Raw genomic sequence first — 142,989 nt, forward strand, 5'->3', positions numbered from 1 at the left:
AGTTGCTTCTCTGGTGGGAAAGTTGTGTGGCCTTCACCATGCTGTTATTAGACAACAACAGTACAATTGTTTGTAGGGGAGGGCAATCAATATTGTGTTATCTCCACAACCAGGGCCAGTAGGACATAGCTGACTTCCCACAGTAAGCATGGCGGCGGCGGGGGGACTGAGGGGAAGGGGAGCAGCAGCGACAGTACTCTAATTTTGTGCTATGCCTTGCCCTCATGGCAGCCATTTTGTGCTTTGCCACTCACGCCACAGTGGCCATTTTGTGACTGGTGTCCTTGCAGCAATCTACATTTTTTATTCTTTAAAACTCAAAGTAATAAGCAGCATCTATAGCATATCAAACATTTTTTATTTTTATTATCAATTTTTAAAATGAAAAGTTCATCATGATTTCAACAGAAAAGGGGAAGGGTGCCACAGAAAGCGGGGCGGGGTAGGAGAGGCATTTTATGATTTGAGTACGTACAGCCAATTTGTTATTTACAACAACAACAAAACACTGGCAACAAGTGTTCTTGAGGAAAATCATATGCTCAAATAGGTTATTTGCTGGAAGAAGTAAGTAACCTTTATTATCATTTTTGTATTTTTCCTGTACTGTACCTATATATTTTTTAAAAATAAATATTGGGTTGTATTTCATATAGTGCTAAGCAGACTGCTCTATTAGAGCAAGGATTTCTCTTTGTGCAATGGATTGATCTCCCCTTCTCCTCCCACTGGGCGCCTCCTAAATCTGTTATGAAAGTTCCCCCAACTCTCCAGGAAAGATTTGGAGATGGTGCTGGGTTCATGCAGGAGCAGGAGAGGGAAGATAAATCTCCTTGCACGTGCACTCACACAAAAATGAGGTTGAATACCACCCGTGATTTTTGAAACAGAAGTTCAACTAAACTTGATTCTTTGCACCCTTCAGTTGTTTTTCTCCCTGCCTTTTTGCACAGCTCTTTTGAGCTCCTAGGCTCTCTCTGCTAGTCCCCAATACTGTATGTAAATTGGCTTGAGGAGGAAATCTGTTGCAACAACATCCCCTAGTGGCATTTCAGAAGCACAGCAAATTATAGCCATGATCAGTCTGGTTGAAAAGTGGAATGGCAGAGCATAGCATTTTAAGCTTAAAAGCATCATTTTCTATGAGCAGCATATGTACAGGGAAGATAATACGACAGAAATAAAGTCTAAAATATCGGTGGGGAACCTTTGGCCCTCCAGATGTTGCTGAACTACAACTCCCATCATGCTGGAGAGCCAAAGGTTATGGTCTAAGAGATGCTTTCTGCTTCATCAGTACATATAAAGGGACATATAAGCAAGGTGATTTTTTTTAGTTCAGAGATGAGGATGCTGTGGCACTCCAGTTTCAGCGCAAGCCAGCGTGGCCAATGGTCTGGGATGAGAAGAGTTGTAATCAAATAAAATCTAGAAAAACACAGGTTCTCTGACCCTCGTTTAAATGTCTGTGAGGCATCACATGGTTTCCTCACCAAGAAACAGAGGAAGAAACATGCTTGACTGGAACAGAAAAATGACAGCTGTTGTGACATTTCACAATGAAGACAGCTGTTGTCACATCTAAGACAAACCAGCCATAGTTTGTGCTCAGTAAAAAAGCTGCCCGGAATCCTGAAATATTGGCACACCACTTCCAGGCTCCCTGACTTATACTAATATGATCTTACCTCTGTTTTAGGGACTCAAGTACATATTCTGATATGGTACTAAACTAACCCTGAACTTAAAAAGAAAAATGGGTGGATGGAAACAAGAGAATATTAGCCTGAAAGGGACAGACATTGGAGAAGCAAATCAGCTCAATATATGCCCTCACCTAATAATAGTCCAAGCAATTCTGGCAGCCTTTACACAATGGTTTGTGAAAAAGCACAAAGCAGTAAGAGCTAGGCTAGCCAAGGCATTGAGGTGGTGCACTATGGTGGCTCCAGCTGAACCCCAATCTAGCTGAATTACTGGCCCAAGGAAAACCCACATTGGTTTGTTTATTAGACACTCAGATCCTGGTCCTCCTGGACTATTAGAAATTTGCCAAGGGCCAAATCTACACGATCCTTTCAAGGACAAACAGCAATGTTCAGCAGAAAACCAGGGGCAGGCTCTGATGCAGAAGGATGTTCCAGATTGAGTCCCGTGGCTTTTTCCTCAAAGATAAAGGTAAACAGATAGAGCAAAGATAAATCAACACTTGTTTAAACACACAGCTAACATCACAGGTAGTTTGACCCTGAGTAATACCAGCTCCTACCACTCCATCCGCGACTCATTTCCCACTTCTGCACAACAGTAGCACAATCCACACTAGAAACCCTCTTCCATCTTTAACTTGCAATATTAGGTAGTATGCCCAAAGGGCAACTGTACTTTCTACCTACTTTCACAGACTGCAGGTGTTTGAAGCATCATCAGATCCAAAACAATGGGATGAGCAATAACGGAACAGTATCAAAACCCCTCTTTACCATGGAGGCTGCTTCATGAACCAACTGACATGCTTTTGCAGGGAGAGTCACACTCCCAGGCAATATCACATGTTAAGAAGCAGCTTCCTCCTAATGTGTCTAACTCATTCCAGGTAGACAGTGAAGTAAGAACGCTGAAAACATTTCAATGTGATCCATGCCAAGGGTCGCTTTCCTGTGTAATACCATTTGCCAAGGTAGTAAGATGCCAGTGAAAATGGGCGTGAAACAGCAACAGGGAACACAGCTTAGTTCTGGATTCTGCTGTGCTAAGGCACACCCAACAAAAAAGCAATATAGAAGGAAAAGCTGTGCTCTTCCATGAGTATTAATGCCGCCATGCTACAGAGGGAGTGAGATAGAAGATTTTCTGCTGAATGCAACAGCTGTGCAGTTTCAACATCAGGAAGCCCGTATCAAAAGCCCTGAATCAAATCCTTTTTATTGTAGTCCAAAGAACACAGACTTGCAGCAAAACCAGTTAAAGGCTGCATGGAACTCATGTTCCAATATGGTGTAGAAACATTCCACAGGACACAGGGTAGGATCAGCTCTCCAGCGTCAGGTCAAATGCCTGCTGTTGTCAGTTCCTGGGTGGGAGGGATGCTTGTAGTGCAGAATGCAGTCACTCCATCTCTCTTTCCATCTCAGTCTCTCTTATGGAGGAAAGCCCACATCAGTTGATTGACTTTTTCAGGTTGCTCCTCACTAACCCAGTGGCTGGCTTCAGGGATGAGCTGCACCTTGATGCTCTTCCGCACATTCTGCTCAATACGTGGGATAAGCCCTTGTTCCAGGAATCCATCCTTTCCTCCCCAGATCAGCAGGGTGGGCACCAGAATATCCTTGCACTTTGCAGGAACCCAACTGTAGGGATATAGATACACAGGCCAGATGGCACTTTGTTCAGCCTTCACAATGTTTACTTACCTGTTTATTTTTGTGTGTTTTGTGATCTTCCACATGACATGAAAGGTACTGCTGGACATCTAGTGCACTCTAGCAGAAGTTTAGAGCTCATTTCCATGTTAATGTTTTCCAAAAAAACCCAAAACCTGTTTGCAACCCCGTTAACTGAGAAAATCACTAGGAGTTTTGCATTGATAAGATTTGGGGTGCTATCCTGGCATACAGTTTCCCCCCACCATTTAAAATGTAGCGTGACATGGTGCCATATCACTCAAAAAGCCACAGTTACATAATGCAACCGAGATACTGCAGTGTAAAAGGATCATTAGCAACTAGGAGAGAAGCACTAGCATTATAACCAACAAAACAAACACAATAAACCCCACATCTGAATGCAGCCACAGAGAAGACACCTGCAAATCTGCACTGGACAGCAGGCAACTCACCACTTTGGCCACTTACCCAAGTTGCGGCCAACCCTACCACTTTCCACACTAGCAGGCGTCATGCACAGCAGTGATGAGAAAAATCAATAGAAATCCAGAAAGACAGCATGCCCACACTTCAGTTCCAATTCTAGAACCCAACCTTTCCCATTTCATCATAAATTACAATATCTCAGAATCCCCTTCAGAACAGTCACAGGATTTCCTCATCCCCCTTTCCCACCATTTAGACATATATTTTAGGGAGGAAGAGTGTTTTGTCCGCCTGCATCACATAATCCAGTGAAGAATGTTGTGACCTCTCCAAATATTATGACTAGAAAATTCCTGCTGCCAAACAAGTCCCACCCACCTCCGAGGGAAAAGCCTGAATGTACTGGTGCACCACAACTGAGGAAAAGCATATGGTGCCAATACCACACGTGAGCAAATCTGGGGAGGAATGGGTTCTCACGTGGACAGGTTCCTGTAGTAATTCAGGACTGGTGTTAAACCTCCACACTTTGACAGGCTGTACAGGTAAGCCTCTAGCTCCTCATCTGTCAAACGGCGTGCTGGGTTCTGGGCTCCTGTCTTCTTGCCAGTCATAATGAATTTTATTAGCTGTAGGGGAAAAAAGACACAGCACCATGTGGAAGCTGATTAAATGCAGACCCCATTTTCTGACCGAGAGGCAGCTCATGCCATTTTTATATATTTAGCCTCCCTTAGTCTTCCACAAAGTACCTTTGCGGGGGAAAGGAGGAAGCAGCATTGTCTCTTTCCCCCTATCCCTTTCAGCTGGCCCTGATCCTCAAAGAGGATTAGACATATGCATTGACATTGAGGGTACGGCTTTCGAATGGCTAGGAGCCAGTATGGCTATGCTCTGCCACCACAGATGGAGGAAGCATGCCTCTGGACGCCAGATGCTGGAAAGTGCAGGAGGGGAGAGTGCTATTGTGCTTAGGTTCTGCTTTGGGGCTTTGCATAGGCACATGGCTGGTCGCTATGAGAACAGGATGCAGGACTGTGTTTTGGACTACAGTTTAAGCCTTTCCCAGCACTCATCTCCACACTGACTAAAAAACTTTCGTATGATACATTTTTGTATGGCAAGCGGCAGGGAGGAGAATGGATGGGGAAGTGAAGAAATAAGCAAAGAAGGTCATAGTCCTCCCTCCCTCTGGCAGCACTAGAACATGTCATAGCTTGCCATGGCCTCTTCATCCCAGATTCTAGGTAATAATCTCGCCACATCAATACCCAGTGCTTTTCTTCTGGGGGGACGCAAGGGTATGCATATCCTAAACATTTTGTGAATCTTTGTACTTTTGTCCATTTACTGTATTTATTTCTCCTAATTTGAACTATAAAATTGTGATTTTATTGAGTCAAAATGAGAGTACCCCTAAACACCTTTTTAGGAAAAAAAGCATTGTCAATAGCTTAGAAGTAAACTTTAAAAGCCAGGCCATGTATACATAAAGCTAGGCAGGTGGGAGAAGACACAGGATTATGCATTTTATGAACCAAGACAGAGAGCCCAGTGCATGACCTTGGATGAAGGGCAGTATAGAATTTTTAGAAATAATAGTAATAATAACCCTGCACCCAGAGCTGAAAGGAGACTGACAGAGAAATTTGGGATGAATACATAAAACACAGTTGAGAACTGTATTTTAGGATTGTGGAAGAGAACCATTAGTCCCCAGAGCAGAATAAAATGATTGGACCCTTTGGTTAATCTGCATGACAGAACATGAGCTTTTGAACCCACTCCCCAACCATTCCCTCAACTCACGTAAAAGTCATTTAAGGACCACAGGAACTCTGGTAGCTTTGGGAGCTGGAACAGAAACATGTGGTTGGATCGCAGCAGCTGGGTGGGATGTCGTGGAAAATATTCTGCAAGGTTGAAGGGAAAATAAGTTGTGTGTCAGGGCAGTGCCAATTTCTCCACACATGAAATGCCACCAGATACTGCGCAGTATTCAACTATGTTTCAGTTAGAGCAAACCCACTGAAATTAGTGAATGTGAATAAGTTACCGGTAGTTCCATTCATTTCAACAGGTGCACTCTATGTAAAACTTAGTTGAATGCCACTCTCAGAAACCAATCTTCAAAATAAAATGAAAGATGCCAACTGGAGTTGTTTCCTATTTTCCCCTAACATCTGCATCAACTTCCAGTCCAAGCAATGAGGGCAGGGAGGATCGTTTTGTGTTTTTTTTTAGAAACCCCTGCTGCCAGGCTCCCATTTATTCACAAGCAATGCTTGTGTCTTGGGATTGGGAACTTGAGCAAAGCAGACAACCTCCTTCCCACTTCCTCCCAAAAGATCTGTGGTGTGAAATGATGGCCCACCCTGACTCTGCATCCTAAGGGCAATGCAGTCATGGTGGCCTTTTACACTTCCGCTGGCTTCTCTCTTCCATCCGCAATCCTGTTTAGAGCTAGAAAATGCCAATAGCCATGGTGAGAACCAAAATCATGGGACTTACCTAATAAAACATGTGGTTGAACAGCATCCATGACAATCAGCTTCTCCAGCATATTGGGGTAACTAGCAGCAAATGCAAAAGCTATGATTCCTCCCCAGTTATGCCCCACCAGGATGCACTTAGGAATCTCTATAAAGAACAAATAGAAAGCAATGAAACAGAGACAATGGGCTGTATTCAGTGCTTATCATACTCAAAATAGACCAAGTGAAGTTCATGGGCATGAGTAACTTAGGTTCATAATTTCAGTGGGTCTACTTTGAGTTGGACACAACCTATCATGGACAAGTAAGTATCTGCCTATGGGAAGCTACAAGCCTGCTAGATAATTTCCCAAACTCACATACCAGTTCATCCCCACAATGCTCCATTCAGCACCCATGCAACACTTCTGAAAGCTTAGCAAGACTGAGCAGAGGGCATTTTCCTCCCATTGCTAGAAGGCAAGCCACTGCAATGGCAACCCAGACCCTTCCTCCAAAACAACCATTTCCACTCTTACCATTCTTCTTATTGGGGCTCAGAGCTTCAATGACATCATGTACATCTGCCAGCAGAGCATCCCTCTGATAGTGCTCACAACCAGCTGGTGCGTCGGAAAAGCCATAGCCCCGCAAATCGAGGGCCACCACCTTATAGGCCCACTTAAATTCCTGCAATTGATGGCGCCATGCAAACCTGTTGAAATACAGCCAAACCATAAAGGGATAAGTAGAGAGGAGGGCTTCCCTACCTGAAAATTGCAGGACATTGGTGCCTACTTTTGTTGTGTTGCTTTAGTCCTGCTCTGTAACTTCTACAGTTTTTGCTGCTCGGTTTGTTTATTATTTGTTACAAAGGTTGCTGGTTTGAACTATACTGTGTACAAATGATTTTATCAATGCTTATTGTACACTAACCTAGGATCTTTAGATGAAAGACAATTTAAAGGTATTTTTATTAAATATAACTATTCGCCTCCTTTCGTTTCCTCACCGTCTAAAAATCAAGAAACCCCCACCAAGCTTTTGCTTAATTTATCATGACCTCTTTTACATTTGTTAAAACTGTAAGTCTACTGTAAATCATGTTGCTTCTGATTCTATGCAGCATAAGGTCAACACTAAAAAAAAGTTGTATTAATTACAATTTAATGATGAAGGCCTTATGGTCATTCACCATGAGAGGATAGCAGCAATCAAGTCCCTTCCTTTGGGAAGTTAATATTTCTGTCTACGGCCTTTGCCCCAACTTTGCAGGAATTTGCTGGCCAGAAAGGTATTACATGACATGTTGGCTGACAGATCTGTGGCCTATCACTTCCTGCATGAACCACACCTGGAGTAAACTGATATCAGCTCCAGTCATTGCACTTCTTCCTACTGCCACACAGCACAGCGACACTTACCAGTTCTGGGGAAATCCATGCAAGAAAAGCATCAGCTGAGCTCCTTCCTTGCCAGCAGCAACATAATGGAGACGCAGCCCTGAGTTCTTGAGCCCCCAAAGGACAGAGAAATAGGACAGTTACACACAGACAAGAGCTCAGTGATAGTGACAGGTTCACAATATGCGACATTTCCTGTTAAGAGACAGCTGAGGGGAAACACTCTTTGCCCCTAAGACTTTGAAGAACAGCTGTTGGTCACCATTGAAAATATCAGGGTAGAGGGACAAATAGTTTGACCTGGCAATAAGCAGCTTCCTATGTTCCTCCCAAGCTGTAAAATACATGACCAGGGTCCTGCCTTCAGCAGCTGTCTGTGAGCACCTGGCTATGGCTGGAAGCCTCCCCCTTCCCCTCCACTGTACTCACTTTTAGTGTCACAAAGCCGTGCTCCCCATGCGAGGCATCAGTGAGGCATCTTGGTGGAGTCTCCCGTCTCTTCTTGCGCAGCACCTGGAAAGGACCCCTAGACACCACTAGTGATAGGGCCCACCAACAGTAGAAGGCAGCAGAAAGGAAAGCGGCACTATACACAACCAGCCAGGACACGGCATTAGAGACCTTCAGCATCAGGCGTGTGGGGATCAGTAAGAGGCGATAGAGAGAGGCCATCCCCTCCTGTTGTTTGGGGCTGCAAGAGAGAGGCTGCAGTTCAGAAGAAAGAGAACATGCTTTGCATCCCAAATTCAATGTCTGGCATTTACAAGTAGAGCTGGGCAAGAACCCTCCCCAAGAGCTGCTTCTAATTAATGTAGACCAGGGGTGGGGAACCTCAGGTCCACTGGGCAAAAGCCCTGTGAGACTTTCCTGGGCCACTGCCACTTTTCTTGGTGTGTAGAATTGTCTGTAGAAACATCTCACTTTTGCATCGTTAGAATGCAACCTTTTCCCTCTTCTGTATGCACCAGTGTTATGCAGCCTAAGAAAGGTTACTAGCTGCTGTAGTCAGTCCTGGGGCAGATAAACCAATGCTCTGACTTGCTCTACGGCTGAGGATACACCAGAGTGTTAATGCATGCATGGAATGCACAGATCCTATCTTTTCCTCTGTGCACTTTTGTCCATACAAGAGCACTTTTAAGTGAACTCCATCTCAGCCTTTACCATCACCACTAGTGGGCAGTGCTTGATGGAATATATTTGCACTGTTTGTTGTCGTCCCCTGTCTTAATTAGTACTTCCCTACCCTCCTTCCCTGAGTTGTGGAAACCTGAGGTCCATTGTGGGCATACATGAAAGTATTTGTTTATTTTTAGATACAAGCTTTTGGATATACCAGACTTGCACAAAACACTGTTGGAAAAATGTAAAAAGTGTGTTCCCAAACAGCCCCACCAGCAGCCCACCAAGAAGCACCTCTCACTAACTGAAGTAAAGGGAGGGCGCTATGACAGATGGCACCCAGCAAAAGTTACCACACCCCTTTTAAAAAATGCCCACACAATGTGCTTCAGTACACCTATGGCTGGGATCATACAGGTCTATGTTGGATCACCACCCTTAGTGCATTATCCACAGAATAGACAAATCTTAACTAAAGGGGGGGGAGTGCAGGTTGCCACTTGGATGAGGACAACATTGTGCAAATGTGACAATTATGCACACGTGATACTGAACCCACTTTAAACTGCACTCCAAAACATTTGCCCACGTATGTGCACATAAAATAGAAGACCTAACTGAAAGGCAACACGTTGGGATCTGAACGCATTGTTACAACGCACCCTAATAATGATTCTTGTATATATTTTTTAGTTACTGTAAAATCTTAGAAGGGGCGTGGCTGTTATGAGGACCTTGCACTTCGGGATCTGCCACGACACTACCGGTTGCAAGTCCTTTCTCAGAAGACCAGAAACTCGGACTCAGCCGCGTTACAAACGGGAGTCCTGCCACGGGAGGCACGACGCGTGTCCATAGGAACTCAACCGAGTTCCAACCGAGCAAACTCTCGGTATCCAGCAAACCCAAGCAGGAGTGCTCGCCTGCTGACACGGCTGGGTTCTTGGCTGCCTTTGGATAAAGCGGTGGGGCTCCCAAGCTGAGATAGTCAATGGCGCGGGCAACCGAAACTCTCTCTCTCGGTACCTCAAGGAGCGGGGAGCCACTCGACGCCGCCCGGGCGCGTTCAATCTCCCCCTGCTCCCGCGACCCACTCGCTCCGGCTTCCGTTTTATAAAGGCAGCGCCGCCCCTCCAGCTCCTCCCCGCCCGCCAAGGGAAGACGCGGCGGCACGGCGAGGGAGCAGCAGCGCTTCCTACCCCGCCTCCCGGGGCCTCCTGCTCCTTCCGCGGCTGCTTCGGGCGCAGAGCTCCGCCCGTCGGAGCGACCAGGAAGGCGAATGGGTTTCGGCCGACCAGGCCTCTCTCCGGCGGAGGGACGACAAGCCCGCTCAGGGACGGGGGCGGCTCTCGTCCACAGCTGCTCCCCCCACCTGCCCGCCTGCTTGATCTCGAGGGCCCGCCGAGAGAGCGAGCGCCCAGGGAGCCAGGTCTGGAGGGTCCGGGCGCAGGGCCGGATCTCACCCAAAGGAGACCCCGCCTCCTACAAGTCAGGCACGGCGGCAAGAATCATAGAGATGGAAGGGACCACGAGGGTCATCTAGTCCACACACACCCCGCCATGCAGGAATATTTTGCCCAATGTGGGGCTCGAACCCACAGTTTGGAGTTTTGGGCTTTTGGAAACCTCGGACGGTCAGAGGAAGGCGAGATGGCCCCTGCCCCTGACACATAAATGACCTCTTTTAACTCGGCTGCAAAGCTATGCTTACCACCCCACATATTCACGCACCGGATCATCAGAGTCTCTTTGAACTGTCCATGATCAGGGAAGGGAACAACCCGCTTTTCGGGTAGGTACCTTTGAAACACATTCTTTCCCTCCCACCTGAAAGAATTCTGGGCGCTGTAGTTTGTTAAGGGCTGCTGGGAATTGTAACTCTGGATTGAGTAAACTACAGTACCCAGAATGCTTTGAGGGAAAGGATGTGCTTTGAATGTGCTTTAAAGGTATAGTGGGCGATAGTTAGAGCCACTCACCTCTACAGCTGAAATGATACCGAAGTATTTTATTGGTAATATAATGTAAGGACACAAAACTACAACTTGACAATAAACAAAACATTTCTCTAACTAAACTGTATGCTAGCTGAGATTTCCTACAGGCAAGCTGCAAGACAACTGAGATTACTTTGGAAGCTGAGGCGCTTGGTGGGGATACAACGGGCTAGGTGGTCTGGTGGTGCACTTAAAAATGGTGATAAGTGAAGAGAAGAGGAGAGGAGCCTGTTGGCCTAAGTGGGCAAAGGATGGCAACCTAGGCTTTGGTTTAAGGTTGGTACTTGGGTGGGAGGAACAGGGTTTTGTTTTATTTCAGCAGGCAAAAACTCAGCAGTTAGTCTTTTTTGTGTGCAAATAACAATACTGCGAAAAGCTTCACCATGCCTTTGAGTTCCTTAGAGGAGAGAGGGAATATAATGGTAATAAATAAATGATTCTCTCTCTAGCTTTGTGTTATGCCACGCCTCCATGGCACTCATTTTCTAACTGGTGCCCCACAGCACTCGCTCTCAAAATTCAGAATGCGCCCATGGGCCAAAAGACGTTTGCGACCTTTGCTCTACTTACTGCGTCACACTTGCTCTCTCTTTTCAGTCATATTCCATCTGCTAAGGAAGCAACCTCTGTACAGAGGACTCCTCTAGTCTTTTTATTTCTGTTATCTTTTTGCTTCCTTCACCATCTCCTTTCTTCTTCTCTCTCTTCAATCACTTCTCCCTGTGGGACTTTCAATTATGTTATGCCAAGCAAATACCTAGAGCAGGGGTCGGCAAGGTTTACCTCACCTGGGCTGGTTCACTCCAGCGGAGATCCCTCTGTGGGCCGGATCGTGCACATGCCTGCGATTTCTGGCGTCTGCATCTGTGCAGACACGATTTTTGGCATCTGCGCACGCGTGGTTTCCAGCACAGCGGAAGCGAATCCTTGTGCTGCGCCAGTTTAGCGTAGCACATGGGGACTCACCAAGCGGGCGGCTCAGTTCGGGGGCGGCTCAGGGGCTAGTTAAACAACCCCCTTGGGCCCCTTGTGGCCCATGGGCCTCAGGTTGCCGACCCCTGACCTAGAGGGTTAAGTTGGAAGGGGCATCAACTGACCTGCACTACTCTTGGGCACCTTTTGTGCTTTTCCCTGTCCCACTAGCACCACCACCCCTTTCTGAAGGCAAAATGACATGAGGCCCTGATCAGTCCCCTGTCCCTACCTAGGAAATTTAATTTCCCCCACTCGCCTTAATGTCACTTTCAGAACTAAAGGAGTAGGTGTTGCACACAGAATCCACAAGGTGGCTCCCCCTGCAAACATTGAAGTACAGTACTATACTGATTGTATTCTAGCTTCAGAGTGAAACCAAGCATGCACTGTATAATTTTGCCAGCAGATGCTGTCGTGAGCCTTAATGTATTTTGTTCATACATACTCTGATTGTAGCATTGGTGTGGTTATTGCTAGTTTCCCCAAGTGAGCTATGCTATTGTTGTTGTTTTTTTCAATTTCCCCCAAACTTAAGCTGGATAATCAGGTGCATTGCAAGAAAGTCTGTGGCTCACAACAGTCTCCGCTAAAGATTCCAAAAGATATTGCTCTTTCCCCATTATGGGTTTTTCTGTAAATATATGTGTAAGATACGGATCATGGGCAAGTGTGAACTGGTACACAAGGAGATCCAGTAACAAAGACAGGCAGCGTGATTTGAGTGTCATGGGAGGGGAAGCAAATGTTTTGTTACTTTATTCTCATTGTATTTTTAATGCCAGAGAGGGGTAGAAGCATGGTGGGATTTCCTCTCCTCCTAATGCTACAATAACCTAACCAGCCTTGTGTCCTACCCGCCTTAACTGCCCCTTCCTCAATGCTGCCCTTACAGATTTCCATAAAGGAGATAGATTTTGGTGGTGGAGCTGCAAGACAGCAATATTTTCATCAAGATTCCAAGGCCTGATATATATGGTTCTTGAATTGAATGCTCCCCCATTTAAAAAGTAATTACCTGGCATAGAAAATTAAAAAGCTTGTCTGGGAAAAAGGCTAATCAAGAACTCCTCTCCTTGACATTTAACTTTGCATGCTCCAGGTTTAGACACACACACATGTGCTCGCTTGAAGCAACCACTTGCCTCCTAGCTTCTCTGCAGATGATTCATTAGCACCTCTGATCACATGCCTGGCAGAAAATAGTGATTCTGGAACGGAAAATAGCATGAGTTTCATATTTGCTAATACATTATACGCTAAGCTGAAGCAAAAGATGCTCTGCTCTACATTTTAAAACGTGTGTTAACATTAGCGCCATTGTGCCCCATGTTTTGTTTATGTTATTTAAATATTTATTTTCTTATATATCTAAGTTACACATTTATATTCCACCCTTTCTCCAAAGGAGCCCAGGGTAGCAGACCTGTCAATATAAGAACTATGCAGTTGTTTATTCAGTATACAGTGGGAGCTATACAATGATGATGCTAGACCATATTATCATTACAGTGGTACCTCGGGTTAAGAACTTAATTCCTTCTTAGGACTTCCTGTTTCCAGCGGTGGAAAATGGCTGATCCCACACAATCGGACCTCAGCCGTTCCGATAATTCAGGGCTGATATGGGGGTAATTATCCCTGGCAGCCTCCCCAGGGCAGGGGAGGACTGTCTCAACGACCCGCGGTCTGCCCCAGATTGCCGATGTGGCAGATGGCAGGGGCACTGGGTCATGGAGCTAGGGACGGCTGACACTCCTGTGACGCCGCCCCATAGCCGGACGCATCTGTTTGGGAAAATATAAAGATTTGGAAAACAAACAGACACGCTCTGAACTGAAGAAGCTGGAAAAAACCTGCAGTATCTACAGTCTCTGGTGCAAAAGATCGAACTTCAAAAAGATCCTCATCATGACGTTTGGAATGTGGAGGGGCTTGGTATGTAAAAAAACATTATTTTATCCTTAACATCAACAATCCGTAATGCATGCCAAGCCTCATTAAGAACTTAAATTGCTCTTCAAAAGTGAGTTCAGATGGACTTTCATATATAATTGGGATCTACTCGCAGCCACTTCTTTTTTAAGACCGGAAATGTCTGTTAAAGACGAAAACAAAGGACAAAATGGCTTCTACCCACTACGTCGTTACTGAAGATCTGAAATACTTTCCCTGATTAAAAGAAACAGGAGCCAACGGATGGTTGGTTATAAAGACTGGAAACAATATTACATACACAACTGTTTGCAAAAAGATGCTTTTTTGATTACGAGCGAGTGAGAGGGCTAAATGGATGTCTGGCAGCCCCCCTCTAGGGCCCGGAGGGGGGACTGGGAGGATTCCAAAGGCCAATTGCTAACTGTCTGATATATTGCTACTCTGCAAACAATCTGTTTAAGATAAATCAACAAGGAGGTTACAGAAAGAAATTTCTCTCTGTTTCTTTGATAACACCTGGACGGGAAAGATTAACGATCTGGGAGCTGCCAAAATAACAACTCTCAAAGAGCTGACCAGAACTTTGAAATTGGATGCAATTAAATGAAGCGGCACGATGAAAAAACAGTCGAAGGAGTACTACATACGGACAAATCTGCACTCCATAGAAAAAAAAAGTATCTGCTTTCTGACATGAATAAGGATCGTAGAACCAGAGTCAAAATGTGGAAGGGAAAAATCGGACATGGAATTATGAATAACATTGAGGATGATGAGAGGCAGGACTATGATGTTGAATGCACTTCGAAATTCAGACCGTGGGAAGTCAAAACAAAATTATTACAATTTGGAAGACAATTGGACCTTTTTTAAATTTTTTTTTATTTTTTATTAGATTTGATTTGATATGTTAATTGGATGTTTTCATTGGAAAATTAATAAACGCTTAAAAAAAAAAAGAACTTAATTCCTTCTGGAGGTCCATTCTTAACCTGAAACTGTTCTTAACCTGAGGTACCACTTTAACTAATGGGGCCTCCCACTGCCGCCGCACGATTTCTGTTCTCATCCTGAAGCAAAGTTCTTAACCCGAGGTACTATTTCTGGGTTAGTGGAGTCTGTAACCTGAAGCGTCTGTAACCTGAGGTACCACTGTATTTATTTGATAATATGCAGCATTAACCACAGCAATTGAATGCCAACATAAACCCTAGTTTAAAAAAGCTGAAGGTAAAACAAGACAGCCTGTTAAGACTTCTTGAAGCTTGGTCTGCGGAAAACAGACAGGTGGAAAGGCAGAATCCTTTCCTCATCTGCTAGAACTTGCTGATTGTGCTTTGGCCATAGGTTGCCTTGAGCCTAGCCTGGCCCTCAGATCCTGGTACCTCTGAACTATCAGATGTCTGCCGAGGGTCAAAACTACATGCAACTTTCAAGGGCACAAAGCAGTTTGGCGGGAGTAATGTTCAGCAGAAAACCACTCCTGGTAACTCATCTGGATTGGAAGCATATTACAGATTAGGGCCTTGTGGCTGCTTTTCCTCCAAAATAAAAATAAGCAAGTCAAGCACACTTGTTTAAACTCAAAACATCACAGGTAATTTGGCCCAGAGTAGTATTAGGAACTGCCACTCCATCCCTGACTCAATTCTTGCCTCTGCACAGCAGCAGCATAGCTGGCAGCACAATTCACACTAGAAGCTCTTGAACCTTTAACTTGCAATTCTAGAGAATATGCCCAAAGGGCACATCTGCTTTGTGCCAACTTCAGACTGCCACCATTCGGAGCATCAGGTCCATAACACTTGTAGTATCAAAACTCCTCTTTATTATGGAGGCTGCTTCATGGGCAGACATTCTCTCCCAGAGCAATGACTAGCTTTAGTCCTGGCAGATGTGAAGCTTCCACCCAGTTGTGTTCCTATAAGTCACCTATATATGTTCCTTTTGCACATATGTACACACCCACTGGGGGTCTTCTTGTCGTTTCTCCAGTCCACCACATGCAGGATGAGGCACACACTATGAGATCAATCACTGCACCCTCTCTTTGGCATGAGCCGTGGATTAATTCAAGCCTCTTCTTAAGACATCCAACTAATTGCCCCAAGCGTTACCAAGATGTTCTCAGGCACAGTCATGTTCCCAGGTAATATCACATGTTAAGAAGCAGCTTCCTCCTAATGTGTCATTAACTCATTCCAGGTAGACAGTGAAGTAAGAAGGCTGAAAACATTTATTTCAATGTGATCCATGCCAAGGGTCGCTTTCCTGTGTAGTTTGCCAGGGTAGTAAGATGCCATTGAAAATGGGTGTGAAACAGCAACAGGGAACATAGCTTCGCTCCAGATTCTGCTGTGCTAAGGCACACCCAACAAAAAAACAATACAGAAGGAAAAGCTGTGCTCTTCTGTGAGTATTAATGCCTGTATACTACAGAGGGAGGGAGCTGGAAGACCTGTTGAATGCAACTGCTGTGCAGTTTCACCATCAGGAAGCCCATATCAGAAACCCTGAAGCAAATCCTTTTTATTGTAGTGCAACGGAACACAGACTTGCAGTAAAACCAGTTAAAAGTTGCATGTGACTCATGTTCCAATATAGGATAGAAACATTCCACTGGGCACAGAGAAGGACCAGATCTCCAGTGTCAGGTCAAATGGCTGTTCTTGTAATTTCCTGCATGCTGGGTGGCAGGAATGCTTGTAGTGCACAGAGCAGTCACTGCCTCTTTCCATCTCAGTCTCTCTGAAGGAGGAAAGCCCACATCAGTTGATTGACTTTTTCAGGTTGCTCCTCACTGACCCAGTGGCCGGCTTCAGGGATGAGCTGCACCTTGATGTTCTTGCACACCTTCTGCTCCATGGGTATGACAAGCCCTTTTTCCAAGAATACATCCTTTTCTCCCCAGATCAGCAGGGTGGGCACCACAATATCCTTGCACTTTGAACGAACCCAACTGTAGAAGAAGATACACAGAAAAGAAATCTGCAAATTGGCATTGGACATAAATCAGTTCACCATTTTGCGCCACTTATCAGAGTTGTGTCACTTTCCACCCTAGGGAGGCTCATGCACTGCAGCCATGACATAATCAGGAGGCAGCACACCCACACTTTAATTCCAATTCTATAAATGAACATTCTTTTAGAAATTAAAGTATCTCAGAATGGTCACAATATTTTCTCATCCCCTTTCCTGAAATTTAAATACAGATTGGTGGAGGAGGAAGAGTGTTTTGCCCCTCAGCACCACATGATCCGACAAAGAATTTGGTGCCGTCCAATTATTAGGAGCAGAAGGCTACTGCTGCCAAGCAGTTTCTTCCTCTGCGAAAAAATGCCAATCCCACCCATTATCAAAGCTGGGAATAAATGGTCTCTCACGTGGACATGTTCCTGTAGTAATTCATGGGTGGTTCTAGACCCCTGTCCTTCGAAAGGCCATACAGGTAAGCCTCCAACTCCTCCTCTGTCAGATGATTCTGGTCTCCCGTCTTCTTGCTAGCCATAACAGACTTTATTAGCTGTAGAGAAAAAGACACAGCAGCATGTAGAGGCTAATTAAATGCACACCTCCTTGTCCTGTACAATACAGTCTCCTCAATAAGGCAGAGGCAGCTCATGCTACTAGAAAGCTTTGTAAAAAAATATTTCCTTAAACCACCTTGGGCAGGGCAAAGGAGTAAACAGTGTTGCTTCCTTTTAAAAACAAAAAACTGTCCCTGCCCATATGTCTTTACCTGATAGATCAGCTCAGTAATATTTAAAGCTTTTCCCAGCCTGCCTTCCTCCACTATCCACACAAAGGTAATCTACTGATCTTCACATGAGTGAAGACAAATGCACTAGCTCCATCCTATGGTCCACAAGCTGGAGGGTAACCATCTGCAGCAGGGAGACTTTTCTACTTGACTCAGGTAGGCCTCCCATGCAATGTAGATTTTCCAGGGCTCTACATCACAAGAGGAGCCTACATAAAGAGCAGCCTCCCTGTCACAGATTGGCACCCTCCAAATAATCCAGAGAGGGTATCAAAGCAAATGTACTTGTGCCTGCTCACATATCCCACTAGTTCATAGTATGCAATGTCTGAATAGGTTATGACTGCCCCTTGTTTAGCGTAAATACAGTTGTACCTTGGTTCTAGAATGTAATCCATTCCAGAAGTCCATTTGACTTCTGAATGTTCTAAAACCAAGGCACAGCTTCCGAATGGCTGCAGGAGCTTCCTGCACTCAATTGGAAGCTGCAGAAGCTGCGTTGGAAGTTCGGGTTCCAAATAATGTTTGAAAACTGGAACACTTCGGGGTTTTCTGTGTTTGGGAGCCAAAACGTACAAGTACCAAGGCGTTCGATAACCAAGGTACAACTGTACCACCACTCTTTCAAATTTCTTACAGGTGAGCTTTAAACACAAGGCACTCTCTATATGGAGTGAGGCTGGGGTGGAGGGGGCAGAAGAGACAGGGTTATGCTTCTTACAAACCAAAGCAGAGAGAATCACCCTTCATGCAGAGCTGAAAGCAGCCTGGCAGAAGGGTTTGGGATATGCCCATGAAACACATTTGAGATTTGTAGCTCAGCATTGAGCGAAGAGAATGAACAGTCACCAGCAGAGAATAAAGCGCTTTGGCTTCACAAAGTTACACAGACAGCTTGGAAAAGAGATTTGCTGTATTTATAATTCCTAATGCAAGAAGGCATGAATGGTGAGGCAAACTCCCCACCCTGCACTCACATAGAAGTCATCTAAGGACCACAGGAGCTCTGGCAGCTTTGGCAGCTGGAACAGGAACATGTAGTTGGATCGCAGCAGCTGGGTGGGATATCGTGAAAAATATTCTGCAAGGTGGAAGGGAAAATAAGTTGCCCTGCCACACATTAAGTATCACCAGAACTACTCATCAAGAGAACCAATATATGGCCCTTTGTTTTTTCTTTTTATTTGCTTTTGCATCTATTTTGTGCAAAACTGAAATAAAAATACTTTATAAAAAAAGAAACAAAATCACCACAACCAGAAAACTATCTTCAAAATAGAGGGCTCACCTGGGGTTGCTCTCATCTATTTCCCTTTAACATCTGGATCAACTTGCAGTCTAAGCAGTGGGGGGGGGGGGGAGCTGGGTGGCTGTGTTTTTTAATGTACTCCTAGTACAAGGCTTCCATCTAATCATAAGCCGTGGTGGTGTGTTGGTGTCAGGCACTTGGATAGATCAGACAACCTCCCTTCTTCCTCCAAAAAGAGCTGTAGTGTAACAGTGATGGCTTATGCAGGCTCTGCATCCTAAGGGCAATGCAGTCACAGTAACTATTTAACTGTGCAGCAGGGACTAGTCCCTGGCAGATCCAGGCTCCTCTCTCCCTTTTCCAATTCTGCTTAGAATTAATTAGTGAATGCCAAAAGCTGCACACAATCGTAGTGAGTACCAAATCCCGATAGCACAAGACTCACCTGCTAAGACATGTGGTTGAACTGCATTCATAATAATAAGCTTCTCTACCAAATTGGGGTAACAGGCAGCAAACTCAGAAGCTATGGATCCACCCCAGTCATGCCCCACCAGGATGCACTTAGAAATCTCTAAAAGACAAATAAAAGACATCAGAACAGAGACAATGTGGACAGGTATCAGCCTACTTAACAATTCCCCAACCCAAACACCGATTCATTTCAAGGAAGCCCCATTAAGCATCAATGTAACATTTGAAAGCTTAAGTATGTTGAATGCATGGCCCTCTCCTCCCATTGCCAGTAGCCAAGCCACTGCAGTGGCAAACCGGACCCTTCCTCCAAAACAACCATTTTCACTCTCACCATTCTTCTCACTGGGGCTCAGAGCAACAATGACACCATGTACATCTGCCAGAAGAGCTTCCCTCTGATAGTGCTCAGAACCAGCTGGTGCGTCGGAAAAGCCATAGCCTCGCAAATCGAGGGCCACCACCTTAAATGCCCGCTTAAACTCCTGCAATTGATGGCGCCATGCAAACCTGTTGAAATACAGCCAAATCACAATGGGATTAAGTAGAGAGGAGAGCTTCCCTGCTCTGCAGATTTTATAGTTTTTGCCTCTCCATTTGTTGTATATATATGTTTTGAATAATGGCTCACCCCTTGTTGTTCATCTGTTCCATCAGGCTTTTGGGAATTGACTGCTTTTAATGAAAGGACTGGTGTTGTTTTTGTTGTACTTATTCATATGCTTTAAATAGATTTTATATCTGTATATAGTTTTAATTCTATTAAGATTTAATTGTTTTTAATGATAGTTTTTTTCTATGTTTTTAGCTATTCTTGTTTTTAATCGGAAAGCCACCTTTAGTCTTGTCAGGAAGAAAGGCATGGTAATAGCAATACTACTGGTGAACACCTGATGGTCATTCACTGTGCATCATAGAAACTTGATAGCATGTAGCTGAGTAACATCATCTCCTCTAGGTCATTTCCTTAGGGAAGTTAATCCTTCTGTTCAATACCTTCTCCTTAACTTTGCAGTAAACTCCCTTAACACATTGGCCAACAGATCTGTAGGCTGACTTCCTGCATGAGCCACACCTGCAGTAAATTGATATCAGCTCCAGACACTGCACTTCTTCTAACTACCACACAGCACAGCGACACTTACCAGTTCTGGGGAAATCCATGCAAGAAAAGCATCAGCTGGGCTCCTTCCTCGCCAGCAGCAACATAATGGAGACGCAGCCCTGAGTTCTTGAGCCCCCAAAGGACAGAGAAATAGGACAGTTACACACAGACAAGAGCTCAGTGACAATAGCTCAAGAGTTTTGCATGCATAGAGTGACAGGTTCACAATCTGTGACATCTCCTTTTAAGAGGCAGCTGATGAGAAACACTCTTTGCCCCTAAGACTTTGAAGAACAGCTGTTGGTCACCGTTGAAAACATCAGGCTAGAGGGTCAAATAGTTTGACCTGGCAATAGGCTGTTTCCTATGTTACTCCCAGTCTCTCAAATACACCAGCAGCCCAGAATCCTGCCTTCACATCCTGCTTCAGCTGCTGTCTGTGAGCACCTGACTGTGGCTAGGAGCACCTGACTATGGCCTCCCCCCCCCCCCACTTTCCTGTCACTGTACTCACTTTTAGCGTGACAAAGCCATGCTCCCCATACGAGGCATCAGTGAGGCATCTTGGTGGAGTCCCCCGCCTCTTCTTGCGGAGCACCTGGAAAGGGCCCGTAGACACCACCTGCCATAGGGCCCACCAACAGTAGAAGACAGCAGCAAGGCAACCGGCACTATACATAGACAGCCAGGACATAACATTAAAGACCTTCAGCATCAGGTATGTGGGGACCAGCAAGAAATGTGTGAGAGATGCCATCCCCTCCTGTTGTCCGGCGCTGCAAGAGAGAGGCCACAGCTCAGGGGTAGATAACATGCTTTGTATGTCAATGATCTCAGGTTCAATGCCTGGCATCTCCAGTTGGGACAAGATGCCAATCAATGGCTTGATTTGGTATAAGGTAGTTTCTTATAGGAGGATTCTTTTTTTAGATGCTATTGAGAATGTCTTTAGGCCACACACTCAAACACACGCATGACAGTTTAAGTAACTAACAAAACATTATTCAAGTTTCAAGGATGGTACAGGGTGCCTAGGCAGACATTACTAGGTCGACGTCAGAAATCGAGTTCTTCCCTTTGAAGCAACAAGATGCAAAATCTCTCTCGGGATGCGACCTATAATGAGCAGGGCAGAATCTCGCACAAAAGCTACAGGTGGCATAGCAGGGAGGGCGGGGGGAATCCCCTGGCACAACAAACTAAGTGCACTAAGCCTGCAATCCTAACCCCATATACCTGGGGGCCAACCCAAGTGAAATCAACAGGACTTCCTTCTGAGTAGACATAGTTAACGACAGCGCCTCCTTCCAGCAAGGCTGGATAAGAGAGGTCGCTATCTTATCTTCCTGCCAGGCTTGTTACAAACGGAGTCCTGCCTTGGGGCCAAAGGCTAGGAGGCCGTTTCCACGGAAATTCCACAGAAAGTCTCCCGTCGGCAATCCTCCCGAAACCCACATCGGATGATCGCCCCGCTGACTCAGGTGGCGGAGCCCATGCAATTCCTCCTACCAGTCAGAAGAGTGCTAATCCTAACCCGTCTTGCCACTTTTCCTACCTGCAAGAAGTGAGGAAAGCCACTCAAATTCTGGCGCCAAACAACCCTTTGGTAGACGGTGCCTCGAATTCAGCTCCCCGAAAAGGTGAGCCCCGTAAGTAGCTCTGCCTGCTCCCCCATCGATCTCCTACCTACACTCTCACCTTGCCGCTCCTGCCTCCGTTTAAAAAGCCGCAACTCCAGCTCCTCCCCCCTGCGAAGGCCGCTATCTCTGCGCTAGTGGGAAGAAGCTCTGCAGCTGCGGGCGGGGAAGGCAAAGGAGTTGGAGCGCCTCACGCCTCGGGGCCTCGCGCTCTCGTCAATGCAGCGTCGGGCGCAGAGCTCCGCCCCGTCAGAGCGACCAAGAGGGCAAAGCCCACTCGGGGGGTGAGAGGCGGTTGTTGTTGCTCCCGGCAGCTCCCCGCTCGCCTGGCGGAGCTCGGGGCGCCGCTTCGACTCCGCGCCCGCCGAGAGGGCCCTGACCTCGCCCGAAGGAGACTCCGTTTCTAGCATGGCGGCTGGCAAGAGAGAGCCGGGTATTGGCCGAGTTCTTTTTCCTCAAGAAAACCCCCACCTGTTCAGGCCCGCTTAACTCCCAGGAACCTCGCAGGGATTCAAGGAGGGGAAGTGGAACCCCGCCCGACGCACAAACCGCCTTTTCTTTCATTTAGTTGAAGGGCCCCACTCGGATTCAAACCATGGGCGTAGCCAAGCCCCACATAATCCATACAGATCTGATGTTCTGCCCCCCTAACAAAAAACCTGGCTACGCCCATGGTTCCACCTCAACGCCGACCCCATGGCCTTTCCTATAGAGCGGAGTAACCGACCCCGTTGTTAGACTCGAAGCAGATGCAAATTTAAGGCTTTTTTAGCTCTCCCGGGCAGACTGAACACGTTTGCTTTAGTTTTGTTTATATATCTAACAGATCTACCCCCAAACGGTTTGCCATAAATATTAAAATTACCAATAAAAACAAAGCAATTAAAACATTTAAACATAATTAAAATTAATGGTAAAGGAGATTAAAGCACGTCAGCATAGGTGCGTCCTGGCAGGTGTACTTTGGGATATAAACAGGAAAAGACAGGAATTCAACCTGGGCGAGTTAAAAGTAACCACCCACATACCACCACAGGTGGATTGGGGCCGAAGCGTATTATTAGTAACAGAACATAATACAAGAATGTAGTTTGATATTAAACAAAACATTCATTCCCAACTAGCTGTATGTTTTACAATAGGTGTAAAATGCTTGGTCCTACTCATTTGGGGCTTTATAGCTTATGGGGAAAGCAGCTGGGGAGGGGGAATATAATAAAGTGTATAAAATTATGCATGGTGTAGAGAAAGGGACAATAGGGACGGTTTTTACTTCATATAACGCTATAACCTGTTAAATGGTGGGAGACTCAAAAGTACTTAACACAATGCATAGTAAATGCGGAAGTTGCTACCACAAGAAATGGTGATAGCCACCAATTTAGACAGCTTTAAAATGGGATTAAGGGACACAGGTGGCGCTGTGGGTTAAACCACAGAGCCTAGGGCTTGCCGATCAGAAGGTCAGTGGTTCGAATCCCCACGATGGGGTGAGCTCCTGTTGCTCGGTCCCTGCTCCTGCCAACCTAGCAGTTCGAAAGCACGTCAAAGTGCAAGTAAATAAGTAGGTACCGCTCCGGCGGGAAGGTAAACTATGTTTCTGTGCGCTTCTCTGGTTCACTTAGTCATGCTGGCCACATGACCCGGAAGCTGTACGCCGGCTCCCTCGGCCAATAAAGCAAGATGAGCACCGCAACCCCTAAGTCGGTCACGACTGGACCTAATGGTCAGGGGTCCCTTTACCTTTACCTTAAAATGGGATTAGATAATTCCTGGAGGGTAGGGTTATCAAGGTCATGGTAGCTACCTGCTACCTTCAGTCTACCTCTGAATACTAGTTCCTTGGTAACAGCAGCAGAGTTCTGTCATGGTCATGCTGTGCTTGTGGGCTTTTCAAGAGTTAAGTTCAGCAATGATAGCTGGTGAAAATATCAGGATGCACATCCTCATTCTCAGGATGCATTAAGCGTCACATGCTAAAATGGGTGGAGGAAACGGAATCCTCTGCTTAGCTCATATAAATAGTATTGCTTGTTAGATAAGTTGATTTGGACATCACCAGCTCATGAAGGTTGTGAAATTGCCCATGAACTGGAGTCCTGATGCATGTAATCCAAAAAACCCATTTTACTCGGTAGAAATCTGAAAATATATACAGTATAACAAATTATTGAATTAAAAACAGAAGCAAAAACGTCAAGAGCCAGCACTAACAATATATTAAAGAGAAAAAAGAATACAAAACTTAATGTTTAAAAAGGAATGTTTTCAAGCTACCCCCCCCCCAAACACACATTGCTTCCCCAGATTTCCTGTTGTAAAAAAAGAGCAAAGGACAAAGCTGAGTTATTGCTTCCCCTCCCGAAGGTGCTTTCAGCTATACATCATTGGTGAACAGAAAGCTTTTATGGCAGAAACCAGTGTTTTACATCTGGCTCTGGCCTCAGTACCATCAGAAACCACAGGGCTTCACTCACTGCACCTCCCTGGTATAAGAACTATTTGTTTCAATGATTGGTACCAACCACACCATAATTATCCAACTAAATGGGTGGCATTAAGTGAACCCTTACATTACTGAGCTATTCCCACGCAATCTTGGGGACTGAAATTCGTCAGAAAACGGGCACTCCCTCTTTCAGTGGCATGTTCCTGCAAAGGTGGGTGGGCAGCAAGGTATACTTGCCCTGGAACTCGGAGGACTAAGTTGGTGGGAGGGGGGCTGCCATGGATGGGCTGCTTTTATGTTTGAGTTTATAACTTTATTCTGACAAGACACTTCCCAGGCTTCAGACAAGCTCTGCATGGGCCTGCCACTGGGGTATCACAAAATACTTGCAACATGTTGTAGAAAGTAGACATTTGATAAAACATGGTTAAAATCCTGATTACTGAGACACCCATCTCCTCAGAAGTTAAGTTGCAGGCCTAGGCCATCCTGCTGCTTATATGCCTGACCTTACCTATTTGTTTCACCCTTCAGATGACAGCTTCAGATGTCAGTTTTCCCAGGAGAATACTCAGCTCCCAGTGCAAAACAGGTAAGAAACACAAGACTGCGCAGTTGTGTTAGGGATACTTGCAGCTCTAGGAATAGTCCTAGGTGTCACCATTAAAACCAGCTCTTCAGCACTTTGGACAATTCAATAATAAAACAAAGTTGCTTATTATATCTGCAACAAACTGTTGCAGTATGGAGTGCTGTCTTCCAGGGTACGCTTATCCATCATCCCTCCATGTGTTCTTATTCCCAAACTTAAAACAGCATTCTGTGGCCACTGAGCGTGCTCAATCTCATTGAACTGTGTTTCCTCCCACATGTCTCTTGTACTTCTTCCATGCCAGCTGATACCTTCCTTGGTGTGCACGAATGAACACAAATGTGCCATTTATAGGCTTAAGATGAATATTGCTGCTAGTGTGGCTAAGAACATGCCACTCGCGTTATTAGCAGCTATAATTAATGTATCCTCAATTAAGGATTACAGACTTATTGGCAATACAGTGGTATCTCGGGTTAAGTACTTAATTTGTTCCGGAGGTCCGTTCTTAACCTGAAACTGTTCTTAACCTGAAGCACCACTTTAGCTAATAGGGCCTCCTGCTGCCGCCGCGCCGCTGGAGCCCAGTTTCTGTTCTTATCCTGAAGCATAGTTCTTAACCTGAAGCACTATTTCTGGGTTAGCGGAGTGTGTAACCTGAAGCGTATGTAACCTGAAGTGTATGTAACCCAAGGTACTACTGTAATTACTTGTGGTACATGGGAACATTTCCAGCGCTTGCCATTACTAGGAACGGGTATATAATACCAGGGCTTTTTTTAAAGCTGGAAATCAGCAGAACCTTTTTGGTGCGTTCTGGCAGCCTTTCAGCTCAACAAATTTGGGTGGATGCTCAGCAAGTTTCACCACCTCTTTCTAGAACCTCCCCCCCCCCCATACTACTATATGCAAACTGATACTGAGGTGCATCTGATATGAATAATAATGTGCTTGTTTGTATACTGTTATAAATAACAAGCTATGGCCTCTTAAACTATGTGTGTGGAGTTATTGGTTTTGTTTGTTATTATGGTATGCATTTCTGTGGTTTTATATTGTAAACTGCCCTGTGATTTTCAAATGGATGTTATAGAAATTTAACAATACGCTCTAGTAAGGGAGCCTGTCAATAACCCATTTGATTATATGAGGTATAATCATTCCACCACTGTGAAGAGAACTGTATCATTGTGTGTACCCTGTGGTAATAATAATGAAAATTGGTATTAATCGTGTGTGTGTGAAAATCAGCTCATGTGTTTGTTTCAGTGTCAGCTTTAATTTCCCACCCCTGTCAGAAGAGTTTTGAAGTATGTTCACCTTCCAGGATTGAGGAGAGGTACCCCATCTGCTGTCATACATAAACCCATAAAAAGCAAGCTCATTGGCATACTGGGACTTACTCTGCCTCACAGACAAGGTCTGGTGGAGTGGGGAATCAGCAATTGCAGCAGAAGCTCACCTAGGGTAGGCAACCACATCCTCTCCCTTCTAGGGGGAAGGCAGGGTGGTGCCATGCTCTTCCCCCTCAGCAACGCCAACTGTCTCCACAAATCGTGGAGAAACTGGCAGTAGCGGGCAGCCATGGGAATAGCACTCCACTGCAGCTGCTGCCAGGATTGCCGGCTGCTGCCTGTACTACATACAAAACTATTTGTAGTAAAAAGTATGACTTAATCCAGTAGTCTGTTGTAAAGTGGGACTAAGAACAGAGATTTTTTCCAATTTGTAACGCTTCGCCTGAAAGGGGGGTCATCTGATCAAAATGCCCTTTAAAGCTGCGAATTGGGGAGATCACACAGAACAGAGACTTGAATGTTTTATAGTTCTTCCTTCTACTAGTGGTTTTGTAGGCACCTGCACACTGAGCAACACTGATTCCCCACTTTATATTCTGGCCATGCAACCCTATTACTATTGCTCTGATATTTGATGTAATCAGTCACATAGCAGCTTCAAACGGTTGTCACATCACTACTGTTTTTATCATTCCTGTAGCAATGGTGTGCCCATCATGATAATTCATCTTTGCCAAAATACCAGCTGTTCTAGGGTTTTAAACTTTGAGCAGAATGCAGGAGTGTATCTCCTGGCAGGGGCAGGTTGTAAGGAACATGTTACAGCCCTTTCGTGTATTTCCACTTGTTCCTCAGTGATTTCTGGATACAATTCAATTCAAGATGCTAGTTTGGGTTGCAAAGTCCTTTGATGGTGTACGCCTCTTAAAGATGCTGGTGGTCTTAACACTCAGCTGATACCAGCCCGCTTGAGATTACCATCTGTGTACACTCTCGATGGCAACTTCTGCAATTGCAGGACTTCCTTCCCCTGAAGACTCGGCAGCATCTGAGGATGTTTCAGGATTGTTGCAAACCTTTTTTATTTGGACTGGTTAGGGAGGTAGGATGATGGGTTATATAAAACAATAATAAAAAAAACTTCCTAGTTGGTATTTTTTTACAAAAGTTCACTCAAAGTGAATTAACAACAGCAAATGAATGAATGAATAACATACATTAAAACTAGCATAAAATGAAATAGAGAAAAAATCAAAATCATATTTAAAGGCAGGACTGACACAATACACTCAAGGAGGCAGATAGATTATGGGGGTTATGGCACACTGCTGACCTTATAACATCCTCTGGACCCTTGCCCCTCTTGGCTGATAAAAGCTAGCAGGAAGGTGATTAATGCCTCCTTGTGAGAGGGGGTGGTCCCTGCCTGCTTGAAGTGGTAAAACCACTCCTCAATAAACCCTCCTTCAGTTCAGAAAACCTAACAACTACCAGCCAGTTGCTAACTTCCCTTTAATGAGCAAGGTTCTTGAGTGGGTGGTCGCGGATCATACTCAGGTGCTCTTGGTGGAAACTGATTTTCTAGATCCATTTCAAAGAGGGTTTAGGCCAAAGTTTGGCACATACACTGCTTTGGTTGCCCAGTTTGAGGATCTCTTGTCAGGAGATGGGAAATGTGTCCCTGTTAATTCTCTTCAGCTTCTCAGCAGCTTTCAGTACCATCAACCATGGTATCCTTCTGGAGAGGCTGTCCAAATTAAGGATGGGTAGCATTGTTTTGCAGTGGTTCCAGTCCTACTTGGATGGACATTTCCGGAGGATAATGCTTGAGTGTGGTTTTTTTGCACCATGGAGCCTTCAGTGTGGGGTTCGTCAGGATTTGCTTTTACCCCCTATGCTGCTTAACATTTACATGAAACTGCTGAGTGGGGTTATGCACAAGTTTGGAGTATGTCGTCAGCAATATGCTGATGACACTCAGCTCTACTTTTCCTTTACATCTACAGGTATGGCAGTGGATGTGCTGGAATGTTGTCTTGCCTTGGTAATTAACTGGATGAGAACTAACAAATTGCAGTTCAATCCAGGTAAGACTGAAGCGGTTCTTTAGACTGGGTGGATGGGAGGTTGTCTGCTGTTAATGGGGTTACACTCCCTCTGAACGAGCAGGTATGTAGCTTGGGGGGTGGGTGCTTCTTGATCCTTTGCTGTCACTTGAGGCTGAAGTGGCCTCAGTGGCATGGAGTGCTTTTCATCAGCTTCAGCTGGTGTCCCAGCTGTGCCCCTATCTGGGCAGGGATAGCCTAACTTCTGTGGTCTACTTCTAGGTTAGATTACTGACACGCGTTATAGGTAGGGCTGCCTCTGAAGTCAGTTTGGAAACTTCAATTGGTGCAGAATTCAGGTTGTTCATGGGGCCAAGCTGCCAATTAGCTTCCAGGCCCAATTCAAAGTGCTGGTTTTGATCTATAAAGCCTTTAATGGCTCAGGACTGCAATAGCTCAAGGATCAACTCTTGCCATATGCATTGACCTGGAAACTGCAGTCATCATATGAACCCTTCTTCATGCGCTTCCTCCATGAGAGGGTGGCAACAACAGAAGGAGCATGTTCTGCAGTGGATCTCCATTTGTGGTGTGCTCTCCCCAGGAAGGTCCAGCTAGCGCCTTCATTATCCACCTTTAGCTGCCTAGCGAATACGTTCCTCTTCAACCAGGCCTTGGGCTAATTAATAGACATCCTATACCCTTTAAAATGTGTTGGGCAGGAGGAACAGAGGTTACTGGTGTTTTGGTTTTGTGCTTATTTTTATTATATATTTTGTGCTTTAATCTTGTATTTTTATGCTGTGAACAGCCCTGAGATCTACACAAATTTAATATAAATAAATAAACAAAACATCCTGTTTCTAGTACTGTCTGGCAGCTTTGGATTTTGACTGTGGTCTCCTATTTTAACGGGTTGCAGTCCTGATATTTTAACATTTGGTATGGGGGAGACTTAATTTTTTAAATAAGCATTTATATACCATCAACTTATAAAAAACAGTAAAATAATTAAAACATCATGAAATTATAAAATTATTAAATACAGAACAAATTAGTTTATTCATCAGAGCAAATATAGGTTGCAGTGCTGATATTTCATCATTTGGTATGGGGTAGATTTGAAATATTATTAGAAAACTAATTGCAGTGGCAATTCCTCTACTGGGGAGGGCTTTCAGAGAACTGAGCTTGTACAACATGCAACTGAATTTTGAACTATGAGGGAAACCAGTTGATGAGCTGGGACCCAACATTCAGTGTAGCCTTTGCCAAGTCTTCCTGTACAAGAGCAAAAGATCAAAGAAAAAAAGTGTACTTCATATCTTCAGTACAAATGTTTATTTTTTGCAATGAGAACTGCACAAAAAACCTTTAGTATATAAGTGAAAATTCTATGAATTCCCTTCTACAAATGTCTAAAGTGTTTAATACAAGTTTCAAATTCACTGACATAATTATTTGCCAAGCGTTCCGTGCATTAAGTACAGTGGGATTGTACATTTCTCTTATTCATTTGTACAAGACTGAAGAAGGGGGAAAAATAAACAAGATTACATCATTTAGGCTAGACTCCTACATCTAATGTCTGTAATTGTTAAAATCATACATGGGGTTGGGGGAAGAAAGGGAAATTAAATATGTCTCAGTCTGAATGACAACCAAATTATAAACACAAACATTTTGTAAAAACAGAAAAATAAAACACAAGAATAGCAAAAAATACCTTTGGCAGAAAAAAAAGAATCATGTCCCAACTAACGATATCACCCTATGTTCATCATTCAGAAATGTGTAAAAATAAAATACCAAGTACAGCTTTTAAAAAATTAAAGTAGATAGGTGCAAGCCTGTAAACATTTCAAGAAGTTTGCAAAAGATAGAAAGGAGGGGAGGAGAGTGAGGAAGAAGAACGAGACAGCTGAGTAAGCCACCAATCTAAAAAACTCTATCACTACTTGGAACTCTCAACTACCGACAAGGTTTGGCAAATGTCAAATGCAAAAAGAGGGGTTAACATTAAAAAAGGACTAACCTCACTACTGACTAGATACAAGGGGTGTTGTTCTTTGCATACATATAAATTATATATTTTTAAAATTTTACAGCCGAGGGTGCTCTCTTGGTAGAAGTTCCAGCATCTCCATTTTGTTATGCCTTTATTTTTGTCAGTATGGTGCGGTTTTATTATGTACAATTGTGATGAGCTCATGTGTGACCAACTCTTACAGTGGATGTGAGCTCATCTGTGATCAACTCTTACAGCGGATGTGCACTAAAAGTACCCCAAAAACCCTGAGCTTAAAATTAAAGGAGGGAGATGATCATCCAAAGTGCTTCGTAAAAAGGGCAAGTGGGGGTGGGGGAGACATGGGGGCAAGGAATACTGTGAGAAAGGACTGGCAATGGAAATGAAAAGATCAGAACAACGTTCAGAAGGGAAGCCAAAGTTCCTACTTCCCCATCAAAGATCTGCACAAAAAGAGCCAAGAAGAGAAGATTAAGGCCAGTTAATGAACTTGTGGTAAATAGGATGCGCCAGTGGCACAGGGAAGAGGAGGGGATGCAAGGGGCTCTTTCTACTTAATTCTGAGCCGTGGCCACAGTAATATGAGCCCCCTTTCCCTGACAATTTCTGGGATACAATTTAAAACCAAGGGCTAATCCATCAATTAAACCTTCACAAAGAATCTGCGTGAGTGAGAGATTCAACATCTCGTTCATTCTGAAGTAATAATGCTCACACGCCAGCAGTTAAAGGGTGGAAGCTAGTTTTGTGTACAATCCAGCGTACTGTGACTACCTTTATGCTGGTCCAAAAAATGAACAGCTACACGTTCCCAAGCATACAGTGACCCCCCCAGGCCAGTGCACAGTCCTCAGAAACCCAGCATCCTTTGGACTACACAGTTGCATTTTAAAGCTAAGGGCAATTATTGGCCAGAAATCTAGCCCACTCCTAATACAGATCTGCTGGGCTTGGAGATGGAAGTGCAAACACCCCCTTGGCCTTCTCAAGACTGGCAACTACCAGGAAGAAGGAGAACACAGACAACATTTTGCTTGCTTTAAGCAACTCATGGCGGCAGAAAGCTTGACCAACACCTACTTGCACATCCTTTCAGCAAGGTAATACTCAAACAGCCTTCACAGAGGCTATCTTGGGAGCATCTCTTCTTTAGACACCCCTTCACTCCCTCAAAGTACCCAACTGTCTGGTACTCTACACAGAAAAGCTTCGAGATCTTCTAATGATGTAGAGTTAAAAAGGCACCTTTAGGTAAAAATTCAGTGTGAAGACCAACAGCTCACAAGAATACCAAAGAATCACTGGCCCCTAAATTCAGTCTGTTCCCTTCAGTACATGGCTACTGCTCCATGCACCTCTGACAACTAAGGGCATAGAGATTTAATTGCTCATTGAAAGGCCAAGTCCAAAGTTAGGCTGGGAATGGGTGACACATGGTCTGCCATGCCATCTGACAGTGGCAGCCTATAGCCTGGTATTGGAGCTGTGCAGCAGGCCACAATACACACCTGTTGCAAAAAGACCTGAGATTGATGCTGAAAAGGACCAAAAGATGCAAGGGCAATACTAATCAGAGGCAGTTGAGAGCTACCTTAGGTATTGCCTTTCCCACTCCTCCCAATACACTATGGAAAATCACATGAGGAGTAAGGGTAGTACAGTCTTTTCCAGGTCTGGAGACATGAAGGTAGCCCAGCATAAATTGCTACCTATATTTATGTCATTTTGGACACCACCCTTTCTACAACATACATATTATATAATACAAGGCTGAGTTTATCTCCCATTTGGCCAGTTATAATCTAGTTGGGCAATGCATCTCATATGAGTGTAGAGATGATGGCAAATTATGCAAACTGTCTTTCAAAACTTCTGTCATATGGGAAAATAGGGATGTCTTTGGCTGAACGCGCAGAAGTGAGGTTGGTTTGAGGTGTTCACGCAAAGTGATAGCATCCTCTACAGCAGCTAGCCAGGGAGGGCCCGAGCTGCCAGGAATAAGTACACTGAATAACAGTGTTTGATAGCCCAACCCCACTGACCCAGACTCAGGACAGTTTCTGACAGAACAGTCACATTTTGTCAAGAGAGGTATCAACACAAGCTCTACACTGTCAAATTCTGGGGCCAGGAGGTCCTCCGAGAACACTTGTTTGGAGGAAGAGTACAGAAAGGTGAACTATCTATTCCTTCCTCTCCTTTCACTGGATCCTCAAGGGGTCAGCTGCAGCCAGTCCAAATGCACCAAACCTAAGCACTTTTCAGGCAGCCAAATTTAAAAGAAAGTATTTCACTGACAACATGGGACTTGTCCAAGGCTTGGAGGACCATTGTCCATAAGCAGACAAACCTTGCCTCTTTCTCACTGCAACTGAAGTGGACCAATTTTCACTGCTGGAAGCTACATCATACATTTGCTAAGATTTGTCCACTGCAGGAAGAGGAAGTAACTGAGAGCTATCCCTGCATGATCTTTTCCAACTTTTGGTTTAGTTCTATAGCATGAAACCAGCCATGGGGTAAGATGCCTTCTGGGAAAGTCTTTTCTGAGAAGGCACAAACTGCTTGATACTTTGTCTTCCTACAGTTTCTATGGAATTCTGTTGCTTTAGGATTGCTCCCAGGGAAAGCTTTTCCCAGGTTTGTGACAAGACAGAAACCCTGTTAATTGTGGCCGGAGAATTCCCTTCTCTGCTGGAGCAAGACAGGTGAGGGGGCAAGCTGTCCTTTTGCAGCTTTACCCCCTTAAGTAATTTAATCACAAGCAGGATTTAAAAGAAATGTCAGTACGACACCAACTTTAAAAAAAAAGAGATGAGTTTATTCCATGATCAGTACAGACCAAATGCATATTCACCGTATTAAAGTAAAACCAATTAATTACTCCAGAGATTGGCCAATACTGACACACCAGTATTGTACTGTATAGTGGGTATTTATGGCACATAAACTTGGAACAATTCAAAGAGTAAAATGGAAAAAAAAACACACTAAAGGTGCTGGGAAAACGATCACTGCTAGTGTGTGAGAGAACTCAACTGAAGGCAAGAGGAGCAGGCCTTCCTGCTGATCCAAGTCCACTCCCACTCCCTCCTTGGAGCTGCTCCTTTGCTGTATAAAAACTAATTTAACAGACTCCATGACATTTAAAACCCAAAATGTATCTTTCTGGTATTACAGTTAAAAATATAGATGAAAAGTCTGGAACTGAGCAAAATATAAGCAGTGTCTTTACAGAGTTTGGTGGGCTCACCAATAAAACCCAAACAAATATATGCCAACTATATTCACTATACAATACAGCCACAGTCAAACACTATTGACAGGGTGGGAGATACCCCTGGTGCTAATGTTTTCCCCACTCCAATCCATAATGAAGAGACAAGAATACCCACTCAAGAGCTGAGCAGTGCCAATTTGTCTGGAGGAAAATAAACAGATTGAAAGAAACTGACTTTGGTTGGTAGTCTAGCTCAGATTCCTGGACCTCCACACAATGCTAAAAACAGAAACCTCACTCAAATTGCCAGGTACACTTGACACCTCCGCTAAATTATTCCCTTTTTCACAAGCGAACACTTACAGAGAATGGCTCCCAGCTACAGGCTTGTGGGAAGTTTAGTTAAAGGCAAAGCCAGTGATGACAGGACTCAGAAACAGCTTGTATGTCTTCTTGTACACAGCCTCTCAATGCAGAGTGTCTTGTGCTGCCAGCACACAGCATTGTAGAGTCAAAGACATTCTGTAACTCAGAACTCTTAAGAATAGAAAAGGGGTGAACAGCATTAAGTCCTGGATATACTGCAAGTAAGTTTGGCATAGAGAATATCAAGTGATCAGGGGCACCCTTCCCAGTAACTGCATGTCCACCGACTCAAACCTAGTACAGAGTTGGCTTGTCTTGGTCTTTCTTTCTTCAGTGAGGCGGGGTGGGGAAGAAAATCACATTGTAAGGCAGACTCTGCTGATCCTTCTGAGGCCGCATCTGTCACACATGCAGAAAGGCTGCAGGAATGCTCTCCTCCCAGCCGCCAACAACACTATGGAGAGTCAAAGATTTGCCAGGAAATTAAGGAGTCAGGCAAAGAAAACCAGGCGCTATTAGAAAAGATTCTCTTCAAATATTGCCAACAAATCACTCTGGAAATTCATGTCGATAGTAGCTGCCATCTGGAAAAGAGGAGAGAAGGCAACAGTTACCCAGGTTTGCAGGAAAGGTTATATTCAGATAGCCATCCAGTAGAAAAGGGGCCGTTCTGCTGCAGAACCCACCAGGCAGTGGCAGTCACTGGCCTGCTTGGCCAGGCGCACTGTCTCTTCCATAAAGGGGCAGGCTGAGTTCTTGACTCCAGAAAACCTAGTGAATAGCACAGTATGTTTGGCAGCTCTAAGGAAATCATACCAGACAACATTAAAAGGGCTCCGGCAGATGATGCTTTCTTTTCTGTTATCTATTACACCACTGTCTTATAAAAGAAACAGGATAGAGTGACAGTGTCAGGGAACATGATGTTGAGAAATGTGTGTTTGTATGGGAGAGGGAGAGGGAGAGAGAGAATGAAGAAGGTGAAAGTGGGACAAGAAGGAAGTATAATTAAACTTCAAAGTAGACACCTATGGCTTGGCCCTAAGAAGAGCAAGTTGTGTGTATGAAAGGTTAGGTGGAATAAAGGTCCCCCTTGTGCTGAAGACAAATCTGATTAAACCTCAGTGGCCTGGTTCACACATAACACCAAGCCATAGTTTGGTTAGTCTGAGTAGACTCACTAAAATTAATTAACATGGCTAAATTAGGCCTATTAATTTTAATGGGTCTACTTTGAGAAAAACTTAATGCCACCCACAATGTGAAACTGTAAGTTGTTGTTGGCTTATGAACATGTCTTGTTTTAACTATAGATAGGGGTTATGTCAAAACCCAACAACTCTGCTTAGCTCTGGTTTGTTAGGCCACTGCACTCCAGATGCTCATCAAGCTACAAAGGCACAAGGCAAGAGTGGCATTTAGAAAATAAACCACGCTTTCAAGAAACAAGACATGTCTTGTTTGTTCGTCTGTGAGATAACTCAGCATTTGCTGAAGCCATTACTACAAACCATGACTTAGCATTATGTGCACATGGAGCAATGACCATGTGTGGGCAGTATATGTACACTTGTAAAATGCAGACTCTGGGAACTTCCATGAAAAGGGTATATTAAAAAGAAGGTCAGTAAGAAACAGAGAAAAGAAAAATGTAGAAATTTAGAGAGAGGGAAATCTGAGAGCTTTGTCAATGAATATTGAACAACTATTTCTAGGAGGGACACCCCCCCCCCCCGGGCTATGCATTCTGTTTCACAATGTTTTTTTGCCTAAAGGAAATAATATTCAACTTTCTTCAATCTTTTTTAGGATCCAAACATTTTCTGTTTCATAATTTAATTACTGATTTACAGTCACAACCCTAAACATGTTTACTTTACTCAGAAGTTCCACAACTCAGTGGGACTTAACACATAGGTACATGTACACGGGATTGTAGGCTTAATGTGAGAATCCTGTGAAAAAGACTGAGGATCTCTGGCACGTAGTGAGCAAATAAAAAATTATACCAACAAAGTGAGCCTCTGTTGTTTAGCTTGTTGTCAAAATAGCTCCTCATTCAAACCCCAATAATCCCTTTCTCCCTCACTTACTGCCTCTCTGCGTCTTCGTTCCTGCTCTCGTTTTCTGAGCATCTCTCTCTGTTGGTCCAGCATGGACTGAGAAGCCTGCGGCTGAGAGCTCTGTGCTTGGGGAGCAGAGGCTGCTGCTGACACTTGCTGCTGCTGTTGCTGCTGCTGCTGTGGTGGTGGCGGTGGTTGATGATGCTGTGGTGGCTGCTCCTGGCGCCGTCGGACTTCTTCATGAACTCGACGAGCTTGCTCCAGAGTATCCTCCTCTTCACGACTCCTGCCCAAGACCAAAAGTACCATTAAAACCATAGGCTACTCTTTGCATCTTTTCCTTAGCACCTGGGAAGGTACTAACAGCGTCTAGGAATAACATGCTGATTTGAAGGCACTGCTCGACAGCTCGTTAACCGTGAAAATACAAAACAATGGGGGTATAGGATTTCTGCTATAGCTTGACTTCAACCTCCCTAACAGCAGGGTGGCATAGCAAAAACAAGTCCTAGCACACCTATGCCAAATTACAGCACCTATGATCATAAAATTATATGAACACAATGAAGCATGTGCTTGCTCCTTACTTGCAGGTGAATGGGTTAGCAGTACAGTCTCCTCTCACCTCATTCTCTCTTGCTCCCGTCTCTGCCGCTCCTTCTCCTTTTCTGCTTGTTCTGCCTGAGCCTTCAAAGCCTTCTCACGCTCCTCCTTTTCCCGGGCTGCCCTCTTGAAGTGCTCAAAGCTGTCGCTGCTGGATTTCACTGTAGAGGATGGTGCAGTGGGGTGCTTCTGCACTAAGCTTGCCCAGGAGCCCATATTCTTTAATTTCAAATCCTGAGGAGGAAAAAGAAGAAGTACATTACAGCTTATAACTATAACTCTCTGTTTCACTAAGAAACAATGCCTAGCGGGAGTGTCAGCAATGCAGCCCAGATCGCTAAAATCACATTTTCCAAGGATAGTTATAATACTCTTGATTCACTTTTAGAGACACTTGCTGATAATGGGACTGTTACCTTTTTAGGGGCAACTGGTGTTTTTGGTTCCTGCTTCAGTCTCTCTTTGTCCTGGACTCCAGGTGGTGGATTTTGCTCTGGGGGTCTTATAACAGGCCGCCCACTGTCCACTGGCTTCATCTCTGTCCCTGAAACAACAATAATCACTGTAAAAACCTGTTCCTGTTGGTCGGCACTATAGAAGGATTGATCATGGATCACTATAAGAAATTTAGCCTTTCCTCTTTTATGTGGACAAATCTACAATGAAACATCACACTCGACAAACAGATTTCAATTGTCACTCACGTTGTTGGATATGTGTAGGTGGCTTGATGCTCTCTGGGTGTTTGGGAGGATCCTGCCGCAAGGCTGGGCTGAAAGTCTCATTTCGGATGACTGGGGATTGCATCTTTTCTTCTTTTACCATAGGCTGTGACTGAACCACAGATGCGGCTCTCAGTTCCTGTCACAGCAGGACAAACGCATGTCAATCACAATTTCCTAACGTAGCTTTCCCTGTGTAAGCCCACCCCATCTTGCACTACAAGTGTTTGGCAAATACCTGTTTTCTCACCTTGATAACGTTTTCAAGGTTCATGTGCAAACTGAATTCTGGAAAGTCCTTTACATTCACACTATGTCTTTACCTGTTTTTTTGGCTGGACATTTGGTTGCGGTGGAGACTGATGTTGCAGCCCCTGGAACTGTGGCATCTGTGGGGAATGCATCATGAGAGGAGAAGGTGCTTCTCTCAAATGACCTGTAACAATTCAGCACCAGTCCGTCAGCTTCTTATCACAGTTCAGTCAGAGCCATTAACTGAAAGTTCTGAGATAATGGGCCAATGATCTGCAGTAGAAGTTCTGACCAGAACGTGTTACAACTGGGGTTGGGGAACACCTTTACTAAATTATTAGCTATTTGTTCAGATTATCATATGCTCATCAATGAATGGAGAATGGGTGTACCTTGCTGCATACTTGCAGGAATAAGCTCAATGAAGCAATGTGCAAACTAGAGGTTGATCTTTCATTGTCTGCACTATTATGTGGTCTAGCCATAACTTATGTATGTGGATTCTGAATGTGTTTCACAAAAGCTTCAAAATGCTATTTTTCACTTTTAAAGTTCCCTATCTCCACTCTCATTCCACCCCCCCTCAGTTCCTGTCAGTGACTTCTGCAGGCTACCAATGCCTTGATCAGTATCTGCCAATCAATTAAATTACCTCCCTTGATGCCTTTCAATTGTTCTTCAAGACCAGAGGTCGGCAACCTAAGGCCCATGAGCTTCCTGGAACCAGCCCACAGCCGTTCCGTGGATCAGTGTGGGGATTCCGTGCTCCCCTCCCCCCCGCGGCACCATTTTTTTTGCCTTGGAGACCGACTTCCGGAAAAGTGCCGAAAACTGCATGTGTGCATGCACACAGACGCTCCTCCGTCCCAGAAGTGCGCCAGAAATAGTGTGTCCTCACCCGGAGGAGCGCCCGTACGCGTGCATACACGCTATTTCCGGTGCACCTCTGGGACGGAGGAGCACTGGAAATAGCTTGAGTGCACGCCCGGGTGCGCATGTCCTGGCCCACGGAGAGGTCTGCCGGGGAGTGGACCAGCCCGGCCTCAAAAAACATTACCGACTCCTGTTCAAAACTTTGCAAAGCCACCCAGACTTCACTTACCTAGTCCTCCATCACTATGTGACTCTGTCCTTTCCCATCCAAACTACAAATGAGTTAATACTTGACTTTTACCCTTCTTCCATCTCAGTTTTGTCTGTTTATTGTACACTGCAAGCTCCTTAGGAAGAGTTAATATTATATACAGCACATAAGTGCTCAATGAATGTTAGCTATGAAGAGGAAGAAGTGAAGACCCAGACAAAACACTTCACTATGCCTCATGATCTATTAAAAAATCCAGCACTATGACTGTGAAAACATTTTTTGGCTCTTCTGTCCTACAGTGAGCACGTTGTAGCACCTTAACTTTTGCTCCTACAGTGCTTGCAGGAACAATGCTTAAAGTGCTATATTTTCCCCAAGTTGTCACCATTCAGCAGCAGACTCTTTCAGTTAATTACAGATGGGGCACCATTTACACTGTATTAATCCTTTTGAGATATCATAACCAGTGTTCGATACTCCCATTGTTATAGGCTAGGCATATTTTGTGACAGGGAATTTCATTTGCGTGAGCAGTTTATGAGCTCTGGGCACAGTACTGCACCTAAGATTTCAGATTAAAACAGCAGAATGGAAGGAAAGGAGGACCTTTTTCTGCCTCCCCACTTCCAGCTACTCTCAGAAGACTGGAGAAGAGACCCTCTTAAGAATATTATGGGGGTGGGAAGGGGAAGGAACTAGACCATGTGAAAAATGAACATAATATTTTAGCTGAAGTTCATTCATTTTCATCTCTGTATTCTTGTTATAAAAAAGTGCGCCTAGACATACTGTTGTTGCGCCATAACCTAGGTTTAAGGTGCCATTTAGCTTCTAGCTTTCATATCTTAGTTTCTAACACTGATCATAACATGGTATTGTATGTATGAGATATGAATACAGAATGATGCAGCATGACACATGGGATTTTTGAATCCAGAAACAGAAAACCTTAGTCAAATGTATTTTACCTAATAGCTCAGATAATCTAAGACAATGGATTGCTTCACCTTATAGTATTATTGTCTTTTAAGCAAGGGCAACTGAAGTCTAGGGGAGGTATTAAATGAGCAAGGGACATTCTGAAAAGAAACACTATGCATGGCACTAATTGAACAGAGTACAGATGCAAAGGAAAAACTGTTGGCTACTGAAGAGTCAATGTTTTGTCAAAGTGAAACTGTCTTTACTAAATGGATACAATAGTATAACCTTGTCAAACAAAAATATATTGGAGATTAATTTTATTTAAAAACCCACAACAAATCCAGTTAGAAAACCCCCCTTTCCTTCCTTGTGTTCTCTTCAATTCATGACTTTTAAGTAGTGTGATAGCCTCCATTGATTTTATCATAAATAACATCAGTAAAGCGTGGAAGATTTTGGAAGCAAAGCAATTCACGCCCCCCCACCCTGGTACGTTTCAAGTGTTTCTTATATTCACGTTAGATTACTCACCAGCTGAATAGGGATCTGGCTTGTGATGTCGCGGCGATGGGTGGTGTTGGATGACTTGCTGGGGTTTTGACGGCTGTGGCGGCGGCGGCTGTTGCTGCTGTGGGAGTAGGTGCTGTTGCGGAGGTGGCTGAGGCTGAGGGATATGGGGAGGGAACTGCATTGGTTGCATATGTACTGGCCTCTGCTGTGGCTGATGCTGCATCTGTTGCACTGGAGCATGAGGGGGAGGTTGCAGGGATGGCGGAGGCTGCGACTGGACCTTCACTGAAGGGAGGAGAGAAGTCTGTGGCTGCACTTTCTGCAGCTGCTGAATGTACAGCTGCATCTGGCTACTACTCAGCAGGTTGTGGTGAGGAGCAGGAGGTTCTTCATCCTCTAAAAGCTCCTGGGGAGGCTGGGGAAGTGGGGGCTGCGGAAGCATGGGTTGCTGGTTAAGAGCTGGTGACACTGCGGGAGGCCGAGCAGGTTTAGGGGGGAGTGCTGCAGCTCGATTACTAGGTCTTGAGGGTTGCTGAGGCAGAGCATTGTGCAAAGCTGCGGAAGAGAAAGCAGGAAGACATTACATCAACACTGTGACACGGAAAGCAGTTGTATTATTCTCACAGATTAAGGTCAGGTCTATGCATGCAGCTGAATAGGAATAAGGTTGCTGAGCTCTTGATACAGTAGAATGGATCGTACTACTACAGGTTTCAGGTGGAAGATCATTATTTTTTTCCCCACCACCACACACAAAAAAGACCCACACAACTTTTTCTGTGTAAAAGAGATCAACTGAGAAAGGATCCTGCACATTATGGCATAGAAAACCAGCTCTCTAAACTCAAAATCCTGACCCTTCAACTATGGCCCGGTGTTGATACAATGTTCAAGTCTTTCTAAACCACAGTTTGCAAGCTGGGAACAAGAACTGGAACTGAACGATATTCCCCATCCCATGCCTCCTTCCTTTCACACACTGATCACACACACTCTGGGTGGCTTACAGCATATCTAAAAACATAAAACATCAAGTGCTAAAGCCTCGCGATACAGGGATGCCTTCAGATGTCTTCTAAAATTTATGTAATTATTTATCTCTTCGACATCTGAAGGGAGGGCATTTCACAGGGCGGGCGCCACTACCGAGAAGGCCTTTGGAGTTGGACCCCAGTGTCCGGGCTGAACAAGGCAGGTGGAGACGCTCCTTCAGGTATTCTGGGCCAAGGCCATTTAGGGCTTTAAAGGTCAGCACCAACACTTTGAATTGTGCTTGGAAATGTACTGAATGATTTCACTGGATACAACCCCATGGTTTAGCAAACTAGGAATGTTATGTCTAAAATAGCCCTCTGATTTCAAGAGAAACTTCCCCTTGATTTGTACTCCCTTGGGCTGCAATATTGCTCAAATGTCCACAATGTCCTATGAGGAACTTAATAAACTACAGTGCACATTGTTATACATCCAAGAAACAGCACTCACCTGGAGGAGAAACTACTGTATGCTGATTCAAGTGAGGAGGAGTGCTGTGCTCAGGCTGCGGAGGGAGATGGGGCGGCATTTCTGGCTGAGGAAGGTGTATAATCGGTTGAGTGAAATGTGAAATAGTGTCAAACATATTCCCTGGAAGCGGATGCTCCATAACTGGGATCTGCACTGGAACAAAAGCTGGAGGAGAGGATTTGACTGGAGGGGCTGCTTGTTGAGGGACTGAAGGAGGTGGTGGGGGCAGCTGCTGTGGTTGCAACTGTGGCTGTTGCTGCTGCTGTTGCTGCTGCGTCTGCTGATGGTGGTGATGGTGATGCTGCAAGGAAAGAAACAGAGTATACAATCAAGTTTTCTGCATTGGAAACAACGGGGAGGGAGTACTACCCCTTTCGTTAGACTGCCCTGTCCCTAGTTTCTCCTTCCCAGCATTCCCTCAACTGAATCGCTAGGATGGAGAAAAACAGCGTGGAGAAGGGGAGCTGCAGTGGAAAAACTGTGGGAAATGTGTTAGCTTTCCCATGACAATTCTCAAGATAAAAACATCTTCTCCAGAAGTTGCTTGCTTTTACAAAAACTGGTTGCTGAAACTTTGTACATGTACTTGTGCGAAGTGTGTACCTTAATAAGAGTATAGCAGACTACCGAGCCTTAGGAAGAAAAATATGCAACCAAATAAAGTACTGTTTTAGAAAAAAACAAAACCCACTGTATTTTTTTGAAGTTTAGTGTTGCCCCAGCCCCATACTCAGTGCTAGCTTCAGCAAACAGCAAATTTATAAAAGTATTCTGCCAGGAAAGATAGCACTGCGCAAAGAGCAAAGTAAGTTCAATACTTAGCTTCTTGCTCCCAAACTGTACTTATGTAACGGAACTAACTGAAATACTAAGAATTTCAGTAAAAAATTCTTCAAAAGGCAATTTTAAAATCTTTTGTAACAGCCTCTCTTGTTTGAGCTGCACTTCCTCAATCATCAAACACTTACTTCTTCAACTGGAAAAAAAAACATTAAGCCTCTGAGGAAACCTGAGAGCTGGACCGAATGATAATTCCTTGTCCATTCTGGACCCTATCTTTCACAAACTCCAAACCTTGATTAATGCTAGGGGCCTAGATGAATGAATCTTACTGGCTCCATATTCTGTATTACAGGATTCCATATCCTGCATTGCCTTCCCATGTGAGACAGGTCTAGGGAGCTGAGATGAGCAAAGCTTTGCCCATTCTCTTGGACGTGGAGTGGGCTTCTTTGTGATAAATTAACATAATGTCAAGCAGAGAAACATTAAAGTATCTTCCCCTATACAACAATGTACCTTCTTCTGTTCTCGTCCAGAATGTCCTTTTTTCTTAAGTTTTGGAGGCATTTCTGGGGGGAAAGAACAACAGAGAATTACAGTGCTTTTTCATAACATTGTTTATATGTAATGCTCTTTAATATAAGTTATTTTATACTATGAAATTCAAATCAAAAGGCGCAAAAGTCATTTATGGAATCCACAGAAAACTGCCTGATGTTTCCTCTCCCCCCCCCCCATACGAATGTGCATAGAGAAAAATGTTTTTTATCCATTTACATGCCTAGAACAAGCCCAATGAATTAACCACTTCTATTTTACAAAGATGCCATTACAACCAATGCAAGCTGTTGAGTCAAAGACTCAGGAGAAAGAAAGCAACCCCTGGGCTTAGCAATTCACTTTTGTGAGCATCTTCCTCCAACAACTCAGTTGCCTGCATAAATTTTACTACAGCTTTCCTCTGTACTAAATAATAGCAGCAGCTGAATCAGCTGTGGCCAGGGTTGTGGGTGGGGCTGCATTGCTCTCCTGGCTTCCCAGTGCTGCACATCACTGCCAATTACCAAGAGAGGAGGGGCAAGGGAATGGGGAGCTTGGTATGCTGTAGGCTCACTGCTGTCCTGCCCCTCTCAGCAACTGGCATTGGGAAGCCAAGAGAGCAACGCAGCCTCACCTGTGCCACTTCACTATTGTACAGTGGTACCTCGGGTTAAGTACTTAATTCATTCCGGAGGTCTGTTCTTAACCTGAAACTGTTCTTAACCTGAAGCACCACTTTAGCTAATGAGGCCTCCCGCTGCTGCCGGAGCACGATTTCTGTTCTTATCCTGAAGCGAAGTTCTTAACCCGAGGTACTATTTCTGGGTTAGAGGAGTCTGTAACCTGAAACGTATGTAACCCGAGGTACCACTGTATTGAATTAACTGCCATTACCATCCCATGCAGGCTTGTTTCCTAGGTAGCCTCGGAGCAACAGTTTGCTCAAGGATTTTTACTACAACATTCGGTTAAGCTTTGCATTACATAGTAAATTTGCTACAAAAATGTCCTCACACGAAGACCATGCTCTGCCTTTTTCAGCCTGATGGCTTTTTGGTACTTAAGACTATCTCAGAAAAAATAGAAAGCTAAAGTAACCATCTGGGTAGGATTCATCCCTCACATGCTGGCAATGGGGTGCAGGTGAGCGTGTGAGAGACTTTCTTATGACACACATGTATACAACTGGACAAAGACAACTGTAGAAGGTACTTCAGTGAAGGAAAGTGTTTTCCTAGTCTCTATAAAAAGCCCAAAGAGTCTCTGTTGAAAGGAAGTTGGCTCAGATCTACCAACTTAAAGAACAGGTCAGAGTTAGATACAGCGCACCATCTGGGAAAGAGTAAGTTGTCCTATAGCACAAGGACCTCTGCCTGAGCAACAAGACTTTCTCCCCCTCTCCTCACACCCACAACCTGTTCTCTATAGAGCAGATTTGGGGGGGTGTTGTGGGAACAGCAAGTCTCACTGGGCAGATGGAAATCCTTGTGCTAATGGGACTTTGTTGGCTACTACTCTGGAAAATTAAGGTGCCTTTCAAAACTTGTCACCAGCCACAGCCTAATAAAGACAGCATATGAAGTACCCCTTAACTGCTCTTAAAACAAAACCACATAGCCTTCCCCACAAATAGCAACAAGTATCACATTCTTATCAATATTCTACCACTATTATCAGTTGCACCAATATTATCCTTCTTGAAAAAAAATCTACAAGTTTACCACCAGGCCCTTTATTCTCTTGGGGGAAAAGCAGTTAGTGGAACTTGTTCAGCTTTCCCTACTTGGTTACAAGGATCCAGAAGGTTTCTAAGTATCAGATGTTTTATTAGAGAAAGACCTTTACTGTGCCAGCTACTGATTTCTACTTTCCATGCAATCATAATTTGGGGGAAATTCCATGTTGCAATTTAATGATTTAGAGCATTCCTGTGAAATGGGGATAGCATTGGCAAATTTATTGGCCAAATAACCCGTGAGGCAATTAACTAAGCTGTCAGCGGCTCTTTGATGTAGGTTAGAATGTGTATAGTATGAAAAATAGGTAGAACCACCCCAGAAGACAGCTTGTTGGCACTGGTTACAGATCACGTTAGCTACTGTAATTCTTTTTTAAAAGTGACACCTTGAGAGTAAAGCTGTTTAAGAAACTGGACAGTGCTATGTCAAGTTTTCAGTTTATCAGTAACATCTCAGTGCTTAGCACGTTCTATAAAGCACATGCTACACATTGCTACGGAGCAGATAGAAAATGTGTGATCTGTTGCAAAACACTGGCCTCTTGTGCCATGATTAGACAATATTCTATTTCTAACAAGAACTATAAATATTGGGATTCCATTTTAATAAATGAGGAATTGTTAGCTGACTAAAAGGGGCAAAATAGCTATGGTTTTGATGCTGATGTCTTGTGTTTGTATTTGTGCTTACATCTCTCTATAGTTGTCTGTGGCAATATCAGCTTCCTTATAAGAACGAGCTAATCAATGAATGAGATAAGGGAATCATTTAAAAACCTTTCCTGAGTATGCAAACCACACAGGTAGCTGCTTCCAAGGGCTCCAATGGAGAAAGCCTGGATGCATGTGTGAAGCTTGCAAACACAGCCCATACCAGGAGCAAGGATTTTCCAGCCTTTAATTTAAAAGACCTGGGCCTTCAGAATTGAGCTTGTGTAAATGAAGCTGAATAGACAATATGGTGCTTCTTGTAAGGAAGCAGCCTTTTTTTATCGCCCTAGGAGTTATCATAACTTCACAGGTCTAACACATTGTCAAATCCACCTAGAATCCTTGTTGGGGTATCCATTGAACCTGGCTTGCAAATATTGTTCAGTGCTCAATTTCTCAGAAATCCACCTTGGATTTTTTAAATAGCTTTTTAGCCAGTGACAAGCCTGTCATAATGAAATTTTCACAGCATATTTTTGTACTTTGAGCTGACTGATTATACTCCAACTAACTGCACTATTGTAAGATACTTCTAAAACTAATTTCAAATGTTATTTCGGCAATATGGTTGCTGTTAAGTCAGTTTACTGTGGCCAAAGCTTCATGGGCTTGTGATAACACTTTCCTATATGAGAAGATTACATGATAAATATCTGCCGCTGTACTGACATAGGTATTTATTTATTTACGCTTTAACTTGGCAACTGCATGAAAACTCAAATGACATTATTTTTGGCCGCATACATACTCCTGAGATAATGTATTATGAATTGGGCCTCAGAGTGGTTTTGATACATTTTTGGATGAGGGCATTATTTAAATGAACTCTCAGGTCAGACAATTTAATTCCTGTAAAGTGGGAGATTATTTTTATATGGAAAACATAACTTAGTTTGACAAAGCAGAGTTAACGTCTAAATATTCAAGGTTATGAGCTGCATATTCTTTGTGCTTTATTTTCTTGGTCCCATACTCTGCAACTCCCATATAATTTAGCTGTGTGTCTAAACAATACGAAGTGGGGGGGGGGGGATTGTTAAGGGCAAGCATTCAACTTAAGCAACCTGAAAAAACTGACATGGCTATTTAAATTATTTCTGGCATCATTTGAGCCTGATCACTTGGTGACTTGACAGCTGTCTATTCCTGAAATGCAGCTTTCTTCTGGGGGGGTCTAATGGGTACTTTATGTGTCAGTGTTTCATGCTGTGATTTAAATATTTAGTACACCCTTCAGTAGAATTACACAAATGTGTGACAAGATACTATGATGTTCACTGTCACATAGGTGAAAAGAAGCTGGATCATCAAGTAGCACCATCAGCATTTCACTATTCAAAATAAGGAACAAGCAGAGGCAGAAGTGAAGGTTTTCTTTGTTTGTTTCAACTGGAATAGTTATTAAAATGTTTTGATAACAGCACACTTGTCTAGGTAAGATAATGCTTAATTTTAAATAATACAAAAACATCCAAACACAACACAGACTTTATGAACTGCACTTTCTGGATTTTAATGCAGTTTTCAGCTTATTTAAAACTGTTAGAATGACCATAAAGTAATTCAAAAGCCCCACTTCCCACATGTATACAAAACCTGATTAACTTCCTCTATAGACCTTGGCCAGCATTCCAAGTATCACAAGGTTGCTTCTGCTTGTGCTAAGGGGGCTTATCTTCTCCCCTGTTCCAGTGGCAGCTCCCATACAAGCTGAAGGGCTCCACCCAAAGGCTGGTGGACCCTCTGGAATAGCTTTCAGGGGGCCCCAAAGTTTGTAGGGCAGGGTAGAAAAATGGTCAAACTTCCTGCCTTGTGTGTGCAGAAGTGTCTTTCACACATGTACAGAGTAGTTTGGAGAGGCTTTGGCATTTGCACTTTTCAGTCCCGCAGAATGAAAATCAGAGTTCATTGAGAAGGTCCTATTTTGGTCATCAGATCCTACAAGGGATTTTCAGTAAAATAAGCCTGGTGTGTTAAAAAAAAAGAAAAGAAAAGTTGTTTTATTTTCCAGGTAAGCTAGTGAGTGCTTTCTGAAAAGCATCAAGGTCCAACTAATTTATATGTCATCTTATATGTTTATTTGATTTCCTTAGGAGAAGTAGCAACAGTGACTGGTACTAGTATAGAATGTGAAAAGTAATTTTCCCCACTTTGAAATGACAGGTTAAAAACTACAATTTTAGTTATCTTACAACAGGTACATTTTCTGTAGCAAACCAAATTCTTTATTTATTTTTATTATTTTAAAACAAAAATAGAGATACTATACAACTTATTTTAAAATTATTGTGATTACATCATTGTTAAATCATAAGCATGCAGATAAAATAGAAAAACAGATTATATAAATTACTGATAAATTATTATTTGTAAAGGTAAAATAACTGAACAGCTGAATAAAAATGACAGCAGACAGTCAATTCATTATCAAATGCACTTTGAACAGTTCACACTTGTGCATAAGGGAAAGCAGAATTACAGCTTTGCTAAAAACATGCATTTATACATTCCAATAAAAAAAATCAAGCCTTTATCGTATCTATCCCTTCAGAAAAATTAAAAAACAAATGACAGAAACAAATGCAAAATCGAAAAAACAATTTAACAATACTAATAAAGACAATATATTTCGAAAGCCCTGAATAGTTTTTATAAATGAAGAACCTTTACTGAAATGTTAGAAAGCACTGTGCTGTAGTGTTGTATGCACAAAGGCAATCATTTCAATATGTAGCCTCCCTAATCCTAAAAGCTTAGATTAGATCAACTTTATACAGTGTTTCTTGCCATCGACAGTATGTACACTGAATAATTCTATTACAAGTCATTAGTACAAAAAAGATTAAAATTTTAGATATTGTTTGTTCTGCCTTCAGGTATGCATATATGCAACCATACTGAAAATATACTTTTGAGGCAACTATTTATAATGCTGGTGCTTAGTTTCTAAGAATTAATAGATTCTGGTTTGTAGGGGGAAAGTATAGAGGACAGTAAGTATAAAGTACCCTTGTTGAAATTAAATACACCTAATGGTTATGTTATTATCTTGAAGACAATCCAGCAGCTGCTTATCAAACAGAGCTCCCATGTAGATGGGCTTCCACAGAACATGTGCAGAGCTGTACCTGATATGGATCAGAATAGCGAATCCTTTTTCACATAGAAGCTCTGTAGATGCAACAAAGATCTGTGAAGCTTTGCAGCAGCAAACTAACACTAAACACCTTTTCTTTTTAAAGGAGGATTTCCTACCTGAAATATCACTCCTCCTAAATGAGGGTTACTAGCCTACTCCAACCTGCAGCATGAAAAGAGAGCTTCCACCTTCCTACTACTAGGAGAGGTATGATAAAAGTGGGGCAATTCAGAATGCAACCAGACGACCCGATTTATATTGGCTGTCATCCAGTGAAGCCAATCCTTCAGCAGCTTTCATGCCAAACCACTAAACTGCTTTTTAAAATTGGAAGAGGTTTAAAATCAGTAGTTTGGAGGAGGTTCAGTAGAAGGAGCTGTTGGAAGGGAAACAGACAAGAAAACTCTGGTGCGCACATACCTCTAGCTCATGGTCATAGCATATAAGAATGTTTACCCATAGAAGAGGCTTCTCATGTAACAAACAACTCTGTGGGTATAAACCAAAACAGGGATCTAAATTTTTTTGCAAAGGTCTCCATCAGCCTAGATCACTCTTAAGTAACATGCTGAGAGGTCATAAATGTATGTAAGAAACTGGAGTCACATGAGTTCAGACACAGAAAAAAGTCTGCAACAGACCACAAGCTACATGACAACCAGTAAAAGGGACTAATATTGTACTCAATCCAAATCAAAGGCAGCTTGATGAGAAAGAAGCAAACTGCAAAAAGATACTTGTCTACCATATGCTAAGATTTAGCCAGCCACAATGCATGACATTTGGAAATTTATCTGTTGAAAATTTCACAGTTCAACATATTTAACTGGAAATGTTTCTCATTTCCTGTAGCACAGGTTATAGAATTAAAAAGCAATTTTGAGAAAGCTGTCAGATGGGGTCATACTGAAAGTATTACTGTAAATTCATTTGGTGAAGGTGCTCTAATTTATTCCAAGATATCAAATGCTACTGAAGAACACTGAAGGCTCATTCAAGTAAGAACATACTCTAATTACAAGGACAGGGCAAACTCTGGGTTGAAGCCAACTAAGTTCATACTAACTTAGATCTAATCATTTCAGTAGCTCAACTCTCAGTAGAGTTTACTTGGATACAATCCTCTTTCTTCTTCCTCCTCAGGTTCAGATAAGCACTAGTCTAAACTATGATGGAGTACCTCATGGTTAAGTTTGCTTCTCTTGTGGACTGAGACCACTTACGACACCTGGGGTGAATTCACAACTGAATCTACTCTTCACCTAAAGTCTGAACCTGCTCTTAGATCCTCACCTGCTGGGTCTTGAGAACTAGGCTCATGTAACAAGCGTCTATTGCTTGCAAGTCAAGACAAAAGAAGAAAGAAGAATTCACTAAAAATAAAAAAGCATTAACATATCAAAGTCCAGCTAAAATTGAAAGTGCTTTAATTATTTCAATAGCCCTGTTTTGATAATGAGGGGTCAGTAATGCCAGCTCCAGAATGATTTAGGTAAGGGGCCTAGATGAGGTCCCTTCTCAGAGAAATGAAGCAGCTTTGAATCTAAGCAGACCCATGGCCAACTCTGCTCCCCCCCCCCCCCCATTTCAGGGCCCTATGCTTTCTACCGCCAGTGAGGCCACCACTGTGCTAGCTTTCCACTTGCTAAGTTTTCCATGGGTAGAGACAGCAAGGTCAACAGATGGGCATTTAACTGTCACCAGCAGCACAGATAAAGAGATACCTCTACAAGCCATTTACAACAATCAAACCCAAGGTAATATTGCCTTGTTTTATATCTGATTTAAAACCATACATATTTTATGGGACCTAGAATTCCTGTGAGTGGAGTTCTATTCATGGGACACTCCCTCTGGGCGTGAAGCAAGTTTTGCAAATTTCTCCTCCCTCCCGCAGCCAGCCCCCTGTAAGCTGCTCCACAGCGTTACCAGAACAGCACAGGAGGTGAGGCAGGGGCTGATGGAGGAATCAGCATAAGCTGCCTCCTCCCCACTCAGTTCTTTCTGCGGCTGGGACACTCTGGATCCATCCCTGCAAGTGCCTTCCCAAAACCTGCCCCAGAGGGTTGGGAAATCCTTTGGACAGAAGAGAGGATCAGCAGAGAAAGAAGGAGAATTGATGAACATTGCTCCCCTTCCTATTCTGTTGACAGATACTGTCATCAGAGCAACACTGTTGGATAGAATTAACAAGCCTTATAAGTAAAAGTTTAAAACAATTCAAATATTGGCAAGAAAGATCTATCTTATTATTAGACTCTTTGAACCTTTCTAGTGCAGCAAAAATCCCAAATGAGTTCAGTTGGATTCACCTATATGAATGATGGCTAATTGATGCCACTAGATAAAATTGTTTCCTATGGCTTATATGATTTTTCTGTGCAACAGGGATTCCCCAACCCTTTCAATCCCTTTTCCTCCCCAAGTATAAAGTGCTCTATTGATTTGGATGATTGTGGAAGAAGTCAATGGGTTATATGCAACTAAATCACTGCACACGCAGAATGACTTCCATGAAAATAATGGAACTTCCCTTCCCTCTCCTCCCCTCCTCCCAATCTGCTCTGGAGGCCCAGGGGAACTCCTGGAGCTGACTGGGAGTGCTGGGGGGCGGGCGGGTTCACTTGTAGTCACAGAAGTCATACTGTATGTGCAATGATTTAATTGGACACAATCCACACTTCCTTTTTATACTCAGTAGATGAGACATTGCGTATAACCAAACATGCACAAAGAACATGTATGGGCTATCAATGCATTACAAAACTAAACTTAAATCCCCTAAAGTGGACTTCAACCTCAAAATCAGAAGTGACTTCTGAAATAACCTTGCACTACAATATTTTAATGTGAAATTGGTATACAGTCTCAATTGTTAGTTTTACAAACTTTTAAACGTACGGCAGTTTCCCCATACGTAGAACTCTATTACCTCAGGCATGGTTAATGTTTTTAACTAAAACAGGTATAAAAACAGGCAGAATTAAAATATTATATAATACACTGGAGGCATCCCAGGATAACCCTGCCCCCCACACTAAAGTCATCTTGAAGGTTGCTTATAAAAAACAACCCATAGCAGATTAAAACAACCAACACAGTGAGTCAAACTGTTGCAAATAAATAAAAACGGGGAAGATGTATCTAGGATGGAATGTCCACTGTGGAGAAGTTCCTCTTTTTACTGCCTGCTTTGGTCATGATATCGGTAGCACCTGCACATACCCACCTCTTCTTGGCACTTGTCCAAGAGAACACCAAACTTTTTAACATCCCCCGAGTTTAAAAAGCAACAGGAATTTTGCAATGGTTTTTTTTAAAAGGGACTCCCAGAGGGAAAATACCAAGTATACATCACAGATAGATGCTTTTCGAAATGCTTTCACCAGATTCCCAAACTGTTTTTAAATTAAAAGAGTTTATGCCACTTGTTTTTATAAGCATTATCTAACAACTGGTGAGAGAAAAGCAGGAATGTGCCACTCTTTTCTGAGTCATTCATATATATTATGCTTATTAGGCAGCTGGGTAGGCATAAATATCATTCAGATTGGATAACTAAATACATTCTTGTATACAAGCATTGCTAGCAAGGTTTGTGACCTGATAGTAAAATGAAGACCAAGCTTTCTGCCTCTCGTTTTTGTTTTTTAAAGCATTAAAATGAATGTTCTGGGGAAAACATCAATTTACTCTTATGTCTACTATGAACGCTGAGAATTCTTAAGTTAAATTCACTCTAATGAGATCAAATTTGCTTTGAGAAAACAAACTGTACAAGTTAAAATGAGACCTTTTTCTTCTACCAGTCAGGGACCTTTGTTTTAGGGCTGATCAAGAGGTGGAGAACGTCTCCTAGTACCAATTTCTGATCAATACGAAGAAAAGCATTTAAATCATATAAATTTATGTTTTAAGAACTATACAAATAAAGTATTTAATCAAGCTTATACTGTAAAATACCTTGCTCACATATAAACTGGTAGAGCATTTTTGTTTCACTGAAAACCTAGTCTAATTGCCATTTAAAGAGGCTTGCTATTGAAATTCAAGACAGTCCAAGGAACAGAGTAAAAAACAAAACATGGAAGATCAAATAAATCTGAAATTAATTTTTAATTTAAAAGCATCTTCTGAAAAGTACCTGCTAGGGCAACCAGATGCAAGAGAGAATACAGCTCATGCACCTTTAATAGTTTTGCAGAAGAGAGAAGTTCTGCAGGTGTAGATTGCATGATAAGGTACACCAACTAAAATTCCTTCTATGCAGTTGTTAAAAAGGAGCAGGAAGGAGCCTTTGTCCTCTTTTGCATCTGGCTGTCCTATTATCTGCATAGCCAAATTCCTATCATTCCTGCCAACATGGGGGGAAAACACCCTAGGAATCATCATCATCATCATCCATCTCTAAACAAACTCAAGAGCCTTTTCACATATGTATAAAGATACTAGGAATGGGCCTCTTGCAGACTATAGAAGCTCCTTTTGCGATACAGAACAGTGTCTTCTAGAACTTCAGTTGAACACAATTTACCATTTTAAACATAGGAAAAGGTGAGTGAAACTATTACTGCTTATACTAATTGAAAATGTCAATTTTTCCCCACCCACCCTCAGCACACTAATGTGCAAGCCTATCCTAAAATATGATTACACCTTCCCCTGCAGTCCCCAGCACCACATCTCACACAATTCCACAGGCAAGTGGCATTGGGGATTACAGTGAGAAGGATGTAATTGACAAAAATCACCTCCCTGCTCTCCACCAGAAGGAACCCACTGCTGAATCCAAAGTCTGGATCCAGCCTATGATGAATAAAACCTTAAGGTAAGTCAATCTTTGAAGAACTTACTGTAAAATGCTTTTGCAGTTCATGTGAGAACTGCAGGTCTAATGCAAAGAGTAAACAGAATTTTATTCTGCCATACTTATTAATTTTAAAATATTGATTGTTAGCACGAAACTAAGTGCATCATTCAAATAAAAAAAAAAAAAACAACAACAACTTTAGGGTCACATGAGGAGTATCAAATGAAACCTGTAAGAGCTCTCAAAGTTAACAGCAAAAATATACTGAGGCAGTGTTAATCAGAAATAACAAAGCTTTTCAGTACGATGATTGCCCTGCATTCAGTCTGTTTTTTCCAATAACTTCTCAATGCCATCTTTCCAATACACGATCATACACTGTAGCTACCTTCTGGCAAGTTGACTGAACGTTCACTAATAAAAGTGTATCTTACTCTCTATTAGATGAGAAGCCAGTTTAGAAAATAATCTTTTTTTAAAGCTGTGAATCTGAACCATCAGACACATAAAATGGTACCGTAGCACGAATTATAAAGTGGCTCTGCCATCCTAAATTAATAAAGCATTGTTTTGTGCATTTTGAAGCAATCAGATGTGATACCCTCTTTATAACGTTGGATCCAAACTGGGTAAGCTTCGTATACAGAAAATATACTGTATATACTGCTTTACAAAGACCAAATAAAAAATAAAAAAAATTAAGAAGACGAAGCCATACTAAAAACATATTTATTTATACAGGAAACAGGTATAGGACTGAGTCTATAAATAATCTGCATCTAACCTGTTTCTGAATCTTCACTGTCGGAGGAGCTGGACTCACTGGTGCTCTCAGACTCTGAGGAGGAGAACCCCTTCATTTTAGAGGAACCAGCAATTACATCCACTTTCTCTGCTGCAACAAGATAATAGCACAATATTGTCATTGGATAAGAATATAATCCAGAACCCATTCTTGTGCTATGCAGTATTCCCCTTAAACACTATGGCCTTGCTACTCTTTTCCCTGTGGAAGATTTGTGCATACTGATACGTTTTTAACTGGGCTAAATGAAGCAATAGTTTCAAAAGGGCAGGGAGAATGTGCTGCCATGCTGTCCTTTTTCTTTCCAAGGCTTCAACATAAAACATGTAGAAGAAAAGTTTGCCTTGTTATATAGTCCTTTAAAAACAACGCAGAATTAATGGGACTCTAGATACAAAAAGGGAAACCTTTTAAAAACTGTCAAGATTTCTCAAATAGTAATAACTACTTCAAAATGCATTTATTTTCTGCTGTGCACCTCTTTTAGAAAGTTTGCCCTTCCTTTGAATAATGTGTATGCGAAAATAGTCAATTAGTAATACAAAAACTTTTAATAATTTCCAGCAATGGAGAAGTATCATAGAGCCTTTGTTCATTGCTTTATAAGATACCAACCTATGGTCTTAGAAATATTATCTGCAACTAAAAAAAAGTTTTTGTGTCTGGTTGTGGTGAACAGTTTCATAATAAATAGAACATTCATAAGTTTTACAAAACAGTTAAAATAGGCTACAATGGCATAAAACAGAAATATGGTATGTTTTTATAGCTGTTTAAAGAGATTTGTAATATAGTTATAAATATTTGTACTATAGTTATAAACTGAGGAACACTATGATTCAATAGCCTGTATCATAGGCCATCAAGAAAGTTCAGTGATAACATCTAATAATCTGTTCTTTATTATTAATCTAATCCATCATTTGCTGGAATGGCTGCAACTCCGAAATGAGGGATGCTTTTTCCTTGCATGAGTTTATAGTGCCTGAATACTAATATGTTCCCCCATCTCTCTATACAGTGGCAAGAGATTTAATACACAGCGCTGGAATGTAACACAACTGCTCTGAGCTTGAAAGGTACCTTGAGGTTTCCTCTTTTTCCGTAAACAAGATGTTACATATCTTTCCAGCTCCCGCAATGTGGACGCCTTTAATGTCTCAAAGTCAATTTCAATCTCATCAGGATTGGAGTTTTTCAGCGTGGGTTCTCTTGACTGGATGATATGGACAACCCGGCCTAGTTTTTCGCCAGGGAGTTTGTTAATGTCCAGACTCAACTGTCTCTTTTCTTCGTAAGACATTGGTTTACATTTCTCCTCCTCCTCAGACTCATAAGCAGGAGGTGGCTTGGTGTTCTTCAGAGTCACAGGCTCCTTCTTACTACTTAAAGAACAATTATTAATGCATTATTTTACAAAACAATGATTTTAGACAGACAGCAAAATGCTATTCTAAAGTGTGTTGCTGATTATGTTTGCAATTTGTTAGCATCGTCTACTACATTCTGAAATCTGGCATAGTCAAATGCCTAATAATCTAAGCTGAAAGTCAATAACTTTACAGTTCAAATCTTACCTTAGTCATATAGCCTTACTAGGTGGCCTTAGACAAGCCATCATCTCATACCCTCAACCCACTTGCAATTTGGAAACAATAATGACCTCTTTTCCAGAGTTAATGTAAGGATTACCAAGATAATATATATGAAAACCACTGAATACTAAGGGGGCTATATAAATGCAAAGTATTACTGTTTCAGCAAAATAACAGTACATATAAAATGACGTATAGCAAAAGAAGAAGAAAATCACAGGGGAGCAACTCGTAATTTCAGAATGCAAATACAATTTTAGTTTGTTATGAAAGTGGGTAAGGGAGGAATAGCATAGATAATGATGTGCTATATTTGCAATAGAGACTACACTCTTGAAGGTGCCACAGCACATTAAGGAGATGACTTAAACTTAGTATAGAAATTAGGTCATCACCTGATAGATATCCAGACTGGCATTTATGCCAGCTCCCTGCCTTGAGGTCCAGAATGTTCCTGGAGTGGGCTCTGTGCAGGTGCAAAACCCCATGAGTGGGACTGCACAGAGACCCAAAAGAACCACTCAGTGGGACAGAATTTGCTCCACGCCTATTTACTCTCTATACTTCCATTTGCTCCTCATAGCATTTGGCAGCTCAACATTATTATTTTTTTAAAAAGCTAACTGTTAATTATATTTAAACCTAAACTTTGTTTCTGGTTTTTTAAAAAAAGTAGTCCTATTCCACAGTGAACACACACATTTGACAAAACTCCAGGAGCCAGTTTAGAGAAATTTATGTCTTCACTCTAAAACGGAAAGGCATGCAATTCTCACTGGGTGATGATCTCTGCATCTTAAAATATAGGCCTTATATAAAACAAATATATCAATATAAATCATGGGTTGCATCCAATGTTTGTAATGCTCAGAATAGATCCACAGAAATAGGCCCATAGAAATTAATGGACATGACTAAATTAGGTAGATTAATTTTAATGTGTACTCAAGCACAACTTAGTTAGATACAGCCTCATAATTACAATTTCCCAACACAGCAGCCTGTTCAAGGACTGCTTGAAATGATTTTACTGATACTAAGGTTTTCTAACATGCAAAAAGTCCTCAATTGCTCCTCAAAATCTAGAGCGCAAACTGGAGACTGCTGAAGTAAGCCTTTGTATCAGGTAAAGGATCTGCTAAAACCAAATTCTGTACATACTTAGTTTTCCTAAAAGCCAAGAAAGCTCAAATAAATGGTAGTGCTGTATAACTAGAGTTTTACTTTCATAATACTATATGGTTGAAAATAATGTGAATTCAACTAGAGGTTTTAGATATTTGAAGTATTGGAAGTTTTGCCATAATCCTGACAACGTACTTGTTCTTCAGTCCAAACAAATCAAATAAATTATAGATTTGAACACAGAAGGCTGACCTTGAGTTACTGTTACTGCCATTATTTTTCTTGGCCTTCTTAGGTGGTGGATCCTTGGTTTTATTTTTTTTATTCTCTTCTACTTCTTCTTTCTTTTTGTGCTTCTCCTTTTTCTTTTCTTTCTTGTCTTTCTCCTTCTTCTTTGGTTTGTTCTGCTGTGGCTGGGACAGGGCAGCCAACTGCTCATGCACTGCTTTAAGCTAAGGAGTGGACATAAAGATCAATAAAATTTTATTCTGATCTCTTCATTTTAATCTCCCCTTGCAAAAAAAAAGGGGGGGTGCTGATCCCTCTGCTTACTTTGGTGCCCATCTAACTGCTTTTTTTACTAAGTGTTTTGTGTGTAATGTTATCAAGATCACCCATTCTACATGAGCAATATTGTCTATTGAGCAGGAAAGGAAGAAACAAGGAAGTGTTTAACTCTAGTTGCTAAAGCAATTAAGACAGCCATGGAAGGTCAAGATTCTCCTTTAGCCCATGCTTCTTCTCTCCTCACATCATATCAACAGTGCAAAGAGTGTGACTCTCAGGCTTCAACAATTTCACTCACAAAGCAAAGTGTGGTGCTGTCCATAGTCAGCAACCAATCCTGCCTTTCAACTTTGAAGCTAGAAAGGTGGGCAGAGATTCTCCCAGCAGCTTTCTAGCTCCAAAGTTGGGAGGAAGACTCAGTCAACAGGCCACTCAAAAATTATAGACCCAAAGTGATTCCAGTCTCTTTTCACACTAGAATGCAATAGTACATTCAAGAGGAATGTGTGAAAGTAAACTCTGCCTGATTCTTTTAAGTAAAATTGTAAGTCTTGGGATAAAAAGCTCATGACATCTGGCTATAAAGAACATATGTTCACTTTTCTCCCTTCTCACCTGCTACAGATCTGAGAACTTTGGGTTCTCTTCCTCCTTTGAAGTCTCAAGTTGCAGGCTTGCAAAATAATGAACTCCAATGTGGGCCAGAAGACCAAGACTTTGCACATGGTTGGGTATACAGGGAACTGAACAGATCCTTACTCCAAACCTGAAAACTGCAGTTAAGTGGACCAAAGGTGATGCAGATTCAGAGGCATAAATAGACTACCTGTTCCTGGAGCTCTGCTAGCCGCTGAGCTCGTTCTTCTTCAGAATCATCAGATGAACTGTCGCTATCAGAGGAGCTGTCACTGCTGCTATCACTGGATGAAGGTGGGGGCACTTTGGGTGGAGGCTGCACCACTACTGGAGAGGAAGCTGGAATCACAGGTTCTTCAGGCTCATCTGGCATTTTAGCAAAACGCATCTCGAATACATCCTGGAGAAATACAATAAGCAATATATACATTAATCCCCACTCGGCAACCACCTTTAGGATACTACTTCCCCCAAAGTGGAATCACCAGTGGTATCCCTTGTTCCAAATGCAGAGAGGCAGTCCAGTAGGATACCATGCTCAGTGGATACAAGCCAGAAGACTCAATAGAATCACATTCCTCCTCTTTCCCCACAAAGTTTGTCAACCAGGTTTTGAGCTTTTCTCAAAACTAGGCCTCATGTCCAAGACCCTACTGAAAAATAAACGGTGTACGCATATTTTACAGATACATTTTTTGCCTAGAGTAATGTATATATTTGGTGCTTATAATTGCATGTTTTATGTTAGTTTAATATTTCAGTATTTTCTTCTGATAATTAGATTTTGTTGAACTCTTAAAAAGTAACATTTTAATACAGAACTTAATTTTAAAGAAATATTTTCTTCACCTGCAGTTTCCGTGCCATAGCAACCACCTCATGATCAGGAGGATTATACTTGTAACAATTGGAAAACATCAATCTGACATCAGCTGCAAATTCCTGAGCATCTCTATAATCCCGGTTCTCCAGTTTCGACTACAAATGTAAAAAAATAAAATTCTGCCATTAATATTTCAAATACAATATATGAAGAATATGGAACAATGAAACCAATATTTTGCACTTCTATCACGTGTCTGTCTGTGGGTATATGCACATGGAAGCTACAGCAAGATTTATTACAGGCAATGGTTATACTTTAGAGATGTGTGCAGTAAACTACTGTTTACAATGCTCTGAAATTTCTCAGAACACTCAATGTTGTGGCGAGCAATCTATTATAGGACATGTGCACTAGCACAGCAGATCCTTGAAAGGTATTTGCCCATTCTGGAAAGAAGTCTAAAAAGCAATTCATAGAATGTTGGCATTCTTACTGCAGAAACATAGAAATCTTTTAAGTAATAAGTTTTTAAAATCCCATAGTTATATATCCTCACTGTCTTTGGAAAGCAGGCCAGATGCATTGAGTGGCACAGTGTAAGACTCAGGAGAACTGCCTCTTCCCAGCAGCCAGAAGGGGCAGCTATTGCAAGAAACAAATAGGGATAAGAAATAGAGTAAGATCTCATCTTTCCTCACCTACAGGAGTAGATTACTTGAATAGTACTTGCACCACAGCTGCATGTTAAGTTCTTTACTATGCTAATAAGATGGATGTTACCACTATAAGGGAAGGTCAATGAAAATCTGGGTTGGCCCTTCCATTAGTGATTAGGCAAACTGAGGCAACTGCAAATTACCACCTGAAGCCCACTGCTTACCTCTCTTGGCTGGCCCTGCTGCTGCCTGTTCGCTGAAGCTCTCTCCTCCCTCCAGGAAAGACTAATGGAGGGAGGCGGAGTTCCATCTCTCAGAGCAAAGCATTTTGGGCAGAGTAGCCATGAAAGTACATGTGCTGCCATGGTTTGCGGTGGCAGCTAATAATGCCTAAGACTGGAGGGAGTTGCAGTAACTTTAAGCTCCCTGATTCCATTTTTAGTATCATTAAGCAGCACCACATGTGTTTTCACGGTCCCCCACCCCAATCTCAGATTCATTGTTCGGAGGTAGGGATCCCTCCAGGACCTTCCTAGAACTAGGCAGGGAGGAAGGAGGTAAGAGGTGGAAGCCTTGTTGGCGCCACAACATAATGTAATCACAAGTGAATGTCTGTACAGTGGTACCTCAGGTTAAGTACTTAATTTGTTCCGGAGGTCCGTTCTTAACCTGAAACTGTTCTTAACCTGAAGCACCACTTTAGCTAATGGGGCTTCCCACTGCTGGAGCACGATTTCTGTTCTCATCCTGAAGCAAAGTTCTTAACCCGAGGTACTATTTCTGGGTTAGCGGAGTCTGTAACCTGAAGTGTAGGTAACCTGAAGTGTATGTAACCCGAGGTACCACTGTATATCAGATCAATACATCCTGAAGTAGCAGCAAAACAAACACAGAAAGCCAATGGGGGTGGGAGAGGTGCTATAGCCAGCACAGCAATGAAGAGAATGGGCAACAGCAGCTTGGGTGATGCAATCTCTTGCACTAGCCCTGATATGAACGCAGCACATTTGACAAATAAAACTACACATGGCATCTTGGGGAAATTTGGTTCACAATGTCTCCGATATATGGGATAGCCACATTAATACAGCCAGCCAGTGCACTCTTGACCATGTTGGTGTGTCCCTACCACCCCCTGGAAGTCTAACTTATGAAGAAACTCTTTTGCATCAACCCATCCTCTTTTCCCTTTATTCCTCCACCTACCTATCCTTTCTGCCCAAAATTATTAACAAGATTCAATTAATTTATTCCCCCTCTCCACATCAAATCTGTCTTAATAATTACTTTTAAAAGCAGACCTGTAGCTCTGACAAGAAGCCTGGTTTACAAAAACAGAAAATGTTTACTTCTCTGTAGTTCATCCTCATTCCCCACTTCCACACAGCAAAGCCTTAGGCACAGACAAGGTGACCAACTAGGAACTCCATAGCCCTAAGCTGAACCTGACAAAGAAAAAGCCAGAAGAATTTCTTCCTGTATTAATTTCTATATAAGCAGCACAGCCAATGAAGGTCAGTGGAGTAACCAAAACGAACCCCCCCCTCCCAATTCTTACGGATGAAATGACTGTCAAACTTAGTTGCTGCAGTGTTACCCTGATAGCATCAGAAAGAGAAACTGCAGATGAAATAGCTGAGCTTGGAAGCCAATAATGGTGCTACTGGTATTAAATAGGACCTTATGTATGGCTCCAGTCTGAGCAACTCTGCTAAGAACAAACTCCTGTACATCACCTATATTATCCTTCATAAACTCACCTATATTATCCTTCAGAAACTGACTCTCTGGCTTTGACCATTTAATTCTGCTTCTGGCCCTCTAATGCTTAAAATCCAACCATCTACCTGTATTTCATCACATTACATGCCTATGGCTATGCAGACTTGTGGTTTCTGCTTTTGGACTTGACCCATACGTGCCTTGGTACGCACCCTTTGAGTATGTGACAATGTGGTATACCCATTAGATGGGGATGGTGAGTACTTTACCATAGTTGTGCTATATCATAGAAAGCATGGCTTGAACCCTAAATAGGAGCATTCTACATGGCAACATTTTGTCGCAAGTCTTATTATTATGTATTAATACTGAACATGTGTCATCAGAGTCCTATACAGCTTTAAATCCTATTCAGCCTTTCAACTCATTAGTGAGGCATCATCTCCTAATCATCTTTCTACTTTTCCCTTTTCTATTCCATCAAGAAAGTTGTCATTATTTTCTGCACTAACAGGTGTACAAAACCTATTTTGTTGATTTCTAATTACATAGCTTTCCCACTGTGCTACCCCATGACTTTATATATTAATTGACGGTGAGCTCTGGAACACCTTCTGAGCATCTGTGCTCTCCCTGCCAAGAAAACTGTCCCCCAGCTCCACCCTGGTAGTACAATTGCTTGCACATTTGCTGCTGGTTCTGGAAAGTCCTATGGTAGCGGCATACTAGCTCTGAGCAAAGGCTACAAATAGGAGAAGTCCCTTCATGGTGGGACTGAAATTGATATGAAATTAATAACCTATTTGTGGTGAAGCTGAGAAGTCTGACTATAGGGAGCAGCTCTTTCACTGAAAGATGAAAACTGCCAATGGTTTCTTAATCACTTGCTAGTGTCACCTCCACAGTAAAGATAGTACTTTGGACTTGCTGAAGAGGAAGAAGAAAAGCTAGTCACTTTCACTGCTATTTTTTGCAGCCTCTGTAGATATCCCAAGGTTGATCAAGATTTGTGCATCTAACTGCACCTAGATTTTTCACAGACCAGCATACATAGTTGTTTTTGCATCCAACGACCAAAATCAAACCCTCCCTTCTAGTGGAAATTAAGCTGAAAATACTGTAACTGGACAAAAGGGCCAAGAATACTTGTCTAAACCAGAGGAACTACAAAATCAGAAATCAAGCCTCCCTATCCACAAAGAATAATATAAACAGATGATACTCCCTCACATTCCAGATATTAATGGAATCAAACTCCTGTCAGTCTCAACCAGCAAAGCCGAGGGTTAGGGATGATGGGAGCTTGGAATCTAGCAACATTTTAAAGATACACAGTAAACAAGCACATGCTTGCACAAGCAAACACAGGTACAGTTCCTTCATAACTTGCAAGGTGTATAGATGTGTGGGTATTGGCTTTCAGAGAAGACTACATTCACAGCTTAAAACTACACTTACTTTAATTGTGCTCAGATCCATGGGATGCTTAATGATATCACGGTAATCATGAAGCCCAAGTGCTTCCACATCCACAGGTTTGTAGAAGGGCCAGGCGTAGGCAGCATGCTTCTTAGCAAACATCTCTTTTATGATGCCACTACAATATTTTAATTGCTCTGACACTTTATTACTGCTACTCTTCTCTACTACATGCTGCTGAGAGTCTGGAACATCCTTCTTAGGCGGCTTCACTGGTCGGCTTTCTCTTCGTGGACCTGTCTTGGCAGCCTTGGGTTCTGTGGGCAGTGATGAGGACTCATGAACCGGGTCTATTGTTGTTGGAGTTGTAGTGTCTGCTTTCCTCTTCACGCCTTTTTTTGTCTGCAAAAGCAAGCAGACACTCTATGTAGCCTTCTGTTACTTGTATTGGCTAGATAGGATCAAGTGAAATCCTCACAACTGAGTAAATACTCCGCATAAGAAGGGGAAAACACCATCACAAACACTTCCCACAAAAATGGCATTGGAAAAGGTTCACTTTTCCCCATAAGATTTTAATAAAGCTTTTTATGATACAATAAGATAAAAGCTAAAGAAAAACGAAGAGAAAAGAACATGCAGAGTCGTCTCTCAAAGGTAGCTCTTAACCCTTGCCTCACTTTTGATTTCTAGAAAATATGCTTAACTATAGTTAGGCCAAGTATATAATTCAACGTAAGTATCAAGTTTACGGGAAAAAGAGAAACAGTTAAAAATCACATAAAAATCTTAATATCCAGTGTAGTGAAATATGGGGACCAGCAGTGTAGCTGTGTGCCATGAAGCCCCTGGTTCAAATCTTCGTCTTAGCCATAAATTCACTAGGTGGCCTTAAGCTATTACGTGAGGTGCGGGGAACGTAAGGCCCTCCTGGCCTCTCTATCTGGACTGTGGGACTTTCCCAGGCCACGCCTCCTCACTGGACTTACTCTGCACCCTTGTCAGCTTTTGTGTGGAATGTCCTTGGACTATGCTTGCCTGGAAGGACAACATGTGTGTGCGTGGAAGCTTTTGGCTGGAATGCAGCCCATTATACAGAGTTTAGAGTCATGTCTGTTGCTATGCCCACCTTTTCCTTGGCCCCATCTACCACCACCACCATATGGCCCCCAAAAGATTGCTCATGAGGAATGCAGCCCTTGGGCTGAACAAGATTCCCCACACTTGCACCGTAGTCTCTGCTTCTCATCTGTAATTAGGGGGTCATAATACCTTGTTCGGGACGCGGGTGGCGCTGTGGGTTAAAGCCTCAGTGCCTAGGGCTTGCCGATCGAAAGGTCGGCGGTTCGAATCCCCGCGGCGGGGTGCGCTCCCGCTGTTCGGTCCCAGCGCCTGCCAACCTAGCAGTTCGAAAGCACCCCTGGGTGCAAGTAGATAAATAGGGACCGCTTACTAGCGGGAAGGTAAACGGCGTTTCCATGTGCGGCTCTGGCTCGCCAGAGCAGCGATGTCACGCTGGCCACGTGACCTGGAAGTGTCTTCGGACAGCGCTGGCCCTTGGCCTCTTTGAGTGAGATGGGCGCACAACCCTAGAGTCTGTCAAGACTGGCCCGTATGGGCAGGGGTACCTTTACCTTTACCTAATACCTTGTTCAAACTTTTTAAACAGGGAGCCAGTTCACTGTCCCTCAGACACTGTTGGAGGCCGGACTATAGTTTGAAAAAAAATATGAACGAATTCCTATACACACTGCACATATTTTATTTGTAGTGCACAAAAAAACAGGAAAAACAAAGGAGGCAGGATTGTTACAGAACAGGTCTGTCCATGCACACCTCTTCCCACACAAACGCCCGGGAGGGGCAGCAAAAGGAGAAACCTGTGCGCTGATGGGTTTCGTCCACTGCCTCCGAGGAGCCTCCCCCATAGCACTCACAAGGCAGGGAGATACAGAGTCCAAGAGGAACGTGGGGAAGCGTTAATTGCACGTGACTCAAGGCTGGCCACGCCTGCGAGTGGGAACTAAGGGAGCTGCAGCTGGGTCCAGGGCAGCGCACCTCTTGCTTCCCGCCCCTAAGAAATTTCAGAGGGGCAAGAGGGGGAAAGGCACGCCAAGAAGAGCCTGTCTCTGGGGCGGGGAAGGAACGAGAACCCCTGCTGGAGCCCCTCTCTCTTGGGAAGGACTCGTCCTTTGCTGCCCAGCGGCGCCCCACTTACTAGGCCCTCCAGCTGCGCCCGAAGTCGGAACTAGAAAAAGTAAGACGGAGGCGGGTTCTGCAATGGCCGGGTGGGCCAGGTTTGGGACCCAGGCGAGCTGGATTTGACCATAGTTTGAGGACCCCTGACTTAGATAATGCATGTGAAACAATGCAAACACTCTAAAGTGCTACATTAAACAGACAGCTTATGCTGCCCACTTAAAATGAATGTTTTAATTTCCTCCCCAATAGTACTAAGTTTACATGATAAGAGTTTCTGAACTGATGACATGAAAACATCACATTTTGAGAATTGAATTCATTACAAGTTCATTTCACTTGAATGCTGTTTGGAATGGTGCTGTTCAAGATGAAAATTTTGAATACCCAGTTTTGAAACTGAGAAAAGCATAGTTGTCTAAAAATCACGTTACCTATATCTACCTTTACAAAACACTCACCACAATCCTATCCAAGTTTACTCAGAGGTAAGTCCTACTGTGCTCAATAGAGCTTATTCCCTCATAAGTACATTTAGAAATGTTGTAATTGTTATCTGTAGTAGGAAGATCTGGTTTTCACTTGCAAGCTCCATGTAAAAGAGAGAGGTGAAAAACAAGGGTCAAACCTCAGTACTGACCTGACCAATGATAGGAATCAAATATCTAAGAATCTGCACTGGAGAGGCTAAAACTGTATCACACTAAAGAGGGGCAATTTCCCATGCAACGACCACACCAATATAAAAACCTGTGCTAACCACTAACGTCTACATTTCGCCATCAAATACACCATCTAGTGGCTGTATTAATCAGACTTTACACCACTTTTGCTTTTCTCTTTGTTGCTTTTCGGTTCCTCGTGGTACAAAACATGGCTTCCACCTGAGGTAGTACATATTGCACCTGGTTCATGGGTGTCGCATTACTTAGCTCAAGCTGACTTACCTCGGACAGTGAGATTGCACAGTTACACATTTCTCTCAAAGATTTTTAAAAGATGTTCTAGGAAGGTAGCAGAGGACATTTCAACCACTTTATTTCCAGGGAAAGCTCAAGGCTCCTTCATGCTTTATACGGGAAACACACAATTTTAAGAATGTGCACACGTAGCAGAAATGCCCAGCCAATTGCAGCTTACTAGTTTGTGTAAAATGAGATTTGTGAAGTGACTCTCAGCATGGGTACACTATTGGGGGGAAGGGGGAATCAACTTTAAGAAAAAGATATATAAGTTTTCTCTTTTACCAAGTCAGTACAATGATTCATCCAGGCCAGCACTGACAATTATTCATGCCTCCACTTAGGAACATAGGAGTCATACTACTGGACAATCTAGCCAAGAATTGTCCACACTGTCTGGCAGAGGCTCTCCGGGGTTTCTGTCAAGAGTCTTTTCCCAAGTAAAGTATGGATTAACCAGTGAAACACAATGGCAATACATCCAATTGAAACATATGTTGGAAAGGCAGTTTGGCCCTGATGCTATAGCAGCATCGGAAACACCCACACTACTACAAGATTTAATCTCTGCAACAAAAACAAAAACTCTACACTTGCACCATATAAAACCCTACTCAACAGGAAGAAATATGATTTAGAATATGATAAGACAAAAGTAGAGTGAAGAGTTAGGGGTACAGATAACAAATGATATATGGGAGTCAAGTATAAAATCAACAGAAATGGCCTCTATGGATCTAAGATTAAGACTTATTAAACAGAAAATAATATTCAGAGTCCACTGGACTCTAGAAAAACTATACCAGAAGAAAATAACAAGTGCAGACAACTGCTGGAGATGTGGGAGTAAAAAGGCGAACTTAGTACATATGTTGATTAACTGCCTGATAAGATCATTTTGGTGTGAGGTGAGGATATTTATAGCAAGAGTAATAAAAAGAAATTGTTATTTAGAGGAACTGAATTTAATTCTAAATTATATTCTGGAAACATGGGAGATTTCAAGGGGTCAAAAAATAAATAAATGGATGTATCGTGCTATATTAGAAGCAAAAAACCTTATTTTGATGAATTGGAAGAGCCGCAAAAAGATTTCATTGAGCACATGATTGATAATATGGACAGATTAGCTACATACAAACAAATTGCATGTCGACACAAAATAAGAATGGATAAATATGAAGAAATCTGGAACCAATATTTAAGCGATAAGGCGGATGGTGGTGGGAAGTAGGGGGAGGAGAGAGAGGTGGGAAAATATTGTTTTAAAAGGTGTAGTCATAGGTATATCACTGTATTCAAATCTGAATTGTCAAATTGTGTTATTATTGTTATTATGGTTTTTGTTGTATGTCTCTTTTGCGGTTGATGTTTGTATTGAAAAAATGATTAAACAAATTAAATTTTAAAAAAAGAGTCTTTCCCAGCCCTACCTAGAGATACCAGGAACTGAACCTGGAACCTTCTGAATGCAAAGGATGGGCTCTATCACTGAGATTCAACCGCTCCCATTGGTCTCATGCAGAATTCTTTCCCGACCCAAAGGAGACATACCAAGGATAGAACTTGGGTCTTCTACAAGCACAGCATATATTCTAATATAACCCTGCTCTCTAACCTTCAGAGGTAGAAGATTACAGGCAAACAAAATTTAAATGGGGGGAAGTCCTAACTCTGCAAGAATGTAGTGAGAGAACCTTAAGCAGAAATATGCCCTGGATCAATATAGCTTTTGGCAAGCCATTTCACCTATTCATCTAAAACTGTCACTTGCCATAATGAAACAAAAGAGCAACGCTGTAATTTACTCACCTTCATGGGCTGTGCAGCAGTTGGGATAATTGGTTGGTGTGTTTGAATGGGTTGGGGGACAGAAGCTGAAGGAGGGGGAGGGGGAGGAGGAGGCTGGGGAGGTGGTGGTGGGGGAAGCTGGGGAGGCACCAGCGTTGGTAATGGCGTCTGGACAATGTGGTCAGGGGTCACAGAAGGAAAGGAATGAGTTGTTTGCACCGGCTGAGGATTTGGCTGTGAAGCCTGCGTCTGTGGTGGGGATGATGCTTGAGTTGTATTCTGTACCGTTGATGCTCCAGCCTTGGATGTAACTGTTAGAAAAGGAAGCAGAGTCATGTGATGTACCCAGCAAACCTCAACACATGCAAAAACGTAGTTCAAATAGCCCAACCCCCTGCAGGAGAAATCACTGTTATGCCATGGAAATGCTGGGGAGATGTAGGCAAATCAAGAGGCTGTGAAATTGAAAGCCTTGTTACCAGGCTCATTATCTTCAGCTGGCTGATAGCCTAGTTACCTGGTTCATTATCTTCAGCTGGCTGCGCAACAGGCTGACCATTCTCAGTGCTCCTTCCAGAACTGGTTTTTTTTTTTTTTTTTAATTTAAGCTAGACCTGCTTGCTCAAGGACTTTGAGCAAGACTGGTTGAGTGTGGACAAAGCTGGAGGCCTTCTGCGCCTCCAGGAGAAACCAATGCTATGCCTTGCAGGCGCTGGAGGGAGGTGGGCAAATAGACTGGCTGTGTGACTGGGAGCCTCATTACCTGGCTCATTATCATCAGCTGAGCAACAGTGACTGCTGTAGCTATTTCTGGGACTGCCTTTGGGGTGCAGGGCATATCCCCCCCCCAAAAAAATAATAATGAATTTTTGCTTACCCGTGTTACTGTTTTTCCTTTCTTTATAGAGATTGATGTTTTGGGGCTAAACTGTACATGAAATTGGAGATACGAATTCCTACCTCTTCTTAAAGTGAGAGCCTTCTATTTGGATAGTTTTTGGTTTGTTGGGGGAGAGGCATGGGAAGTATTGTTACCCTGTACATTGGAAAACTAAAGAAAGTGATTTCTATACTCCACTTTCCCAGGCTGAGAGCCTATTAGCAGGGATAGATTCTGCCCCCCACCCCAAGACAAAGGGAGTGATTGATGTCGATGCTTTGTTTAAGAGATGTTTCTGCATTATTACTTGCTGACACTAGGTAATTCTCTCTCCCCGACATGGATACTAGAGGTACATGAAACACACACACACAAACTCAAGTTCTTCTCAAGTACAAGCTAATCCACCCTATTCAAATACATAAGTAATGACAGTGAGCACTGGCTAGTCCAAAAGAAAAAAAACCCCTGCAAAGTGAATGGGCAGTCCCAATATCAGTACCTGTTTCCTTCTTCCCCCGTCCTCTTCCTTTTGTCTGGACTATAACAATTTCAGTTTCTTCCTGTGTCATTTCAGATATTTTCTGCAGAAAAAGTTTTTCTAGAGCTTCTGCCATTAAAACAATATCATCCCCTGGCTGAACAAACAAAAAATGTAAGAGGTTACACACATTCATAACTCTAATAGCATGGAAATAACAGAATGACGTGGCAATAAATCTGCCTAATTCGTATCAATGACGCCTGGATGTGTTGGATGCCATGTTCTGGGGTTGTTTCCAAATTCTATTCAAAGCAAACCCACTGAAATTTATGGACCTAAGTTAATCATGTCTATAAATTTCAACAGGTCTATTCTGCCTAAGATGAAGACTGGACACAGCCCTTGATACGGATGTATTTATTGCGATGTGATCTTAAGACGTCGTGCAGAGCTTTTAGATTGCAATTTCCAAGCTGCACGCTTTCATTAAAAAACATCCTTGATATGGATGTATTTATTGCAATGTGATCTTAAGACATCGTGCAGAGCTTTTAGATTGCAATTTCCAAGCTGCACGCTTTCATTAAAAGCCCTGTGGCTTTGGGTTCCCTTTAACCACATCATATTCTACACTGTGTCTAATGTAGTCACTTCTGGGTTCTACTTGACTTTTTCCAAATTAAATTTGGCCATTCAAGTATTTGCCAGCATACAGCTCTCGCCCCCCCCAACTCACTGTATTTCATTATATAACTAAAGTAACATACACACTTATATCTGCTTTTGAAATGGATTCAATAATATTGTTTTGTTGTAGAGATTTATATCTTGTTTCTTTTTGTTGTTGTTTTAAAAAAATCTCAAGGCAGACAAGTTTATCAGTGTTAAACATTTGGAATCTGCTTGTTTTAAATCTCAATTCTGAAAACTGTTAAAAAGTGAAGAATTTTATCTTCTCTAAATAAAGAATATATTTTAAAAGAAATTTTGCTTATAGGGCAGGTAGAAGAAGGAAAATACTGTTGCATGAGAGAAAGTCTCATGCGATGTCACAGACACATAATTTGAAAGCCCAAATATATGAAGACAACATACCTTATTATAGATATAACAGTTTGTAAACATTGTATTGAAGTCCTGGATACATTCTTGAGCATTCCAGTAGTAGTTATTCTCCAAGCGTTTCCTTATTGTTCCCATATCCATAGGAGTTTTAATAATTTTATAATAATCCTGTGGCAACAGAGAAGATTAATTATTATAACTGAACATTTTACCAGGCACACTTCATTCAAGCCTTTCAGGTAGAAAAGCTTATAAATTTTCTCTCTGTCCCAACTCTAATAATTAATATGTCAACATATTTAGTAACAATGTCTAGAAGATAAAATAATTTTAAACCTAGAAGCATTCAGAGTCTTATCAAAACAACTGACAAAGAGGGAAATCATTCAACCTTTTAATCCTTAGCTATCGTAATATCTATTTATAACTGCTTCTACACAGTCAGACACATTAGTGCTGTATTATTCACATCTTTTACACCCTTTGTAGCTAATGGCAACTTCAGATGCAACATCCATTGGGGGACTGGTGTGGGGGGCACATGGGTAAAAGAAACCCATTTTAAATCCTTATCCCTCCATAGCTACTTTTAACCAAAGGCAAGACATAGTCCTATCTAGTTCAACCCTCAGTTCCTCTGTGATACTGGGTTTAAAACAGACTTTTAATGTAAAGGAAAGACGCACACCTAATGGCCGATAGAGCCCAAATTTCATGACAATTAATATGGAAAACCATCAGCTGTCTGCTCAAACAATGTAAGGTATCTGCACCCAGTAAACAATGTAAACCAGAACTTTTAAAACAACATTTCTAATGTTGGGAAGGATTCTGGGGCTGCAGTTCACAATTCCTGTCAATAGCTCTCTTTTCAGACCACCAGTTTAGTTAGCTAGTCTTCAACAACAACAGGACATACTGAAAGACAGGGATCTGCCTGAACTGCATGTATAGCTTTAGTAGTCAGGGAATGAAGTAGCCCTGTAAGCATGCTCTGTAACATTTCCATTGGGCTCTGGTAGCCATTTATTTGTTCTTTCTTTGGCAACACAAATTTTCAACAATTTCATGGGCAGAAGCATCCCTGTAGCACCATGCAGTGCTGCACAGCACAGGAATGCTATGGATCAGGCCCATAAAATCAGGATAGGTACACTGGGCATCACAGTTCTTAAAATCAACCTAATATCCTGACTAGGAAGAATACAAGCTGACCACTGACCAAGCATGCAGAGAAATCTATTTAGGAGTGCTCCAACAAAGGAATGTTGTTTCAAACAGCTTGCAAGATTTCTTTCACACTGCCTGAGTAATACAGCTGAATAAAATGGTCCCTGAGTGGTGGGGAAGCAGCATATCAGTGTCCACATTACTATGGTCTGTTGGTTAGCTAGTAAGTAGACTTTGAGGTCTTATTTTCAGATTTTTCACAGAAGAACCCTTTGGATAACTAACAAGATAAATCATGGAGGCATGGCTAATGTAAGCCAAGTAGTAACAAGGTATCAGAAAAACTAAATACGAAAATAAAACCTCCCATTTGCCAACCAAACCAATTATTTAGGTTTGATACGAGGAAAGTTAAGCATCAAGCAAATAAAAATACTCCCATACAATAATTATAAAATAACCTTACCATACAAATAAATGTTGCTGCCACAATTAATTAATTGAAAAGAAATGCTGTGCTATCTGCTATATACAGCCCAAAGTGATACAACTCCTACCCAGGGGAATTATGTCTACATTAGATATACAATACGGGGAGGGATGTTGGGAGCCAGCAATGGCGACTGAAAATATGGATGGGCACACCGGATGATAGCCCTTCTTCACCTTCCAGCTGTATCAAGCATCCTTCCTATGAAATTTAATTCATTGAGCATAACATATGCTGCTTTCATGCTTGATTTTCTCCCCACCCACATGCCTACTCCTTACTCCACATTATCTAACTTATTTCCCTCACTTTACTGTAGGCCCATTTGATGCCCCTTTGTCCTATAATATTCAGTACTTTAGAATCTCAGCTGACCACATGCTTTCTTTAGTCCTGTTCCCAGTCCCTTCAACACTTCTGAAGAAACTCTAACGTTTATGTTTATTTCCGTCCTCATGAAACTACATTTCTATTCCTCTCCTGTTGACCCCCTAGCCAATTCCGCTGCCATGCACATTTTTTTCCACCTTTGGGTTGCTCCTCACCTCCCATCTTCCACAAGCATCCCACCCCTTGCCCTCTCACACCACTAAATGATAAGAGAATTAAAGGAGCAGCAATGTATCTTAAGTCTATACTTACAGGGAGGTTTAGTTTGACAGCATCCACAGGCTGCTGGAAAGGCCATGAAAACTGATGTTTCCATAGTGTCTTGAGCACCACTTTGAGCAGATACTGCAGCTGGTTGGTCATACGCTTGGGTTTGTTAGGATTTGAGGTCTCTGGTGGAGGTGGGTTATTAGCTGCAGTATTGCCTTGTTGGGTTTGGCCCTGTGCCTGTGTTGTAGACATTTGTGTAGCTTCTAGTCCATCCCCCATTACTGGTAAATTTCTCAGTCTTGTCCCAGGGCCACTCTCCGCAGACATGCTATTGATCCCATTGCATTCTCCACTAGGCACTCTGTAAAGCAAATGCAACAATATTAAACATGGGTCAGATAAGGTTAACTATACATTTGTGCACAAAACGTATTTTTTTGTGTGTGCTTCCATTTGCAGAGAGTAAAAGAATGCACCCACACAAGTATGTAGCTTGGTTCACCCTCTTACTTTGTAAAATCCTACACTAGGCTAGCAACCGAACCATCAGAGTACCCTGAACAAAGCAGGTGTGGAGTCTTCTAGTATAATCCATCTTTTCTCTTCACCAAATTTTACTAAACATTTTTCCTGAGAACAAGATCCAACACTGTGCTAGCAGGTATGCCAGGACCTTCCTTTCTACTCCCCCAGCCCCAGAAACAGATTTTGGCAGCATACAAGGGGCTACAGAAAGAAGCAAAAGAAGGGGAAGTTATTTTACACAAGTTCACAGCATCAGCAGGATGCCATAGCTGAATGTTACTCAAAGTCTTTCACAAAAAATGCCTTTAAAGGATGTTTACCCCACTCCTCAAATGAAAAGACTTTCAGAGTAGCTTATATAACATCAATACAAAAGGCAGTCTCTGCTCACAGGCATGCAATCTAAAAGAAATGACACAAAAGGAAAGCAATGAGGAGGGAAGAGGAAGGCAAGCATATTCAGGAAACAATTCTTAAAGGTACATAATAGTCCTCAATGACCAACTGGAATGGAAACAATTCAGGAACAGAGGGAGCCAAATTGAACTGGTCTCAGCTGAGTCGACCGAGTGGTCCTGCTTTCCATCTCTCCCGCTGCAGAAATTTTATGGAATAGCTGCCGGCAGAAGAAGTTGAGAAAAGGAGGAACCCAATGGAGTGTGCCTGCCTCCCTTGTTTCTTACTGCTACTGCCATGTATAGCTGGTTTTGCATTTCTCATCAGCTAGGAGCAGGGTGAGCTTATGCACATCCTACTGATGTGCATGGTGCCTCGGAATGCAACCCCCAGGTAAATGGGGAGCCACCTGTATTAATGCTCAGTAAAGGCCTAGGAGAAAAGGTAAGTTTTTAGGAACTGCCCCAAGCCAATAGTAGGCACTTGTCCTATTTCAGAGGAAAGGGTGCATGCCACAATTGAAAAGGTCCACCTCATGATTGCCACAGGATAGTCGTGGTAAATTGATTTATATACCACATTTCCCACAAAATACCGTATTTTTTGCACCATAACACTCATTTTTTTCCTCCTAAAAAGTAAGGGGAAATGCCTGTGCGTGTTATGGAGGGAATGCCTACGGGTGGCATGCCTATGGATTTTCCTCCTCTAAAAACTACGCGCGTGTTATGGTCGGGTGCGTGTTATAGAGCGAAAAATACGGTACATCTGTATTCAAAGCCGCACAGTTTTTAACAGTTGCAACCAGCAGTGAGCATAGCTTTTCCCTTCCCTCTTTCTGGACTGTTGTTTACTCATGGCAAAAATCTCAATTTTTCTCCCGTACAATGGAAACTTAGCTATTGTTCATTAAAGTTAAACTGGCCATATTTGGAACATTGTATTCAGTTCTGGTTAACAAATCTCAAAAGGGTTAGAACTGGAAAAGATGAAGAAAAAGCAATAAAATGATTAGGAGGTTAGAACACCCTCACTTACATGGAAAATCTAAAATGCTTCAGGCTTTTTGGGTGGCTACAGTGGACAGGTTTATAAAAGCTTTCACTATGTAAAATGATGTTTTTCCTCCTCTCAAAATCCAGAATACAGTCATTAGGTTAAACTGGCAGTAGATTCAAAATGGTTTGGTGTTTTTTTAAAGCACTTATTCACATGACATTTAATTTATAATTTTTTCTACCACACAAAATTATCAAACTTGGGTCCCCAGCTGTTGTTAGACTACAACTCCCATTATCCCTATTGGTTCTGGTAGTTAGGGATTATGGGAGTTGTAGTCCAACAACAGCTGGGGGCCCAAGTTTGAGAAACACTGCATATGTCCTTAAATAGCAGTTATGGGAAACAAACAATAGCGGAGAGCTGTTGCCGTCATGTGCTGCTTTTGAGTTTCCACCAAAGAAAGAAAGAAAAGGATGTTGCTGGCTGCTGTTGGAAACAGGAAGCTGGATCAGATAGATCCGTGGTCTGATTGAGCAGAATTCTCACACTACTCCCTTTTTCCTTACCATACCTTCAACCAGCATGAACCAGTTGGAAAGTTCAGCAGCTATTACTGTCATATAAAAAAGTGGCATCAGTGGTGGAAAAGGTAACAGAAGTATCACTTCCTGCTCTTCCACCCTGTGAATAACTTCACCTGGTGGTGCAGTACACTTCAAGGGATGGTGTTTTTTAATTCTTCCTTCATAATGAAGGGTGGGTAAGAAATCGAATAACAAAATTAAATCAGCATCCCCAATTGCTTTTAGGGAAGAAGCAAAAACTGTTTTGTTCAACAGGTTTCTGCAAGACATTGCTTTTAAGGATGTATAATTGCTGTCTGTTTTCTATTTTTGTTTTTTTATTTGTTACCTTATTATTGTTTTAACATTTGTAAAGCAACATGATTACATTTTAGTAAAGTGATGATAAAATATCAGAAATAATCTGATAACCAATTCTTTTATCAAAAAGCAATAAAAAGGAAATTTTAGGCTTTCGGTCTTAAACAGAAAAATTCTTCAAACACTAACTCAAATTTTTAAAAATGCTACTTATTTCTTTTTTATGTTCTTTTAGGAAATGCCTTGAACAGCCCAGATCCCTTTTAAACAGTGCAATACACAAGGAGTGTCAGGAGAGGGTGCTAAAAGACTGGAACACATAAAGGAGCCCAAATTTCCAAATTCTCTTCTCTCATATACACAAGCTATAAAAGCTATGTGTATCATTTGTGCATGTGAATTATTATTTCTTAGACGGTTAATGCCATAACTGCCCTCCCATAAAGAACATGTAATTTCTAATAAATGACAACTGTGAATTGGTTATTAAAATTACTTGAAATGAAAGAAACTGAAGCAGCGCCCTAAGTGGATGTGTACTGATAGTGAGATCCTGTCTGCCAAAGGAGACATTTGCAACAGGGAGGCACCAAGCCTTCTTGATCTCAAAACCATGGGTGGCTAACCTGTGGCTCTCCAAATGTCGTTGGACTACAACTCCCATTATTCCTATCATGCCGGCTGGAGCTGAAGGGAATCGAAGGGCAACAAGTTAGCCACTCTTAGGAGCAGCAGCTACATTCAGACATCAAACTATGCTTCAGTGTGACAGGGCCAAGCATAGGTGAGTGTTAGGATCCACTGATGCCCCTTCCCTCTCCTCTGGTGTAGCTAAAAGATAATAAACCTTTGCTTCCAAATTCAACAACCCTGAGTTTCACATTATGTCTGAGCTCTATAATATGATCAGCCATCTTCAAATAATGGGTTATGAAGTTTAACTATCCAGTTTCATTTATTAAATTTCCTCCCAAGGAGCCCATGGTGGTCTGTATCTCTGGTTTATCTATATAACACTAAGCTAGCATTTACTTTATTTTACAAAATCTTGGCAAACTTCTCCTCCTGGCTTGAGGTGATGAGGAAGTATATGAGTCCGCGACTTTGGTCATACTGCTTCCTGCTCACGAACATAGTGCTAAATCATGGTTCAGCACTGCATGCGAACTGGGCCTTTGTCAGGTTTGACAATAATGACAAGGGGTGGTTAATAAAAAGTAAAATGAAAGCTTTTGAATTCCTACTTGCAACCATGCCACATGGAAAGAGGAGGGAAGTGATTGAACTTAAAGTTTGTCTAAGCTCGTTCCTGACAGGCTAAACCATGGATTACTCTGACCTGTGAATGTAACTACAGTATTGGTATAGTTTGCACATAGCTCCAGAGCATGGTTTAGTGCTACATGTGTAAACTGGAATGAGCTCAACCTCAGGCTTACACACTCCATCCTCCCATATGGCTAGGTGGTTTTGCTAGCATTTAGTTTTACTTTCTCATCATGTTGTCTTACAACCAGGACTATCATTTATCACAGACTTAGTTTCAAAACAAGCCCGAGGCTTCATTCCAGCTTGTGCACAAACCACTAAACCATTATTATCAGTACTGAGGCTCAACTCTACCTTTTGCAAGCTTTCTGCTTCCTTATGACTGCCTACATCAGGCTTGTGAAGCCAAGGTGTTTGTTCCTTGTTCTTTTACTTTGACACTTGGCCAGTGGCCACAATACAACACTGGGAGTTGAATCTACAGTGCAATTTTATGTTTGTTTACTCAGAAGCATGACTCACACCTAAACACACAATATTGCATACCGTTTCTATTACTGCAATAGAAATTTTTTTTTTTAACCTAGTTTACAGACCCCCCTGAAGTTCATTCATGAACCACAGGTTAAGAACCCCTGCCTTACAGAATTAACTACTTTTAGCAGAGACTGAATGAAATTCATACAAATTTGACAAACACTGCTATAAACTGTGAATTAATGAACTTCCACACTCTATTAGAATAGCAAAAGTAATGTAAAACGGCAGGCTCTAGATACAGAAGTAATTTACAAACAGGAGGTTCAAATTATATAAGGTACAAGTATTATTAATGCATTATGGCTCTCAAAGCAGGAGACAGGCCTTCTGAGACAACAGTTTTAAGGATGGAAAGTTGTTCCCTAAAACAATGCACTGTGTGTGTTCAGTGGTTTAGCTCTGACTGAACATCTTTATTTTTTCATCATATTGCTTTCTTCTTGGAACTTTTAAATCTTTCTATGTGACAAGATCCTGCTTCCACCCTTTTATTTTGGTCTACTTAGCTCCATACCTGAAATGATGAGCAACTGTAGTATTTTATTTAACCTCAGTCAGCTTCAATCCATTTTAAATCAATGCACGTTATGTTTCCCCAACAGTTTTATTCACGGTGGAAAACAGGTACAAAAGAAAGAGATATTTGACACTATTGTTGTAGCATCTCTCCTTTGGTTTTGTATGTAATGATTCCAGCACAAACACACATAATCATTAACTGTGAACACACAGCAGCACCAGAGAATGCAGAAGTTGGCTATCACTGCTCCAGGTCAAGAAAGGAGAGTTGACTGAATAATTACTACATGTTACCCCTATCAAACTAATGTCCTAGCATGACTACACAGAACTAAGGTTCGGCTAGAAAAGTCAGAAGTGCAACATTTGCCATGACTGAACAAAAAGCAAAAGGACAGAGGTCAACCTACAAGGAGTATGCCTGGAGTAAGTGCATACAATTACCAAGCTGATTCATCCCCTATGTGCAGATTTCATGGCCAGCAAGAAAATCAATACTTCAGACTAACATGACATTCTTATTGTTACAAAAGGAGGGCTACCATGACATTTCCTGTTATATCCAAGTCGAGAGACTGTAGTTTAATCCTGATTTAATGATTTCAGATCTCGATTTGTAGTTTGAAATCAAACCATTGTCTCTTAAGCCTACATGATTATAAATACATCTCCTGCCCCCCAAAAGAAAATGGATTGGCAATCTCTTATAAACACACAGAAAGTAAGGGTGATTACAACGGTCAAGTACTGAACGTCCTCACTTAGCACAAGCCACTTGGGTCCTCCAATGGGCTCCACATAGCAAAGCAGTTAGGAACCTCCAGCCCATAGATAAGGTGCTGCAGGAATCTTAATGTGGTCTACAAGGCTGTCTCCTTGAAATAATGCCTATCTGCCCCACACCTGTGATTTCAGGTGTAGGGGCAGGTGAAAGCAAGGCTACAAAAGAACAACTGAGAGCCTTAAAGGTGTGCTCCTGATAGTTCCTCTGCAAGTGAGGATTGCTGTAAATGCTAATTTGGTGCTGACAGCAAGCCCCACTGGGATCAGCTGCTCTATGGAGTTCTCAATCAAAAGCTTCATAGTTCAGCCCATAAGGGGCTTGCGATCAGAGCTGATAAGAGAAATACTTCATTTTCCCACATGGTTGGATTTCAACAGTTGAAACTAAATCACACAGGCAAAGGAAAACACTCCACCAGAAAATACAGTGATTTCAAGTGATTTACAAATGAGCAACCTATCCCACAGGCCAAAGTGGCATGCAGGCATTGGGGGAAGTCTGAACTTGTCCACTGGCCAGATCCAGTTTTCCACCCCTGAGACAGGAGATAACCAGACCTGGACCTGTAAACACACCTTCCTTCTGAGTACTCAGGTGATAACTTTTAAATTGAGCATTGAATTAGTCATTAACATTGCAGTCATGTACATATATTTGTTTTTGCTTTTGCGCTGTCTTGTGATTGGACCATTTTGCCATCTCATTTATCTCATGCACTGGGAAAGGGGTGGGATTATTAAACATCTGAAGCAAAAAAGGAAAAGGAAATCCAAGCAGAATGGGTAGAAGCTAGTTTGGACTCTTAGCCAAATAATGCTGATAGTAGGTGAGCTATGATTTGATCCAGCAAGGAACTTGCGTCCTTAAGCCAAGCTGCATACTGAATATCCTTTAGAAGTGACTAAGTTGTGCCCCAACTGTTGAAGAGTTCCTGTGTGCACAGTCGTGCTCTATAACTTAATACACATTGGTAGATCACAAGAACTCTACTGCAAAACAGTAAGGCAATAGAATACTGAAGTTGGTCCACTCCTGGTCCCTTGAACAGTTAAATATTATCAATTAGATGCTAATAAACTTTTTAAAAACCTAATTGGTATGCTCTCTGCTGTGGGCTGGCTGACTTATATGCACAAAAGTGGGAACCACAAAATGCAAGCATGAAATTGTGGCAGTCACCTGTTATTTCCATGAGCAGCACAACATGCACTGTTTGCATACAGAACATAAAACCTTCACAAGCACACACAATGAAATCAGACATGGTGGCAATTCAAGGCCTATAACTCTGTAAGTTGTTCCTGTTCAGAGACCGCTACTGTTAAGCAAGAGGTCAGCTAGGAAATTAGGTCCAATTGTTTAACTGGAAGCACAAAAGCAAAAACGCTACAAGGCAGATAATGACAGTTCCTATGTAAATACATTGTAAAAGGCCCTGATTCCTGCACTGTTGGGAAGTAAGGGGCCCTTACTACTGCAATTCTATCAAATGATCACACGATTCATTTTGAAATTCCTGACTTCATGGAATATTTGGTAATATTTGATTATGGTTAAATAAACACTGTAGTGACTAGTAAATTAACTGGCCTATCAACTCTAGTCTATGTATTTGTCATATAACTGGATACTATATTGCATATACAAATCTAAATCTGAATATACAGTATTTGAAGGCATTCCATTCAACCCTATCTGTTATTAAATGATAGGATCAATTAATCAAGGTCTATGGAATAATGTGTAAAGAGGGAAGAGAAATTTCTCTCTCACTGGAAGTGAGAGCAGTCTAATAAGAATAAATGGCAGTGGGTTCATAACATAAGACATGTTTGCACATAATAATAAGCACAGAGGCTTTGGCTTCCCCTCATGGTTTGTTTAAAGAGAAATAAACCACAGGCTCTGGGTTGCATGAAATGCTAGCTCAGTGCTGTGGTTTGCTTCTTCCTTCCTTGGCAAAAGTGAAGAGTGTGATTTGAGTAGCCTACACCAGAACACAGCTTGTTCATGGTCAGCCAGTTTGTTTGTAACTAAGGGTTACCATAATGTGCCAACCAGGCTGCAGAGGTGTTTCTTCACGTAGGACATAATAAATCTAGATATACATTGCAACAATGCATGGCAAAATTGTTGCCAACTTTCACGACTTTAAAAAAGGATTGGACAAAGTCACTGACTAGTAGGCACAGCATATAAAGCGCTGGGAATATTGCTATTTAAACACTTTATGAGTATGTACTAGGTATTAGGGTCAGTCTGAAGCAGGACCACCTGGGTGAATTTTACCCGTATGCTTTTCATATAATCAGTTATCCATATATCCATATAGAACCATATATCTTTATGATGATTTTATATAATCCATGCTTGAATCATGAAGGCTTTTGCAGAGCTTAAAGCAAATTGCTTAGATTTGAAAAATCCAAAAGGACCTCTGCCCCAGTTCTCTCCCCTTGTTCTTCTTATGTCCTCAATGTCTCGCCAACATAAGGGGGGAAGCAATAAATCTGATGTGCTGGCACTTTCCTCCTGTCCAGGCAGGGTCCTTAGCAGCTAAAACAGGAAAACGCTAACCACAAATGTCCCCGTATAGCAAATGTTGCGTAGGAGAGCTATCAACAGCGTAATGGCCGAATAAAGTTCCTTTCTCCTTTCTTACCATAAAGCAAAGGAAAGATCGAACTGATGTACAGACTGAAGAAAGCAGAAGTTGGGAGGGAACTCTTTACATGATCACTTTACACCACAAATTACCAACATCTGAAGTCTCAAACTAACTTTCGTGAGCAGTCATGAGCAACCTGACTTCACCATTAGGTTAGCACCATCTAGCAGTAAGGACTTCATCATTATGGAGCGCATGCATTTAGGTACAAAGCCACAATAAATTTCTTTTTTGGAAATTTTGCATAATAACAAGGTTTTTATTTTCTGTAGAACTAAAACCTAGGGCAAACATTTTATCACATCTTGATTAAAATTTAATGTGGCCACCAAAAAGAGGGAGGGTGGGGGGGCATACCAGTTAATTATCTCTGCATTATAGTCCCCCAAAGTAATTTACCCACAGTTGTACAAAAGGTAACATGTGATACTTAAAATTTCTGAACACTTGCACATTTTATCAAGATGTGACAAAGCACGTCCAGTTTGTTCTACATTTTATAAACCAAGCAAAAGCAGAATAAAATATAAGAAATAATACGCATTATTATATGTGAAAAATATGGAGTTGTCGACTAAGCATGCAGAGTTGGAGACCACCAATCCTGGTCCATTTGGCCATGCAGTGTTCTGTAGAAGAGAATTAATTTGGATGTAATTGAGAAGTCATTCTCTTTGTTATGCACAGATACAGCCAAAGTACAAATACTATTTACACCAAGCTATAACTGATTCCAATGCATATCACTAGTTCTACGAAGTTAGATGGATTATATGTAAGAGAGAAAGATTTTTATCTTCATAGTAAAATGTATCAATAATTTTTAATGTATTTTTATTAAAGATTTATTGGTTTACAAAAGTATGTGCAATGTCTCTTTTTTCAAGTTACAGATATTAGTGTTACATCAGGAAGAAAAGGGGGGAAAGAGATGGAGGGGGAGAATGGTGAGTGGGGGTGGGGTCAGGTGGCAATGTTTCTATTTTACTTAATGTATGTGTGGGGTTTTGTGTCAGCGTCGCTTGTGCAGGTTCTCTTTGCTATTTGCTTGTGTTCCTCTGGTGCTGAGAGAGGTTAGGGGTTGGCCTAGGGTGTAATTGTTCATTCGTGATTGGTTGTGGTGAACTTTGTTTTCATGTGTGAGTGGGGGTAGGTGGATGTTTCGGATCAGGTTAGCCATACTGATTTGTATGCTGTTGGTGGATTCTTGTCGTTGTCTTGTTGGGCTATGTATATGATAAAGGGGAGCCATACTGGGGTGAAGGCGTCTTTTTCTATTTGTCCCCGTGTCAGGGACGCGGGTGGCGCTGTGGGTAAAAGCCTCAGCGCCTAGGACTTGCCGATCGAAAGGTCGGCAGTTCGAATCCCCACGGCGGGGTGCGCTCCCGTCGCTCGGCCCCAGCGCCTGCCAACCTAGCAGTTCGAAAGCACCCCCGGGTGCAAGTAGATAAATAGGGACCGCTTACTAGCGGGAAGGTAAACGGCGTTCCGTGTGCTGCGCTGGCTCACTAGATGCAGCTTGTCACGCTGGCCACGTGACCCGGAAGTGTCTGCGGACAGCGCTGGCTCCTGGCCTCTAGAGTGAGATGAGCGCACAACCCTAGAGTCTGTCAAGACTGGCCCGTACGGGCAGGGGTACCTTTACCTTTACTTACAGTTTCAGTGTATTGGTTAATTTTTCTAGCAAGGCTGTTTTCCATACCATTTGTTACCATTGGTCCATGCTTACTCTTGACAGATCTCTCCAGTGTCTGGTTATGATGTTTCTGGTTGCTGAGAGTAGGTGGGTTATGAGTTAAATGTATCAATAATTTAAGGCAGACTAGGGAGCCTCAGGTTACATCCAACTAAGCTGTCCCATTTCTGCAGGTTGAAAGCCTTGTTTGTGTGACTTCCTCGCCCTCTCTTCTCTACACACCCTTCCAAATCTGCTTCAGAGGTTTTGGGAAAACTCCAGAGCAGATCTGTGGATGCCGCAGGGGAAGAAGTCCCATTGCACAGGTGGAAGTACTTGGGCCAATGGCATAACTTCTTTGGATACAGGCTTTAGGGCCAAATGAGGCCTTCCAGGCCGCTCTATTCGCTCCACAGGATTCTCTCTAGGCCATAGTCCTTTTCAGGCTACACCCCTCGCTGGCTGTGCTCTGTACCCTCCTTGAATACTTTTGCTTAGTTGAAAGTGTCCTAGACTTATGATAATGACTCTAGGTTGCCTGAGTTTTTGTGTGGCTGAAATGTAAAAGCAAGCCTAATAGACAAAAATCAGCAGAGATTCAGGGTTACTATAATACAGGAGTGGTCAACTCCCAAGAGACTGCGATCTACTCACAGAGTTTAAAAACTGGGAGTGATCTACCCCATTTTTAGGGGTTCAGGCCAAACATTTTGAGCTTTTTTAAGGACGGAAAGCCCTGTTTTGGGGGGTTCAGGTCTAAGTTGTTGAGCTTTTCTTAGGGGAGCCAAAGGTGTTGAGCTTCTTTTGGGGGAGCTAGTGATCTACCAGTGATCGACCACAGACGTCCAGTGATCTACTGGTTTGACATGCCTGCTATAATACATTAAGATTATAAGCCAAGCCAGGGGGAGACAAGAATGGAATGAGTCAACAACTTGGAAGATGCAGAAAATATTTCAGCTGGGATGAGGAGGAGTGAAGACTCAAACTAATAATGAAGGAGAAAATGGAGCACCTCCAGGAAGACTGACTAATCAGGAATACAGATATCACAATGAAGTGTTCAGATAATGTGGAATCAAAATAAGAGAACTACAGAACAAAATGAACTATGAAGCAGTTAACATCCAAGATGAAAGCAGGAATTTGGATTTTTTTCTGTACACATTCTACGTTGTTCCAGTTCATTAAATAGCTTGCATGATACTGATCAAATAACTTAAGAACAGCAAGATGCTTACATCTTAACTACATTCACTAACTAGGCACATACTGCAGATGTTTGACAGTACTCCAGTTGACCAAACTGGGGCCACGGTTTGGGAGATCCAGGGAAAGCTACCCTCAGTGGTTCCCTCTCAATGATGCCCACCCCCTGCACCTGTTAATTGGAGGACAGGTGCATGCCTGCCCCAGGTGGTGCATCCAACAAGTACCAGGGTAACACGGCACACGTTAACTTGCCCATGCCATAATGTTGATTACATTGGGGCAGTGCTAGGGAGGACAGGTGCATGGACCAGGCGCTTCACTCATCAATACCAATGGGCTGCACCTCCATTCCCTTCTAGCCACCACCATGCTAATTACAGTGGCCCTAACATACACGTGTTGGGAATGGCACTAGCATAATGAACAAGGTGGTGGTGAGTAAAGATGCACTACATAGGGTCAGCCATCCCCCCAGGTTGAGCCACATCCGCTATGGTGGTAGCAGTGAGCCCTGTTGGGGTTCCATCATCCACTCAAGTTAGTGACCAAAATTTATTCAAGGATAGCTTAACTGGAAACACTCTTTGGCACTACCCTCAAAAGACGTCTACCTAATTAGGAACACAGGCACAGTCAATAAAAAATAACAAGCATTCCTGCCTACACAGACTCATGCTAGCTGTTTGTAGCATAAAACAGGCGGAGGAGGGAGAACCAACATTTGTAATGTTTCCAAGCCTGGTAGCCCAAAGAAAATTCTTACACACCACAGGTGACTAGATGAGTGGCTACTCTGATAAAGGGCCTTTCTTACTGGGGTTATACAGTGGAATAGTGCTCAGCCTGTAAAAAGGTAAAATTATCATTAAAATTATTTTATTGTAAAAGATGAGGCAAGTGAGAGAAGGGGGGAGTTATATTACTTGCTGCCTGTAATGTGAGGCCATTACACTGTTAAGTGACAGTGACACTTGAACAGTCATTGTTACACTGCTGCAGTTCCTGCATTAGCTAGAGGAAAAACACTGTCCTAGTGACAATGCAGTCATTGGTAGGGAAGCTAGATTTCTGCATAAAAGAAGGGCTAGAAGAAAAGAGGTATTAATGCCCTGCAACAAGATTAATTCTTTTTATTATTATTAAAAAAAAACCTGTAACTCAACTGCAAGTAAAACATAGCGCAGCATCCAGCTATTGTGTCCTGCCACTGCAAGGATTTCTGTTTGGCCAATGGAACTTCCTCCCTCTCTTTCCCTCATGTGTGCCCTTAGTCTTTCCTAGGAGGTTTCCTTAACTCCTAGGAGTTGTGGAGGCGAGATGGGGGGAAATCTGCTGTGCAAGCAGGAATGCTTGTTCTGATGGAACACGCTAATTGGATACCACTGGTGGTTGTTTAACCACCTGGGTGAATTTATGTTTCCTAATATTTAGCTGTTGAAAGCTATGCAAATATATTCATATTTTGTATGAAGCTTTTAAATGCTTGCAGGTCGTAGTTTGGGAGTATTTGTTGATCTGGCACTCCTGTTTGTTGTGCAGGTGGTGGCTGTAAGGTGTGTTTTTTCCCAGCATTAGCTGGTACGTCAACTACATTACATCTCTTCCTGACAAGAAGAACCTACTCTGTGGAATGTCTTGCCAAAATGGGATCTCCCAGGCCCATTCATTATATTGCTTTAAGTGGTTGGTGAAGACCTGGCTCTTTCAAAAGGCCTTTGGGGTTAATTATGCAATTTTTGCTGGTTTAGAGTTCTATGCTATCATCTTCCCAGTTAGAATTTGTTCTGTTGGATATTAACATTAGTTAGAGCATTTATGAGGCCATTTTTGTTTAAGTTTTTTTTTTTTGGTAGAGATGTCCCAGGATGTTTCCAGGATTGGCTCGTTTCCACTCAGCTTGCTAAATTCCAGAAACCTTAGAATCTCACACAGCAAAACAACACTTTACTGTAAATAATCAGTACAAGATGACTCACTCAGCTGTCATTGTACTAGTACCAAATCTAAAATTATTTTTAACTCTTTCAAACTATCAGTCATCCAATGCCATTAACATACAAGAGCCTCGCCTCACAAGATAACCCAGGGTGGACACGCAAAAGCACAACACCAAATTTTCATATACAAAAACACATTAAGTAACATATATACAAACACATTACCTTGAGGCAGAGTTTATTTATCCTTGTCTGATTTCTCTCCTGTCTTCACTCTCTAATCTCCATTTTTTACACTTGACTATGAAGTGTAAGTCTGCACAAAGAATTAAATATTAGATTAGTATAAAATAAAAAAAATCAAGAAACAAAAATACAGTTTAACATTTCAAGTTCAACTTATGAAATTGTGAGGCATCTTTAAACTCAAATCCAGCCATGTAATTTCCAGGGATGTTATGAAGTTATGAAGGTGAGAACTGCCTTACTATGACAGCCCAAAAGTGTTCTGGTTCCATCAATGGTCAGTGAAATGCCTTTAGTAAAGCTTATAAGCAGGGTATGAACATATTCACAATATCTCAATTTTTGCCCCCAGCATTAAGAGTTAGAGCTGTTTTGGTAGGCAGCTGTAGATGGATGTAACCTCTGTGCAGGACAATCCTATGTTGACCATTGTGGTTATTTGTGTTGACATAGAAGTTACACTTACCACCATTTGACACATTAAACACAACTACCAAAGGTAAAGGCTTAAAAAATGGATTTACTCCTCCAATACCAAACAGATCACAGCTGGAGAAAATATAGCAAAAAGGAAATCATTAGTCTTTTTTCTCCCACGTTTCTACCAGACAGCAGAAAGGGAGGCCTGAACTTTTATGTTGAAGCTTTAGTCTATTCACCTTCTCCACACTGTGCATGATTTTATACACTTCTTACTCATCTTTTCTCTAAACTAAAAAGCCCCAGATGTTATAACCTTTGCTCATAGGGGAGTTTCTCCATCCACTTGATATTTCTGGCTGCCTTTCCCCCCCCCCCTTTTATAACACTAGAACTTGATGCCATCCTATGAAGTTGAATGTTGGGACACACAGAAGAACTTCTTCACATATTAGAACTATGGAATTGCTCCCACAAGATTTAGTGATGGCCACCAACGTGGCTTTAAAAGAGCATTAGCCAAAGTAATGGAGAATAAGACTAACAACAGCGACCACCCACAACAGCTCTGTTTTACTTCCCCTCTTGGAGGAACTGTGCCTTTGAATACCAATTGCTAGGAATCACAAATTGAGATAATGCTATTGCACTCAGGTCCTGCTTGTTGGTACCTGACCTTTAAAGCCCCAAAGGGCTTCAAGCCAGTATACCTGAAAGAGAGCCTCCACCCCTATCTTTCAGCCTGAGGTCCACTTCCGAGGGTCTTCTGGCATTCCCCCACTGCGAGAAGTGAAGATACAGGGAACCAGGCAGAGGGCCTTCTTAGTAGTGGCGCCCTCCCTGTGGAACACCCTCCAACCAGATGTCAAGGAGATGGAGATAAAGAACTATACAAGTTTTAGAAGCCATCTGAAGTTCCTGTATTGGGAACTTTTTAATGTTTGATATTTAATTATTATTTTTCTTTTGCTAGAAGCCACCCAGAATGGCTGGAGAAACCCAGTCAGATTGGCGGCATATAAATATTAACAACAACGCCTTCCCAGAGGCACCTGGTTGGCTATGGTGAAAACAGAATGCTGTACAAGATGGACCTTTGGCCGGATGCAGCAGGGTATTTCTTATGTTCCTAAAATCATAAAACCATAGAATTGTAGAGCTGGAAGTAAACATGAGATTCATCTAGTCCAACCTCCTGCAATACAGGAATCTTTTGCCCAATGTGGGTTTGAACCTATGACTCTTAAGATTAAGAAACTCGTGCTCTACTGACTGACCTATCCTAGAGTTTGTTAGGTGATAATACTATTCTGCCTTGAAAACACATGATTGGGGTGATCATGGTTGTATTAAACAGCACCATTAACGGCTTTCAACAGAGCTGTCAAACATGGCAATGAATGACACCTTTAGAAGTATACCACATGCCCTGGGATAAAAGTTATTCAACTGCCAATAGTGAATGACTTCTATTTAAGGAGGAAACCAAACATCATATCACAATGATCTAGTAAACTCTTTCATCAACACCTTTTAAAATATTTTTTACCCACAATTGTGTCTCCACGCATCTGAACCGGTTACAAACTTTCCTTGAGTCAACCATTTATTGGCAATGATCCTGATGAAGTTAGTTATCTCACTGATTTTATCTGCTAAGTGTCACTCAGGGAAACAAGGGAACCAATTACTACACCACCTCATGTAAACACTTCACAAGTCTGAAAACAAAGTCTACTCGTCCCACTCCCCCACCACCTTCTATTAATCACCATGGTTTGGGATGGTCCTGCAAATGATGATTGCAAACGGGGATCTGATCCTGGTCTGCAGGGCAAATGTAGGCCATGTTTTGTTGCCGTATTTTTCGTTCTATAGGACGCACTTTTCCCCCTCCAAAAATTAAGGGGAAATGTGTGTGCGTCCTATAGAGCGAATGCAGGCTGCGCCGCTAAGCCCAAAGCCAGAACAGGGAGACGGAGCACTGCAGAGCGCTCCGTCTCGTTGTTCTAGCTTGGGGATGGCTGCGCGCACAGCCTCTCCAGGGCAGCGGGGTGCCTTCACCCCGCTGTCCTGCAGAAGCTAGCAAGGCTGTTCTAGCTTGGGGATGGCTGCGCGCACAGCCTCTCCAGGGCAGCGGGCGCTGCACTCCAAAGGCTTCAGGGATCTTTGAGGCTGGCGGTGGGGGAAAGCAGCGCTTCCCCCCACCACCAGCCCCACAAGCCTGGGTGAATGTACCTTGAACACACCTTGTTTTACAGGGAGAGAACAAGAAAAAAAAATTTTCCCCTGTTCTCCCCCTCCTATGGTCCTGTGCATCCTATGGTCCGGTGCGTCCAATGGAGCGAAAAATACGGTAGTTCCTTGTAACAATGAACTGATTTTCTACAAATCAGGAAGAAATTCAGTAAGTGGGCTGTGCTGAGAAAGAGAACTCATCCCTTTAACAGCTAGCCACAGCTCGGCATATGTAAACTGACCTTCTGTGTTTGATTTAATATTTTACATGTTTCATAAACTACAACACAGCAAACTGCCATTTTGCTCATGACCAAGGCATGCACGACCACCAACACACGTGCCGTTTTCAGCCCTGGAAGGAGGCAGAACAGGCTTATGCATGCAATGACGGAGAACACAACCCCCACACAAACAGGGGGTTGCCTGTATTTTTAAATTTTCTTCAAATTCTGAATGTTCAGTGCCACAAAAGTTGCAACCCATTCAAAAGGATGCACAGATATTAAATTTAAACAGATTAGAAAAAGCTCAAATATTTAAAATTTTTAGCCATAGAAAAACATTCTGTATTTCCTCTGAAACTCCCGTCTGTTATGCAAATAAATTGTAAAATGTTAACTATAGTTCAGCCTTTCACTTAGGAACAATCTTTAAGGTTCAAATACACCAAGTATATCTACCAATGGAAAAAGTTTAAAAGAATTCACAGATAAATCCAAGTCAGTCTTACAGTGATTCCAGAGAGAAGATAAAGAAGAGCAGGGTTACTGAATTGTGTTGCTCTATTTGAAAGACACTTATTTCCAAGATTTGTATCTCACCATAGAAGTTGCATATTTTAAAAGTAATTTCTTGGCATCCAATGTTTCAAGTTTTCAACAGCTTGCCAAATAATAGGTCATATTACTCAAAAGAAGTTAGTGGAATTTTAAAGATGTAGTAGACAAATTCGATTTCTTGCAAATTAATATTTGCACTGCTTATCAGTCCAAGCTTACTGGCAGAATGAATGTTGTTCTACTTGTTTTCCTTGCCAGTACTATTGCTGCACATTTCATCATCTCTTCAATGTCAATCGTTTCAGTACAATGCTGCACATTAAGGGGACAACTAAGAAACCCAAAGCTGTACTGTTTTACAAAAGATAGGGAATACTAAGATTTTTCTTAAAAGCCTGTATGGACTTACAGAAACAGAGGGCAAGCTCCATCCCTGCATGGGTGAAATATCCACATGCTATAACAGAGCTTTCTGCCTGCCCACACTTCCATGCACAATGGAAGAGAGGTGCTAAGCATTACAGTCAATGAGATGTCTCTGTGTGTGCCTCCTATCTCCTGTCCACTCCTTCACTCCTCTACTTGAATTCCCTAAGAGTGGCACACAAAGACGCCTGCTTGTACACATTAAAAAGGAACGTTGTAAAGCAGAATTCTGTTAAGCCCTTCAGAGATACCTCCACTGTGATTGTGTGAGAAAGAATACACACTATTTATTAAAATATGACTTGACTCAAAACCCCAGGGTGTCCCCCCATTTTACAGGAACATATCATCAACATTTACCCCAATGCAAAACTCACCTATGGATATTAATGACAAATGAGCTTACTGGAAGCAAGAATTAGGTTACAAATTGGGAAGTATTTACTCAAATCTAATGCTCACTTTTTTGGCCAAATTACATTCCAAAAATTAAGGTGCGCATTAAATTTGATAGCACATTAGACTCGAGTAAATACGGTATGAAATCAACTCAAAGAAATTTTAATCTATAAATATTCACATTTTTAATCAACCAATATGCATAAACCTGAAAATGCCCCAAACCAATAGTTCTAAGGGAAAAAATCTAGGGTGGTAACCTACTAAGCTATTGTGCAAACAGAACAACTTCTGCTCCCAGGAGGAACTTTCCCTCCCATGAGCCCGCACCCTCAAAATGTGCTCTCAGTGCTCTGGAGGTTTTCCAACCCTCAAGAGCACATCTGGAAACAATTGAGGGGGGGTGGAAGTTCCATCACACAATGAGAAGAATCCTTACTTGATTCACCCATTCATTTCTATTCATTAATAACAGGGGCCAGTTATATGCATCTACACCCCAAATAATGAACCCAGTAGCCTTACTTGAACATTAGAACATAAGAAGAGCCTGCTGAATCAGGTCAACTACCCATCTAGTCCAGCTTCCTGTGGCCAAACAAAAGGCCTGTGGGAAACCCGTAATGACAAATGGAGCACAAGAATCACAGAATCTTAAGAGATGGAAAGGATCCAAGGGTAATCTAGTCCAACACCCTGGAATGCAGGAATCTCAGCTAAAGCATCCATGACAGATCCAACCTCTGCTTAAAAACCTCCAAGGAAGGAGAGTCTGTTCCACTGCCAAGCAGCTCTTCCTGTCAGAACACTCACGCCTCCTGCGGTTTCTAACATGGAGTGTGGAATAACACAGAATGAGCAATACATGCCCTGTTGCTCCCCCACCACATGAATCCTCGCATATTCACACACACAATACATATCTTACTCTAACACACACCCCACATACTTGAGCAACCCCACAACATACAGAAACGCTCATATGCTGAGCAAACAGAGAAGTCCTCATTGCTCCTCCTCTCCTCAGACAGGTTTTTCCCCCCCAAGGCCTCTCCACAAAGCTGACAAACTGCCTGGATACCAACTCCACATAGCTCACGAGCAACAAATGGCCAGCTGAATGGGCCTAAAAAGGTCAAGCAGCCAGATTTTCTGTCTGGGTCGACAAGCCCAGATTATAATAGGGTCATTCACCACTTATAACAGATCCATTAGAACAAACTCTGATGATGTCCATCTCAGGTTGCTTTAAACTTCGCACATAAGCTGAATAGATTTCCACTCCTACAACCAGACTTCACCTTTCTCTCCCCCCCCCCCCGCAACTGTCTTGCACCCTCAAAATCTACCCAGGAACAGATCTGGGGGAGAGGCAGGGGCAAGGAAAGAAAGAATGACAGAATCATTGAACTGTAGAGTTTGAAGGGGTCCAGAGGATCCTCTAGTCCAACCCCCTGCAATGCAGGAATCTCAACTAAAGCATCCATGACAGATGGCCATCCAATCTCCGCTTAAAAACCTCCAAGGAAGGAGAGTCCACCACCTTCCAAGGCAGACCATTCCACTGCCAAACAGCTCTTACTGTCAGAAAGTTCCTTCTGATGTTGAGTTCGAATCTGCTTTCTTGTAACTTGAAGCCAATGGTTTCGGCCCTACCCTACGTAGCAGAAGAAAACAAGCTGGCTCCATCTTCCATGTGACAGATATTTGATGGCCATATCTCCTCTCAGTCTCCTCTTATCCAGGCTCAACATACCCAACACCATCAACCATTCCTCATAAAGTTTTGTTTCCAGACCCTCGATCATCTTGGTTGCCTTCCTCTGCCCACATTTCAGCTAATCAATATCCTCCTTAAATTGTGGCGCCCAGAACTGGACACAGTACTCCAGGTGTGGCCTAACCAAGGCTTAATACAGTCGTACCTTGGTTTTCAAACTGCGTAGTTCGAGAACATTTTGGCTCCCAAATGCCGCAAACCCGGAAGTGACTGTTCCTGTTTGCGAACTATTTTTGAAAGCTGCACATCCGACAGGGCTTCTGCAGCTTCCGATTGGCTACAGAAGTTTCCTGCAGCCAATCAGAAGCTGTGCTTTGATTTCCAAACATTTTGGAAGTCGAACAGACTTCCGGAACGAATTCCATTGGACTTCCAAGGTACAACTGTACAGTGGGACTATGACATCCCTTGATTTGGACACTTTACTTCTGTTGATGTTGAAAAATTATGTCCCCACTGTGTTAATGGAATTCTATTTGTGCAACACTGGATTCCACATCATCACCACCTCCTCACTGGTATACAAGCATGCTCTGTGGTGTGCTCTGTCAGATTTAGTTTGACTTCTCCACCACTTACACTCAAGTCCTCCATCTGTTTGATGTTCTTCAACTTCACAAAAATCTAAAAAATCTCCAAAACAGTCACAGGGTGGATGCAACCCATCAACTGCTTCACTCAGTTTCCTACTGACCTATTCCACCTAGCCACAAAATAAAAGCAGCAGACAGCTTTGTGCACTCTTCATTAATGAACAGTTGGTCAATCCACAGATGCATGGAGATGCTCTTTGTGGCGTGAATGTAAAATTGCAGATGAAGTTACATGTTCTATCTTGTTAGGAAGAAGAAATAATCACCTCAAGCAGTATCTAAAGAAGTAGTGAGAGTCCATGACCTGTTAACAGAAACTGAAACCTCCCCATTTCATGTTTTTCGAAGTGAGACAATTAAAGGCAAATATGTAAGAAAAATAATTGGCCTGCAAGTATTTTAGTTTTAACTAGGGGACTGTTATGCCAAATTACCGTACATACAACCAAAATGTATGCTTATTGAACATTTGCTATTATCTAATACTGTATACTAGTGAATTCCCCCAACAGAGAGAGGTACCAATGACAGACAGCTATGTTGTTGTTGCTATGATTATTATTTATTATTTTTATTCTAGTTTTAGCTATAAAGAGAATTCAAACAGATGAGATGTTTTTTATTTTAATCCAAGTGCTAAATTAATGTTATGAGTACTTTGAAATTTCCCCAATTGTTTAACCATGGGATTGAGTACTTCCCTCCTTCTGACATGCACTTCACATGCCAAGTTAAACTATTGTTAGGGCCATCCAAAGATAGCACTTAACAAGTTCCATAATGTTGTTTCAGATCATGGCTTAAGTGGGATCCTATGTTAGCTCTAACTGTAATTAGCATGGCTGCCAATGTAACGGGTAACTATGATTAAGCCTGGGAGTGGAGTGAGAATAAATACTCCAGAATCAGGGGGCAGAAAGACTATTCCATTTGACTGCATGGTTAAGTAAGTAATAAGCAGTGATAAGTCTGAACTGGCCCTTCCTCTCAATGTATTATGTTGTATGTTAGCTACTTCCACAAAGGAAATCATAGCACAGTTTCAGACAAACTGGCCATGCAAAAGTCAAACTCCAATACTTTCCACCAAATAGGGCCATGTGGCTTGAGCTTCTGAAAACAGATAGTCCCACACTCTCACTCTTCAAGCAGCAATTATCTGTAGCAGGAGTGGAGGAAATGTTTGCAACAAAAATGAATAGATTGCATCACTACTTACACAATGAAAATCCAACATTATGCTTACAGGTATGGTATCACAAACAGCTAAAGATAGTGTTGACAATATTAACACTTCATTTCCCTATAGTTCTAAAACAAGTATAGAATGCTGTGTATGTAGTAACAATGCTATTGGTGTGCTAGCATGGTGGGACTCAACTTCACAGCTGGCTGGTGGAAACTAACACCTGTGTACAAGATTCAGCAATACTTTTTAGACCCATGCCCAAAAGGCAACTGAAGTATGTATTAAAGCACTAATCAGATACACAATATGCTACTAAAACACACAATTTATTAACTTGCTCACGTAACAAGATTAAATTTTGACCAGTTACCCCATTCAAAACAAAAAATATTCAGCAGCTTGACATTATTCCTTATAATTCTGAAATGGAAATATGCATGTGGACAAAGAGGGTGCCCAATCAAGCTCTGGGGGAAGGTAAAAGCGGGCTACTGCCAGTGTTAGAAATTCAGATATATAAGCTAGGCACCAAATGGCACCTTAAATCTAGCTTACAGTTGCCACAATGGTCTATTCACTAGAGGATTGAACTAGTTGACCCTTGGGGTCCCTTCCAGTGTTAGAAACTCAGATATATTAGCTATTTGCCAAACAGCACCTTAAACCTGGGCTGTAGTCGCCACAATGGAATGTCTAGGTGCTGTACCCCTCAATGGGATGATGATTTTAATTAGTTCCATTTCTATACTGCTTTGTATTTTGAAGAACAGATCTCAAAGTGGTTTACAATGTATTAAAACATCAAATAAAACAATCTGGAATAAAACTAACTCAACCTCCAAGGAAAATATTTCTACTACTAATGCATTATTTTTACCCCGCTCATCTGGCTGGGTTTCCCCTGCCACTCTGGGCGACTTCTAACAAAAAATTAAAAATACATTAAAACATCAGTCACTAAAAACTTCCCTAAACAGGGCTGCCTTCAGATGTCTTCTAAATATCATATAGTTGTTTACTGTACTTCTTTGACATCTGATGGGAGGGCGTTTCACCAGGCAGGTGCCACTAACAAGAAGGCCCTCTACCTGGTACCCTGTAACTTCGCTTCTCGCAGTGAGGGAACTGCCAGAAGGCCCTTGGCGCTGGACCTCAGTGTCTGGGTTGAACAATGGGAGTGGAGACGATCCTTCAGGTATACTGGGCCGAGGCCGTTTAGGACTTTAAAGGTCAGCACCAACACTCTGAATTGTGCTCAGAAATGTACTGGAGTCAATGTAGGTCCTTCTCTAAGTGACATTTTGCTTTCCCCATCCGCCAACCTGGCGTCCAAAGATCTCCATATGGTTGCAACTGGACTCACACCAGTTGCAAAACGCGCCTGCCTAATTTCGAACACTGGACTCCCTTACCAGCACTACAATTCTATGATGTCAATTACACTGCTTATCCCAGTATGCATGAATGAGAAAAACACACAGTGGAAATGGTATTAACTATGGACTAAGGCACAGGTTTTTAAACCATGGTCTGTGAGAACCATTTGGGTGGCCTGTGGAAAGGCTGAAGCACAGTGAAATATACCTATAGCTATGATGATGGAGGATCCCAGCAAGGGGTCCATGATTCGTGCAGCAGCATAGAAGCACAAGACATGCCCAGCCCTGCAGAGCTGCCTAGATATAAGCCACTAATCCAAATTTCACTCTCACATCAAACCAGCATGCTTTATATTGGGAACTGATACCAATATGCTTAACAACTATTCAAGAATGAATAAGGACATGGAAATAAACAAACAGCACGGATACTGGCTGGAAAAAGCTACTGAGTGATAGTGCAGAACTCTGAGAAGCATGGACATGTTTGTTCTCTATACTTCTTGGCAAGCAGCAACAAAAACTCTGCTCATTATACAAGGATTCATTTATCTCAAAGCAAAAATTATGCAACAGTCTGTAACTATTTGATAAGCATTTCATTAACATGGCCACAGGAATGGGTTACACCTGAACAGAAGGAAAGCAAAGGACGTAGGTTTCTGAGGTAAGTCTGCAGCTGAAGAGGCAAATAAGGACAGGTAGCACAAAACTATTTATAAACAGGGGGAAACAATGGTAGTTGCTAGCCTACCCTGCTACAATCCCAGACACATGACTTGATAATATGAGTATAAAACCAGATTCAGTTGCCTGCAAGGAAGACAAGCATCGTTTTTATTTATATTTCATGATTCTCAAGTCTTTCCAAGTCATGCTTCAGTTCTCTGTAAAGCCATGCTGCATTCCAACACATTTCTTTGCTTTCGGGACATAGCGTCTCCATCAGAAAAGAACCTTGCACTCTGATTTCACAGTGAAAGAAAGGACTTGGACAGAAGGCATCAGAAATACTTTGCACCCCAATTTTAAAATATATTGGCAAACACATGTTTTAAAATAACTAGGCCCCATAACTTAAGATTCTAGCCCCTGTTTTACCTCCATGAGGCAGTATGCTTCCAAATACCAGTTGCTAGAAACCATGGGAAGGGAGAGTGTTCTTGTGCTCAAATCTTGCTTGTGAGCTACAGGCATCTGATATGATTACTGTGAGAACAGGATGCTGGATGGGCCACTGGCCTAATCCAGCAGGGTCTTATGATGTTCCTACTATTTATTTTATACTTTTAAACTAGTGTTAGAAATGAGCCAGGTGAGTTTTATGACTTGCGTTGTGTCCAACTGCGACCATGTGGAGATCTCTGGGTGCCAGATGGGCGAATGGGGAAAGGAAAATGTCACTTAGAGAAGGATCTGAAATATTTTCCTTGAAGCTTGAATCTGTTTTATTCCAGATTGTTTTATTTTATATTTTAATGTGTTGTAAACTGTTTTGAGATTTGTTCTTTAAAATATGAAGCAGTATTGAAATGAAAAATATTAATAATAAAAAATCCCACCAGAAAAAGAAAGGCACGTAAACATTCCGCTGTGGTGACCGTAACCTATGTTTAAGGTGCATTTAGCAATTAATTTATATATCTGAGTTTCTAATACTGATTTTGACTGCTCTCTCAATGGCACTTGTTATTATTATGATGTTTCATTTCTATGCCATTTTATATTTTAAAGAAAAAAATCTCAAAGAGGTTTACAACACACTGAAACATGGGCTCCTTGGAGAAAAAGGTGGGCTATATAAGCAATAAATAAGCGCTTCTGCTTAGGAAAGCTGGAGAGGCCAGCCAGATGGAGATGTCAGTCACCAACTTGGCATCCAAAGATCTCCATGTGGTCGCAATTGGACCCGCACCAGTAGCAAAATGTACCTGGCGCCTGGCTAGTTTCTAACACAACTTCTCTGCCAGTGACAGAAGCAGCAAGAAGGGCAGAAAAGTAGTGCTGGCAGCAGCAGGTATGGAGACAACAGTATAGCAAGGCAACACTTCTCAATAAGCTGAATAGTGGAAACCATATTAATGGGAAAGTATTTACCTTCTACTTTAACAAACTATACTATAACACAATCACAAAGTGAAATATATAAGTACACTAAGAACCACTTTTTCCAAGATTATATCTGAATGAACTTCTACCTAATAGATTTAAAACAGATTTAATTACTCTTGCCATATAGAGACAAAATTGAAAGCAATCTCCTTAAAACTAACTTATTTTGAAATAAATTATACTGATTTTGGTCGCATTCCTCTGATTCTATGCCAAGGCTTCCTGCACGGAGATCAAAGATAAGCAATTCCTATAAACTAAATACAGATTAAGAAAGCATAAATACTAACTCTTTTGGAGTCGAACTGATCATTTATCTCATTGTACAGACGACAAAGCAGATGACAACTGAAGAGGTATACTGGGTCTCATCAGCAGTGTTAGAATCTCAGGTATATAAGCTCATTAAACCAAAGTTTCAATTTCAGTCACCAAAATGAAATGTCTAGGTGCCATTTTTGGCCAAGGCGGCTCTGAAGTCTTTTATTTTTTTCTTTTTCAAATGATGGATTGACTGTGATTCTCTGTTAAACATCTGGCTAGTTCAGATGACAACCTTACACTAGGTTACGAACTTTGAGAACTCACTTTATCCAGAGACAGTCCACATATACGGTAAAGGTACCCCTGACCATTAGGTCCAGTTGCGGATGACTCTGGGGTTGCATGCTCATCTCTAGGCATTTGTCTGCAGACCGCTTCCGGGTCATGTAGCCAGCATGACTAAGCCGCTTCTGGCAAGCCAGAGCAGTGCACGGAAACGCTGTTTACCTTCCTGCCGGAGCAGTACCTATTTATCTACTTGCACTTTGACATGCTTTCGAACTGCTAGGCTGGCAGGAGCTGGGACTGAGCGATGGGAGCTCACACCGTCACGGGGATTTGAACCCCGACCTTCTGATTGGCAAGCCCTAGGCTCTGTGGTTTAGACCACAACTCCACCCACGTCCCTTAGGGACGCGGGTGGCGCTGTGGGTAAAAGCCTTAGCGCCTAGGGCTTGCCGATCGAAAGGTCGGCGGTTCGAATCCCCGCAGCGGGGTGCGCTCCCGTTGTTCGGTCCCAGCACCTGCCAACCTAGCAGTTCGAAAGCACCTCCGGGTGCAAGTAGATAAATAGGGACCGCTTACTAGCGGGAAGGTAAACGGCGTTTCCATGTGCGGCTCTGGCTTGCCAGAGCAGCTTTGTCACGCTGGCCACGTGACCCGGAAGTGTCTCCGGACAGCGCTGGCCCCGGACTCTTAAGTGAGATGGGCGCACAACCCTAGAGTCTGTCAAGACTGGCCCGTACGGGCAGGGGTACCTTTACCTACCACCCACGTCCCTTAGATATATGGACTGATACCTATTTTTCTTAATGTTGACAGACCAGGACAATCTACAACAATTAAGTGTAACATTGTTCACAACTCCTGCCCAGGCTGCACAGAAAAAGCACTTTGGTTCCATAAATTCATTCTGATTGTGCAGATATAAGTGATAGAATTCTACAGGGTGGGGTATTAGTGTGTGAAAACAGTCAGGATCCAGTGATCCCTAGGCATGTACCTCCACATGATGGAGATGTCAGAAACCATCCTGGCACTTGGCTAATTTCAAACACTGCTCACCAGCTGCACTTTATATATTACAACAACCCACCAACCTTACAATTTTGGTGGCAGTTCTTAGTGATATGACAGACTCTGTGCAGGGACTGTTTAAGAAAAATTATGGGCAGGTGCTTGAAAGTATGGGAAAAGCTACTTTTGAGATAGTTTTAAGATAGAAATGGAGCCATTCATTGACCCTGAACTCATCAAGGTAATGGAAATATTGGTTATATATTTACAACACTGGAGCAGCTGATGAAGAATGTAAGTCCAAACAATTAAGGGACAGAGTTCCTCTAAATCCCAGGATCTCAAAAACAAGCAAGAAAGTGCCTCAGAGAGGCATAGTGTCCAGCTAAGCTTCCCTTAGTACTACTACTTTGGGCAATACTGGCACTTTTCTCATTCATGTGGCCTTCATTTTACTTCTGAGCCAATACTGTCAGGGGGTGAGACTGAAGAAAGTGGTCAAGTAGCTTGGCTGGGTTCTACATGTGTGGTTAACAGTTGCTACAGGAGAAACTCTGGCATGGAAAATAAACTGGCAGGGCTGAAACCCACCGCAACTCCTACAACTCTCAATTATAGTGCTTGGTAACTGGGATAGTCTAACTACTAAGCTTCGCCCCGCAATTCCTGGAACAACTTACTGATCAAACCTTTGTGTCCTGGCAAGATTATCTGAACGACTGCTCAGCCAGTCTCTCCCACCTTCCTTTCCCACTTCTCCTGATCTTATACTTCTGCTGACTACTACCTAGACTGAGGTTGCTTCCTGATGCATTCCTCGTTCTCATTTCCACCTCTCCTTTTCCTTCCTAGAAATGTATAATGTCCAGAACAATTAAAATTATTTGACTCCTTTAGCAAAATAAAAAAAATGTATCCTTTAGCATATAAAAGTGTGCTGTTCAGTATACTGAAGAAAATTACTAGGATTACTCAGAATTAGGACCGCCATTTGATTACAGCTTGCTTCCAGGTAAGTACACACAGGATAGTTATCAAAAAGATAACTAGCACGAGGTTTGTAGCAGTGTATGACCTGGTTTGTGTTTCAGTTAATGCTGGTGCATGATGCTCAAAATTCCTATTTTGCTCCTCCCCACACTAGGACCAACAAACCACAAATCTTGGCCTATTGTGTTGTCTAATCCAGGGCTTGTGGTTTGCACAAAGTACAAGTGATAGCAGAGTTTGTTCCTAGCTTACTGTTCATGGTGTGTTTTGGGGAAACGAACTAAGAGCCCAGGTTTAGACAACACGTGAAGCAAAAGCTTGTTTTTATTGCTCCCACAGTCATGATCAGGAACACGAGAGCAAATAGTCTCCACTACCATGCTACTAGTGACATCAAACCACTTTGTTAGCAGCACCAAGGTGATCTCCACAGGGCAGTGTGTATGGAGATCCTGGGCTGGGCTGCCCAGAAGGCAAGACCTCCCCCCCAATTGCACCCTTGCTGATGTGGTCCACAGGAAAGCAGAGCAATAGCTTAGCTGGAGGAGTTGACAGAGGAGGCGTACAAAGCACCATCCAACTGCCTGGATTTGGGTAGCATCTACTCTTTATTTAGGCTTTTTTCCTCCCGCAAAGCAGAGAGCTTTATGATCAGAGTTTTCCTTCTCTGAGGCAGGCTACCTTCCCAGGTTGACAAGCCCCAACTGCCCCTCACTGCCCTCTACGGCAGGTGCAGAAACTGCATTCTTGACCACTGTACCCACTACTGATTTTGTCCATTCAATTCACATGTAGGGGAAGTCCCCAATTCACCTAAGGGTTGAGACTCATCAGCTACCCACACCAGGTTTAGCCAGCCAATCAAAGCAATTCCTGGGAAGCAGCTGCCGCCACATGCTGACTGCTTCTAGGAGCCACTGGTGAAAACTGAGTGCAGGGTGAAGACCAAAGGTAGACAAACTACCCCAGAAGGAGGACAACATGTCTCCCACCAGAGGTATTACTCCTCCCCCAACATCCCCTATACCCCCATACATTAAACCACAGTTAAACATTTACTAAGGTTTAACATTAGGTGTGAACACACCTTTCTGGTCTGAAGCAGGCACAGGCAAACTCTGGCCCTCAAGATGTTTGGGACTACAATTCCCATCATCTCTAGCTAAAAGGACCAGTGGTCAGGGATGATGGGAATTGTAGTCCCAATTTTATCTGGAGGGCCGGAGTTTGCCTATGCCTGGTCTGAAGTGAGAAGTGAAAAGGACAGTCATAAGGCAGAGGCCATGTCAAAAAGACAGCTGCTGCAGGGTACTTGCTTCTACTTATCTCCACACTATTTCAAAGGTTACAAGAAGAAAGCAGCATTTCACAAGCAAAGATGACCATTTGTAGTACATGAAAGTGTAGCACACTCTATACAGAATTGTGTCTTGACAATACAAATTGTCTTAAAACACATTTCACTCATTTTTTAAAAAACCTGATAATTTTGGGAACAACTTAAAAAACACAACTTCAAACAAGAGAACTGGGTGGAAATGCCTTATGTGGGAATGTACCATGCGTAGTTCTCATGATCATACCAGACTGGGACATTGCTATTTAATCATAAGGTAAGAATTGGAATGGCCCAGGTGCTTTGATGGATACTTAAATATTTAAACCACTGAAGATTCAAGAAAATTCTCCTTTCCCAGCCATTTATTTATTTATTTTCCCAGCACCCACGCAAAGCTGCAATCGTATAAGTAAATCACATGTAAGTTGTGGGTCTAGTACATAGAGTTTGACAAACTCAAATACATTAAGTCAAAAATCCATATTCCTAAGACCACCACTAAGTTCCACGTAAAGATATACAACTGGTAGGAACTAAAGATGGATTTACACTCTTAAGTAACCATACGTTCTGCCAGAGCAGTACTACAGTAGACCACCTGTTCTGAAGATTCCTACAGTTATGGCTGCATGTGCCATCAGAGGGGTATGAGTAAAGGTCTCCTTCAAACCAATGAGATTTAAGAGGGCTACACAAAAAACAGCAGAGTTCAATTTATCAGATTATTGTGTGAACTGAATACAAACTATAGCATTATTATTATAATTATTATGTTACGTTTGTATACTGCCCTTCATCCAAAGATCCCAGGCCAGCTGACAAAAGAAAAATGCAAAATGACAACAAATTCCATAACAAATCGGCATGTCAAAAGGATGCACTTTAGACACACTTCCACACGCCAGCAAATTCCTAGAATGCTACTAATGTAGACTGAACTACATCCCTACCTGCATATAAGAATTCAAACGTGCTTCAACTGTATCACTGCCTCACTACCAGCCCTTTGCACTAAACTAAAGATAGCCAATGTGATGCCCTCCGTATCTTGCTGAACTACAATTCCCATTGCTGACCATTAGACATTTTTATTTTGGCTAATATAACCAAGCGAAACCTCAAATAAATAAAGGAAATAAAAACTAAATTTAACCTGGGGAGATGGGAAACACAAGAAATTGTAGATTTGAATTACACTGTACACTGGCAAGCATACCTTTACATCGTTGTTAAAAACTGAGATATGAAAGCTAGGAACTAAAAGGCTCCTTAAACCGAGGTTATGGGCGCAACAACGGAATGTCTGGGTGTGCATTTTTATAACAACAATACAATACAAATGAATGAACTTCAGCTAAAATATTAAGTTCATTTTTCACACAGTCTAGTCCTCCCCCTGCCCACCCCCCTAATATTCTTAAGAGGGTCTCTTCTCCAGTCTTCAAAGAGTAACAGGAAGTGGGGAGGCAGAAAAAGATCCTCCTTTCCTTCCACTCTGTAATTTTAATTTGAAATCTCAGGTGCAGTACTGCCCCCAAAGCTCAGAAACTGCTTGCACTAATGAAATTCCATCACAAAATGTGCCTAGAACAATGGGAATTTCAAACACTGTTTCACCTATATCATGTCTACTTTGTGCATTATATTTTCCATATAGACATGCTGACAAAACACGTACACTTTTGACTTTCACAAGTCACGGCTTTATGCATTCTTGAAAATATACAAAAATTATAAGCAAGTGTTTATGAAGCAAAATGGGCAGTTTTTATACAAGAAAATGTATGAAGCAGCTTTTGCCTGATGCAGAATAATATCAAAGGCAATACAACCTTTGATTAGATGGAATTCTGTAGCTGTACAATTGACCATCTTGTGTAGGCAAAGCCATAGTGAAATTTCATGTACTGTGAAACAAACTGTGACCATAAGAAATGTTCTACAGTGATGCTAGTTTAAGCTGTTCCTCATGCATAGCTGCATGCTCCATGGAGTTCAGATGCAATTTTAAAGTCTAACAACCATAAACAAAAATGGCTAGTGGCCAATCCAAACACTCCATAAATATTGTTTTCCATGGAAGCAGATAATTTCCTTCCACATCATTATTACATGGTCCTGGGGCAGCAGGTTCACTTTCAGCAACCCAATCAGTAGCCTGCAACCACTGGTATAATGAAAGGAATAAAATTTACCTCTGAAAGCAAACAAACTTATTTGGCTGTCCCACAGATAATAATTCACCCCACAACTATTATAATCTGCTGCAGGTGAGAGAAGGGATAAAGAAGAATCAGGAAGAACTACACAAGAGCCAGGAGGTCATAATACAGTGATAACTGCTTCAAGAACATATCTGAGCCCAGCCTCCATATAGTTGGGACTATTGCAGCTGTTGGGACCAGAGGGATATTAATTAAATTGTGATAAACTGTTCTTGTTCAGTTCCAACTTTACTAAAGCACTGGCAAATGCATTCTCAGGAAAAAAATCCTCTGCAAGAAACCAAGAGGGGAAATTACCATCATTACAGAGTAATAAAAACAACAACTGCAGGTCAGGTTAGTGTGAGACTCTGCCTATGTAATAGGTTGCATGCTATATCTACACTGATTTACTGGACAGCACAATTCTAAGCCTGTTTATTCAGAAGTTCCACTGAATTCAATGTGGTTTACTCCCAAGTACGCTGAGTTTGGACTGCAGCCTTCACCTTGAAATGCGCAATTTAGCATTTTCATACTTAGTCCCTATTTCACTACTGCAACTGTATAACTTAAGGTGAATAATCACTTTGCCCCCAAAGAAGCCTACTAGCAACGTTGATCAATTTTTTGGGGAAATTATTATAAACTTTATTAGCTTAAATTAAAATTGCAATAAGACAAGTATTCAGCTAAAAGAAAGCAAGGATGACAGCTGATTTTATCATAACACGCACTATGTATATGAACCCTTACAAAAAGCATCCAACATTATGTAAGGACCCATCTATACAAAAACCATTATCACCACACACAATCACTAAATATCCATTTATGTTACCACTAAGTGGCCACTCTCTGCGGACTAAATAAAAAAATTTAGTTTTGCAGTTGTTCTAACAAACGGTAGTCTGTTCTAATCATGATCCACTTCTACCTAGTGAAGCTTTCCAGACCTGCTAAGAATGCTGCCCTCAAACCCCACCCCACTAAAGGCTCCTCATATTAAGTGCAGGGTTTCTACTGGACCACCCGTCAGATATCTGCGTTATAATCCAAATCTACCGTTAGATCCCACTGAACTACATGGCACCGCTTTAAGGCTTTTGTTGATTTGTTGACTGCGGGGGCAAAGGTTGGGAAGGGAGAAAGAGCCATTACGTGTGGTCCTCACAGAGGCACAAACAGCGCGCAGCCGTTTGTACGTACTTAAATCGGGCAGTTAAGGAATCGGCCCCCGGCAACGCTCCGAATCGGGTCGCAAGCGAAAGATCCGCTGCTGCCTCTGCACACCGTTGCCAACTGCGGCCTTGTTAGGCGGGACGCCGCTTGCCGCGCATCCTCCGGGCCTTTCGCTATCACAACAGGAAGCCAATAAACGTGCCGGTCCCGAGCCAGGAGACCAGCCGGCACAGCCCCCCCCCCCCCGCAACTCGCAGGGGGCCACGGCACGGCCAGACCCGCTCACGGGGGGAGCCAGGTGGGGGCGGCGCCGGGCAGGAGTAGCGGTCGAGCCAGGCCTACAGGAACCGCAACCTTTGGCAGGCAGGGCACAGAGCGGAGAGGCGGAGCCGCCTGCCTCGCGCGCGCCCTGCTCCGAGGAGCCGGTCAGACCGGCGCCCTCTCGCAGCGGAGCCTCCGCTAGCGCCGCCGCCGCCGCTTCCCTCTCGCCCGCCCCGCCGCTCTCCCTACCGGAGCCGCGGCCGCTACTACCGCCGCTTCCCCCTCCTGCTCGATGACAAAATGGCGGCGGCAGGAAGTACCATCAGCACCCGCCCCGCCCAGGTTCGCTTACTGCGCCACCCGCGCACGGGATCCGGGCGCCCTCGGCGGGAAGGCCCTCCGCCGTTTCGAATATGCATCCCAGCCAGCGGAAGGCCCGATGTGCAAGGGCGGCGCGAGGGCCGCCCACAACGCACCCCGGCCTCATAGCGGTACAGGCGGAGGGCACGGACATACTTACGGCAATCACGTACCCTTAAAGGGAGCAGCGAAGCAGCGCTTACGGAAACGGCGTAGCCACCATAAGCCTTCCACACCACCTACCGCAATCCGCGTAACCGTGCGAAATAGCGAGCCACATCTTGTTCCCGATTAACCCACCGTGAAACTTAGCCGTCCACCGCGAAAATGCAGAGGGGAGTGGGGTGGGAGAAGTTGCCCTGCTCACGCGCGGGCACGGGGCACCAGAGACACCAGGCAGCGTAGGCTGAGGAGGCTCGCGTAAGACCTTTGCGCAATAGGCCTCGACGCAAAAAGCGTAAGTCGCCTGACGCAACGGTCACATTACGCAATGCGGGTTACGCCGACAAGACAACGTAACTGAACAAGGAGAATACCAACCCCCGCAGCCTCTCCCGGCCCGGCCCAGCTCTTACCTGACGGCGGGCGGAGAGCCGGAGAAGGCCGCGTTGTCACCAGCCTCCTACCAGACCAAATCCAGCAAGGCCCTGAGTGAAGGGGAAGCGCCGCACTCCGTAGGAAGGTTCGGGGACCACGGCGAACAGACCAGGGCAGAGAGCGACGGGCAGCGGGACCAGCAACGGCGGGGCTGCACTGACCTCACCACGCAGCGCGTTACGTCACCGCGCAACAAGCCACGCCTCGCGCAGGGCACAGGACTTCGAACCCAAGGTTCCCTTACCTCACGGCCACGCCCCTTCGAGTAAGGAGCCCTCCGAGTGGGCGCCGGGAGGAGCGCTTCTCAGTCCCGACAGGGAGACGGCGCGTGAGGGGTATCGTAAGGCAAGCGGGAGAGGGAAGGAAGCCGCGCCGCCGCCGCCGCCTCACAAGCGAATGATGGTGCTTGGGAGATGGGGCTTACCGCCCCACAAAGGTGCCGCTTGCTCTTTGAAGAACGTAGGAACTGCCGCTCTTGTCTCCAGTCCTTCCTCCCGCGCGCACAGCACAGATTCCCGGAAACGTGACAGAACAAACTTTGCTCGTTAGAATGCACCACATCCCAGTTTCTGATCTCGCCAGCGGGTCCAATCCGACCCCGCGGATAAATTTGCTACTGCCAACAGTCAGGCAATTAATTGCCCACGGAAGCATTTAGCAAAAACTACCATCGTGTCACATAGCTCTCCTGCTTGTTAGTTCGCTGACCGGGTTACTTTCGAGCTCTAAGGCTGTTGGTGCTCGATGATGATGATGATGATAATAATGAGAATAATAATAATAATAATAATAAATTATTCCTCGGGGCTGGGAATTCTGTGGCGCTTCACTCTGCCCGGTTGCACACATGGGAATGTGGCGCTATGACACACAGAATATACCAGCCTTTCAGACAAAAGCAAGCCCTTGGTGCATCACCAGTCCCGAAAAAGATGCTAAATACACATTGGAAAAGGCGACGGGGACCAGTTTCTTCTCTACAAAACAACCTCCAGTGGGAACCTCATCCGCAGAATAAGCTAGGCCCTTGCTCTTCCCAGCTCGTCAGTATTCTTTCAGCAGACCGGAAAGGAAGATTATAGAAGAGGGAGCCTTTGTTCACCTACTGGAGCAGAGGACTTCGATCGTAAACTCTCATCTTTGATTCACAGCACCTATGGCGACATATATGGGTGGGGGAAGAGAAGGCTCGACTTTTAAGCAGGTCAATCGTTCAGCACTCCCTTTCTTCCATGTATTCTGAAGCAGGAGGTCAATGATACCTATAAAAACAAGGGCACACCTAAGCATAGCCTTAGTTAAAGGTAAAGGTAAGGTAAAGGACCCCTGAACTATGGCTGCAGTTACTTAAGAGAGGATCGCTCACTCTTCTATCTTAGCCTGATTGTCATGTAATAATTGGCAATTCCTTCATGCAACTTTCTATTGTTACCATTCATTTTATTCAGTGATAAACCATTAAAGTGCTTATTGAAAAAGAACGATTTGTGGTGAAATATAAGAATGGGAAGTTGCATGAATTCAAATAATGGTATCAATATTCATATAGGAAGCTTCCTTATACCAGGTCCAACTATTTGTCCATGTAGTACTGTGCTGCCTCCTCTGATTTGCAGCAGTCCTCCAGAGCCTTGGCTGAGACTGAACCATTTAACTGGAAATACCAGGGATTGAATCTGGGCTGTTGTGTGTGTGAAAACACATGCTCTACTACCAAGTGTCAATGCAAAGATAACTTCTAAGTAGTATCAAGTCAAAGTAGTGGGATATTCAGTTGAATGTGTCATATTCCCATCTTCTGGGAGCAACTTCCAGTTATTTGTGCTGTGTGAAGCAGTACTTTTATTTTTGTCTGTACTGAATCTTCCACCATTAACTTCATAAGGATGGCCCTGGATTCGAGTATGATGATGGATAAACTTTTCTGTCAACCTTCTCCACACTATGCATCATCTTATACACCTAAATCATACCCCAGCTTTTCTCTAAACTAAAAAGCTCTGAATGCTGTAACCTTTCGTTATGAGGACTTGGATAATTTTGGTTGTCCTTTTCTGAACTTTTCCCAGCTCTATAGTATCTTGAAATGAGGAAACCAGAACTGTATGCAGTACTCAAAATGTTGTTGCAGTTTTATTTTCAACTCATTCCCTAATGATCCCTGGTATGGAACCTTTGGTATCAGCCACAAGCCCGACTACCTCACTGCTCACCCTGGCTCTAGATTATCAATGAATGCTTTTGATATAGAAACTGGATTTAATATTTATTCCTCTCCTTCAACCACACAGCAGAGATAATTTATTTTCCTTGTATGGTAGCTCTGGCATTTGCGAGTGTGGGATGTGTGTGTTCTAGACAGCAGCCAGTCAACTGCTCTTCTAACATGAGCAATCAATGTGACCACATTGTTAAGACAGCACATGTTTTGGAGCCAACTAAATGTAAGATACTAGTTTTCAGTTTCAGAAGTTTATTTAACTGCTAAGACAAAAGACCGGGGTTGTTGTTTTCTTTACAAATAGTGCTCCATTCCACTCTTAAAGCTTTAACTATGAGCATCAATCCTAACACTCACAAATCTGCTTTTATTTTGCTGGTCTTGGTGCTGCTTGAATACTCACAGGGCAATATTTGGCAATTCACTCCATGAATGATACGTTTGTGATTTTTATTAAGAGGATGGAGATTCAGTGGTGGTATAACTTTTCTCCCTTAGGCTATGCCTCTGTACCAGCATAATGTACAAGCTGCAGCTTGCTAGCCAGAAAATCTGACATAGTGCTCAGTAGAAATGATAACCCCAGTGTGATACACAATCATCTTGGTGCTTAAAAACAAGTTACAGATGCTATTTTCATGCAATATTGCAAACTGGATAAAGAAAGTAACAGTTTTGAAGGCAGCAAGTCTTTTCTTTAGGAACTTAAATGAGCAAACATTTTCACAAGCAAGAACACACACACACACTTAACTAATCTACTCCTTCATAAAGAAGAGGCCAAATTTCGTTTCCAAATTAAGCTATATTCCTTCAATACTGAAAAATGAACACCTGGGAGGAGCTGAATGATTAACAACTTTGCTTTTTTTCAAATCGTATTGTTCATTCTACAATGAATAAGTCATCAAACCTTTCTTGGGGAATATACAGCCTTCTACAACAATGAAACACAAGACTGCTTCCATAACAGAATAGATGAATTCCTTTCTTCAAATCAATAACAAAATTGGCAGCACCCTAGAAATGCACATACAGGTACTGCACCGACATATGATTTTTTTCCAGGGTGTATGGGGGGGGGGAGGGATTATACAGCTAAGCCAGTCAAAATCATCTTCATACAATCAATTTATACAATCATTTATATGGTCATTCCTATTGCAGCTCTGCATTTGCTACAATAACTGGTTCCTCCTTGGTGTCACTATTTTCAGCTGTTGCCATTTCCGTAGAGTTCCCTTCTCCCATCTTCAAATGCTCTTGTTCCTCCACTTGGCTTTCTGCTGCTCTCACTTCAAGGCTTTTTTGAGGATGGGCAGGCAGTCCCTCTGTTGTTCCTACTGGCTTGGTTCTCTCTTTTTCCTGCTCCTCCTCCTCTGCAGATTTATCTTCAGAAAAGGTTATAGTAGAGCAAGCTCTCTCATCCCCTTCTGGTTTAGCAGTTTCACTGACTTCAGTGGTTGTGATCTCATCTGCAGCACTCTCTTTTCTCTCTACTGCAGCACTTTCTGTAGCCTTTTCTGTCCCCTCTAAGGCTCCAGAGTCATCAACATCTTGGTCAACGTTTTCATCTGTAAATGGGTCCTCACCCTGACAAAGGGAAGAAGCATATTATTACTTACTCACAAAATTGTCTGAACCTCCCTTAGACAGCCTCATACCTAGAATGCAGAAGTTTACAACTGAGTGATTGAAATTTGAGCACCCTCACTTCAAAGCACAATAGCCTTTCTTGCCTCAAACAACTTAACAGACTACATTTTTGCTAAATTCTTTCACATGTGCCTGCCAGCACCCTAAAGCCTGCGGTACTATTTGGAAAGCTGACAATGTGTCTGCCTCACAGGAGTAAGATTGGAATGCACTTTGCTGCAGTATATTTACTGTAGCATCAAGAGATGTAATTCTATCATAGAAAAACCCAGTGGACTCTTAAATAATTTTCAACACACCTTTTGAGCCTTCAGCTTAGAGGCAGAAACTGTTTTTAGGAAATACCCAGTTGAATCACAGCTATGAAGTGCTCAACTCTCTCACCACACTATTCAACACTAGCAAGTCTAGATGCTGACACATGGCTATAAACCAATGATGGGTACTCATACATTTTTGTGATCTCATTAAGCAGAACACTCTTTGTGTCCAAGAAACCTAGGGGAATGACTGTACTGGGAACCACTCATACAGCAGGCACACCAAACTCATTCAGACTGAGGTCATGGCTTGTCACTGACCATATCCGGGTCAGTCCTCTCTTTTGCTCTTGCTAGAATTTCTGTTCTTTATTAAAGGAAACACCATATGGAAACAGCAGACATACTAGTGTTGTTCTGCTGATTCTCAAAACCAATGTCTGTCATGTACGGGGATTAAAACCATTCTCTCCCCCACCCCACCCTGCTTTTGTGGATCACTCGTGGCTGACCTGCAACTGATGTACAACGGAAAGGCAGCATGCCAGTGCAGAAATCTAGTCCTTAACCTGATCAAATTCAAGTGACAATTTCTGAACCACAATACTCATGAGGCACATGAGTTCCAAGTTCTCTTCTGGAGTCCTGCTTTTCCATCTATATCCATGCAGTCCCAACCCACAAAAATTGGGCCAGATACAGTACTGCCAAGGATTTCTGCACCTAGCAACTAAACATTTATATTTTATGAACCAGTTGGAGACTAACTGCCTCCATGAAAGAAGATCCATGCAGGTGAAAGACAAGTAGCGCCATCTTCTTTGACTGAAAATCAGCCAACCAGCTTTATTCACTGATGTTCTGTAGTTTCAGAGCTCTAGGCTCTACCCCGCGATTTGGATGTGTCCATTAATCGCCAATTAAAGGGGTGGGGATTCAAAGTCAAAAGCTTCCTCAGGAAGGGCAAGGTGCCAGCATCCTTTAAGGGAGGAAGTAATACGCCAATGTTCAAGAATAATTTCTTGATGCCAACTGCATCACCCTGCCTCCAGCCTTCCTTTCTTGGGGAAGGTGCTGAGAAGATTTTTGATGGGGCAGCTCTGGCATTACCTGGAATCCTCAGATTTCCTTCACCCCTCTCAGCCTGGTTTTGCACCTGGGTATGGTACGGAGACTGTGCTGGGTGGGTCGAAGATCTCCTCCTGCTGATGGACAAAGTTCAGGTGTCCATGCTGATTCTGTTAGACCTGTCGGCAGCCTTTGATACTGTTGATCATGAGGTGTTGCTGAGGCACCTGCGGACCCTAGCAGGGGTAGACGGAGTTGCGCTTGAGTGGTTCCATTTTTTCCTCCGAGAGATCCCAGAGGGTGGCACTGGGCAACTGCTCATCTGCCCCAAGGGCTCTCTCATGCGAGCTACGCAGGGTTTATTCTGTCACCCCTCTTGTTCAACGTGTATGAGAGGCCGCTGGGGGAACACAGCCTCAGTAAATAGGCCATCAGTGTCAACTACAAGCTGATGTGCTCAGCTTATTTTTTTTCACTGGACCCAGAGAGCAGAGTCTCGGTTTTACTAGTGTCTGTCTAGCAGAGACTAGTTAATTGGCAGAAACTCAGTCTGGTTAAGACTGAAGTGTTGCCATAGGGACAGAGCGGACATGTAGAGGAAATGACAACATCTGCTCCCCCTTTAGTTATGCTTGCCATGAGAGGGTCCTGTTGAATCTTGGGATGCTCCTGGATTCCCAGGTATAGGAGCAGCCAAACTTGTTTCTTTTCGTCTTCACCTGGTCAGATGGATGCAGGCTTTCCTATCAAAAGTGGAACTCACCAATTACATATGGCCATGTATGCTACATCAAGAAACCCTCAATGGTCACACAGGAGTCTCCACATGACCTGCAAATACTCATCTATGCTACCGCTCTTCCCATTATTGGCTCATCACATCCCTGCTTTGGAGATAAGTGGCGTCTTTTCCATTCTCAGCAGGGTAAAAGGCTAGTTTGATTTACAGAGCCATAGTGAAATATTTTGGAGGCCCTGTCTCACTCATGTCATGCACTGCCGAACAGTTGAGATCAGATCACCTGATGTCAACTTTCTCCCACAAGTGATATTTGGAATAACACTGGGACTAACAAAATTTGCTTTGACTTTGGATGCTGTTCCCAAGTTAATTTTCTTTAACACGAAAACTGAAAACTCATTAGGGAAATCAGCATTGCCTTTCTACTCAAGAAAGTCCACTCCATGCTGTAAGCAAGAAAAAAATGCTTTTTCTCAACCAACCAGATAAATTTTCAAGCAGTGCTTAGGTTGGGCACAATGCTCCCCCTCAACACAGCTATATTTTATATTAGCAGAGGGTAGTCTGAGGATAGTATTTATTTTGCTAATTAATCTAGTTGTAAAGCAGCTATAAATTTCTTCTATACTGGCCACGTTAACACATCACAGTAAGCCACAGTAAATGGTTTGCCATAAAAATGCAGATCCCTAGTTTAGCATTATGCCTGAACCTGGGATTGTGGTTTGTTTCACTTTAAGCAAATCAATGTGAATCCAAGGTTTGTTCTTGCTTTCCTAATCATGATTTGTTTGCAGTGAAATAAACCATGACCCCAGGTTTGGACATAATGCTAAACCAGGGACTGCCATTTCTCGCTTCTGCTTGCACTGCTCGGGGAGGAGTGAATGAAACCTGTATATGCATTCATTTTAAGCCTTTAACTACAGTTTAGTGTAATGTGTAAATACAGCCAGTGTCTGCTAGTATGAGTATCCAACACATCTGGGAGGAGTGGGAGTGGATGCTAGAGAGGAAGACACTATTCAAGGCTCAGATTATACATAAGAAAGCAAAGAGATAATTTTGCTTCCCTCCATCTTATGTGAAAAGACACATGCAGCACACTCAGCAATATTACTGTAATGCTCTGTTGAGGCCAAGCTGAAGCTCCTGCGCTCTTGCTCTGTGAAAAAGCAGGACTATACAGCAAACATCCTGCTTACTTACCTTGAGGTACTTTTCTAGCATTTTCACAATGTGCTTGCTATTCAGAACACTCTTGGCTACGTGGAAACTAGCCTTCTTGAAATGTTCAGCTGCCATCTAGGAAGTGTAGAAACACAAGTCAATAAGATGCCCAAGTAAAAAATAAGAATGCTGCAATTCTGGTTATCCTCCTTATTTTACAGCCATCACTTTTACGGCACTATGCACTCAAGACTTTGTAAAAGAAAAAATACTTAAGAGTAAATATGGCCAGTGAAAAGCTCTTGCCAGAGACTTCCTGGTGATGCTTCTGCCTAGGCATTTTCAACTTACGTTATGCTGGAGCTAGGGTTTTGTTCTACATTTGGAGTATTTCTATAAAATGACAAAAACAAAAACCAGCTCTTCCTCCAGCAGAAGCTTCTGCTGGATTGCAGTCCCTTCAACAAATGGAATAGCTTCAATGAACAGAAGGGCAACTCTGGATCCAACACATGGTAATCAAAATGACGGAAGTTTATAAAAAGTGAGTATAGGACAGGAAACTAAAATATGCTTTATATGAATTAATAGATTTATTTGGGCATCTTTACTGCCAAAGGGGGCTTATTTCACTATGAGGTTTCTATAGTGCTTTTATCCAAATGTTTATATTTAATAGTGCTTTACTGTATTGATATTTCATAAGGGAAACTTCAATACATACTGCATAAGAACAGAACCAATTTGCAACTTCTCTTCTTACACAATGAAGATACGTTGGCTAAATTTTCCTTCAGGCCGAAGTAGAAGCCGTTATATCCAAGTTTCAGTTATAACATGGCAAGTTACACATGTGTCATCAAGCTATTCAAGCATTTATCAAATGTAGGTGTAATATATGTAGCCTATGTATTCCTCTACTCTGCCTATCACTGTTCCTAGCCCTATCACAGACTTAAGTCTTTCAGGGGCTATAAGGAAAAATCAAGCACTGTAACTTTACTCATACTCCAATAAAGTTCTCCTCTTTTGTAGCTACAGGTGTCATTATTATGGTCTCTCAAACTGGAAAAACCATGCATATTATTGGCACTTTTTAAAAAGTAGAGTGTACATAAAAGAATGCTTTGCTGAAACCTCACGAAAGTGGTCTGATAGTTTTCATATTTCGAAAAGGAGATACAGAGACACTCATGCCCTTGAGCTAAGAGCCATGACTCACCCAGAAGGCATTCAAATTACCTGCACTTGCTTTTCCTATATAGTGAAATAACTCTTAGGTTGAGTCCCAGACATAGGAGAAAAAAGGGAGAGAGATTTTATGATGGCCATCAGGCAATGCCTTGCCCCACCCTCCAGCCCTAAGAGCCTTCAGAATGGAGTTGCTCCCACAGGCATTATGTTTATGTGTCCTTTAGTGAACTGAATAGAGTGGAAGATTATGAATCATGAAGGTGGTGAGGGTGTGTATGAATTAATCAGTCCTAGGATAATTTTTAATTGCTATTTTGCTGTTGCTAATATTGTTTTATAGATTATGAATATTGTGAATCCTATGCTTTTTATTGTAATTGTGCTGTTTAGCTTATTTTTTTAGTTGTTTTGTTAAGTGTTTTATGGATTTTAAATGTTTTATTGATGGTTTGTAATTGTTTTACTGATGAGTTGTTCATTATTCTATATGCTTTATGTTGCTATTGTGATTTTCTATTATGTTATTGTTATTTACTGTTTGTAAGCTGCTTTGCAATTTTTGTGAATGAAAAGCTGCACAGAAATATATTCTAACCTATGCTATACTATCATTTATTAGCAACCAAACAGCAGGTTAGCCATGCCTTCATAAATAAGTTTTCAATTGTAATTGAGAAGCGAATCCCAGATTTGAAAAAAGTGTCAGATTATGGAATAGCAATCAATCAAAGAATTTCTAAGCCTGCATTACTAAACACACTAGCAAGTAAGCCCCATGAAGTTGTGGGACTTGCTAAGCAAGCACACATGGACTGCTTTCTAAATCAATGCACTTCATTAATCAATCATATAGAAAATACTAATAGTGCTTACTCTGCGATTCCTGTTGTGATCAACAGACCTCAGGTGTCTCTGGAGAAGATGATGTTGTGCAGGAATTAGCATATCACAAGCCATACAATGAGCAGCATCTATCTTTTTAAAAAAGTGTTCCTGGCCAATTCCTGAAATGGTACAAACACAAATTAGATGCACACAATTGAACATAAACTATTAAAATGGTGTAGTATGTTATTTCTCAAGCAGTTGTTTTGACACCATTCCCAGAAATTGTCTACGTTAATCATTTTAAGCATACAAACTAAGAAACAGTTGGTCAGAGAAACTAGAAGAGAATTCAAAGGCCAATGCAAAAAACTCACTACAGCAATAATGGTCATGCCATTAAAAAACTCCCAGCTGCTACTGCAAAACTCCTCACAAGCATTAGCTCGTCTGTCCCTATAACATCCTAGGGCAACATGACCCAAACATAGGGGGAACTATTACAATATGGCTATAACCTTGTTTTGTTGTCGAAACATCTCTGCTCTTAATAACTGGGTACTCTCTTCCTCACAGCAACAGTTAACAGCCTGCCTAATCTATCAGAAGGTGGTGGACTCACTTTCACTGGAGATTTTTAAGCAGTGTTTGTATGGCCATTTGTCATGGATGCTTTAGTTGAGATTTCTGCTCTGTACTTTCTAGGTGGTGGATTGAGAATTCTTAATAGTGTTCCACTTACCTTTGAAAGGATCTGGTTTTTGTTTCGGACCATCCTTCTCCGTTAGCTCTTGTCGGCGTTTCCCAATTTTCTTATTTCTGTTCACTATATATTTCTGGGGATTGTAAAGGAGAAAATATGTGTAATCAGATAAGTCACTGTCTCCAAAACTGAGTAAAAAGTCAAGTTAGAGGTGACATTGCAACTATACACTAATCACTCAAATTAGTGATCTCCAATCACTATGTAGTTCACTGGATAACGGCTTCTTAACAGTTATGTTTCAATCTTTCCTTCACACCTTCAGGTGGGACTCATCAACTTAAGCCCTAATGACCAACCAGTTAGACACTGCTATTCAGAAACATGCTGCATGTAACAAATTACTTGATAGTAACTTGACAAAAAACCTAGTTCAGGCTTCCTCAACCTCGGCCCTCCTTTGGCCTACAGCTCCCATGATCCCTAGCTAACTGGACCAGTGGTCAGGGATGATGGGAATTATAGTCTCAAAAACATCTGGAGGGCTGAGGTTGAGGAAGCCTGACCTAGTTTAAGAAAAACTTACAAAAATAACCACTAGCAATTCTTTGGGCATTAATCGCAATTACTGGATAGCAGAAGCAGTTCAGTTACCTGATAGTTTTTTTTGTTCACAACTTAAAATCCCAAATAAGCATACCTGCAGGAATTCTACAGTCTTGTCAGGCAATTTGGTCCCAATGTATCGCAGGACCTCCTTGTGAAATTTGCTCTGTAGATGCTTCTCCATTTCTTCTTCATCAAAGCTTCGGAATTTACATACAGAGCAAGCAAACTGGATTCTAAAGGAAGGCATTGAATTTGATTTTTAGTACACATTATTTATGAAATTCAATACATGAAAAATAAATTCCATAAACTCAACTATTGTCCTAACAGAACCTAAGAAACCTCCTGTCTACCAGGCAGCAGAGAGCATTGTTGGCTGCCCACTCCCCACCTTAGAGCAGATTTATGCCACAAGGTGCCATAGGAAGGCACTGGACATAGTAAAAGATCCATCGCATCCTGGTCACTGTCTCTTCGAGCTCTTGCCGTCAGGACGGAGATACAGGACGATGAAGACAAGAACGAGCCGTCTTAAGAACAGCTTCTTCTCCAGAGCGATCTCGGCCCTGAATGGGAAGCCTGGACTTTGAAAGTCATCTAATCTCCCTTGCTGTATTATACTGTATTGTTTAATTAGTGTTTTTATGGAGCAGTCAAGGGGGCAATGACAATAAAGATATTATTATTATTATTATTATTATTATTATTATTCCTTTGCTGCTTCAATCTAGGGTTGCACTTTTGTTTATTATAGCAAACTATGCATAACTTTGCTACAATCTATTTTCATCTGGAGTTTACTAATATTTTGAAATTATCTTATAACAGTAATATCACAACATTAACAATGTGAGTTTTCATCACACAACACAAGAGTGCTGTAATTCTAAGGTTCTATCCACAGGAGTTTCCATACAATAAGAAAGCATCTCTCCTGAAGAGCAGTCCATTTTAACTAAGTTTTATAAGACAGGCATAAGACATAAAACCTTCTGGACCTCCTTCACACCCCTGCTTGACTCATGTAATCCACCATTCTTCTCCCTCTACTCATGCCTCCAGGCCACACACAAACACATGGAAAGGAGAAAAATTGGGGAGGGGCCTTGCCTTGACAAAACTACTCTAGGCAATTAAGGTTTTAAAGTTTCTCAAACTGAAGTGCCATCCTTAGAAACCACACACACACAAACACAGTTATGGAAATACTGAAATGCAATATTAGTTGATATAACCAATTAACCTTCCAGAAGAGTGTTTGCCTGTATTACAGAATTACATACATTTTGGAAGGGAGGCAGAAGGAAAAAAATGTGTTGAGCAAGCCTACTTAATCTGGAAACAACCAAAGATATAATCAGCCTTGTAGACATGTATGGGATGCAAGATGAAGTATTTACATTTTGATAAATACAGAATTTTGGAAGTGGGTAAAGGAGGACAGAGGAGACACATAAAACACTGGCATGGGCAAGTCCTATAGAATCTCAGCTGGCTACCATTAAGCAACCATTATTTTAATTAAATTATTAATTTCTACACTACCCTTTTCAACTAGGTAGCCCAAAACAGTTCACAATGATATTTTCAAATTGTCACTATTTGTACATTTTATTAGCAATTTAAAAGACAATGTATGAAACTAAATTTTACATAGCAAGAGCCATTTGTTTTCCTTGAGCTGGAAAGCAAACTTGCAGGGTGGCAGAAAGAGACAGCCCAAGAAAGTTTAGTGAATATTCCTGGAGAAACAACAGAATGTTCTCAATTACTGCAGCCATATTTCGAAAGGCTACATATAATGTGGGTTTAATTTTATGTATGAAGCAGGAATTTAAGTTAAAATGAATTTTAAGCCAAAGATGTTTAAAGATGTAAGAGCTCTAATCTGTTCACTTACCTGTCCATAGCACGATCACGCATTCGATCCCTCTGCCTCTGCTTCTCTTTTCTTTGTTTTGACTCTTCATCATCATCATCCTCAATGCCATCACCAGATGCTACAGAAAGTTAAATTTAAGGCAGTTCTTTAAGAACTAACGTTCAACTGCGTTACAATGTCATGGGATAAAAATATTGTACCTTCTAATCTCTTCTCTCCTCTTTCCTTGACTTGCTTTTCTAAGGGTCAATTAAAGATCTACCATGTGAAGGCAATAAAAAAAGCACTTACCTCTATCAGTGTTTCATATGGCAAGTGTAATTCACAAATATTATTTACATTATTCATTAAATTGCACTTTTTCAACACAGCCATAGCCTCCCTCATGATATACAACATAGGCATAAGGGCTATTCTCATAAGAAATGCTGCCACAGTGAAACTGCTTTCTGTTAGTCTTCACGCTTATGTTAGTCCGCTGAATGATTCTTAGCTAGTGCAGTGGAAGAAGGTGGAGTGGGGAACAGTCACGCTCATATCCCTAGTCAACTCTGAAGTTCACTGGGTTGCCTTGGGCAAGTCAATCTCAATCACAGGTTGAATGGACACTAAATTTCTCTCTGAGCTTCTTAGGAAGACAAGATATATATAATAAATAAGTTGTAATAAACAGTAACAGAAGCAGAAAATTGAAACAATGTAGTCTCAAAAATAGTAATGTATGTTTCAACAACACAACACACACTACTATAAGAAATACATTGAGACGTGCTGAAACAGCTGGGTATACCTATACAGTTCACTAATATCTTTAAGTTTCTCTCAAGCTAAACAAATGGCCCAGGGAATGGAAACTGGTTACTGGACAAACTAAGCCAACTAATGGGCATAGTGTGAATGTGTTGTCTACAGAGTCTCTGTCATGATGTATTAGCTAAGATTCCTGCACTGTAGGGGGTTGGACGAGATGACCCTTGGGGTCCCTTCCAACTCTAAGATTATATGAGAGGTGGTTCCAGCCACTTTCCTGCTGCTGCATTGCACAGGGCTAAGCCATGGTCCAGCTTAGAATGATGTCCAAACTCGGCCTTCTGGTTAATCTTGCTCCATATGAAATACAAACTGTAATCAAGATTTGTTCTTAGGTTTACACCTTAGGTTTACACCTTATAAACCACAAGCCCAGGTTCAGATGATATACTAGGACAAACTATAGCTTAGCTCAAGGCAGCACAGCAGAAGAACACCAGGTGAGGAGTCCAGCAGCCATGTTCTCTTCTTCTGGAACCCTCACACATCCATACTAAGTTACAAAAAGCAGCTCATAATATGTAGATAATGCTAGAGCTTGGGACTGAAAAGAGTAGATTTTAGAGTATAGTATTTATTTACCCAATTAATATGTTATGATGCAGTGATGACTATCAGCTTTAGATGGCTTTAAAACAGGAATTATCACTAATTTGTTGAATATTGGCAAGAAAACTAAAAGAAAAAAAAATAAAGCTGAGGATCTTAGACATAATATTTACAGTTTTCAGAGACACCTGGCTAGTCACTGCTTCTAAGGAAGATACATGAATGTTACAATACTATCTCCCCTAAGGCGTTAATATTGATGTTACAAGTTTTTGAGTTCAAATTAATTTTAGCCGGTTGCATCTACAGTGGTACCTTGGGTTACGAACTTAATTCGTTCCGGAAGTCTGTTCTTAATCTGAAGCATTCTTAACCCGAGGCGCACATTCCCTACATAGGCCTCCAGTGGCCCTGGAAGTAGATTGCGTTCGTATTCCGGGGCAAAGTTCGCAACCCGGGACACCTAATTCCGGGTTTGTAAATTTGTAATCCAAAGCATTCGTAAGCAGGACTGTTGGTAACCCGAGGTACCACTGTAATGGCCTCCATAGAAGATCAGAATGGAATTCCTACCCACTCCACAATCCCTCATAACAATCCCTCATAACTTTCAAGTGGAAAGTTAATATAGGCCTGCCAAATGAATTAAACCCTACCTTTCTTCTTTAGATCTTCATTGCTTCTCTCATGCTCCTTTAAAAAAAGGGAGAGAGGGATTACGCAAAGTAATTAATTCTATATCTCTTAAAAGCTCAATGTAAAATATGTCAGCAATCCAAAACATTCATCACTTTAAATGATCACTTCTGAAAATCCAAATACTTTTGAAAAAGTTACTTACACCTTTATCTCTTTCATCTCCTGATTTGTCCTCTCCTTCACCATTATCTGTCAATACACAAGACACCATTCAACTACTGTGAAAAGTTCATTTTATTTTACAATCTAAACATAGCACTCTTCTGGGATCATTTAAAGTGGAAGTCTGGTTTCCATCTGCTGAGAAATTTACTTGCTAGCATATATTTCCCAACTCTTCTCCATCTTACTACAGAGGTGCAGGCCATTTATATATTTGGTGAACTGTAACATTGCTGTAAAGTACTATATTTTATAGAAGACAAATAGGTTGGTACCAAAGCAAAGGATGAGAAAACAGGATACTAGTTCCTAGTGTAACAAAATCAAAACATTACCATTGTCAGAATAATTTCTTTCACTTTCTGTCTTTGTCTGCTTGTTGTCTGGTTCATCTCCACTTTGGGAATGTTTCCGTTTGCGTAATCCACTTTCAAAATCTGAGTGCCCACCAAAACGACCACGGAATGGTCTTCTCTTTGGCTAGAAAGAAAAAAAGAGCAATACATGCTTGGCCAGTTTGTTGGCACTTGCCAGGAACCCCAGAATGCATTAGTTTCCTGCTATAAATGTCCTCTTTCACAAAAATACATTTCATGCATTTCCTTAATAAAGAATAAAGCCCAACCCATGCACCCACGGAAAACACATATATCGCTACCTCACAAGCAGGCATTTTTTCAAACAATTCATCTCAGCTCCAATAAAACAAAAACATCACTATTCTGTCAATATCCCTTCCAATTATTGCAATGAAAATTAAAAATAAATGGTGTTGTATTAACATCCTACATAAAAATAAGACCATCTTCTCTTGTTGTTAATCACTGAACCAATCTGATGATTTACATTTACTGAAACAGCTATAAATGTAAGAGTTCCTAAGGTTAGTGTGCTAAACTTACTCTGCCACGTGATCTGTTGAAGCCATAGGGCATGTTCCCAGGAAACCTTCCCATTCCCCTTCCTTGCATTCCCATCATGCCGTAATCATAATCCCCATAGTTGCCATAGTCGCCATAGTCTCCGTAGTCTCCATAGTCTCCATAATCACCATAATCTCTATACTCTGGGACTAGTGCTTGGGAAAATAGTGACGGAAGCCGGTTGGGTCCAGGTCCTTCCATATTCCTTCCACCCATGTAATTCATCTCATTCCATTGTGCAGACATCCGTTCTGTACTTGATGGCATGAAGTGGTCACGATTGAAAGTGTTTAGGTGCCCTCGATTCTGGGCCCTCCCTCTGGAAAAGCCATAGTTGTTTCCTCTGTTGCGGGGCTGATCTCTGCGGTCACCAACATCATCATAGCGACTCCCAAAAGAATCATTCCGATCTGATCCAACTTCATTATAGTCATAGCTGGTTCTGTACAGGTCACGATCAGGCACTGATGCTCTAGAGTCATAGGACTCATAAGACTCAAATCTGAAAGAGCTGTATTACAAGCAAAGAATTCAGTCAGTAGTTATAGAGGACTTGACAGGAAGGTTCCAAAGTTTGGAATCTCCAGGTAAAAAAAGACAAGTAAAAGGACTGAGAATGACCTTTACCAAAGAGCCTGGAAAGCTGCTCCTATTCAGAAAAGACAACACTGAACTAGATAGATCAATGATCTGACTCATTCAAACAGCTTTATATGTTCACTCTATTGGAATAAGGAGCAATGCATTCTACAACAAAAGTAGAAGGAAACAACCTGTATTTGTTAGACAGCCAGGGACCCTTAAAAATTATGAAAGTCATATAACATGTATTTTCTATGTGGTTTCAAGGCACTATTATGAAAACCCTGTTTGAAAATATCTTGTGGCACACATCTGATAGCTGATGCCTCAACAAGAGAAGGCAGCAGACCCTCTCTTCAACAGGTTGCCTTCTCTTGCATGAAAGCTTTGTCATTAGAAACTATAGCATTTGTTTAACTGTACCAATGTTAAGCTACTATCTACATATCAAGTAATGAATATTGTTCTACCAATTCTTGTTTTTAACGAATTAAGGTTCAATTGAGAACTAGAAATATGTTTTTCAGAGATGAGGAGAATCTTTAGTTTACCTTCCCTGATCTTCCATGCCTTCCCCAGGACCACCGCTGCCTTCCTTTGACAGCATATCCAGACGCTGGTTTATTTTTGCTATAATGGAGTCAGAGTTTTCTGTGCCCACTGCCCCACTACCGTAATTTACAACTGGCATGCGAGAGCCCATCTCAGCACTCATTGTCATGTCGGTAGCTTTAGGAGCGTCCCAGGTAGTTGCAGTAACACTGGCAGCATCATAGTTGTATGGGGCAGCTGTAGTAGAGCTGCTGGTTTGGGCACTGTAATAATCATAGCCTTCATAGCCTGGAAAAAAGGAAAGACAATAGTACAGTAAAAAGGGGGGCTCTGAGTTTCAAGTGTCGATCTTATCTATGGAAACCATCACCAAAGCCAACACTCACACACACTTGAAAACAACTGTCAGATACAAACATTAATAGGCCACCACGGTCCACTGCCACAAGACCAATGAAGAGTTATTGCTTTAGTTATGTGCCCACAATTAAAGAGCTGGAGATTTTAGGTGTGTTATTATTAAAATCTTGGATTTTTCCAATGATTTCTATGAGAGGCTCTCATTTCCAAGCCTGGGTCTAATTAAGAATAATTTTCCAGTGTGTGGATAGGTTATTCCCCAGTTTACAATGAAATGGTTCTTTGTGCTGTTTTTTGTATCTATATCTTTCTTCCTCCATCCCTTTCTCTCCATCCACTGGACTTAGAAGGGAAAGAAGGGGAATGTGAAAAAAGTATAAATATAATGCTCAACTTCCACTCTCCCTAATTCCTACTAAACTTCCCTTCTCTCTCGGTTAGCCTCTCTTGCATTCCTGCCAGTTTTGAAGCCTCCCTTCATCAGTCACTTCCATTCCCTCTTCCTCCAATCCCCACCGCCAACAAGCATGCTCAGCCTTCACTGGGCCTTTTCAGGGATCCACCCAGATAGTTTTGATTTTTTAAACATGTCTGTGCTGTTGCAAATCTCTGGGTTCCCCTAAGCATGCTGATACTCAATGGCCCTTTTTTGGCTACAAAGTTGTTGTAACTCTGGAGCCAAGTTCGGCTTTAGGAGGAGTGATGCAAATTCAAATACTAACTTATATAATGCCTTATATAATGCCTCTAAATGTTCTTGTTAATTCTGAGAAAATTGGCAAAATACTTAAGATAGTACTGCAAATAAAACACATACCTTGCCAACTTGCTGGATTTGTTGAATAGCCACCTTTTAAAGAGACAAAAGTTTACTTTTACATTAAACACGTCAATCAAAGCGATGTTAACACAACACAGATTAAGTTCTTTCACAAGGCAAGCAATTTAAAACAATTTTAAATGAATTAGTTCTTTGACAGCAACACAATAAAACACAAGTGATGTGTTAAAGAGTTAAGTACAGATATATAGGCAATATCCACCATCATACCAGAGGATTTCCCCTTCCTCTCCTCTACCCGCAGCTACTCACACCTCTCAGTCTACTCTAGAATCACCCAACTCTCTGGAGCAGATTTCAGAAGTGCATGGGGGTTGCAGAGGGGGAGGAAAGGGGAAATTAGTTGCCCGAATAGCTAAAACCACTGGACATCTCCTATACAAAATAAAATCCTCTCAATATATTATCCCCAAAGTAGAAGTTCAAGGCTGCTCAGGACCTTTAAAAAAATATCATTTGTGACCCATGCTTAAGATAAGCATATTTATTTATAATCACACTTATGCTCAACATTCTTAAGGTTATCTATTTCTTTTCTAAACTTTTTATTTTAGGAGATCATGACTTACCTTGAGTACCGGTGGCCTCAGTACCCCAGGAACTATAACCTGTAAGAGAAATATTGACTCATTAACTCACAGAAACATACATTAACTTGTCCCCTCCCAGACTCTCTCTTAACTACTTTCACATAAGGCAGCTGTAATTTGAGTGAAAATGTGACTACTCAAACATGTCAATTTACAGTAGTTAGTGGTTTGCTGTGAAAGTACCAATCTCATCCATTTTGCCTGCCTTCTCCAGCACACAAGGGAAACAAACTATGATCAGTAAGCCAGGGACAAAATGTGGGTGAAGACAGTGGCATGTTTGGAGCAAAACAAACCACAGCTCCCAGTTCAGACATACCGCTAAGCTAGGGGTTTTGTTTCACATTTAAAGATGACAAAATTATCATATTCACAGTAAATCACCCCTAATCTTCAGACCCTGCCCGTTGCACATTCTGCAGATGATACCAGACTGTATGCACACCCTGTTCAATCCAACAAAATTAGGAAAGGAACTAAAAGTAAAACTATCACCCCATAATGCTGTTTTATACAAATCTATGGTGTGACTGGGACGCGGGTGGCGCTGTGGGTTAAACCACAGAGCCTAGGACTTGCCGATCAGAAGGTCAGCGATTCAAATCCCCGTGATGGGGTGAGCTTCCGTTGCTCGGTCCCTGCTCCTGCCAACCTAGCAGTTCGAAAGCACGTCAAGTGCAAGTAGATATATAGGTACCGCTCCGGCAGGAAGGTAAAAAACGGCGTTTCCGTGCGCTCCTCTGGTTCGCCAGAGTCATGCTGGCCACACGACCCGGAAGATGTACGCCGGCTCCCTTGGCCAATAAAGTGAGATGAGCGCTGCAACCCCAGAGTCGGTCACGACTGGCCCTAATGGTCAGGGTCCCTTTACCCTTTTTATGGTGTGACTGCCTTTGGATTACCGTGTATAGATATGGTAGCCTCATCTCAAAAAGGGATATTGTAGATTTGGAAAAGGTTCAGAAAAGGCAACCAAAATGATTAAAGGGATGGAGTGAAAGGTTGCAACATTTGGAACACTTTAGTTTAGGGAAACGATGATTAAGAGTTGACATGATACAAGCTTATAAAATTACGAATGGCATGGAGAAAGGGGATAGAGAAAAGTTTTTTCTCCCTCTTTCGTAACTCTAGAACTCATGGACATCCAATGAAGCTGAATGTTGGAAGATTCAGGACAGACAAAAAGTACTTCTTCACTTAGTTAAAACTATGGAAGGCACTTCCACGGGAAAGAAGAGACGGCTGCGAACTTGGATGGCTTAAAAACAACGACGAGATAAGTTCATGGAAGATAAGCCTTGGCAGTGAGTGACTAGCTACAGTTGCACAGGCCTTTTAACAGGCGGACGCCTCCTCTGCCGTCGACTGCATAGAAGGAAAAGGATTCACTTGCTACCTACAAGGGGTGGTAGAGCCGTTAAAGACACAGGAGTCCTGCCAGGGAGGGGGAAGATGTTGACAACTCTTAACAGAGATGTGGAAACGACTTCTCCTCTATATGGACCAAGCATTAAGCCCAGGAAGCTGCGGGTGTCTGGAGGAGGGGGCAGGCCGGCTACAAAAGTTAAACCCCCACCCCCGGGGGAGAAGGGGAAGAGGCGGCACCCCGCGCAAAAGAATGGGGCGCAGGAACCGCGCGCTGGCGCAGAGGAAAGGGGTCGCCTCGACGCCATTTTGTGTCGTCTTCGGAAAAAGGGCCTAGTCCCGCCTTCCTCGCAGACCGCGGAGATTAGAAAGAGGCGCTCCATTCGCCAGGCCAATCTCCGAGAGGGGCAGCGCCGATGGCCAATCAACGCCGCCCGTGTCTCGCGGAGGCGGTTGAGAGCCACCAGGCCTAGTCGGTGCGAAAAGCCACCACAGTGAGGTAAACAACCCTACCCCGAGCGAAGCCTAACCCGCGTTTCCCGGTTCCTTCCCCCGCCCCTGCAGCGCCAGCTCTCACCATAGCCCTGATCCATGGCTTCCCTCTCCGTCAACCTGCGACCACGCAGAGTAACCTATACCCTCACTGCGCGAGCGTTGGAGCCCACCGCGGATTGGCTCCTCTTGCGGACCTCTGAGTTTCTATTGGTTGCGATCTCAAAGTCCTGCCCATTCGTGTTTCCCGTGAGCAGCTCCTACTCCCGCCTCGCCGCGTGAAATCCCTTCCCATTGGCCTGGCTTCTTAAAGCGACCGAGATGGCTCGTTTAAGAGAATTTTCCGGTTCCTGCTTAAATTGTTGAGAGGCAACGGTGGAAGGAAACAACGCGGTGTATTATGAGCCTGTATGAAGTGGCCGCGGGGAGATGATCTCATTTGTTGCAGTGCTGTGAAATAACTCTTCGCTCACACACAAAAAAGAAAGCAGCTGCAAGAGGGTGACTTATTTCCCCACCACCCTAGCAGAGACCTGCGCTTTTCAATGCATGTTGCAGATGAAAATGATATAGATGTTACACTCCTGTCCCTTTCGCAATGATTTTTTGTTGCAAAATCCAAAATCTAGTTTGGTATCGTGCTTTAAAAATGCTGTCTCTCTAAACTAGGACAATACTCCTTGTTAAAAGACTGGTTTGTAATTTAACTCCTACAGCCTTTCGCTGTCGTGGAATTAGGTAGGCACCTGCTGAATTTCTAGATGTTATTTTCCAGATGCGTAGGCATGTTTTTCTAAACTGGCGAAACAGTCTTGTGGCACCTTAAATACGAATTAATGTAATACAGCATAAGCTTCTATAGGTCACCATCCATACGGAAGTATAAATACATGTTTTATAGTATTTTAATAATAGTAGATTCTCTATCATTAAGGTGCACTTTTCCCGACAGGTTTCTGTGGGTAAAGGGCATAACTATTTCAAAGCACTGTAATGGAAGAGAGCCTCAGATATAATTATTTGGAATTCTATTAATTTCTATTACAGTTCCAGTACTCCTGACCTACCCATTTCTGACAGAATGGGAAGAGAGGTCTGCATGGAACTTTATTTTTAAAAATAGCTGTACATTGCTGAATTGTTTTACAAGGATGCAGAGACCCCCTCTCAACCTTCTTTCCTGTTTTGGGAGCAGAGGAAGATACGTTATATGTCCTGTCCAGTGTCATCTACAGTGACTGCAGATCTTCAGGATTTCAGACAGGAATCCTTCCTCAGTACTACTTGGAAAGGGCAGGTGTTTATCCTGAGGTCTTCTGCATGCAAAACATGTGCTCCATTCTTTCATTTCCAACAGAGAAACTATCCATAATGCAGCTGCAACAGGCACAAAGATTGTAAACCTGCTGTTGCTCTATTTCCTAATCTTGAGACACACTCACTAAACAGTACGGGCCTTGACTGCTAAACCTTTCCACAACCACTTAATGATGACCTGATGGCGAGCCTGAGCTGGAGTATTTGTGTTATATCCAGGTTCTAGACAGAGTAGATCCCCAGTAATTTATGGCCCTAAATTAGTCTTGCCCATTAATTTCAGTGGGACTGCACAGAGCATCAGTAACATGGGATGCAATCCTAACAGTTTAACTCATTTGTAACAGCACCAGTACTTACAGAATTTGGTACAATGCAGATCTGTGATAGCACAGCATAGCTATAGTGAAAACCAATGGGTTGAAGAAGCACAATTTCCCCAACTATACAGAGAAAAAGTATCAAAGTTTGTGATGTCCTTGATAATCGTAGTGGTTCAATATTTAATCCAGGAGCCTCCTGGACATTGTGTATAAACTTTACACTCGTTACCTGCTAAATAAACTGGTTGACTGGGCTGACCACTCTAACTTGCTTAATCCGGAGCAGGCAGGGTTTAGAAAGGGCCATAGTACAACAGGCCATTGCTTGGTACTACAGACAATGATAGATAAGTATACAAAGGTACACAAGAGCAAACTTTTTGTGGCTTTTGTAGATCTTACATCTGCTTTTGACTCAATCTGTAGGGACAAATTATGGCAAAAACTATATGAGACGGATATTGATAGACGACTTCTTAATATACTTAGAGAGTTACATTCAGACACCACAGTTAAAATCAGAACCGGGATGTCAGGCAACTATACTGACCCACTGCCACTGGGGAAAGGGGTAAAACAGGGTTGTTTGTTAGCGCCGTTCCTCTTTAATTTCTATATAAATGACATTGTTCAACATATGGCAAAGTATAAGTTAGCAGCTCCCGCCCTGGAAGGCAAACATCTGAATATATTGCTATATGCTGATGACATGGCTGTTATGGCACTTACTCGAAGGGGCCTACACAGCATGCTGGAGGGGCTCGCAGCTTATTGTGCCCAAAACTCTCTAAAGATAAATTATGACAAAACAAAAATTGTGGTGTTTACTAGAGCTCGCCAGACATTCAGATGGTCTTTAGATGAACACGTAATCGAACAGAGACTTTCTTTTAAATATCTTGGTATCACTTTCCAAGCTACATCTAGCTGGCTTGCCCACTTCAAGACTGTAGCCCTCCTAACACGTAGGACAATCGGTGCTCTGCTCAGCTTTTTCTATTTGAGGGGAGGGCAATTGGTGATCCCGGCACTAAAAGCTTTTGTAGGAAAAGTGATTCCCCAGATGCTATACGGAGTAGAACTCTGGGGATGGAATCAGAAGCTGCTAGAACGGCTTGAAATTCTTCAAAACTATTATCTCAAGAGGATTCTAGGCCTTCCTCAAGGAACCCCAGCAGCTCTCTTGAGGGTGGAGGTTGGATTACCCTCTGTGTCTGCCAGGGCCCACTTAAGATTCCTACGATTTTACATCAAACTTGCAAATACCACAAACACCTTATTGGCCAAACAAGCCTTTGTATCTCTTCAAAAGAATACCACTTGGCGTCAAAACCTATCTGAGATCCTGGTTAGATACACCCTACCGGAGTTTAACACCCTCAAACTGTGGAGCCCAGACAAAGTTCGGGAATGGATCCTGGAGAGAGACGCTCTGTTAGATATCACAAAAATTCAGAACCCAGGGTCCTCCCACTGGCTTCCCCGACTGAAAACAGTCAAAACTTGTGCCAATTATTTGGCGAATATCACCAATCCCACCCTTCGGAGAGCCTTCACCATGGCCCGTTTTCAAACCATTCCTACGGCCTACCTGACAGGCAGATATGCAAAAATCCCAGCAGAGCAACGTATATGTCTTTGTCATATGAGAACCCAAGAGGATCTCACACATTACATGTTGTATTGTCCCATCTATTCGGCCTTCAGGGATGCGATGTTACAAACTATTCCCAAATCAATAGTTAACTCTGAGGACCAAGTAAAGTTTTTACTGGTGGACGCTGATCCACGGATTTCTCACGTGGTAGCGGTCTTTGTGGTGAAGGCTATGAAAACTAGGGTACGGTTCCTGGACGAAACGGTGAGGTCCCTCCCATTGTTTTCCTAACCTGTTGCTGTATCTTCTTTCCTGAATGGCGGGGGCTTTTGGGTAGTCTCCTTGCTGGGATAGCATGGCATGAATTTTAGCTTACTTTTATAATCTTATTGTTATCTTTTAATAATGTTTTATGGTATTTTGTGTAAAGGCATGGACCTCACAAATTTAATAATAAACTTCTTCTTCTTCTAATATTTAATCCTGGGTTTTTCCACCCACAGTCCAGTGTACTTTGTGCAAATCAGTACATTCATCCTCAGTGATAAGCATGATGAGGGAACAAATGAACAACCATTTATTTGTTATTTGCAACAGCAGAAATAAAGAAGAGATAAGTACATTGTTCAGTTATGACGTCCAGTTTTGGAGCTCCCCACTTCTCCCTGTAAATCAGGCATGGTGAGCCTGTTTCAGACAGTGGGCCACATTCTAGGAGCAGGTGGGGCCAGAGGCAAAAGTGACTGAAGCAAGGAACATGACTCTTAACCTTTGCCCCCATGTTTGTACAATCCATGATGGCTAGGTATGCTCTTTTGTACAAAAAATATTGTGTGATTTATTCGCTATAGCAAACAAAATTGATAGAAACTACACTAGGCAGTAGTGGAGGCTGTATATGTAAGTAGGTTAGACAGCTGCTATGGACCTTGCTCATCTCCTTTGGAAAAGCAACTGAAGAAATTTAAGTTAAAATGAACGAGGACCTAGAAATTTAGCTGTGAGCATGCACAAGCCAATTGCTCCAAAATGAACCTGGCACTTCAGACACAAGTTGATTTCTAGACGAGAACTAAATTCTATGAAAATAACAAAATCTATGATACAGGGAAACACTACAGGACTTACAAAGTAGTTATATATACAGTCGAGTAGATATAGAAATGGAGTCTAGCTTTTCCTGCAGTTTACCAAGTACACATTTCAGTGAAAGTAATCACTGCTTTCCAGATTCAGCAGCAGCTTTACAAAATTCCACACACATGGCAAAGCTGCAATTAAAACAAATGCTCTGGCTATTTTTTTAAATCACTGTCGGGCAATCACAACTTGATTTAGTTTAGTTTTATATAGACAGAACACTGTAATTCATGACAAAGGATAACGAATTCTAAAACCGATGTACAAAACTGACATTTGGTACAGCAACACAGTCAATAACATTCAAGCAGGAGGCTATTTGGTACATATTTGAAGAGAAGGAAACAGAGACATACATATATCATGAACAATACTAAAGAGAAACGGGTGCCAGGCCCAGACTAAAAGGCTTTTAAGAATTGCATAGATGGGGTAATTTCACCAGGTAGTTTTCCACCTCTGTTGCAGTGGAAGAAGCTATACATGGTGGAATTTTCCCTGCTGTGAAATTCTTAAATGTTTTCCATGTTTTCTGAGAAGAACCAGGAGTATGGTATAGGTGAAGAAATGGTATTCATCCTCCTAAAGAGATACAATGTTATGGCATTGTCCTTAATTCACTGTCTACCTTCGCCTAGAATTTACGGTAAAATCTGTTAGTGAAGCTAACTTCTGAGTAGATACCAAAGTTCAATAGGACTTACTTAGACAAGTGTGTACAGTCATACCTAGGGTTACAGACGCTTCAGGTAGCGTTTTTTCGGGTTGTGGACCGCCGAAACCCACTGGAACGGGTTACTTCCGGGTTTCGGCAATTGCGCATGCGTGCCGAATTGCAACCCACGCATGTGCAGACGCGCCACTGCGGGTTGCAAACGTGCATCCTGCATGGATCACGTTCGCAACCCAAGCGCCCACTGTATAGGATTGGCGCTTTAGCTGCCGCCTTACATTTCCAAAAAGGACCAATCTATCCTCCTTTTCACTAGTAAATAGCAGTAATGGAGTGTGATGGATGAATGAATGAAGTTTAATAAGGGATTCAGATAACCTTTAATAATTTTACAATCTAAGGCTCTTCCTCAGATCTTCAATCCCAACAAAGCCTCCTCCAGATGAAGCACTTAGCACCAGGATAATTGCTGCCACCACCACTTCCTGTACTACTACCCTTGTACGATAGCACTTGATAGCCCAGCTATTCCCACAGAATCTTAATAACAGTGGAACCTCTAGAGATGCCCCTCAGACTCCAGCTTAACAGGCTTTGAATTAAGTTAGTCCATAAAAGCCTCCCATTAAGGGTCAAACATGGCAGAGAAGTTTTAGGATCCAGATCCCCTTTTATTCTTGTTTTTACTGATTAACTGCTAAATTTGAGATTTGCTCTGTTTAACCTTTCCTTCTGTGTCATTTCACCTAAAGCTGCAACTTGCTTTGCAGGGAGTGGGTGTGTGAAGAATAGACATGTTCAACATCATACCTAATTTGACCCTAGGCCATCCAGACCTCATGCCTGTCAGTTTTCTCCCGATATGTCCCCACCCCTGCTTTAGAGTTGTAAGACAAACATGGGGACTCCATGCTGAGCCTGCAACTCTAAACATCTATCCCAAAATAGGTCCCACTGCACTTACAGAGACTTACAGCAGGATTCCACTAAGTTGTTGCATGCACAGATGAGGTCTACTGGTTCAACAGGACATTCACCTGCCACATTCCCCGCAAATCTGCTCTGGAAGCTTGGGAGGAACCAAAGAACAGGTTTAGGGGAGGTGTGTGTAGGGAAGAGACTTTTTGTGTGAGCAGACCTCGTTCTGTGCATGCATATCCCACTTAGCACTACAGTGAATTCCACCCCTTTCCAAACAAGCAAGTAAGCATGTTTATGTGTGGGCTGTTAGTGCAATAATGAAGATGGAATGCATATGAGGCTACTGCGGTTTTTAGAAGTATATATAAGCTTTAAAATGAATACCACTCCTTTTGGGTTTAACCAGCTGATAACAAGATGGCTACAAAGTAAGTTGGTACCACAGTCTGGCGCAGCCCACCCATGAGGCGGGGTGATGCCGCCACCTTAGGTGGAAGAAGCCCCTGTGGGGGTGGAAAAGTTGATACCTATTTAGTGCCAGTGGTAAAGGCGGTGGGGTGGCAGGGCAGGACTCCCAGTTTTGCCTCAAGCAGCAGAACGGGACACGCTGTCCCTAACTACAGTTAACATTTTTGTGCAACTCACACTTTTACTACTAACATGTACAGTCATACCTCATGTTATGGACGCTTCAGGTTACATGTTTTTAGGTTGCAGGCCGTGGGATACCCGGAAGTACCAGAATGGGTTACTTATGGGTTTTGCCGCTCGCGCATGCGCAGAAGCACCAAATTGTGGCGGTGCCTGCGCAGACGTGGCGCTTCAGGATGTGAACGCTGCTGGTTGTGGACGTGCCTCCATCACGGATTATGTCCACAACCCGAGGTTCCACTGTACTATTATCATTTAGGCAAATACCTAAAATGGCTTGAAGAAGGCAGCAATGACTACTTAAAGATTAGAAACCTATACCACAATCAGTGACTGCCATAATACTTCTAAAACTTACTATCCTTCGCTAACAGCTGTTGCAGAAATTTTCTTCACTTACAGAGCACACACTTCATTTCAAGATGCCAGCTCAGATATGTAGAGAAGAGTTTAGTTCTATAATTTCACTACTGTACACCCAATGTTCATTTAATTCATTATCAGGAACATCTAAGACTTGATAAGGTACAAAACGTAGCATACTGTTCTAAACACTTGAGTCATTACACATTCCTAAAGAAAAACTGTACTCTGAAGCCTCCTTCAACATTTCTATTTCTGTTGTTTAAATGTAATGACTTTTGCAATTTACTCGCAATATTTATTTCCATATAGCTCCAGATGCTAGGTGTTTCAAAGGCTTAAGGTAGCAGGAGTGGTGTATGGCAGCAAGGCCTGCATCCTGTGGTGCAACAATTACTTCACTCACCCTTTTCCTTTGATATAGCAGGAAAGCAGAAACAAAGGATCATAAAACCTTGTCCAGTCCACTACTTGATTTTCACTGTAGGAAGCACACATGTACTTGAAGAGAAACACACGATAATAAATGAAGGATGAACAAGAGAAGTAGTAGTTGTAGCACTATTGCTTCATGGGGCAGAGTGTAACCAAAATAAACCTTGGGTTGTAGTAAAAAAGCACACACGTATCCACACACACACACACACACACACACACACAAGCAGTAGTACATTGCTGAGATTGCAGGATGATTTAGAATGAGACAACTGCCAAAGAACTGCATTGAAGGGAATATTTAATGTTTCTGTAACACTCTTCATCTTTCATATGGGCTACCATAGCCTTCATTTACAGAATAGCAATCTAAGGCAAGCAGCATAAATGATGTCCCCTAAACAACATCAGGACAAAACTCAAAAGGAGCAATGCTGAATTGCCTTTTACGAATGTGCTGGGATGTATTTATCCCTTTTTGAGGCTTCCTGCACATCCTTCATGTGGCTGCTTTTTCCAAAAACCCACATGTACAGGTAATCCTAATATTATCTCAATCCACTGGAAGAATTCATCCTTAAATAAAAGCACTGGAAAAACTATTGTGCTGACCCCCAAGTATTACTTCTGCATATTAAAAGTAAAAAGGTAGAGTAGAAGAATGCTACAGTTGCATGGAAGTTACTCCGATCGTGCAGAATTTAAAACCCAGAATTCTGCTATTGACATATCCAGACACGGCTGGCTAGGGAACAAAAACATCTTCAACTATATACAAAGTTAAAGGGGGAGGGGGGAGAAAATTAGAGGACAATTACCTCCCCCCAAAGTTGGAAGCCAATTAACACAATTTGGTTTTGAGTTATTTACTCAAAAAGGAGGGAGGGGGGTATTTTCCTAGTATAAAGCCACCTAAAAATTGTACTGCACAAAACCTAGCTAATACAATGAAGATTTGGTTAAAAAAAGCTATTTCCAAAAACACTTTACAGATAAAGGCTTTCAAGTGCTGTAACTAGGTGAAAATGTAGTCAATGAGAAACAAAGCTGCGTGCCATGTAGTGTCACAAATACAGTTATGGTTTAAAAAGTTTTAATGCAGAGTCTCAAAACGCTTCAACCTTCTGTGCAAGTTCACTCATCAGGTGGTTCCACATCCTCTGAAGGTATGAATCCTTTTCTTTCTTCTTTTTCTTCTTCTTCATCATATTCTTGCTCCTGCTCAGCAGCAAATGATTCCTGGGATGTGTTCAAATTCTGCTCTTCCATTTGTCCTGGCGGTGGTTCTTCATCATCATTTCCTTTGTTTTCTGCAGTACCTTCTTCAACTACGTCTTCCTCAGCCTGATTGTCTCCACCTTTGGTTTCTTCTTCAACCTTGTTTTCTTCACCTTCAGCTGCTCCCTCCTCCATATTTCCACTTGTTCCTGCCTCACCTTCCTCATGTTCCTCTTTCTCTTCAGGATCATCTGTGAAGGGATTCTCCCCCTGCAAAACAAATCAGAGCCACCTGACACCCAGCATGAAACACCACACACTTTAAGGAACTGAGCAGTCTACAATATATAGCTGGGTAAGCAAGTTTCTGTTGTTGAGTGGGGCCATCACATGAAAATTATTTTAAGGCCTTGACTATTGCACTAATTTATTTATTTTTGGTATGCTTTAAACTACAGAACCTGAAGAAAATAAAATACAAAAGTAACAAGAAAACAGGACACTTTCATTCCTTTTCTTTCACTAATCAAGTCTCTGATACAAGTGAAAGATCCCTGATCATTTTTGGGAGGACTATGGCATTTCAACCAACAAGTGTCTCAATAATCTTTCTGAAAACAAGAATGTGTTCTCCATTATACAGGCAAACTCATTTCTTTTAACCTCCAGAATGTGACAGAAATTTAAAAAGTCATCCCACTCCATTGGGTGGGTACATATCAATTTATAGAGTGTTAAAAAAATACCTTGCAATTTACACAGCAATTACTGTTCATTTTGCAAAAGGTGTTAAAACTCTCCATAGAGTAAAGTCTAGGTGTGCCCAATGCCCAGTTCACAGACTGATTGTGGTCTCCTCCCTTCTATTTGCAGCTACTTGGGGAAATTCCACATCCCATCATTTGTGGCCCTTTCCCACATCTTTACAAGAACATATAATGCCTACTGAAACCCTTCCAAATTGGACTGGAAATGAGAAATGCCTATGTAACACTTCCTCTTCCTGGATTCAGATATGTCTTTCACGCCTGCTGCAGCGTACTAAGCATGCTGCATGGTCCACCTGCATCTGTGGACCCTTCGCTAGGGTGGATTTCCTGGGGCTACTGCTGCCACTCTCAATAAAGTATTTTGAGGGGGAACACAATAGGAAAGAAAGCAAAACAAGAGAGAGGTGATTTTTAAAGTGTATACAGAAACTGGGTGCAAACAGAAAAAAACACACTGTAAGATGCAGAGAACTGCATACAGTTGTACCTCTTGTTACGTCAGTCTCTGGTTGCATTTTTTCAGGATACGAACGCGGCAAACCTGGAAGTGTATACTTCCGGGTTTCGCCATGCGTAGAAGCGCTCTGCGCGTCTCGTGCGTGCACAGAAGTGCTCTATTGCGGCGCTCTAGTTGCAGACTTTTCGGGGTGTGAACGGCACCCCGGAATGGATCAGTCCGTAACTAGAGGTACCACTCTAGTAAGAAAACATAGGGAAGTTAAGAAGTTGGAGGTGCAGACACGTACAGATGGGGAAATGGAAAAAGGAATGGGTTCAGAGGTCTGCAGAGAGAAGTTAAGACTTAGAAACTGAGAGTGCCCTTATAAGTAAGGCACAGAGAAGAGAGGGTGCACTATGAAGCAGAGAGAGAAAATGGAGGTTAGCAGAAAGTACATTAAAACTCAGTTAATATTAGAAAATAAAAGCTTTTCCATTGTTAACATAGCAATATGGCTCTTTTTAAGTTGGGGGGGGGGAAAGTTGTATCCAACATGTGTGTGAGTGGAACAGACTTCACCTCACACACTTCTTCCCTGAAGCCCTCCATGCACCCTCAAAATTTACATTGGAGGGATAGGGTACCCTCTGGAGCAGATTTCAGGAATGCATGGTGGCTGCAGGTAGAAGGAAATAAGTTATACAGTGCAAGCATGAAGTTCGCTCATGCCACTTTGGATTCTGCCCATAACCCCTCTGTGGGCCGTTCTTATGTGTATACGTTTTACCTTCAGATATCGCTCCAATTTCTTGCTGATAAGTTTATTGTTAAGAATACTTCTTGCAACTACTAATGATGATTTTTTTGACTGTTCCATCATAGCCTAGAAGACAAAATACATAAATAAATGGTCTGCACAAAATGTATCTACTTTTCATTATTTTTTATACCAAGACAGACCTTCCAAAATACAGTAACGTTTCACACATTTTCATCAGGAACTATTTAATGTGGGAAGGAGACTCACAAACCTCCTCCTACTTCCCAAGCAAAATTGATTTTGACAGGTCAAATTTGGTGTGCAAGGCAGATCCTGAGAATGATCAGGCCTGTGGAGCCAAAAAGATTCCCCACTCTAGACTTAGACTGTGGAAGCTGAGAAGGAAAAAAACTGCTTTCTCACCTGTCAATTCACCGGACCCTATCCACTGTTAATTCTGAACCTTAATATCCAACCAAACATCTAAGGGCAAATTTATATTTGGCAGTGTAAGTCTGTTTGTGGCATGTGCACCACACCTCTCCCAGTAAACACTGGGTAGCACAAAAGAAAGAGACATGTACTGAGCTGCAGCGATCAACTGATTCCACAACCTATGTCCACTGTGTGAAGCAAGATATACACATCTCTCTTTCATAAGTTAGCGTTTAACAAAACAGATCAAAAAGTCTACATAAAAATTTTATTGGCCAATGCACTTTTAAAGTTCTTTAGCTTAAGGGTAGTGAATTTGCAACTCAAATTCTTAAAAAATTTAATGAAGCAGGTTTTTGGTGTGTGTGTTGTTTTAACAAAACCAAGCAGGAGCTACATTTGCAGTCAAAGAACTGCTTGGAAATAATGGGATGCCATTAATGGCTATGTTACTGCCAGGAGAGTAGCTATACTATATTGATATATATATTTAAAATAGATACTATAGTCTCTTAAGCATGCTCTTTAAAGTATTTTTATGTTAAAATAAGCATTAAAGCCCCTAAATTATTCAATTGCTTTAGTCTTCATCTGCTTTTGCCATTATAAAGTTGAATGATGTAGTGATTGTTCAAGCTTCTTCAGTGCGTTTTTGTGGTGAACAGCTAATTCAACAAATCCACTTACTCTACGGTTGTGGTTATGATCAAGGGATTTCAGATGTTTCTGGATTATTCCATACTGCATCGGAATGAAGAGGTCACAAGCAACACAGTGAGCAGCCTCCACCTTTTTTACAAAATGTTCCATACCTATGTCTGAGAAAAGTTAAAGAAGTCATAATATTACAGACTGTAGAGCGCATATGGAAAACCCATGGCCATCTGCTGTGGGAACACAAACTCCTATAAGCCCCATCAACCATGTCAATGGTGAGGGATGATGAGCACTGTAGTTCAGTAACCAGTGTTAGAAACTGAGATATGAAAACTAGGAGCTAAATGGCACCTTAAACCTAGGTTATGGGTACCACAACTGAGTGTCTAGGTGTGCTTCTTAATAACAAGAATACAAAGCTGAAAATTAATAAACTACAGCTAAAATCTTCATTTTTCACATGGTCTAGTCCTCATTTGAAGGCTGCAAGGAGGGTGAAATAACAGACTTCCATTCCTCAGGGGCAGTGGGGGAAATTCTCTCTCTAAAAAAATACCTATCCTACCGTACACACAATGACTGTTTTGCACACATAAACAGCCCCCTCGACTGTACCAAAGGAACAAAATGCGGGGAGGGGGGGAATTCAATATCCATCTCAGCTAATAGCAAAGTTAATTTAGGGATATCTTTCTCTCACACAGAACATTACGGAATTGCTTCCTATTCTCTATCCTATTTTTCTGAATGAAAACTGAATATTTTTACCCAAGAAAACAACAGTATGTATTGCTTTTTAGCTGAATTTTAAGACACCTACCCTGGGTAAGATCTTGGTCTTTGTAGATCTGTTGTATAACTGCATTAATATCTTCAATTGCTTTACGGCGTTCTTCTGTCTTCTTTGTTTTATTAGCAACATACTCCTGCATTGCAGAAAAGCTTATGAATACTCAATAGTGCATAATACCATACTGGCCTGGCCCAATGCACAACATGCTAGGATCACTATACAGTACAATCAAAGCTATGCCTTCCTTTCCTTTCCCCCATCTCTCTCAAAAGCAAGAACTAAGGTAATGGTGTGGTTGTGTTGTGTACTGAAAAATGCAAGAGCAGCACAGATAAACTGAGAGATGCTGATGTTTTCTACTCTGACAGTCATCCAAAAGTACATTTTTTGCCCCACTTGAAATAATTAAAAACCAAATGACAAGGAGGGATTGGTGAAAATGAAGCAAAGTGCCACATCTAGCTTTGCATGTTAATATCTAAAGGAAAATGGAATGCTCAAAGGGAAAAAAAAGCCCACCTGGAGGAAGTCAGCTGTTTGCTGGGGCAGCTTGGTTCCAACAAATGCAAAATGTTCCTTGTGGAATTTGCTCTCCAAATGGTTGGTCATCTCATCCTCATAGAAAGTGCGATACTTGCACAATGAACATACAAACTGAATCCTGTTAAGACATATCAAATAAAGAAAATTATTTTTATCTGCACAGCAGTAATTTGAAAACTTCCAGTTTCCTTTATGTAGTCAAGCTGATATAGTTTCTATAGCAAAGAACTACAATACACTAGGTGTGCTTGAATAAGCAACACTGCTGTCTTATTCCCAATTGAACTCTTTATAGACCATGTATCCTGAAACTGTTGTTGGTGAATACGTGACACCATCAGCCCTCCAACTTCTTGTTCTAACCCTACCAGCAATCCCCAAGACTGCACAGAACTTCAGTACAACTGTGATGTAGAGCACTGGAAGGGCATTGGCTTATTATTATTATTTAAACAGAGAATTGCTTGTTTTAAAATGTTATAATACCTTTGAAAGACTTTTGAAAGTACAACATGAAACATCAACCTCCAACAACTTGTTGGACTTACCTTTCCACCATCCGATCACGATACCTCTTTTTTTGCCTCTCTTGAGTTTTCTTACCAGCTTGCAATTTGCGCTTGATTTGACTGATCTCTTCTTGAATGGTCATAGCTCCTACATGAATAAGATCAGTGTATTTTTAAAGAATATCTACTCATGGACCTTACTGAACTCCTGGGTAAGATTGGGCTCCAGGTTCCTAATCTACCTTCAATGAAGAGGCCATACCATAACTTATCTGTACACCACTTGAATCGTTTTTTTTATAAAAAAAAATAGTCTGTAAATTTTCTAAATGAATACATAAAATAATTCACAAAGTGCTAGTTTCCTGGAGTTTAATCAGACTTGGAAGCACAATTGCTACTTAAAGTTTTAAGACAAATATAATTGTTGGGAGACACAACTGTGGGATACACAAAACCAATTGTTCAGTGATGGTTTATATGAGAAGAAAAACATTTAGTTTGCCTCACAGGTTAATTGGAAAGTACTACATATTAAATAGGAATCTGCCTGGTCATTGGATAAAGGATAAAGTGTGAGTTACAGTTTAGACGAACTCTGAGCTTGATCCCACACAGAAGAATTCACTTCAGGTCATTCCAGGTATAAGTGTTGCTGCTTATATTATTCTTTTTTATTACATTTGTATACTGCTCTATACTCATAGATCTCAGTGCTGTCCACAAAATAGAATTACAGCATCAACAGCACAAAAATATAATAAAAAATAAGAATAGAAACAAACCAGCAACCCCTCCTTCTATATTATGAGTTTGTGGGGTTCCTGGACCCCGGTTCTAGCACATGGGTGCCAAACACTGGATTTAGCAAAAGGTTGTAGTACAGGCCAAACCAGTTTCAAGTTCAGGAAAAAACCTCAGAAAAGAGCCATCAAGGAAAACAAAAGGAAGGTAATGGACGATTAACAAAGCAAATACAGTGGACGCTCGGGTTGCGAACATGATCCGTGCGGGATGCACGTTCGCAACCTGCATCTGTGCACGCGTGGGTTGCAATTCGGTGCGCATGTGTGACTGCCGAAACCGGAAGTAACCCGTTCCGCTACTTCCGGGTTTCGGCGGTCTGCAACCCAAAAAAACGCAACCTGAAGTGGCTGTAACTCAAGGTATGACTGTACTCTGTGCTGGAGGACTAATGGGTGTAAGCCTCTCCTTCAAGTCATAGCTAGCTTGCAGGACAAAGGCCAGGGTTGGAAGGAGAGTAGTGGTATAGGATTGCAGCTGGGAATGATGTGAGGGAAAAGGTGGCAGTCTGTTAAAGGCACCAAACTGGAGCAGGGTGACAGAGGGCCATGGCTGATTTCTGCTGGCATCTAAGACTGTGGGATGAAGCGGGTACATCTTGTAGTGCTATAAGCGCTTACCATAGGCTCAGTTTGTATACCTATGTAAATAAACCATATATCCAAGAAACCACAGTCTTTGCTGTGCCTCATTTCCAAGGGAAACACAAACACTGGGTAAATGCCTGGACTTCTATAATCTTGCACCACTCGGAGATTAGGATGATGTGTAACAATACTCAGCATAGCCAACTGGCAGATTTTTATTGCTTCTGGGAGCAATTATTTCTGAATAATTTCACTGCCTGGAAGTGATCTGCTGTGCATGCTGAAGGCATAGCCATATTGGTACTGGAAACTAGCTCAAAACAGTTATAGCCTACCTCCAAAAATAGTCTAGGGAATTGCTAGAATTAACATTATCACATTGTAAAACTCTTCTACCTGAATATTTTGATCATTGTAAATTTAACTAATTGTGTAGTGCTCAAGATACATGTATTATTAGGGAATACTTGCTAGGTTAGTTCTGAACCAACATGTAAAAACTGAAACTTGGAATTTATCAATGGTTTATAAAATGGCTCTAATACAATAATGCGTATCTCCTGCAATATTCCACACATCTTTTTTTTAAATCTTTATTGCATTTTTAAAAATTACAAAGAAAGCATATATTAAACATTACATCCAAATATTCAAAACTAAAATGAAAAAATACAAAACAAGAAAAATATAAATATAAAAGGAAAATAAAAATGAAAAAGAAAAAAAGAAATTAATAAGTACACCAAATTATTCAAAGGATACAAACAGTGATTTGATTATTCTATACACCAAGTTCCCAGAAATAAATTGCACAATATTCCACACATCTTGTCCCAAAAAATAACAATCACCTGAAGTACCCTAATGCATGTACATTGGAACTTACCTTTCTCAGAGTCTCCTTTTCTTTCCTCATCTTCACCTCCTTCTCCCTCTCCCTCCTAAAATGTAATTAAAAACACTGAAGCATAGAGCTGCACTTGCTTACAGGCAAGGTAACAACACATGTAGAAATTACCTTTACATCAAGTAATCAGGAGTGCTGCTAGCTACCAAGATGCTTTGGGGCTTAGACAATAAACAGCCACTGTTCATAACCACAGTACAAAATTACCATTTGCTAGAAACACCAATATAGTAGGCTGTGATTGTGAGTATCCTTTAAATTCTCTGCAACGATGAGCAATGAAAAAACCCGTAGCTGCATCAGAATTTGTTTAAGAATTTCATGTTTTAAGAAACCTCTCAAAATCATAAGATCTGCAATTAAAATTTGAAAATTGACACTAACTACATTTGGATAGTATGGACTGAAATAGGACTCTGCTCAGTTCTGCGCTGATCAAACTATAACTCTATGCTCAAACTCTAAGCCAGAGGTAAGGAACCTTTGGCTCTTCTAACGTTGTTGCACTTTAAATCCCAGCAGTCCCAGGTCACATGGCTAATGGTCAGAGATGATGTAAGTTGTAGTCCATCAATATCTGGAGGGCCACTCCTGTTCTATGCCTTCTTAAGTTCTTAGCCATACACAAACATAGCTAAAAGGTGGGGAATTGTCAGCTGGCCTTACCCCCTTTTGCTGCATCCATCCTATCACTACATCTGCCTGACACCAGTGCAAGGAATGCCATATTACAGTAGGGGGCCTTATGCATGTAGGCCAGATCTGATCTCTCACATTTGGGGAACACAATTTACAAAAATCAGACCTACATATATTGAGCTATATGTACATAAAACCCAACTTTAACATGCACTAACATCAGATGGGAGCAGAGTCAGCTGCCACAATCCCAATCACCTACAATGAATAGCCAGCAATGCAATCCGTATACGGTTCACTCTCTACTTGTACACTAACACTTTCTGTCCATCCTATATCTGAGCACAACATAATAGATTATGTTAGTAATTATTTGGAAGCAGATGTACAGATCTATACATTAAATCTTCAATAAATAACTGAAAAAACACCAAGTATGTCTTCTCAGTGTCAGACCTGACACAAAGCAAAGTGAATGAGTTACCCCAGTCTATATATCATGAGAATCATTAAAGGA

At 42.2% G+C, this 142,989-nt stretch overlaps 6 protein-coding genes and 1 long non-coding RNA gene across 40 annotated transcripts in view; 2 read left to right on the forward strand and 5 right to left on the reverse strand.

Annotated features, from left to right (window-relative positions):
• Positions 1 to 339: 339 nt before the first annotated feature.
• On the reverse strand, positions 340 to 11,930 carry LOC310672475 (epoxide hydrolase 3-like). Of its 8 annotated transcripts, none has more exons than XM_083429688.1 (8): positions 11,592 to 11,930; positions 8,119 to 8,380; positions 7,711 to 7,796; positions 6,826 to 7,001; positions 6,324 to 6,452; positions 5,622 to 5,725; positions 4,293 to 4,441; positions 340 to 3,350 (listed from the first exon to the last, which is right to left on the reverse strand). In XM_083429688.1, exons 1-8 carry the CDS (start codon positions 11,762 to 11,764, stop codon positions 3,131 to 3,133), a joined length of 1,299 nt encoding a protein of 432 aa, XP_083285814.1. In that variant the 5' UTR covers positions 11,765 to 11,930; the 3' UTR covers positions 340 to 3,130. The 8 variants fall into 8 exon arrangements, 7 of the variants coding, with proteins under 7 accessions (XP_083285814.1, XP_083285819.1, XP_083285815.1 ...); XM_083429693.1 differs by lacking the exon at positions 11,592 to 11,930 and adding an exon at positions 11,379 to 11,523; XM_083429689.1 differs by lacking the exon at positions 11,592 to 11,930 and adding an exon at positions 10,543 to 10,816.
• Positions 11,931 to 15,936: 4,006 nt separating this feature from the next.
• On the reverse strand, positions 15,937 to 22,703 carry LOC310672477 (epoxide hydrolase 3-like). Of its 2 annotated transcripts, none has more exons than XM_083429702.1 (8): positions 22,418 to 22,703; positions 20,824 to 21,085; positions 20,350 to 20,435; positions 19,539 to 19,714; positions 19,176 to 19,304; positions 18,459 to 18,562; positions 17,105 to 17,244; positions 15,937 to 16,677 (listed from the first exon to the last, which is right to left on the reverse strand). In XM_083429702.1, the coding sequence occupies exons 2-8, from the start codon at positions 21,064 to 21,066 to the stop codon at positions 16,458 to 16,460; spliced, it is 1,098 nt and encodes a 365-aa protein (XP_083285828.1). In that variant the 5' UTR covers positions 21,067 to 21,085; positions 22,418 to 22,703; the 3' UTR covers positions 15,937 to 16,457. The 2 variants fall into 2 exon arrangements, with proteins under 2 accessions (XP_083285828.1, XP_083285827.1); XM_083429701.1 differs by lacking the exon at positions 22,418 to 22,703 and adding an exon at positions 21,865 to 22,007.
• On the forward strand, positions 22,239 to 59,072 carry LOC310672482 (uncharacterized protein). Of its 19 annotated transcripts, XR_014508598.1 has the most exons (9): positions 22,239 to 22,379; positions 24,930 to 24,987; positions 28,292 to 28,372; positions 46,673 to 46,818; positions 48,627 to 48,730; positions 50,115 to 50,280; positions 53,192 to 53,351; positions 55,160 to 55,217; positions 58,857 to 59,072. XR_014508598.1 is itself a non-coding variant. In XM_083429709.1 (6 exons), the coding sequence occupies exons 2-5, from the start codon at positions 24,930 to 24,932 to the stop codon at positions 55,206 to 55,208; spliced, it is 348 nt and encodes a 115-aa protein (XP_083285835.1). In that variant the 5' UTR covers positions 22,239 to 22,379; the 3' UTR covers positions 55,209 to 55,217; positions 58,857 to 59,072. The 19 variants fall into 19 exon arrangements, 2 of the variants coding, with proteins under 2 accessions (XP_083285835.1, XP_083285834.1); XR_014508599.1 differs by lacking the exon at positions 46,673 to 46,818; XR_014508600.1 differs by lacking the exon at positions 28,292 to 28,372.
• On the reverse strand, positions 29,657 to 72,622 carry BRD4 (bromodomain containing 4). Of its 2 annotated transcripts, none has more exons than XM_083429667.1 (19): positions 72,308 to 72,622; positions 70,036 to 70,173; positions 68,959 to 69,094; positions 67,598 to 67,887; positions 62,664 to 63,026; positions 58,851 to 58,979; positions 58,192 to 58,401; positions 57,111 to 57,310; positions 55,222 to 55,523; positions 54,118 to 54,228; positions 42,912 to 42,964; positions 41,592 to 41,913; positions 40,128 to 40,661; positions 37,657 to 37,769; positions 37,316 to 37,472; positions 37,028 to 37,155; positions 36,634 to 36,845; positions 36,039 to 36,294; positions 29,657 to 34,529 (listed from the first exon to the last, which is right to left on the reverse strand). In XM_083429667.1, the coding sequence occupies exons 1-19, from the start codon at positions 72,590 to 72,592 to the stop codon at positions 34,461 to 34,463; spliced, it is 4,008 nt and encodes a 1,335-aa protein (XP_083285793.1). In that variant the 5' UTR covers positions 72,593 to 72,622; the 3' UTR covers positions 29,657 to 34,460. The 2 variants fall into 2 exon arrangements, with proteins under 2 accessions (XP_083285793.1, XP_083285794.1); XM_083429668.1 differs by having other exon boundaries at positions 55,222 to 55,520; positions 72,308 to 72,620.
• A 35,567-nt stretch (positions 72,623 to 108,189) lies between these two features.
• AKAP8 (A-kinase anchoring protein 8) lies at positions 108,190 to 126,195 on the reverse strand. 7 transcript variants are annotated; one of them, XR_014508594.1, is made up of 16 exons: positions 126,077 to 126,195; positions 124,111 to 124,149; positions 123,518 to 123,550; positions 122,340 to 122,628; positions 121,186 to 121,717; positions 120,619 to 120,763; positions 120,264 to 120,310; positions 120,079 to 120,115; positions 118,264 to 118,302; positions 118,082 to 118,181; positions 116,273 to 116,414; positions 115,612 to 115,705; positions 114,918 to 115,048; positions 112,890 to 112,985; positions 110,981 to 111,174; positions 108,190 to 109,547 (listed from the first exon to the last, which is right to left on the reverse strand). XR_014508594.1 is itself a non-coding variant. In XM_083429672.1 (15 exons), exons 1-15 carry the CDS (start codon positions 126,090 to 126,092, stop codon positions 109,113 to 109,115), a joined length of 2,175 nt encoding a protein of 724 aa, XP_083285798.1. In that variant the 5' UTR covers positions 126,093 to 126,193; the 3' UTR covers positions 108,190 to 109,112. The 7 variants fall into 7 exon arrangements, 4 of the variants coding, with proteins under 4 accessions (XP_083285798.1, XP_083285800.1, XP_083285799.1 ...); XR_014508593.1 differs by lacking the exon at positions 118,264 to 118,302; XM_083429672.1 differs by lacking the exon at positions 110,981 to 111,174 and having other exon boundaries at positions 126,077 to 126,193.
• Positions 126,196 to 133,695: 7,500 nt separating this feature from the next.
• AKAP8L (A-kinase anchoring protein 8 like) overlaps positions 133,696 to 142,989 on the reverse strand; it is a gene marked incomplete at its 5' end in the record, with an annotated part of 24,412 nt that continues 15,118 nt past the window's right edge. The window contains 7 exon segments of the mRNA XM_083429676.1: positions 133,696 to 134,899; positions 136,626 to 136,721; positions 137,721 to 137,851; positions 138,511 to 138,616; positions 139,003 to 139,144; positions 139,575 to 139,683; positions 141,813 to 141,867. Of these exon segments, the coding sequence (XP_083285802.1) occupies positions 134,546 to 134,899; positions 136,626 to 136,721; positions 137,721 to 137,851; positions 138,511 to 138,616; positions 139,003 to 139,144; positions 139,575 to 139,683; positions 141,813 to 141,867 (993 nt within the window). The 3' untranslated portion in view covers positions 133,696 to 134,545.
• LOC310672483 lies at positions 134,588 to 142,007 on the forward strand. Its single transcript, XR_014508615.1, has 2 exons — positions 134,588 to 138,080; positions 138,181 to 142,007. It is a non-coding gene; the product is annotated as an uncharacterized lncRNA (long non-coding RNA).

This window comes from Podarcis tiliguerta (genome assembly GCF_965153285.1).
Source record: "Podarcis tiliguerta genome assembly, chromosome: 2".
Taxonomy (NCBI): domain Eukaryota; kingdom Metazoa; phylum Chordata; class Lepidosauria; order Squamata; family Lacertidae; genus Podarcis; species Podarcis tiliguerta.

What these genes read in the sequence shown, in the direction of transcription:
- LOC310672482 (XM_083429708.1), top strand. Translation starts at nt 24,943, where the DNA reads ATGTCAGTTTTCCCAGGAGAATACTCAGCTCCCAGTGCAAAACAG. An exon ending in TTACAACAATCAAACCCAAG is followed by an intron (nt 50,281 to 53,191) that starts GTAATATTGCCT and finishes CTTCCCCTGCAG; the next exon opens with TCCCCAGCACCACATCTCAC. An exon ending in ATGATGAATAAAACCTTAAG is followed by an intron (nt 53,352 to 55,159) that starts GTAAGTCAATCT and finishes CTCTCTATACAG; the next exon opens with TGGCAAGAGATTTAATACAC.
- LOC310672475 (XM_083429688.1), bottom strand. Translation starts at nt 11,764, where the DNA reads ATGTGCTACGCTAAACTGGCGCAGCACAAGGATTCGCTTCCGCTGTGC. An exon ending in AGTGAACCAGCCCAGGTGAG is followed by an intron (nt 8,381 to 11,591) that starts GTAAACCTTGCC and finishes TCTCTCTTGCAG; the next exon opens with CCCCAAACAACAGGAGGGGA. An exon ending in ACGGCTTTGTGACACTAAAA is followed by an intron (nt 7,797 to 8,118) that starts GTGAGTACAGTG and finishes TGGGGGCTCAAG; the next exon opens with AACTCAGGGCTGCGTCTCCA.
- AKAP8 (XM_083429672.1), bottom strand. An exon ending in AAATCCAGCAAGTTGGCAAG is followed by an intron (nt 122,629 to 123,517) that starts GTATGTGTTTTA and finishes CCTTTTTTCCAG; the next exon opens with GCTATGAAGGCTATGATTAT. An exon ending in AGACTGTAGAATTCCTGCAG is followed by an intron (nt 115,706 to 116,272) that starts GTATGCTTATTT and finishes TACAATCCCCAG; the next exon opens with AAATATATAGTGAACAGAAA.
- BRD4 (XM_083429667.1), bottom strand. Translation starts at nt 72,592, where the DNA reads ATGTCTGCGGAGAGTGGCCCTGGGACAAGACTGAGAAATTTACCAGTA. An exon ending in ACTGTTATATCTATAATAAG is followed by an intron (nt 69,095 to 70,035) that starts GTATGTTGTCTT and finishes TTGTTTGTTCAG; the next exon opens with CCAGGGGATGATATTGTTTT. An exon ending in GGCAGTAACAGTAACTCAAG is followed by an intron (nt 55,524 to 57,110) that starts GTCAGCCTTCTG and finishes TTGTTCTTTAAG; the next exon opens with TAGTAAGAAGGAGCCTGTGA.
- LOC310672477 (XM_083429702.1), bottom strand. Translation starts at nt 21,066, where the DNA reads ATGGCATCTCTCACACATTTCTTGCTGGTCCCCACATACCTGATGCTG. An exon ending in ATGGCTTTGTCACGCTAAAA is followed by an intron (nt 20,436 to 20,823) that starts GTGAGTACAGTG and finishes TGGGGGCTCAAG; the next exon opens with AACTCAGGGCTGCGTCTCCA. An exon ending in GAGCCCCAGTGAGAAGAATG is followed by an intron (nt 19,305 to 19,538) that starts GTGAGAGTGAAA and finishes TTTGTCTTTTAG; the next exon opens with AGATTTCTAAGTGCATCCTG.